Genomic DNA, 144179 nt, shown 5'->3' with positions numbered 1-144179 from the left:
CAGGTAGTCACCATGTAATGGAACTGAGTAGAGACAGACGCAATGTAATGGAGCTGGGCACAAAGAGTTGCAATGTAGTGGAGCTGGGTACAGACAGCCACAATGTAATAGAGCTGGGTACAGCCTGTCACAGTGAAATGCTGCTGGCTACAGACAGTTGAAGCGTAAGGGAGCTGGGTACTGACAGTCACAATGTAATGGAGCTTGGTACAGAGATTCGCAGGATAATGGAGCTGGGAACAGACAGTCATAGTGTAATGGAAAACAAAAACAGAATTACCTGGAAAACTCAGCAGGTCTGGCAGCATCGGCGGAGAAGAAAAGAGTTGACATTTCGAGTCCTCATGACCCTTCAGCAGAACTGAGTAAAGTTAGGAGAGGGGTGAAATATAAGCTGGTTTAAGGTGGGGGGTGGGGGGAGAGAAGTTGAGGGTGGGGTGGTTGTAGGGACAAGCAAGCAGTGATAGGAGCAGATAATCAAAAGATGTCACAGACATAAGGACAAAGAAGGGGTTGAAGGTGATGATATTATCTAAGAAAATGTGCTAATTAAGAATGGATGGCAGGACACTCAAGGTACAGCTCTAGTGGGGGTGGGGTGGAAAGACTGACAGGGTATTACAGTTATAGATTTAAAAATAATGGAAATAGGTGGGAAAAGAAAAATCTATATAAATTATTGGAAAAAACAAAAGGGAGGGGGAAGAAACGGAAAGGGGGTGGGGATGGGGGAGGGAGTTTAAGACCTAAAGTTGTTGAATTCAATATTTAGTCCGGAAGGCTGTAAAGTGCCTAGTCGGAAGATGAGGTGCTGTTCCTCCAGTCTGCGTTGGGCTTCACTGGAACAATGCAGCAAGCCAAGGACAGACATGTGGGCAAGACAGCAGGGTGGAGTGTTAAAATGGCAAGCGACAGGGAGGTTTGGGTCTTTCTTGCGGACAGACCGCAGGTGTTCTGCAAAGCGGTCACCCAGTTTGCGTTTGGTCTCTCCAATGTAGAGGAGACCGCATTGGGAGCAACGAATGCAGTAGACTAAGTTAGGGGAAATGCAAGTGAAATGCTGCTTCACTTGAAAGGAGTGTGTAATACCCTGTCAGTCTTTCCACCCCACCCCCCACTAGAGCTGTACCTTGAGTGTCCTGCCATCCATTCTTAATTAGCACATTTTCTTAGATAATATCACCACCTTCAACACCTCTTTGACCTTTTGTCTGTGACATCTTTTGATTATCTGCTCCTATCACTGCTTGCTTGTCCCTACAACCACCCCCACCCCAACTTCTCTCCCCCCAAACACCACCCCCCCAAACACCTTAAACCAGCTTATATTTCACCCCTCTCCTAACTTTACTCGGTTCTGCTGAAGGGTCATGAGGACTCGAAACGTCAACTCTTTTCTTCTCCGCCGATGCTGCCAGACCTGCTGAGTTTTCCAGGTAATTCAGTTTTTGTTTTGGATTTCCAGCATCCGCAGTAGTTTTTTGTTTTAATAGTGTAATGGAGTTGGGTACAGACAGTCACAGTGTAAAGGAGCAAGTACAGACAGTTGTGTTATACTGTAGTTGGGTACAGACAGTCGCAATATAATCAAGCTGGGTGCCGACAGTCGCAGTGTAATGGAGCTGGGTACAGATAGTCAAGGCATAATGGAGCTGTGTCGAGAGATTTAGAGTGAGTGGAGCTGGGTGCAGACAGTTGCAATGTAATGGGGCTGATTACAGACAGCCAAGATGTCATTGAGCTGGGTACAGGCAGCCGCAGAATCATGGAGCTGGGTATAGACTGTCAGAGTGTAATGGAGCTAGGCATAGACAATCACAGTGTAAGGGGCCTGCGTACAGAAAGTCGCAGTGCAATAAGGCTGTGTACAAACAGTTGAAGTGTAATGGTGCTGGGTACAGACAGTCGCAGTATCATGGAGATGTGTACAAACAGTCATAGTGCAATGAAGCTGCGTACAGACCGTCGTTGTGTAATGGAACTAGTAATAGATAGTCAGAATGTAATGGAGCAAGGTACAGATGGTTGTAGTGCAATGGAGCTGAGTACAGACAGTCAAAGTGGAATGGAACTAGGTTCAAACAGTCACAGCGCAATGGAGCAGGATACAGACAGTAGCAATGTAATGGAGCTGATTACACATATGCAATTTACTGGATCTGGGTACAGAGAGTCACAGAGTAATGGAGCTGGGTACAGACAGTCAAAGTGCAATGGAGCTGGGTACAAGCAGTCACAGTGCAATGGGGCTGGGTAGAGACAGTCGTTGTGTAATGGAGCCTAGTAATAGATAGTCATAATGTAATGGAGCTGGGTACAGATGGTTGTAGTGCAATGGAGCTGGGTGCAGACAGTTGCAATGTAATGGGGCTGATTACAGACAGCCAAGATGTCATGAAGCTGGGTACAGGCAGCCGTAGAATCAGGGAGCTGGGTATAGACTGTCGGAGTGTAATGGAGCTAGGCATAAACAATCACAGTGTAATAGGCCTGCGTACAGACAGTCACAGTGCAATAAGGCTGTGTACAAACAGTTGAAGTGTAATGGTGCTGGGTACAGACAGTCGCAGTATCATGGAGATGTGTACAAACAGTCAGAGTGCAATGGAGCTGGGTACAGACAGTCGTTGTGTAATGGAGCTAGGAATAGATAGTCAGAATGTAATGGAGCAGGGTACAGATGGTTTTAGTGCAATGGAGCTGGGTACAGACAGTCGCAGTGTAATGGAGCTGTGTACAGGCAGTCAAAGTGGAATGGAACTAGGTTCAAACAGTCACAGCGCAATGGAGCAGGATACAGACAATAGCAGTGTAATGGAGCTGATTACACATATGCAATTTACTGGATCTGGGTACAGACAGTCACAGTGTATTGGAGCTGGGTACAGACAGTCGAAGTGTAATGGAGCTGGGTACAAGCAGTCACAGTGCAATGGGGCTGGGTAGAGACAGCCACAATGAAATGGAGCTTGGCACAAAGAATCACAGTGTAATGGATTTGGGTACAGACAGTCGCAATGTAATGGAGCTGGGTACAGACAGTCTCAGTGTAATGGAGCTGCATACAGACAGTCATAGTGTAATGGAGCTGGGTACAAACAGTCATGGTGCAATGGAGCTAGATACAGACAGTCGCAGTGTAATGGAGATAGGTATAGATAGCTGCAAGTTAATAGATCTGGGTACAGAGAGACACAGGGTAATGGAGCAGGGTACACACAGTTGCAGTGTAATGGAGCTGGGTACAGACAGTTGCAATGAAATGGAGCAAGGTATAGATAGTCACAATGTAATGGCGCTGGGTACAGAGAGGCACAGGTAATGGAGCTGGATACTCAGGGTTGCAGTATAATGGAGCTAGGTACAGGCCATCTCAGTGTAATGAGGCTGGGTACAGATAGTCAATGTGCAATGGACCTGGGTACAGACAGTCACAATGTAATGGAGCTACGAATAGACAATTACAGTGTAATGGAGCTAAGTGGGGACAGTCGTTGTGCAATGGAGCTGTTTACAGTCCATTTCAGTTTAATAGAGCTAAATACAGACAGTCAAAGCAATGGAGCTAGATACTGACAGTCATGGTGCAATGGAGATGGGTACAGACATTCACAGCGAAATGGAGCTGGGTACAGACAGTTGCATTGTTCTGCAGCTGGGTACAGGCATACGCAATATAATTGAGCTGGGTACAGACTTTTGTGGAGTAATGGAGCTATTAACAGAGAGTCAGAGTAAAATGGAGCTGCGTACAGACAGTCACAATGCAATGCAGCTGGGTATACGCAGTCACAATGTAATGGAGCTTGGTACAGAGAGATGCAGTGTAATGGAGCTGGGAACAGACAGTCACAGTGTAATAGAGCTGGGTACAGACAGTCACAGTGAAATGGACCTGGGTACAGGCAGTCACAATGTAATTGAGCTGCATACAGCCAGCCACAATGTAATGGAGCTGGGTACAGACAGACACAATGCAATGCAGCTGGGTTCGGACAGTTGGAATATAATTGAGCTGGTTGCAGAGAGTCATGATGTAATTAAGATTGATACAGCCAGTCACAGTGTAGTGAAGCTGTGCACAGCCAGTGACAGTGTAGTGGGTATGTGTGCAGACAGTCACAGCATATTGGAGCTGGGTAGAGACAGATGCAGTGTAATGGAGATGGGTACATAAAGTCACAATATAATGGAGCTGGGTACAGGCAGTCAAAATATAATGGAGTTGGGTACAGACAGTCACAATGTAATGGAGCTGGGCACAGGCAGTCACATTGTAATGGAGCTGGGTACAGACAGTCACAGTGTAATGCAGCTCGGTGCAGACAGTCACAGTGTAATGCAGCTGCATACAGCTAGTCACGGTGTAATGGAGCTGGGCACAGGCAGTCGCATTATAATGGAGCTGGGTACTGGGAGTCACAATGTAATGGAGCTGGGTTCAGCCATTCACAGTGAAATACAGCTTGGTACAGACTGTTGCAATGTACTGGAGCTGGGTACAGGCAGTCACGGTGTAATGCAGCAGGATACCGCTAGTCACAGTGTAATTCTGCTGAGTACAGGCAGTCATTGTGCATTGGAGTTGGGTACAGGAAGTTGCAGTGTATGGGAACTGGGTGCAGACAGTCGAAGTGTAATGAAGCTGGGTACAGAGTTGCATTGCAATAGAGCAGGGTACAGGCAGTCACAATGTAATACAGCTGGGTACAGAGAGTCACAGAGTAATGGAGCTGGGTACAGACTGTTATAGTGCAACGGAGCTGGGTAGAGGCAGTTGCATTGCAATGCAACTGGGAACAGACAGTCGCAGTGTAATGGAGATGGGTACAGGCAGTCACGCAATAATGGGACTGTTTACAGAGAGTAAGAATGTAATAGAGTTGGGTGCAGCCAATCATAATGTAATGGAGCTGGGTACAGACAGTCACAGTGCAATGGACGTGGGTACAAACTGTCGCATTATAATGGAGCTGGGCACAGACAGTTGAGTGTGATGGAGCTGGGTACAGAGAGTGGTAGTTTACTGGAGCTGAGTACAGACAGTTGTAGTGTAATGGAGCTGGGTACAGACAGTTGCAGCAATGGTGATGTGTACAGAGAGTCAGAGTGTAATAGAGCTGGGTACAGACAATCGCAATGTAATGGAGCTGGATACAGTTACAGTGCAATGGACGTGGGTCAGACTGTCACAGCAAGGGCATTGGGCACAAACAGTCGCAGTGTAATTGTGCTGGGTACTGACAGTTGCAGTCTAATGGAGCTAGGTACAAACAGTCACAGTGCAATGGAGCTGGGTACAGACTGTCGCAGTGTAATGGAACTGGGTATACAGTCACAGTATAATGAAGCTGGGTACAGGCAGTCCCAGTTTAATGGAGCTGATTACAGACGGCCATAGTGTAATGGTGCTGGTTACAGCCAATGAGAGTGTAATGAAGTTCGGTACGGACAGTCGGAATGTAATGGAGCTGGGAAGAGACAGTCGCAGCATAATGGAGGTGATTACAGAGAGTCACAGTATAATGGTGCTGGGTACAGACAGTCGCAGTGTAATGGAGGTGCGTACAGGGAGTCGCCATGTAATGGAGCTGGGTGTAGACAGTCACTGAGTAATGGAGCTGGGTACATACAGCTGCAGTGTAATGATGCTGGGTACAGATAATTGCAGTGTAATGGAGCTGGGTACAGACAGTCAATGTGCAATTGATCTGGTTACAGACAGTCGTAATGTAATGGAGCTGGGTAAAGACAGTCGCAGCATAAGGGAGCTGGGTATACAGTCACAATATAATGGAGCTGGGTGCAGAAGTCCCAGTTTAATGGAGCTGATTACAGAGAGTCACAGTGTAATGGTGCTGGTTCCAGCCAGTGAGAGTGTAATGCAGCTGGGTACAGACAGTCGGAATGTAATGGAGCTGGGTAGGGACAGTCACAGCATAATGGAGCTGGGTACAGACAGTCACAATATAATGGAGCTGGGTACAGGCAGTCGCAGTTTAATGGAGCTGATTACAGAGAGTCACAGTGTAATGATGCTGGGTGCAGACAGCCGCAGTGTAATGGAGGTGCGTACAGAGAATCGCTATGTAATGGAGCTGGGTATAGACAGTCACAGTACAATGGAGCTAGATACAGACTGTTGCATTGCAATAGAGCTGGGTAAGGACAGTTGTAATGTAATGGAGCTGGGAACAGACAGTTACAGTGTAATGGAGCTGGGTAAGGCAGGATCTGGCCAAGGTAGACTTGGAACAGTTAGTTGTGGGGAAATCTACAGAGGAACAGTATGGGGGTGTTCAAAAAGGAAATGGGGAGGGTACAGGCTCAACATGTTCCCTATAGGGTGATAGGAAGGAGTAACAAGCCCAGAGAACCATGGATGACCAGAGATATTCAGGTTGCGATGAGAAGGAAAAGAGAGGCTTTTAGCAGGTACAAGGGAATCAAATCAGCGGAGGCATTAGTGGAGTACAGACAATGCAGGGTGGAGCTTAAGAAAGCAATTAGAAGAGCGAAGAGGGGATATGCGAAAGCTCTGGCTGGTAAAAGTAGGGAAAATCCCAAGATATTCTATAATGGGAAGGAGATAACCAGGGAAAGAGTAAGGCCCATAAGGGACCAAGGGGGCAATCTATGGGTGGAGCCAGAGGACAGCGCTAGAGTGTTGAATGAATATTTCACATCCGTCTTCACCCAAGAGAATGACGATGAAGGTATCGAACTCGGGGAGAGAGACTGTGAGGTTCTTGAGCAAATTGATATATAGGAGTGACAAGGTATTGGAGGTGTTGGCAGGCTTAAAAGTGGACAAATCTCCAGGTCCAGATGATTTGTGTCCCAGACTGCTGAGGGAGGCAAGGGAGGAAATCACAGGGGCTCTGACCCAAATTTTTAATTCCTCTCTGGCCACGGAGGTGCCAGAGGACTGGAGAACAGCAAATGTGGTTCCGCTATTTAAGAAGGGTTGTAGGTATAAGCCAGGGAACTACAGACCAGTGAGTCTCATGTCAGTGCTAGGGAAACTATTGGAGAAAGTTCTGAAGGAGAGAATCTATCTCCACTTGGAGAGGCAAGGTTTGATCAGGGATAGTCAGCATGGCTTTGTCAGAGGGAGGTCATGCCTAACAAATTTGATTGAATTTTTTGAGGAGGTGACCAGGTGTGTAGCTGAGGGTAGTGCAGTTGATGTAGTTTATATGGATTTCAGCAAAGCCTTTGACAAGGTCCCACATGGGAGACTTATAAGGAAGGCAAAGGCACATGGGATACAGGGTAATTTGATAAGGTGGATTCAAAATTGGCTTAGTTGTAGGAGACAGAGGGTGATGACAGAAGGATGCTTTAGTGACTGGAAGCCAGTGTCCAGTGGTGTACCACAGGGATCTGTGCTGGGTCCCCTATTATTTGTCATTTATAGAAACGACATAGATGACTATGTGGGGGGTAGGATTTGTAAGTTTGCGGATGACACAAAGATTGGCCAGGTGGTTAACAGTGAGGTTGAGTGTCTTGGGCTACAGGAAGATATAGACGGGATGGTCAAATGGGCAGATAAGTGGCAGATGGAATTTAACCCTGAAAAGTGTGAGGTGATTGGAAGGAGTAATTTGACAAGGAAGTATTCAATGAACGGCATGGCACTAGGAAGTTCTGAGGAACAAAGGGACCTTGACATGTGTGTCCATAGATCTCTGAAGGCAGAGGGACATGTTAGTGGGGTGGTGAAAAAGGCATATGGGACACTTGCCTTTATCAATCGAGGCATAGATTACAAAAGTAGGGAGGTGATGTTGCAGTTGTATAGAACCTTGGTGAGGCCACAGCTGGAGTACTGTGTGCAGTTTTGGTCACCACATTATAGGAAGGATGTGATTGCACTGGAGGGGGTGCAGAGGAGATTCACCAGGATGTTGCCTGGGATGAAACATTTAAATTATGAAGAGAGGTTGGCTAGATTTGGATTGTTTTCGTTGGAGCAGAGAAGACTGAGGGGCGACCTGATCGAGGTGTACAAGATTATGAGGGGCATGGACAGGGTGGATAGGGAGCAGCTGTTCCCCTTAGTTGAAGGGTCAGTCACAGAGGGGCATAAGTTCAAGATGAGGGGCAGGAGGTTTAGGGGGGACGTGAGGAAAAACGTTTTTACCCAGAGGATGGTGACGGTCTGGAATGCGCTGCCTGGGAGGGTGATGGAGACGGGTTGCCTCACATCCTTTAAAAAGTACCTGGATGAGCACTTGGCATGTCATAACATTCAAGGCTATGGGCCAAGTGCTGGTAAATGGGATTAGGTAGGTAGGTCAGGTGTTTCGCACGTGTCGGTGCAGACTTGATAGGCTGAAGGGCCTCTTCTGCACTGTGATTCTGTGATTCTGTAAAGAGAGTCAAAGTGTAATAGAGCTGGGTACAGACAGTCCCAGTATAATGGGGCCTATTACTGGCAATCGCAATGTGTTGTTTCTGGGTACAGATAGTCTAAGTGTATTGGAGCTGGGTACATTCAGTTGCATTGCAATGGAGCACGGTACAGACAGTCACAATGTATTAGAGCTGGGTACATACATTCACAGTGTAATGGAGTGGATACAGTGTAATGGGCCTGGTTACAGAAAATTGCATTGTAATGCAGCTGTGTAAAGACAGTTGCACTATAATGGAGCGGGATACAGGCTGTTGCAGTGTGTTGGAACTCAGTACAGGCAGTAACAGTGTAATGGAGCTGTGCAAAAGACAGTCAGAGTGTCATGGAGCTGGGGATAGACAGTTGCAACATACTGTAGCTGGTCTTCAGACAGTCGCAATGTCATGGAGGTGGGTAGAAACAGTCACATTGGAATGGAGCATGGTGCAGACAGTTGCAGTGTGGTGGAGCTGGGTTCGCACACTCACAGCAATGGAGCTGGGTAAAGACAGTCATAGTGCAATGGATTTGGTACAAAAAGTCACAATGTAATGAAGCTGGGGACAGGCATTCGCATTGTAATGGAGCTAGGTAGATATAGTCACAATGTAATGGTCCTATGTACAGAGAGATGCACGGTGATGGAGGTGGGTACAGAAGGTTGCATTGTAGTGGAGCTGGGAACAGACAGTCGCAGTGTAATGGAGCTGGGTACAGACAGCGACTATACCATGGAGCTGGGTACAATCAGTCAAAATGAAATCGAGCTGAGTACTGAGAGTCGCAGCCTAATGGACCTGGGTACACACAATCACAATATAGTGGAGCTGCGTACAGGCAGCCACAATATAATGGAGCTGGGCACAAACAGTCACAATGGAATGGAGCTGGGTACAGACAGTCACAATGCAATGAAGCTGGGCACAGCCAGGCAAAGTGTAATGCAGCTGGGTACAGACAACCGCAGTGTACTGGAGCTTGGTACAGAAACCCACAGTTTAATAGAGCTGCGTACAGAGAGTCGCAATATAATGTAGCTGGGTACAGAGAGTCACAATGTAATGGAGCTGGCTACAGACAGTCATAAAATAATTGAGCTAATTACAGGCAGTCACAGTGTACCAGAGCTGGGTACAGACATTCATAATGGAATCAAGCTGGGTACAGACAGGCATAATGTAATAGAGCTGGCTAGACAATTAGAGTATAATGGAGCTGATTACAGACAGTCACAATGTAATGGATCTGGTTCAGATAGTCACAGTGTAATGGAGCCGGGTGCAGGTAGTCAAAGTGTAATGGAGCTGAGTATAGGCAGCTGCATTGTAATAGAGATGGGTACAGACAGTCACAATGTAATGGAGCTGGGTACAGACAGTTGCAGTGTAATGGATCTGATTACAGGCATCACAATGTAATGGTTTTGGGTTCATACATTGACAGTGTAATAGAGCTTTGTACAGACAGTCGAGGTATAATGGAGCTGGGTACAGACAGTTGCATTATAATAGAGCTGGGTACATGCAGTTGCAATGTTATAGAGCTGGGTACAGACAGTCACAGTGTAATGGAGCTGGGTACAGACAGTCACAGTGTAATGGAGCTGGATACAGACAGTTGCATTGCAATGTAACTGGGTACGGACAGTTGCAATATATTCAAGCTGGGTACAGACAGTCAGAGCATAATCGAGTTGTGCACAGGAAGTCGGAGTGTACTAGAGCTCGGTACAGACAGTTGCAATGTAATGGAGCTGGGTACAGACAGTCGCAATGTTCTGAAGCTGGGTACAGATATTCACAGCATAATTGAGTTGTGCACAGGGAGTCAGAGTATAATGGAGCTGGGTACTGACATTTGCAATGTAATGGTGCTGGGTACAGGTAATCGCAATGTAATGGAGCTTGGTACAGAGAGTCGCAGTGTAATGGAGCTGGGAGCAAACAGTTGCAGTGTAATGGAGCTGGGTAGAGAGATTTGCAATGTAACAAATATGGGTACAGACAGTTACAATGCAATGGGGCTGGGTACAGAGAGTCGGGGTGTAACGGAGCAGGGTACAGACAGTAAACGTGTAATGGATCTGGCTGCAGACAGTTGCAGTGTAATGCTACTGGGTAGAGACAGCCACAGCCAAATAGAGCTAGAGTCAGACAGTCGCAATATAATGGAGCTGCGTACAGACAGTCACAGTGTAATGGAGCTGGGCACAGACAATCGCAATGTAATGGAGCTGGGTACAGACAGTCAAAGTGTAATAGAGCTGGGTAGAGACAATCCCAATGTAATGGGGCCTATTACAGACAGTCGCAATGTAATGTTTCTGGGTAGAGACAGTCGAAGTGTATTGGAGCTGGGCACAGTCAAAGCATTGCAATGGAGCTTGGTACAGACAGTCACAATGTATTAGAGCTGGGTACATACAGTCACAGTGTAATGGAACTGGTTACAGTCAGTCACAGTGTAATGGAGCAGGGTACAGACAGTCGCAATGTAATGGAGCTGGGTACAGGCAGTCACAGTTCAATTGAACTACTTACAGCCAGCCGAAGTTTAATGGAGCTGGGTACAGACAGCGCAGTGTATTGGAGCAGGGTACAGACAGTCACAGTGTAATGGAGATGGGTACAGACAGGTGCAGTTTAATGGAGTGGGTGCAGGGAGTCACAATCTAATGGAGATGGGCACAGACAGTTAGAATGTAATGGAGTTGGCTACACACAGTCATAATATAATGGAGATAATTTCAGACAGTTACAGTGTGCTGGAGCTGGGTACAGACATTCTCAATGCAAACGAGCTGGGTACAGACAATCACAATGTAATTGAGCTGGGTGGACAGTTGCAGTGTAAGGGATATGATTACAGGCAGTCGCACTGTAATGGATCTGGGTTCAGACTGTTACTGTGTAATGGAGCTGAGTAAAGAGAGTCAAAGTGTAATCGAAGTGGGTACAGACAGTCCTAGTGTAATGGGGCCTATAGCAGGCAGTCACAATGTGATGTTTCTGGGTAAGGATAGTCGAAGTGTATTGGAGCTGGGTACAGTCAATTGCATTGCAATGAAGCGCAGTACAGACAGTCACAATGTACTAGAGCTGGGTACATACATTCACAGTGTAATGGAGTGGATACAGATGGTCACAATTTTATGGGCCTGGGTACAGACAGTTGCATTGTAATGCAGCTGTGTAAAGACAATTGCACTATAATGGAGCGGGGTACAGACTGCTGCAGTGTGATGGAACTCGGTACAGGCAGTAACAGTGTAATGGAGTTGTGCAAAAGAGAGTCAGAGTGTAATGGAGCTGGATATAGGCAGTCGCAATATACTGGAGCTGGTCTTCAGACAGTCGCAATGTCATGGAGGTGGGTAGAAACAGTTGCAGTGGAATGGAGCTTGGTACAGACAGTCACAGTGGAATGGAGCTGGGTAAAAGCAGGCGCAGTGCAATGGAACTTTGTACAGTCACAATGCAATGAAGCTGGGGACAGACATTCGCAGTGTAATGGAGCTAGGTAAATATAGTCGCATTGTAATGGAGCTTTGTACAGAGAGACACACGGTAATGGAGGTGGATACAGAAGGTTGTAGTGTAATAGAGCTGGGTACAGACAGCCACAATGCCATGGAGCTGGGTATAATCAGTCAAAATGAAATTGAGCTGGGTACTGAGAGTCGCAGCCTAATGGACCTGGGTACACACAATCAAAATATAGTGGAACTGCGTACAGACCGACACAGTACAATGGAGCTGGGTGCAGACAGTCACAATGCAATGAAGCTGGGCACAGCCAGGCAAAGTGTAATGCAGCTGGTTGCAGGCAGCCGCAGTGTACTGGAGCTTGGTACAGAAAGCTGTAATGGAGCTACGTACAGAGAGTCACAATATAACGTAGCTGGGTACAGAGTGTTACAATGTAATGGAGCTGGCTACAGACAGTCATAATACAATGGAGCTAATTACAAGCAGTCACAGTGTACCAGAGCTGGGTACAGACATTAGCAATGTAATCAAGCTGGGTATAGACAGTCATAACGTAATAGAGCTGGGTAGACATTTGCAGCGTAATGGAGCTGATTACAGATAGTCACACTGTAATGGATCAGGGTTCAGACAGTCACAGTGTAATGGATATGGGTACAGATGGTCGAAGTTTAATGGAGCGGGATACATTGGAATGGAACTGGCTACAGACAGTCACGATGTAATTGAGTCAATTACAGTAGTCACACTGTACTGGAGCTAGGTACAAACATTTGCAATGCAATTGTGCTGGATACAGACAGCCACAATGTAATGGAGCTGGGTACAGACTGTTGCAGTGTAATGGAGCTGATTACAGATAGTCTCAATGTAATGGGTCTGGGTTCAGACATTCACAGTGTAATGGAGCTGGGTACAGACGTCGAAGTATAATGGAGCTGCGTACGGGCAGTTGCATTATAAAAGAGATGGGTACATACAGTCACAGTGTAATGGAGCTGGGTACAGACAGTCACAGTGTAACGGACTGGATATTGACAGTTGCATTGTAATGTAGCTAGGTACATACAGTCATAATATACTCAAGCTGGGTGCAGACAATCACAGCATAGTTGAGTTGTGCACAGAGAATCTGAGTGTAATGAGGCTGGGTAGAGATTTGCAGTGTAATGGAGCTGGGTACAGATAGTCACAATGTAATGGAATTGGGTACAGACAGTCGCAATATAATTGAACTGGGTACAGAGAGTTGGGATGAAACAGAGCTGGGTACATGCAGTAAAAGTGTAATGGAGCAGGGTACAACCAGTGACATTGTAATGGAGCTGGGTACAGACAGTTGCAGTGTAATGGTGCTGAGTAGAGATAGTCACACCGTAATGGATGTGGGGTCAGACAGTCGTAATATAACGGAGCTGTGTGCAGACAGTAACATCGTGACTCTCTGTACCCAGCACCTTTACACTGCGACTCTCTGTAGTTGCAGAGAGCAACAGTGCAGTGGAGCTGGGTACAGCTAGCAAAATTGTAAGGCATCTGGGTACAGACAGTTGCAGCGTTACGCTGCTGGGTAGAGACAGTCGCAGTGTAACGGAGCTGGGTACAGACAGTCACAATATAATGGAGCTGGGTAAAGACAGCTGGTTTCATTCAGTCATAGTGTAATGGAGCTGGATAAAGACAGTCGAAATGAAATAGAGCTGGGTGCAGACGGTCATATTGTAATGGAGCTGGGCACAGACAGTCAAAGCATAATGGAGCGGTATACAGATAGTCACAGTGTAATGGAGCTGTGTATAGATAGTCACAGTGCAAAGGGGCTGGGTACAGACATTTGTATTGTAATAGAGCTGTGTACAGGCAGTCACACAGTAATAGAGCTGGGTGAGACAGCCATAGTGTAATGAAGCTGTGTACAGACAGTTGCATTGTAATGGGGCTGATTACAGGAATTTGCAATGTAATGGATCTGGGTAAAGGCAGTCACAGGGTAATGGAGCTGGGTACAGACAGTTGCATTGCAATAGAGCTCAATACAGAGATTCACAATGTAAGAGAGCTGGTACATACAGTCACAGTGTAATGGAGCTTGGTACAAACAGTCACAGCGCAAAGGAGCTGCGTACAGACAGTTGCAGTGTAATGGAGGTTGGTACAGGCAGTCAAAGTGTAATGGAGATGGGTACAGACAGTTGCAATGTAATGAAGCTGGGTACAGACAGTCACAGCATAACGGAGCAGGGTACAGCCAGTCACAGTGCAATAGACCTGGGTACAGACATTCTCATTTTAATGGAGCTGGGTACAGTCAGTCACAGTATAATGGGGCTGCGTATAGACTGTTGCAGTGTAATGGAGCTGGCTACAGACAGTCACAGCAATGGCGTTGCATACGAACAGCCACAGTGTAATTGTGCTGGGCACAGACAGTCACAGTGTAATGGAGCTGGGTACAAATAGTCACAGTGCAAAGGAGCTGGGTGCAGACCACCTCAGTGTAATGGAGCTGATTAAAGAGAGTTCCAATGTAATGGATCTGGGTAAAGGCAGTCACAGGGTAATGGAGCTGGGTACAGACTGTTGCATTGCAATAGAGCCCGGTACAGAGAGTCGCAATGTAATAGAACTGAGCCCATAAAACTACAGTGTAATGGAGCTTGAAACAGACAGTCACAGTGTAATGCAGCTGGGTACAGGCAATCACAATTAATTGGAGCTGGGTACAGACAGCCACAGCAATGACGCTAGGTACAGACAGTCAAAGTGCAATGGTGTTGGGCAAAGACAGTCACAGTGTAATGGTGCTGGTTGCAAACACTCACAGTGCAATGGAGCTTGGTGCAGGCAGTTGAAGTGCAATGGAACTGGGAGCAGACAGTCACAATATAATCGAGCTGGGTGCAGAGAGTCGCAGTGTTATGGAGCTGAATACAGCCACAGCAAAATGGAGCTGTGTACCAAGAGTCAGAGCGTAATGCAGCTGGGTACAGAAAGTCGCAAAGTAAAGGAGCTGGGTACAGACAGTCGCAGCGTTATGGAGCTGGGTGCAGACCACCGCAGTGTAATTGAGCTTGGTACAGACTATCACAGTGTAATGGAGCTAGGTAGAGACAATCACAGTCTAATGGAGCAGAGTCAGGCAGTCTCAGTAAAATGGAGCTGCATATACAGCTTTGTAGTTTATTGCAGCTGCATACAGACAGTCGCAGCCATGGTGATGGGTACAGGCAGTCATAGTGCAATGGAGCTGGGTACGGGCAGTTGCAGTGTAATGGACCTGGGTAGAGACCGTTGCAGTGTAATGGAGCTGGGTACAGACAGTCGCAGTGTAGTGGAACTGATTACAGACAGTCACAAAGTAATGGATCTAGGCTCAGACAGTCACAGTGTAATAGGGCTGGGTACAGACAGTTGATGTGTAATGGAGCTGGGTTCATACAGTTGCACCGCAATAGAGCTTGGTATAAGACAGTCACAATGTAATAGAGCTGGATACAGAAAGTTACATTGTAAGGCAGCTGGGTACAGAAAGTTGCAATAAACTCAAGCTGGGTACAAACAGTCACAGCATAATTCAGCTGCATACAGAAAGTCAGAGTGTAATGGAGCTGGGTACAGACATTTGCACTGTAATGGAGCTGGGTACAGACAGTCGCAATGTAATGGAGCTTGGCACAGAATGTCGCAGAGTAATGAATTTGGGAACAGACCGTTGCAGTGTAATGGAGCTGGGGAGAGACATTTGCAGTGTAATGGACCTGGCTACAGACAGTCACAACATAATGGAGCTGGGTACAGACAAACACAGCATAATCGAGTTGCGTACAGAGAGTCAGAGTGTAATGGAACTGGGTACAGACAGTTACAGTGTAATGGAGCTGGGCACAGACAGTCGCAGTGTAATGGAGTTTGGTACCTACAGTGGCAGTGCAATGGACCTGGGTACAGACAGTCACAACATAATGGAGCTGGGTACAGACAGACATAATATAATGAATCTGGTTACAGAAAGTCGCAAAGTAATGGAGCTTTGCAAAGACAGTCGCAATGTAATGGAGCTGGGTATAGACGATCACAATGTAAGGAAGTTGGGTATAGCCAGTCACAGTGTAATGCATGTGGGTACAGACAGTCGCAGAGTGCTGGAGGTGAGTACAGACAGTCACTGTGTAATGGTGCAGGGTATAGACAGTGGCAGTGCAATGGAGTTCATTACAGACAATTGCAGTGTAATGGGTCAGAGTACAGACAGTCAAAATGTAAAGGAGCTGGGTAAAGGCATTCATTATGTGATGGACCTGAGTACAGCCAGTCACAGAGCAATAGAGCTGGGTACACAGTCACAGAGTAATGGAGTTGGGCACAGACAGTAGCATTGCAATAGAGCTAGAAACAGATAGTCGCAATATAATAGATCTGGAGACATACAGTCACAGTGTACTGGAGCTGGCTTCAGGCAGTCACAGTGTGATGGAGCTGGGAATGAACAGTTGCCTTTTAATGCAGCTGGGTACAGGCAGTAGCAATATAATGGAGCTGGGCACAGAGAGTCACAGTTTAATGGAGCTGTGTACAGATAGTCACAGTGTAATGGAGCTCTGTAGAGAGAGTCAGAGTGTATGGAGCTGGGTACAGACAATCACAATATAATGGGGCTAGGTACAGACCGTCACAATGCCATGCAGCTGAGTATAGACAGCTGCAATGCCATGGAGCTGTGTACAGACAGTCACAGTGTAATGGATCTGTGTACAGATAGTCTCAGCAATGTCATTGAGTACAAGCAGTTGGAGTGTAACCGGGCTGGGTACAGGCAGCCAAGTTGTAATGGAGCTGGGTACAAACAGTCACAGTGCAATAGGTCTTGGTACAGGCAGCACAGTGTAATGGAGCTGTGCAGAGACAGTCGAAATGTAATGGAGTTGGCTACAGACAGTCATTGTATAATCCAGCTAGGTACGGCCAGTCATGTGTAATAGTGCAGGGTACAGACAGTGGCAGTGCAATGGTGTTTGGTACAGTCAGTTGCAGTGTAATGGATCAGGGTACAGGCAACCACAGTGTAAAGAAGCTGGGTAAAGGCATTCATTATGTAATGGAGCTGGGTACAGACAGTCACAGAGTAATGGAGCTAGGTATAGACAGTTGCATTGCAATAGAGCTGGATACAGACAGTTGCAATATAATAGATCTGGGGACATGCAGTCATGGTGCACTGCAGCTGGCTTCAGACAGTCACAGTTTGATGGAGATGGAAACAGACAGTTGCCTTGCAATGCAGCTGGGTACTAGCAGTAGCAATATAATGGAGCTGTGTACAGAGAGTCGCAGTTTAATCGAGCTGTGTACAGATAGTCACAGCGTAATGGAGCTCTGTAGAGAGAGTCAGAGTGTATGGAGCTCGGTACAAACAGTCACAATATAGTGGGGCTGGGTACAGACCATCGCAATGTCATGCAGCTGGGTATAGACTGCCGCAGTGTCATGGAGCTGTGTACAGACAGTCACAGTGTAATGGATCTGGGTACAGGCAGTCAGTGTCATGAACCTAGGTACAGAGAGTTGCATTGTAATGGAGCTGGGTACAGACAGTCGCAGCATAATGAAGCTTCATACAGAGTATCACAGTGTAATAGAGCTGGGTACAGGCGGCCACAGTGTAATTGAACTGGGTACACACTGTCACAGTGCAATGGGTCTCGGTACAGACAGCACAGTGTAATGGAGCTGGATACAGACTTTTGCATTGTAATAAAGCTGGGTATAGACAGTTGAATTGCAATAGAGCTGGATACAGGCAGTCACAGTGTAATGGAACTGGGTACAGACAGTCACAGTGTAATAGAGCTGGGTACAGGCAGTTGCATTGTAATGAAACTGTGTATAGACAGTCACAATATAATCGAGATGGGTGCACAGAGTGGCAGTGTAATGGAGCTGGGTAAAGGCAGTCACAGTGTAATGGAGCTCTGTACAGAGTCAGAGTGCAATGGAGCTGGTTACAGACTGTCACAGTGTAATGTAGCTGGTTACAGAAAGTCACAGTAAAATGGAGCTGGGTACATGCAGTTCCATTGTAATACAGCTGAGTACATACATTCGCAATATAATCGCAGTGTATTCGAGCTTGGTACAGACAGGCACGGCATAATGGAACTGTGTACAGAGTATCAGAGTGTAATGCAGCTGGGTACAGAAAGTCGCAATGTAAAGGAGCTGGGTACGGACAGTCACAATGTCATGTAGCTAGGTGCAGATGCCACAGAGTAATGGAACTGGGTACAGACTGTCGCAGTGTAATGGAGCTAGGTATAGACAATCACAGTCTAATGGAGCAGAGTACAGGCAGTCTCAGTGTAATAAAGCTTCGTACAGACCATCACAGTTTAATGCAGCTGTATACAGACAGTTGCAGTAATGGAGATGGATACAGATAGTCGCAGGACAATGGAGCTGGGTACAAACAGTCACATTGCAATGGAGCTGGGTACAGACAGTTGCAGTATAATGGACCTAGATACAGACAGTCACAGTGTAATGGAGCTGGATACAGACAGTCACACTGCAATGGACATGGGTATGGACAGTTGCAATGAGCTGGATACAAACAGTCACAGTGCAATGTGTCTTCGTACAGACAGCACAGTGTAATGGAGCTGCTTAGAGACAGTCAAAGTGTAATGGAACTGGATACAGACAGTTGCATTGTAATGGAGCTGGGTAAAGACAGTCACAGTGAAATAGAGCTGGGTACAGACAGTCACATTGTAATAGAGCTGGGTACAGACAGTTGCAATGTAATGGGGCTGGGCAAAGACGGTCACAGTGTGATGGAGTTGGGTACAGGCATTCGCAAAGTATTGGAGCTTGTTAGATAGAGTTGATGGGTAGTGGAGCTGGGAACAGACACTTGCAATGCAATGGAGCTGGGTACAGGCTTTTGCAGTGTAATGGAGTTCGGGACAGACAGTCACGGTGCTATGGACCTGGGTACTGACAGTCGCAATGTAATGGAGCTGGGTGCAGCCAGTCACAGTGTAATGGAGCTGGGTACAGGATTTCACAATGCAATGGGGCTAGGTAAAGCCGGTTACAATGTAATTGAGCTGGGTACAGAGACCGTGATGTAATGGAGCTGGGAACAGGCAGTTGCAAAGTAATGGAGCTTGTTACAGAGCGTCGATGGGTAATGGAGCTGGGAACAGGCAGTTGCAGTGTAATGGACTGGGTACAAACAGTTGCATTGTAATGGAACTGGGTACAGGCAGTTGCATTGAAATGGAGCTGGGTGCGGACAGTCACAAAATGTTATAGAGCTGAGTACAAACAGTCACAATGTAATGGAGTGGGGTACAGACAGTTGTAGTGTAATGGAGCTAGGTACAGACTGTCCCAGTGTAATGGAGCTGGTTACAGATAGTTGCAATGTAATTGATCTGAGTACAAAGAGTCACATTGTAATGGAGTTGGGTACAGACAGTCACAGTGTAATGGAACTGGGTACAGGTAGTTGCATTGAAATGGAGCTGGGTGCAGACAGTCGCAATATTATAGAGCTGAGTATAAACAGTCACAGTGTAATGGAACTGGATACAGATAGTTGTATTGTAATGCAGATGGGTGAAGGCAGTCACAATATAATGGAGCTGGATGCAGGCAGTCACAGAGTAATGGAGCTGGGTACAGACAGCCACAACATAATGGAGCGGTGTAGAAGAAAATCAGAGTGTAATGTAGCTGAGTGCAGACAGTCACAAAATAATGGAGCTGGGTACAGAAAGTCGAAGTGTAATGGAGCTTGGTAAAGACAGCTGCATTGCAATAGAGCTGGGTAAGGACAGTCACAATGTAATAGATCTGGGTACAGACTGGCACATGGTGATGGATCTGCGTACAGACAGTCCCAGTGTAATGGAGCTGATTACAGACAGTTGCAAAGTAATGGATCAGTGTACGGACAGTCACTGTGCAATGGAGCTGGGAAAAGACATTCACAATGTAATGGAGCTGGGTACAGCCAATCACAGTGTAACAGAGTCAGGTACAGACAGTTGCAGTGCACTGGAGCTGGGCAAAGACAGTTGCAATGTAATGGAGCTGGGTACAGAGAGATGCAGGGTAATGGAGCTGGGTACAGACGGTTGCAGTGTAATAGAGCTGGGTACAGACAGTTGCAATGTAACAGAGTTGCACAAGGACAGTCACTGTGTAATGGAGCTGGGTACAGACAGCTCCATTACACTGTGACCATTGTTGTTCAGCTGCGCAACAACGGTCACTGTGTAATTGCGCTGAGTACAGACACTCTCAGTATTTGGAGCTGGGTACAGACAGTCGCAAAGTAATGCAGCTTGGTACAGAGAGTCGTGAGGTAATGGAGCTGGGAACAGACAGTTGGAGTGTAATGGGGCTGGGTCCAGATATTGCAGTGTAATGGAGCTGGGTACAGACAGTCGCAATGCAATTGGGCTGGGTACAGATAGTCGCTATGTAATTGAGCTATGTACAGAGAGTCACAATATAATGGTGCTGGGTACAGACAGCCACAGTTTAATGGAGATGGGTATAGACAGTCACAACATAATGGAGCTGGGTACAGACAGTCGAAGTGTAACAGAGCTGGGTGCAGACAGATGTATTGCAATAGAGCTGAGTAAGGACAGTCGCAATATATTAGAGTTGGATACAGGCAGTCGCAGAGTAATGGAGCTTGGTACAGATGGTCCCAATGTAATTGAGCTATTTACAGACAGTCACAATATAATGGATCTTGGTACAGAGAGTCACAGCGTAATAGAGCTGGGTAGAGACTGTCAAAGTTAAACGGAGCTGGGTAGAGACAGTTGCATTGCATTAGAGCTGGGTAAGGACCGTCACAATGTAATAGTGCTGGGAACAGACAGACAGTCACATTGTCATGGAGCTGTGTACTGGAGTCTCAGTGTACTGGAGTTTATTACAGACAGTCGCAATATAATGGATCTGGGTGCAGACAGTCACAGTGTAATGGAGTTGGATACAGACCAGTGAAGTGTAATGGAGTTGGGTACAGAGAGCTGCATTGCAATAGAGCAGGGGGCAGACAGTCGCAATGTTATAGAGCTGGCTATAGACAGTCACTGTGTGATGGAGATGCGTATAGGCAGTCGCGATTTAATGGAGTTTGGTATAGACAGTTGCAGTGTAATGTAATTGGATACAAACAGTCACAGTGTAATGGAGCTAGTTATAGACAATCACAGTGTAATGGAGCTGGGTACAAACAGTCACAGTGCAATGAAGCCGGATACACATAGGCACAGTGTGATGTAGCTAGGTATAGATAGTTGCAATGTAATGGAGCTGGGTACAGAAGGTTGCAGTGCAATGGAACTGGGTAGAGACAGTTGCATTGTCATGGTGCTGGGTAGAGACAGTCACAGAGTAATGGAACTGCGTACAGCCAGTGACTGTGTAATGGAGCTGGGTAGATACAGTTGCAGCGTACTGGAGCTGGATAGAGACATTCGCAGTGTAATGGAGCTGGTAACAGACAGTCACAATACAATGGAGTTTGGTACAGACAGTCACAATGCAATGGATCTGGGCACAGGCAATCACAATGTAATGGAGCTTGGAACAGCCAATCAAGGTGTAATGCTGCTGGGTGCAGACAACGGCAATGTACTGGAGCTGGGTACAGACAGTCACCGTGTAATGCAGCTGTGTACAGGCAGTCACTGTGTTATGCTGCTGGGTACAGACAGCCGCAGTGCAATGGAGCTGGGTACAGCCAGTGACAGTGTAATAGAGCAGGGTACAGACAGTCGCAGTGTAAAGGAGCTGGGTAGAGACGGTCACAGTGTAATGGAGCTGGGTACAGACAGTTGCATTGCAATAGAGCTGGGTACAGACAGTCACAATGTAATAGAGCTGGGTACACAAAAACACAGCGTAATGGAGCTGGTTACAGACAGTCACAATATAATGGAGCTGGGTAAAGGTAGTCCCAGTGTAATGGAGCTGATTACAGACATTAGGAATGTAATGGAGATGGGTACAGACAGTCACATTGTAATAGAGCTCAGAACAGACAGCTTCAAAGTATCAGAGCTGCGCAATGGCAGTCACAGTGTAATAGAGCCGGGTACAGAAAATCGCAGTTTATGGAGCTGGGTACAGACAGTCACTAAGTAATGGAGCTTGGTACAAAGAGTCGCAGGGTAATGGAGCTGGGAAAGACGGTTGCAGTGTAATCGAACTATGTGCAGACATTGCAGTCTAATGGAGCAGGGGACAGGGAGTCACAGTGCAAACAGCTTGGGTACAGACTGTCACAATGTAATGGAGCTGGGTACAGCCGGTCACAGTGTAATGGAGCTTGGTACTGACAGTCACAGCGTAAGTGAGATGGGTATAAACAGTCAGAATATAATGGAGCTGGGGACAGACATTCAAAGTGTAATGGAGCTGGGTACAGACAGTTGCATTGCAATAGAGCTGAGTAAGGACAGTCGCAATGTACTGGAGCTTGATACAGGCAATCAAAGAGTAATGGAGCTGGGGACAGGCAGTCACAGTGTAATGGAGCTGTGTTCAGAGTGAAATGGAGCTGGGTATAGACAGTCACAATGTAATGGAGCTTGGTATGGCAGTTGCAGTGTAATATAACTGGGTACAGATAGTTGCAGTGTAATGTAGCTAGTTATAGAAAATCACAGTGTAATGGAGCTGGGTACAAACAGTCACAGTGCAATGGAGCTGGGTACAGAGAGATGCAGGGTAATGGAGCTGGGTACAGATGGTTCCAGTGTAATAGAGCGGTTACAGACAGTCACGATGCCATTGTGCTGGGTACAGGCAGTCACAGCGTAATGGAGCTGGTTACAGACAGTCACAATATAATGGAGCTGGGTAAAGACAGTCGAAATGTAATGGAGCTGGGCACAGGCAGTCACAATGTAATGGAGCTGGGTACAGACATTGCAGTGTAATGGAGCTGGGGACAGAGAGTCACAGTGCAAAGGACCTGGGTACAGACAGTCGCAAAGTAACTGAGCTTGGTACAGAGATTCATGGGGTAATGGAGCTTGGAACAGCCATCACAGTGTAATGGTGCTGGGCACAGACAGTCGCATTGTAATGGAGCTGGGTACAGACAGGCACAATGCAATGGGACAGGGTACAGACAGTCGCTGTGTGATGGAGCTGGCTACAGGCAGCCACAATGTAATGGAGCTGGATACAGACAGTGGCAGTGTACTGGAGCTGGGTACAGAGAGTCACAGTGTAATGCTGCTGGATACAGACAGTCACAGTGTAATGCAGCTGGGTATAGCCAGTCACAGTGTTATGCTGCTGGGTACAGACAGCCACAGTGCAATGCAGCTGGGTAGAGCCAGTCACAGTGTTATGATGCTCGGTGCAGACAGCCGCAGTGCAATGGAGCTGGGAACAGACAGTCACCAAAGTAATGGAGCTGGGTACATAGATCATGATGTAATGGAGCTGGGTACAGGCAGTCACAGTGTAATGGAGCTGGTACAAGCATTTGCAGAGTTTTGGAGCTGTGTAGAGAGAGTTGCAGCCTAATGGAGCTTTGTACAGACAGGCACAATATAATGGAGATGGGTATAGACAGTCACAATATAATAGAGCTGGATACAGACTGGCACAGTGTAATGGAGGTGAGTAGAGACAAGGCACAGTGTAATGGAGCTTTGCCCAGGGAGTCATAGAGTAATGAAATTGGTTACATACAGTGGCAAAGTAATCGAGCTGGGTACAGACAGTCACAATATAATGGAGCTTGGTACAGAGAGTCACTGGGTAATGGATCTGGGTACGACAGTTGCAGCAATGGTGCTGGGTACAGACAATCACAACATAATGGAGATGGGTATCGACAGTCACAATAGAATGGAGCTGGATAAAGACAGGCACAGTGTAATGTAGATGGGTGCAGACAAACACAGCGTAATGGAGCTGTGTACAGAGAGTCAAAGTGTAATGGAACTGGGTACATACAGTCGCAAAGTAATGGAGCCGGGTAGAGCCAGTCACAGTGTTATGATGCTAGGTGCAGACAGCCGCAGTGCAATGGAGCTGGGAACAGACAGTCACCAATGTAATGGAGCTGGGTACATAGATCATGATATAATGGAGCTGGGTACAGGCAGTCACAGTGTAATGGAGCTGGTACAGACATTTGCAGAGTTTCGGAGCTGGGTAGAGAGAGTTGCAGCCTAATGGAGCTTTGTATAGACAGGCACAATATAATGGAAATGGGTATAGACAGTCACAATATAATGGAGCTGGATACAGACTGGCACAGTGTAATGGAGGTGGGTACAGACAAGGCACAGTTTAATGGAGCTTTGCCCAGGGAGTCATAGAGTAATGAAATTGGTTACATACAGTGGCAAAGTAATCGAGCTGGGTACAGACAGTCACAATATAATGGAGCTTGGTACAGAGAGTCACAGGGTAATGGATCTGGGTACGACAGTTGCAGCAATGGTGCTGGGTACAGACAATCACAACATAATGGAGATGGGTATTGACAGTCACAATAGAATGGAGCTGGATAGTCACAGGCACAGTGTAATGCAGCTGGGTGCAGACAAACACAACGTAATAGAGCTGTGTACAGAGAGTCAAAGTTTAATGGAGCTGGGTACATACAGTCGCAAAGTAATGGAGCTGGGTATAGGCAGTCACAAAATAATGGAGCTGGGCACAGACAGTCACAGTGTTATGCTGCTGGGTACAGACAGCCACAGTGCAATGCAGCCTGGTACAACCATTCACAGTGTTATGATGCTATGTGCAGACAGCTGCAGTCCAATGGAGCTGGATACAGACAGATGTAGCAATGGCGCTGTGTACAGACAGAAACTGTGTAATGGTTCTGGGTTCAGAGAGTCGCAGTGTAATGGGGCTGGGTACAAACCGTCACAGTGCAATGGAGCTGGGTACAGGCAGTCACATTGTAATAGAGCTTTGCAAAGACAGTCCCAGTGTAATGGATCTGGTTACAGACAGTCACAATGTAAGGGAGGTGGGTACAGACTGTTCCAACGTAACAGTGCTGCGCAAAGAAAGTCACAATGTAATGGGGCTGGGCACAGGCAGTCGCAAAGTAATGGAGCTGGGTACAGACAGTTGCAGCAATTGCGCTGGGTACAGACAATCACAACCTGATGGAGATGGGTATAGATAGTCACAATATAATGGAGCTGGATAAAGACAGGCACAGTGTAATGGATCTGAGCACAGAGAGTCAAAGTGTAATGGAGCTGGGTACATACAGTCGCAAAGTAATGGAGCTGGGTATAGTCACAAAACAATGGAGCTGGGCACAGACAGTCAGTATAATGGAACTGTGTACAGACAGTCGCAGTCCAATGGAGCTGGGTACAGACAGATGTAGCAATGGCGCTGTGTGCAAACAGAAACAGTGTAAAGGCTCTGGATTCAGAGAGTCGCAGTGTAATGGGGCTAGGTAATAGTGCAATGCAGCCGGGTACAGCCAGTCCAGGTGCAATGCAGCTCGGTACAGACAGTCACAATGTAGTGCAGCTGGTAACAGCCAGTCACAGTGTTATGTTGCTGGGTACAGACAGCCGCAGTGCAATGGTGCTGGGAACAGACAGTCACCAATAAAATGGAGCTGGGTACAGCCAGTGATTGTGTAATGGAGCTGGGTAGAGAGTCGCAGTGTAACGGAGCTGGGTAGTGGCAGTCGCTGTGTAACGGAGCTAGTTACAGACAGTCACAATATAATGGAGCTGGGTACAGACAACCCCAGTGTGTGGAGCTGGGTACAGACAATCACAAATTAATGGAGCTTGGTACAGAGAGTCACAGTGTAATGGAGCTGGGAACAGACAGTTGCAGTGTAATGAAGTTGGGTGCAGACAGTCACAATGTAATGGAGTTGGGGACAGAGAGTCACAGTGCAAAGGACCTGGGTAAAGACAGTCACAATGTAATGGAGATGGGTACAGACCGTCGCAATGTAATGGAACTGGGTACAGCCAGTCACAGTGTATTGGTGCTGGGTACAGACAGCTGCAGTACAATGAAGCTTGTACAGAGAGTCATGGGGTAATGGAGCTGGGAACAGACAGTTGCAATGTAATGGAGCTGCAGACAGAGAGTCATAGTGCAAAGGACCTGGGTAAAGGCAGTCCCAATGTAATGGAGCTGGGTACAGACAGCTGCAATGTGATGGAGCTGGATACAGTCAGTCACAGTGTAATGGTGCTGGGTAAAGGCACTCCCAACGTAATGGAGCTGGGTACAGACGGCTGCAATGTGGTGGAGCTGGGTACAGCCAGTCACAGTGTAATGGCGCTGGGTACAGGCAGTTACAGTGTAATGGGGCTGGGTACAGACAGTCACGATGCAATGGGACTGGGTACAGGCAGTCGCTGTGTAATTGAGCTGGATACAGAGAGTTGCAATGTAATGCTGCTGGGTACAGACAGTCACAGTTTAATGGAGCTGGTACAGCCAGTGACAGTGTAATGGAGCTGGATACAGACAGTCACAGCATAATGGCGATGGGCATAGACAGTCACAATATAATGGAGCTGGGTACAGGCAGTTCAAATCCAATGGAGCTGGTTACGGACAGTTGCAGTGCAATAGAGCTGAGTAAGGACAGTCACAATGTAATAGAGCTGGATACAGGCAGTTGCAGAGTAATGGAGCTAGGTACATACTGTCACAGTGTAATGGAGCTGTATATAGGGAGTCATGATGTAATGAAGCTCAGAACAGACAGTCACAGTGTAATAGATCTGGTTACAACAAGTGACAATGAAATGGAGCTGGGTACCGACAGTTGCAGTGCAATGGGGCTGGGTAGAGCCAGTCACAGTGTAATGGAGCTGTGTACAAAGAGTCACAGTGTAATGGAGCTGGGTACAGAAAGCCACAGTGTAATGGAACGAGGTATAGATAGCTGCAGCATAATAGATCTGGGTACAGACAGTTACAATGTTGTGGTGCTGGGTACAGGCAGTCACAGTGTAATGGAGCTGGGTACAGGCAGTTGAAATGTAATGGAGCTGGGCACAGGCAGTCAAAATGTAATGGAGCTGGGTACAGACAGCCACAATGTAATGGAACTGGGTACAGCCAGTCACGGTGTAATGGTGCTGAGTATAGACAGTCGCAATATAATGGAGCTGGGTACAGTCATTACAGTGTAATGGAGCTGGGGACAGAGTCACCGTGCAAAGGACCTGTGTACAGACAGTAGCAAAGTCATGGAGCTGGGTACAGACTGTCCCAGCATAACAGAGCTGATTACAGATAGTAGGCATTTAATGGAGATGGGTACAGACAGTCGCAGTGCAAAGCAGCTGCTACAGCCAGTGACAGTGTAATGGAGCTGGGTACAGAGAGTCGCAGCGTAATGGAGCTGGGTAGAGACAGTTGCAGTGTAATGAGCTTGGTACAAACAGTCACAATACAATGGAGCTGGGTACTGACAGGCACAGTGTAATGGAGCTAGGTACAGACAGTCACGATGTCATGGTGCTGGGTACAGACAGTCACAGTGAATTGGAGCTGTGTACAGGCAGATCCAGTGTAATAGATCTGGTTACAGGCAGTCGCAATGTAATGGAGCTGGGTACAGACAGTCACAATTTCATGGAGCTGGGTACATACAGTCACAGTGTAATGGAGCTTGGTACAGACAGTCACAATTTAATGGAGCTGGGTACATACAGTCACAGTGTAATGGAGCTTGGTACAGATAGTCACAGTACAATGGAGCTGGGTGCAGACAGTCATAGTGTAGTGGAGCTGGCCAGAGACAGTCGCAGTGTAATGGAGCTGGGTGGAGACAGTCGCAATATAGTGGAGTTGTGTGCAGACAGGGACTGGTCTAGAATTCAGGGAATTTTGAAAAATCATGACCAGTGCATCCATTATCTCTGTAGCTACCTCTTTTAGCGCCCTAGAACATAGGCCATCAAGTCTTTGGGCTTTTACGACACATAGTCCCTCAATTTTCTCCAACACTTTTTCTCTGCCAATGTTAATTCTTTAAGTTCCTTGCTCTTATTAGCCCTATGTGGTAAATTTGTGCCTTAGTTCCGAAGATAGACACGAATATTTGTTCAATTCCCCTGCCAGTTCCTCATTCCCCATGATCATTTCTCCTGTCTCTGCTTCTAAGGGACCAAATTTATTTTAGCTACTCTCCATTTTATATATTTGGCAAAGCTCTTACAATCTGTTTTTCTTTTTCTGACGAATTCATTCTCATGTGTTTTTCCCTTTTCAATTAGCTTTTTGGTCACCCTTTTCTGTTTTCCCAAACGTTGGGCTTGTTACTGCTCTCAGCAATTGAATTATAATCGAATACTATCATTAACTTCCCTCGTCAGCCAAAAATGGAGCTTTCTTGCTGCGTTTTTTGAAATTTTGTATCATTTCTGTAAATGAACTGGGGACAGGCACACTCTGGGACATGGTACATGGTACAGACAGACTGAAGAATAAAGCTGGATAGTGACAGATGCTGGGCAATGGACACAGAGAGAGACAGACAGTGGGGAATAAAGCTGGGCAGAGCCTGTCACTGGCAAATGTAGTTGGACATAGGCAGATTCCAGTGGGATCTGGGGAGTGACATAGATACAGGCAGATCCAGAGGAACGGACTCTGGTACAGCCAGCCACTGGGGGATTGCAGCTTGGGGCACGTAGGTTGGAATATAATGCGACCCTAACAGTGAAAGCAGAAGAGAGTGGTGAAGACCCTTCCGCTGTGACCTCTGCTGCATCTGCGATTGAGAGCCAGCAGGCTATCAGCCATCATCCACCTTTACTGCAGTTAAATGGAGGCTCAGGGGCAGGAGGATGGGTGGTGGCAGGGCAGAACATGACCAGGGAGAATGTGCCAGCAGCCCGGTTAAAGGCTGTCAGCAGCCAAAATGGAAGCTGTGGCCAGGAGATGAGACTGCAGCTCTGCAACATCCTTTTGAGCAATCACTGGGTAAGAGGGAATAGCAAGCAAAGACCAAGCAGCAGGACTGAAACTTTCGTACCTTAGACCACCCCTGTAACAGCCAGTTAAACCCACGGGTGCCCCGCTGGATCCCCTGCTGTGGAAAACCTTGAGGTTTTGGTAACGCGCTGGAAGTCATGGTAGAAGCTAGAGCCTGGGTGGCCCCACAGTCCAGTGAAGACTCCATGCAAGTCATCCACCAGGCTGCTGAGAGGAGTAATATATTGGCATGGATAGAAGATTGGCTAGCTAACAGGAAAGAGAGGGTAGCCATAAATGGGTCTTTTTCTGGTTGGTGGAATACAAATGGCCTATTCCTGCTCCTAGTTCGCATGTTCGTATCAGAAGCATCAATCTCCCTCAGGGCACATTAGTATGTCGTGTGGCATATGGGAATGGAAGCTCACCAGATGGAGGAAAGAGTTGCCTGGCACAGTGAACAGGCCCCTTGGTACTGGATGCAGCAAGTGCGCTGAGGGGGTGGTTTCTGTAGTCAGAGGGATTGAGGCATCTCCCATTTGTGTGCCACAGGGAGCAGTGCTGGGGACTCAACTTTTTACAATTTATATGAATGTCTTGGATAGGGACAGATGGTGTAGTTGCTAAATTTGCTGATGACACAAAGATAGTTGTAAGGAGGGTGTAAGAAGGCTACAAAGTGACATCGATGGGTTAAGTGAGTGGGCAAAGATCTGGCAAATGGAGTATAATGTGGGCAAAGGTGAAATTGTCCATTTTGGCAGGAAGGATAAAAAAGAAGCTTATTATCTAAATGGTGAGAGGTTGCAGAGCTCTGAGATGCAGAGTGATCTGGGTGTCTTAGTGCATGAATCACAAAGGGCTAGTATGCAGGTGCAGCAAGTAATTAGGAAAGCTAATAGAATCATTTATTGCGAGGGGAATTGAATACAAAAGTAAGGATGTTATGCTTCAGTTATACGGGGCACTGGTGAGACCACATTTGGAGTACTGTGTACGGTATTGGTCTCCTTATTTAAGGAAAGATGTAAATGCATTAGAAGCAGTTCAGAGAAGGTTTACGAGGCTAATATCAGAATTGGGCGGGTTGTCTTATGAGGATAGACTAGGCTTGTATCCACTGGAGTTTAGAAGAGTAAGAGGCGACTTGATTGAAACCTTTAAGATCCTGAGGAATCTTGATATGTTGGATGTGGAGAGGATGTTTCCTCTTGTGGAAGAATCTAGAACTAGGGATCACAGTTTAACAATAAGGGTCACTCATTTAAGACAAAGATGAGGAGAATTTTTTTTCTCTCGGATGGAGCTCTCTTCCTCAAAAGGCAGTGGAAGCAAAGTCTTTGAATACTTTTCAGGCAGAGCTAGGTAGATTCTTGATTAACAAAGGGCGGGGTGAAAGGTTATCAGGGGTAGGGCGAAGGTTACAATCAGATCAGCCATGATCTTATTGAATGGTAGAGCAGGCTTGTAGGGCCAAATGGCCTATTCCTGCTCCTAGTTCGCATGTTCGTATCAGAAGCATCAATCTCCCTCAGGGCACATGGGTATGTCGTGTGGCATATGGGAATGGAAGCTCACCAGATGGAGGAAAGAGTTGCCTGGCACAGTGAACAGGCCCCTTGGTACTGGATGCAGCAAGTGCGCTGAGGGGGTGGTTTCTGTAGTCAGAGGGATTGAGGCATCTCCCATTTGTCTCTGCAGGGGAAGAGGGCCCAGAACACCAGAGAACGGGTAAGGGCTGGTGGCCTCATCCCCAATTTAGTTATTCTGTCAGCCATGGAGGAAGAAGCATTGGGGTTGACAGGGCAGCAGGGAGGGTGATCCATTGGCGAATGTGAGACTGGAGCTCCTCCTGTGGAGGGTGAGTTTCCTAGGCAGCAGGCCTGGGATCGTAGGAACAACAGACAGTTTGTTGTGCATCCTGAGTTGCAGACATGTGTGTGAAAGCTGCGAGCTCTTTGTGCTTCTGCCTGAAGTGTTGCACGATCCTGATCTGTTTTATCTCACAGGTTTTGCAGTGGAGCATCCAGGTGACATGTCCAGGGGATGTCTGTCCACCTCTGAGGAAGAGGGGCCCTCAGAGCGTGCAGTGTCACATCCTTGTCCCACACCCTCCACCAGTTCACAAACTGTCACCTCAGTTGTGCCCGGTTTCTGATTCGGTGTCACAGCCTGGTTTGAGCACTGCATGAACACCAGACCAGCTGTCAGGGACTGTGACAGCCAAGGTCACCAACACTCAAAAGAGCATGGGACATCAGATCCATGTGATGATGTGCCTCTGGAGTCGTCCATGAGATGGCAGATACTGGATAGTCCAGTACGAAGTGAGTGATGATCTGGTGTAGCTTCCTGGCTCAGACAGTAGGCGAGTCCATCTAGGCCTTGAAGCTGAATCACCCTCTCGTCAGCGTGCATGGCTTCCTCCATTGAGAGATTGGCAACTTTCATGGAGACACAGCCAGTAGACCAATCAGTGGCTGCTGGAAATATGTACAGACCTGCATGCCATTGCCTTGCCTCTGAGCTCAAGGGAGCAGTGGTAAGGTGAGAGGGAGGGGGGGTGGTGAGGCACCTGGAGTCACCACCAGGCCTCCAAACAGGTAAGCTGGGAGGTAAAGGTGTGACTCAAGATGGCAGGTGAGCATCTGGGGGCTCCTCTCAGGGCACACTCAGTGTGAACTCTGGCTCCTCCGCTCCTCTGCCAGTGACACCAGTGCCTCAGGGCGCCATGGTGACAGAGGAGATATGTCACTGTGCACGAGTCCCTCATAATGTTCAGGGCCCTCACTGCCACTGGACACCAGAGGACGGCCGCCAAAGTAATGGGGCAGCTTGGTCACTGCAGCTGGCAGTAAAGGGCGCGGGGTGGGACTGGGCAGGAACCACATGGAAAAGAGTGAAGAAATCACTGTGTCTGTAATTAGAGATGCCGGTTGTAGAATGAGTGTACAGTGAAAGATATTGTTTTGGGCTTTATTAAACGTCACTTTTGCTTCAAAGCACTGATGGGGTACGACCGGATGTGTGAGAGGTTGTGACCTAGGGGCTGATTGGTGTTGACCATGGTATGTGTGCTCTGAAGCCTCACTGAAGTGTCAAACTCTAATGGCTGAGTTGTTCTGGGCTATCGGCAGATAATTGAGGTTGTGGTGAGCCTGTGATGAGGATCCTTGGTGGACCAGATGGCTGGTGTGTCAATCACCGCAGGATGAGAGTTCCCAAAGTCTCCCTGGCACCTAAATCTTGCGGGCCTCCAGGGATATACGAGCTAACCTGGTTGCTGAGGCCTGTCTTCAGCCACCTCATCAGCTCCTCCAACTGAGGGTGCCTGGCAGTTCATCAAGTCTTCTGCCACCAGGAACCGCCCCCTCTTCAGCACCAGGTTGTGCAAGATGTTTAGGAGACAGCTACAATCCGAGAAACCCTTGCTGGGCCATATTGAGGGGAACCACCTGAGTGGTTCAGACACCTAAACTTCATCTTGAGTAGACCATTGGTGGCTCTGGTGGTCACGTGGCTCACATTATAGTGCTCCTCAGCCTCAGTCAGGGGCTTCTGGTGTCATCAGCCAATTCATCAGCAGGTAAACCCTATGGCTCCTCGTGACTGACACATGGAAAATGGGTCCCTCATGGTCCCAGGTTAAAGCTTCAGTGGAACTCAGAGGGGGTTTGGCTCCTGAGCATGCAGTGTGCCGGCCACAGCATGCAGGCCCTCCCTGGCACCCATGAATCAAACTCCCAGCTATGGACGAATAGCCCCACTGCCTTGTGGATACCTTGGGAGAGTTGAAGGCTGAGGGAGTAAACCTTGACAAAAAGTCTGGGGTGGAGGTCAAAGGTGTACTAATGTCTAAATATGTCATTTTTCCAGTAACTCCTGCAACCAAGCCCTTGCCAAATGTAGTGGTCGGTATTTCTTTGGACTCAACTGATGAGGTCGAGAGGGGGTCCCTGACATTTGGACAGTTCAGGAGCTCCATAAATTTTGCCCAGGCTTGTAGAGGACATTCTAGTTTCGCTGCAGCGAGTTAACACAACACGGCAGACGGCAGTTATGAGTGATAAGCCCAACTCTGGTGTACAGAACAGGTGCTACGGGCTGTCTCCGATGGTGGAGGGACCATTGTGTCCCACTGGTCAGCCATCGCCCCCGACTAGAAAGTCAGGCAGACCCTGGCTAGTAAGGTGCTGACCTGTCACGATCCAGCTACTTCACTAGATGCTTGGAGCTGAGAGTCTGCTCAGCAAGTGGACAGAATCCATTGCACCAGATGAACAAACAAAACATATGAAAAGAAAGAAGATGCCAACTCTTCGATTGGCAAACTGAAATGACAGGACCATCTACACAGGATTGACAGATGATCTGGTGTGAAGAAAACGGCTCCATTGTAAACAAAGGTAGGGGAGGTCATCACCAACTGCAATAAACAGTTGGAGAGACGGGTGGAACATTACCTTGAGTTGTATTCTAGGGAGAACACTGTCACCGAGGAAGCACTAGACACAATAGGAAGCTTGCCGGCCATGACAGAGTTGAATATTGAACCCACAGTGGAGGAGCTGAGCAAAGATGATGATTCACTTGTCAATGGCAGCTCCATGTGCTGATGCTATACCACCTGAACTCATCTAGCAAGAGAAACTGGCACTCCTGCAGCATCTGCATGAACTTCTCTGTCTCTGCTGCAGGGAAGGTGCAGTGCCCCAGGATATGTGTGCTGCAAAGATACTGTACAAGAACCAAGGACGACTGCAGCGATTGTAATAAATATCAAGGCATCGCCCTACTGAGCATTGTGGGAAACGTATTTGCCTTTGTTGCCCTTGTCAGACTGCAGCTCCTGGCTGAATGCATCTATCCCGAATCCCAGTACGGTTTCAGAACTGGAGGATCTACAACGGACATGATCTTCTCAGTTCTGCTGAAGCTGCTCGATGTGATCTCCTCTTTCCATGACAACATGGTGGGTAAGGTCAGCTGTGACAGGGCAACATCAGAACCCTTTGAGATCTGCAGTGGGGTAAAACAGGGTTGTGTTCTGCCACTGACACTCCTTGGTATACTCTTGTCATGTGCCTCTTGTCTTCTCTTGTCGCAGTTGTCATACGTCTTCAGGTCATCTACAGAGGGGGTCTGCTTACATATCAGGGCTGATACAAAGCTGTTCAGCCTTACTCGACTGAGATCCAAGACAAAGGTGTGCCAAACCCTCAGCAGAAAGTTGCTCTATGCTGATGATGCCAAATTAGCATTCCATTCAGAGTAACACCTTCAGCAGCAAGTGAGCAGCCTCTAATGCTTGTAAAGAGCATCAGCATCAGGAAGCTAAATGTCATGGTCCAGGATGTTGCCATACTGCCAGCTATCAGCATTGACAATGTGATGCTGGAGGTTGTTGATGAGTTTCTCATGTGTTGGTGCAGACTCGATGGGCCGAAGGGCCTCTTCTGCACTGTGTGATTCTGTATTAGCTTCACATATCTCGGCTGCACAATCACCAGCAATCTGTCACTTGATGCTGAAATTAACTCACACATCACAGAAGCTGCAGCAGTTATGTCCAAGCTGAGTAAGAGAGTGTGAAACAACAGCAATCTGACTGAGAACACCAAACTCTGAGTCTACCAAGCCTGCACCCTCAGCGCACTCCTCTACAGTGGTGAGACCTGGACAACATATGCTCGGCAGGAGAAAAGGCTGAACAGTTTCCACCTTCACTGTCTCAGACGTATCCCTGACATCTCTTGGCAGAACAAGGTCACGCAGCTCAAAGGTCTTGGACCGTGTTAATTCCATCAGGATACACTCATTACTAAGCCAATGACGTCTCCGCTGGCTCGGCCACTTTCATCAGACTGATAATGGTCGTATCCCCGAAGATTTTCTGTACAGCAAACTGACCACTGGGTCATGACCTCCTGGGCATCCTTATCTCCACTACAAGGACACCTGAAAGTGAGATATGAAGATGGCGGATATTGACACTGGCAACTGTAAGTCAGTCGCTGACGGCCGTGACCTCTGACCGTTTGGAGGGACATTGGAAGAGGTGAGCAGAAACATAAAGCTCAGCAGGCCCCAGGAGGGAAAAACAGTTCGGACCAATACTCTTATTTCCCAGTTTTTACTGGTATTCCAATTTAAAGTGCACTAGAGCAGTTTGGGCCAGTATTCTTATTCACAGATTTTACTGGTTTTTCCTTCTGGGGCCAGGAAGAGAGCCCAGAGAAAACAGCAGCCGGGGAATCTTGTACCTTGTCAGCCCTCTGTCTTCTGCAGAAAATACAGCAGAGACGGCCATACCAGAGTGGGACCCCTGAGACACATCCGCTGATATTTAATACAGAGTTGACCATCAAGGCGCAAATATCATTGTAAGAAACAGAAAGCCACCAACAACAATGAGTAGATGTGGAATACCAGGATTTCTGAAAGGCATTCCATAAGGTGCCTCATAAATAGCTCTGGAGAATAGATCAGGGTACAACAGATATGCAGAGGCAAGGTAACTGGGGAGAGACAACTTGTGGGGATTGTTGCTGAATGCAGTCAGTATATGGGGAATACAGCTGGATGCAGGCACAATGAGGCAAATTGAACTAGGAACAGAAAGACTCTGGGAATGAAGCTGTGTACTGATAGCGTCTGGGGGAACAGTACTGAGTACAGACAGAATCACCAGGAATAGAGGTGCTGAAGGAATGCAGCTAGATACAAACTGTTTCAGGGGAAATGAAGCTGAGTGCAGGCGGACTGAGGCAAATTTTGCTGTGTACGATTGTGGGATGGAGTTGGGCGCAGTCAGATTCTGGGGAGTAAGTTGGGTACAGTCAGGCTCTGGGGAGCAGAGTTGGGTCCAGTCAGGCTCTGGGAAGTAGAGTTGGGTAGTGCCAGGCTCTGGGGTGCAGGTTTGGATCCAGTCATACTCTGGGGAGTAGAGCTGGGTACAATCAGGCTCTGTGGAGTAGAGTTGGGTACAGTCGGACTTTGGGGAGTAGGGTTGGGTACAGCCAGACTCTGGGGAGCAGAGTTGGGTACAGTCATATACCCTGAATACTGTAGGATTGAGCTGGGCATAGGCAGACAGAGAGGAGTTGGATTGAGAGACACAAAGTGAAAAGAGCTGGGTACTGACAAATGCAGAAGGAATGGAACTGCATGTGCGCAGACTCCGGGGAAACGGAGCTGGCTACAGATAAGTGCAGTGGAAGTTTAGCTGGTAGAGACAGCGTCTAGTAAAAACAGCTGGGTCCACAGACTTACATGGGAAAGTATCTAGATACAGAGAGATTCTGGGGAAAGAGATGGATACAGATAGATGCAGAAGGAACAGAATGGGGAGTGTACAGACCAGAGGAATGGAGTGGGGTGTGGGAGTGGGGAATGGAATGGGGAGTTTACAGACCAGGAGAATGGGTACAGACAGACTCTAGTGGATGGAGCTGGGCATTTGCAAAATCGTAGGGTGGAGGACAGGTTACAAACTTCAGGGACAGGACCTGGGATGAGACAGACACACAGAATATATTAACTGGCATTTATGTTATTGGACAGTTTGCCACTTACTTGGCTGACAGGATGATGACTCTTGCCTCCAACTCCTTGGCTTCTAGCAGCATTGATGTCATGTTTGTGGTGCCTGGTTCAAACTGTAGGACCTTCTCAGCCTGTAGTTGGTGCAGGGATTCAGAATTACTACACGATCTGTCCAAAACCATCCTTTTCGGCCTTTTTCCATCAACGACGCCTTTGATCTCCAGCATAGATCAGCTTAAAGGCGATCAAATAACTGGGCCCGTGTGGAGCCAATGTGAGCTACAGAGTTCTCTGTACTGGGCATGCAAACTAAGATAGAACAAGACCAAAAAAAGGGTGCGTGCATCTGATAGAGTAGAATAGAGGGGGAAAAAAGCATCTCAACCTGAAAGAGAGTTGGTCTGTCTTTCAAAAAAATAAGAGTCTTAAACAGGGTGAAGTCGGAGGAAAACGTCATGGCTTGATTCTAGAATGTACTTTAAGAAACTTGCAAGTTAGTCTTTATTAAACATGCATGTGTCCTTATAACAAGATTTGGTTAGGTAGGGGCGACGTATGTTCTTTAACCATTCTCATCAACAAACCAAAAGAATCTGTTTGAAACTAACAGCGTGCTACCAGAACAGTCTCATTGGTCATTCTGTGACTGTGGCTCGGCTACTCCGTTAGTTTACGATTGCTGGCTCGTGCAGTCTACATGCAAATATACCTTTGGTCCTCGCCTGCTGTCATACGAGTGTTGGTCGTTGTTTTCAAAGTTCCTTTTTTTATTCTGATGAGTAATGTGCACAGAGAAAATATGTAGACACAGAAGAATATTATAAACAGTTGAAAATGACGTGTAGTAAGCAATTTAACCCTCTCTCCTTCTCAGGGTCAAATGTATCACTGGAGCTTGCAAAAAAAACAGCTCCTCAGTTGTTTGAAGACTGTGTGGTACTGGCTCTGTGGTACTGGTTCTGTGGCACTGGCTCTGTGGCACTGGCTCTGTGATAGTGCCTCTGTGACACTGGCTCTGAGGCACTGGCTCTGATGCACTGGCTCTGTGGCACTTGCTCTGTGACACTGGCTCTGTGACACTGACTCTCTGGTGCTGGCTGTGTGACACTGGCTTTGTGGTACTGGCTCTGTGACACTGATTCTCTGATACTGGCTGTGACACTGGCTCTGTGATACAGGCTCTGTGGCACTGGCTCTGTGACACTGGCTCTATGGTACTGGCTGTGTGGTGCTGGCTGTGTAGTACTGGCTCTAGAATACTGGTTCTGTGATACTGGCTCTGTGACATTGGCTCTATGGTACAGGCCATGTGTTACTGGCTTTGTGATACTGGTTCTGGTACTGGGTCTGGGTGGCTGGCACTCTGATGCTGGCTTTGAGACTGGCAATTTGACACTGGCACTGCTACACTGGTTCTGGGCACTAGGACACTGGGAGCCTGACACTGGTTTCATGACAATGGCACTGCGAAACTTGCTCTGTGAGACTGGCTGTACGACATTAGCTCTGAGACACTGGCACTGTGAATCTACCTGTATAACACTGATACTGGCACTGTGAATCTACCTATGTAACACTGACACTGGCACTGTGAATCTACCTGTATAACACTGATACTGGCACTGTGAATCTGCCTGTGTAACACTGACACTGGTACTGTGAATCTGCCTGTGTAACACCGGCTCTTTGTGACTACTTGGCTCTGTTACACTGGAATTGTGAAACTGATCTTGTGAATCTGGATCAGCAGCATTGGCTTTCTGACACTGGCTCTGTGACACTGGCTGTGTGACACTGGCTCCATGATACTGGTTGTGTGATACTGGCTCTGTGGTACTGGCTCGGTGGCACCGGGGCTGTGATATTGCCTCTGTGACAATGGCTCTAGGTACTGGTTCCGTTATACTGGCTGTGTGATACTGGTTATGTGATACTGGCTCTGTGATACTGGCTGTGTGATACTGGCTCTGTGATACTGGCTCTGTGACACTGGCTCTGTGATACTGGCTGTGTGATACTGGCTCTGTGATACTGGCTGTGTGATACTGGCTGTATGATACAAGATCTGTGATACTGGCAATTTGACACTGGCACTGCTACACTGGTCCTGGGCAAACGGCACTAGGACACTAGGAGCCTGACATTGGTTTCATGACAATGGCACTGTGAAACTCGCTCTGTGAGACTGGCTATACAGCATTAGCTCTGAGACACTGGCACTGTGAATCTACCTGTGTAACACTGATACTGGCACTGTGAATCTGCATGTGTAACACTGACACTGGCACTGTGAATCTGCCTGTGTAACACTGACACTGGCACTGTGAATCTGCCTGTGTAACACTGATACTGGCACTGTGAATCTGCATGTGTAACACTGACACTGGCACTGTGAATCTGCCTGTGTAACACTGACACTGGCACTGTGAGTCTGCCTGTGTAACACTGACACTGGCACTGTGAGTCTGCATGTGTAACACTGACACTGTGAATCTGCCTGTATAACACTGACACTGGCACTGTGAATCTGCCTGTGTAACACTGACACTGGCACTGTGAGTCTGCCTGTGTAACACTGACACTGGCACTGTGAGTCTGCATGTGTAACACTGACACTGGCACTGTGAATCTGCATGTGTAACACTGACACTGGCACTGTGAGTCTGCCTGTGTAATACCGGCTCTTTGTGACTACTTGGCTCTGTTACACTGGAATTGTGAAACTGATCTTGTGAATCTGGATCTGCGGCATTGGCTTTGTGAATCTGGCTGTATGACACTGGATCTGAGACACTGGCTATATGAATCTAGTTCTATGATACTGGCTCTGCATGATTGGCCTGTGACAATGAGTCTCTGAGAGTGGCTCTGTACATCTACTCTACAGTACCCTGAATGGTTTATTAATCACTCTCTCAACATGTCCTGCAATCTCCAATGATTTATGTACATGTATCACCAAGTCCCTCTGTTCCTGCGACCTCATTAGAATTGTATCCTTTTGCGCCTCCTCGTTCTTCCAACCAAAATGAATCATTTCACACTTCTTTGTATTAAATTTCATCTGCCACTTGTCTGCCCACTCCACCAACTTGCTTTTGTCCTCCTAAAGTTTATCATTTTCCTCCTCACAGTTCACAAAACTTCCAAGTTTTGTGTCATCTGCAAATTTTGAAATGGTGCTCCAAACACCCAAGTCTAGGTCATTAATAAAAACAGATTTAATGTCACAGATCTAGAGATATACATCCAGTGCTCCAGGTCACTGTTATGGAGGCAATGCCACAAGGCCAGTGATGGTATCAAGGAAAAGCAGGGGTCCTAACACCAACCCCCGGGGAAACACTACTGTGTACCATCCTCCACTCTGAAAAATAACCATTCACCTCTACTCTGGTTTCTATCATTCAGCCAATTTCGTAATCATGCTGCCACTGTCCCTTATATTCTCACAGAATCACAGAATCACACAGTGGAAAAGAGACTCTTTGGCCCATCGAGTCTGCACCAACACGTGAGAAACACATGACCTACCTACCTAATCCCATTTACCAGCACTTGGCCCATAACCTTGAATGTTATGACATGCCAAGTGCTCATCCAGGTACTTTTTAACAGATGTGAGGCACCACCCTCCCAGGAAGCGCATTCCAGACTGTCACCACCCTCTGGGTAAAAAAGTTTTTCCTCACATCCCCCTAAACCTCCTGCCCCTCACCTTGAACTTATGTCCCCTCATGACTGACCCTTCAACTAAGGGGAACAGCTGCTCCCTGTCCATGCCCCTCATAATCTTGTACACCTCGATCAGGTCGCCTCCTCAGTCTTCTCTGCTCCAATGAAAACAACCCAAGTCTATCCAACCTCTCTTCATAACTTAAATGTTTTACCTCAGGCAACATCCTAGTGAATCCCCTCTGCACCACCTCCAGTGCAATCACATCCTTCCTATAATGTGGCGACCAGAACTGCACACAGTACTCCAGCTGTGGCCTCACCAAGGTTCTATACAACTCCAACATGACCTCCCTACTTTTGTAATTTATGCCTCGACTGATAAAGGCAAGTATCCCATATGCCTTTTTCACCACCCCACTAACATGCCCCTCCAGAGATATTTGGACACACATGTCAAGGTCCCTTTGTTCCTCAGAACTTCCTGGTGCCATGCCGTTCATTGAATACTTCCTTGTCAAATTACTCCTTCCAAAGTGTATTACCTCACACTTTTCAGGGTTAAATTCCATCTGCCACTTATCTGCCCATTTGACCATCCTGTCTATATCTTCCTGTAGCCCAAGACACTCAACCTCACTGTTAACCACCCGGCCAATCTTTGTGTCATCCGCAAATTTACTAATCCTAACCCCCACATAGTCATCTATGTCGTTTATATAAATGACGAATAATAAGGGATACAGCACAGATCCCTGTGGTATGCCACTGGACACTGGCTTTCAGTCACTAAAGTAGCCTTCTGTCATCACCCTCTGTCTCCTACAACTAAACCAATTTTGAATCCACCTTAGCAAATTACCCTGTATCCCATGTGCATTTGCCTTCTGTATAAGTCTCCCATGTGGGACCTTGTCAAAGGCTTTGCTGAAACCCATATAAACTATATCAACTGCACTACTCTCATCCACACACCTGGTCACCTCCTCAAAAAATTCAATCAAATTTGTTAGGCATGACCTCCCTCTGACAAAGCCACCCTGACTATCCCTGATCAAACCTTGCCTCTCCAAGTGGAGATAGATTCTCTCCTTCAGAATTTTCTCCAATAGTTTCCCTACCACTGACGCGAGACTCACTGGTCTGTAGTTCCCTAGCTTATCTCTACAACCCTTCTTAAATAGCAGAACCACATTTGCTGTTCTCCAGTCTTCTTGCACCTCCCTCGTGGCCAGAGAGGAATTAAAAATTTGGGTCAGAGCCCCTGCGATCTCCTCCCTTGTCTCCCTCAGCAGTCTGGGATACAAATCATCCGGATCTGGAGATTTGTCCACTTTTATGCCTGCCAACACCTCCAATACCTTGTCACTCCCTACATCAATTTGCTCAAGAACCTCGCAGTCTCTCTCCCCGAGTTCCATACCTTCATCCTCATTTTTTTGGGTGAAGACGGATGTGAAGTATTCCTTCAACACTCTACTGATGTCCTCTGGCTCCACCCATAGATTGCCCCCTTGGTCCCTAATGGGCCCTACTTTTTCCCTGGTTACCCTCTTCCCATTGATATATTTATAGAATACCTTGGGATTTTCCTGACTTTTAACAGCCAGAGCTTCCTCCTATTCCCTCTTTGCTCTCTGAATTGCTTTCTTAAGCTCCATCCTGCACTTTCTGTACTCCATTAATGCCTCTGCTGATTTGCTCCCCTTGTACCTGCTAAAAGCCTCTCTTTTCCTTCTCATCCTATCCTGGACTTTAACTTTGCTAACAAGCCTATTGTGTGGCATTTTATCAAATGCCTTTTGGAAGCCCATGTACACCACATCAACAACATTACCCTCATCAACCCTCTCTGTTACCTCTTCAAAAAACTCAAGAAAATTAGTCAAATGTGATTTTTCCTTAACAACTCTTTGCTAGCTTTCCTTAACTAATCTACATTTGTCCGAGCGATTCTTAACTTTGTCCCAGGATATCATTTCCCACCACAGAGGTTAAATTGACTGGTTTGTAGTTGCTGGGTTTATTCTCCAGTCCTCTGGCACCATCCCTGAGTCTCAGGAAGGCTGAAAATTTATGCCCAGTGCCTCTGCAATTTCCATTCTCACTTCCTTCCATATCCTTGGATTCATCTCATCCGGTCCTGATCACTTAGCTTTAAGCATAGCCAGCCTTTCTAATACATGCTCTTTATCAATTTTTAGTCAATCCAATATCTGAATTGCCCCCCCTTTCACCATGACCTGGGAAATATCTTCTTCCTTTGTAAAGACAGATACAAAGTATTTATTTAATACTTCAGCTACCATCACCGCAGCCCCACTTCCGCACCCCCCCACCCCCCACCCCCCACCCCACCCCCTCAACCCGCCTCCAGGTGTAAATTCCACTTTTGGTTTCTAATTGGCCCCACCCCTCCTTTTTGCAATCCATATGCCTACATTGCCTCCATAACAGTGGCTCGAACACTAGACCTGTGAAACTGGATCTGTGAAACTGGATCTGTGAAACTGGATCTGTGACATTGATTCTGAGACTGGCTCTGTCAGGCCAGCTCTGAGTCACAGACCCTGTCAATCTGGCTGTGATACTGACTCCGAGACACTGGCTGTATGAATCTAGTTTTGTGGCACTGGCTCTGTGCGACTGGCTTTCTGACACTGGCTCCATGAGGCTGGCTCTGTTACACTGTCTCAATGACACTGGCTGTATGAATCTCGTTGTGTGACACTGGCTTTGTGGCATTGGCTCCATAAAACTGCCTCCAAGGCACTGGCTTTACAACCCTGCAACACTCCATCTGTGAATCTGGTTCCGTGAGATTGACACTGTGAAACTAGGTCTGTGACACTGGTTCTGTGACACTGGCTGAATCTAGTTGTGTGACTCTGGATCTGTGAGGGTGGTTTCTCTGAGGGTAGCTTGGTGATACTAGCCCTGTGACACTGGCCTTGTGGAATTACCTCCATAACGCTGCTCTGAAACACTGGCTCTAAATCTCTAGATCTGTGACAATGATTCTGTTGTTATGGCTCTGCAGCATTAGCATTGTGAAACTGGCTGTATGACACTGGCACCCTGGGTGACTGACTGGCATTTCCTCTGTGTATCTGTACTGTGAGGCTGGCTCTGTGATACTCGCTGTGTAAAACTGACTTCCTGACACTGGTTCTGTGACACTTTCCTATGACATAGGCTCTGTTCCATTGGCCTTGTCACAAAGGCACCATCAAACTGGCTGTGTAACACTGGCTGTGTAACACTAGTTCCTTGAAACTAGATCTGTGAATCTAGGTCAGTGACATTGGGTCTATGAGGTGGCTCTGTGAGACTGGCTCTGAGACACCGGATCTGTGCAACTGGCTCCCTGAATGGCTCTGTGAACCTGACTGTATTAATCTAGTTCTATGACTCTGGATCTGTGAGAGTGGCTTAATGACACTGGCTCTGTTACACTGGCTTAGTGACACTGGCTCCATGACACTGGACCCATGAGAGTAGCTCTGAGACATTATCTCTGTGACACTGGATATGTGACTCAGGCCTTGTCATGTTGGTTCCACAACACTGGGTCTTTAACACTGGTTCTATGACATTAGCCCTGCACCACTGGATATGTGAATATGAATCATTAGCATTGGCACTTTGAAATGGCTCCATGACACTGTTCCTGGGACACTGGCTCTGGGTGACTGGCTACATAACATTAGCTCTGTGAAATGGGCTATTGAGACTGACATGGCTTTGTGAATCTGGCTGCGATGCGGGTGCTGTGAAACTGACTCCATGAGAGTGGACCTGTGGCACTGGTTGTACTACACTGGATCTGTTGTGACATAACACTGGCATTGTAATCCTGGCTCTGTGAATCTGACTCTGAAGCAATGTCTGTTAAACTGACCTTGTGGTATTGGCTTCATTTCACTGCCTGCGTAACACTGGCCATGTAACACTGGCTGTGTAACACTGGCCAAGCAACACTGGCTGTGTAACACTGGCCATGCAACACTGGCTGTGTAACACTGGCTCTATGACCCTGTGACACTAGATCTGTGAATCTGACTCTATGAAAATGAATCTGTGACAAGGCTTTGTGAATCTGGCTGTTTGACACTGGCTTTCTGTACCTGTCTGTCAGACACTGCCATTACAAATGTTGCTCTGTCATGCTGGCTCCTTCACACTGGCTCTATGATACCGGTTCCATATTGCTGGCACTGTGACATGGGTCCGGTGTGAGTGGTTTTATGATACTAGCTTTTTGATGCAGTTTCTGTGACACTGGCTCTGTGCCACTGGCACTGTGACACTGGCTCTGTGAGTGTGACTGTGCTTCTGGTTTTGTGAGATCTTCCCTTTGATTGGCTGTATGCCAATTTGCTGCATATGTATTGTTACAGTGCGGCGGGGGGAGATAGTGAGACTAACAAATTTAGATTAACATCGTATCTCCCCATGTCTTGGGGCTTGCTGAAGGCCATCGCCTGGTATGGGAATACATTATATTGAAGTTGAGTAGTGGCAGTGTCTGATCACTGCTGGAGTTCAGGGGAATGTTGAATCCCTGTAGGGTGTTGGCATGGAGGGAGTTTGCAATCACTAGTGAGGTTGGAAGGAATGGGGTGCATCCATGCCCATGGATTAGTTTCTGGTCCCTGCATCAGGAAAGGCTTAATCCTATGCAGACCCCGGCAACAGCTTTGAGGCAGTTTAATCCCCTGCATTTCTGGCAAAAGGAGTTCCTTGTCTCTGCTGGTGCTGTGTAGGGGCTGTGTGGGTCTCCATCATCCATCATATCTGGACAGCAATCCCCTCCTCCCATTCCCAGAGTTAGAATGCCCAATATGATTATGGATAAAGAAACTGTTTAATTGCAGCAATTGGAAGAACTCTCCATTCGGAGAGGACAATCTGATCCCTGACATCCTCGTAGGATGAATATTTGATCTCTGCAATGGGAGAAATGGTTAATCTCCAGACAGCTACTGAGCGAAAGCTCTGATCCCAGATCATATCTGGGAAAGAATGCCTCATCCCTGGTGCTCTAGTGGGATCAAAGTAGGGGGGTCTAGTGAGAGCAATTTCTCATTCATATTGATGCAACAAAAGGGGTTTCTCATTCTCATTGAAACAATGAGGCAGATCTCTCATTCCTACTGATCCAATAAGAGGGATCTCACATCCCTACTAATGAGACGCAGTGAGAGGGATTACTATTCCTACTGATCTTGTGAGCACGATCACTCATTCTTGAAGATATAGAAACATAAATTTGCAGCACAGAAAGAGGCCGTGCAGCCCATCATCTCGAAGCCAGCTGAGAAACGCTTTTTCCAGCTCTTGGTTGGTAACCCTATATCTTAGCGTACTTCAAGTGCATGTCCAAGTATTTTTAAATGCAATGAGAGTCTCTACCATCCTTTCAGGCAGAGAGTTCCAGATCCCCACTACTATCAAAATATTCCTCAACTCACCTCAAATCTTTTCAGCAATTACTTAAAATCTGCCCCTTTTTGTTAAGGGAAATAGGTCATTCCTATCCACTCTATTCAGGCCCCTCATATCTTTTTACACCTCAATTAAATCTGCCCTCAGCCTCCTCCATTCCTAAGAAACAACATTAGCCTATCCAATTTTTTCATCCTTAGCTAAGATTTTCCATTCTTGACAACATCCTTGTAAATCTCCTTTGTACCCTATATAGTGCAATCACATCCTTTTTCTTAATTCTTTCATGGGATGTGGGCATCGTTGGCAGGACCAGCATTTGTTGCCCATCCCTAACTGCCCTTGAACTGAGTGGTTTGCTAGGTCATTTCAGAGGGCAGTTAAGAGTCAACCATGTTGCTGTGGGTCTGGAGTCACATGTAGGCCAGACCAGGTAAGGTTGGCAGATTTCCTTCCCTATAGGACATTAGTGGAGCAGATGGGTTTTTAAGACAATTGATGATAATTTCATGGTCATCATTACTGAGACCTACTTTACAGTCCAGATTTTTATTAAATTCAAATTCCACCAGCTGCCGTGGTAGGATTTGAACCCATGTCCCCAGAGCACTAGCCTGGGCCACTGTGCCACCATCTCCATAATGCAGTGACCTGCACTATATGCAGTACACTAGCTGTGGTCTAATTAGTGTTTTAAACATTTTTAGCATAACCTCCCTGCTCTTATACTCTGGGTGTCAGCCAACAAAGGAAAGTATCTATCTTGTCCTGTTGACCACCTTTTCGACCTGTCCTGTTCCATTCAGAGATCTTCAGGCATCTGCTCCAAGATCCCTCTGTTCCCCACTTTGCAGCATCCAACTATTTATTGAGTTTTCCTTGCCTTCTTAGCCTTCTGTAAATGAATTACCTTATACTTCTCCCAGCTGAACTCCTGTTCCCACTTTTCTGCTGATCTGACCAGTCCATTGATACCTTTTTGCAGCCTACAGTGTTCCTCCTCACTGTCAACCACACGACCAATTTTTATAAGACCTGCAAGTTTCTTAATCATGTCCTCTACATGCAAGTCTAAATAATTGCTTAATAAACAGCAAGGGACTCAGTAGCAAACTCTTTGGAACCTCACAGGAAATAACTTTCTGGTCACAAATCATCCATTGACCATTACCCTTTGCTTCCTGCCATTGAGCCAATTTTGGATTCAACTTGCCGCTTTTGCCTTCGATCCCTGGAGCTTTTGATTTACTGGTCAGTCTGTCTCTTTGTTACCTCTTTAAAAATTTCAATCAAGTTAGTCAAGTACAAACTTCCCTTAACAAACCTATGCTGACTGTCATTGATTAATCCAGGCCTTTTCAAATCACAATTTTCAGAATTTTTTCCAATAATTTGTCCACCATTAGGGTTAGACTGATTTATAATTACTTGGACTATTCCTTCCTCTCTTTTTAAGTAACAGTACAACATTAGCAGTCCTCCAGTGCCCCAGTACCATGCCTGTAGCCAGAGAGAATTGGGAAATGATGCTCAGAGCCTTTGCTATTTCTTCCCCTTGCAGCTAAGGATAGGTCTTATTAAGGCCTAGTGATTTAAACACTTTCAAGGGTATTAAATACTTTCCTCCCTTACTATGTTTACCACAACCAATATTTAACAGTCCTCCTCAGCTACATTGTCTGCTTCATCACTCTCTTTTGTGAAAATAGATGCAAAGCATTCATTAAGAACCATGACGATGTCTTACACCTCCACACACGTTACCTTTTTGATCTCTAATTGATCCTGCTATTTCCTTCGTTATCCTCTTGCTCTTTATATATTTATGGAACTTTTCATGCTCTCCTTGATTTTACTTGCCAATATTTTTTTTTACGCCCTCTTTGCTTCCCTAATTTCATTTTAAATTTCACCCCTGCACTTTCTACACCCTCCTCTCAGCTTCCTGTTGTATTAAACCTACGGCATCTGACAGGAGCTTTTTTTTGCCCTGTCTGTATGTTCTTTAACATCCAGCAGGAGGGGCAGGGGGAGGGTTAGATTTTGGCGACCCACCCTTTTTCTTTGTGGGGAACACATTGTTCTGAATTGTCTTATGCCTCCTCCTTGAATACCTCTGACACTCGTTTACCTTCAAGTAGCTGTTTCCAGTCCAATTTTGACAAATCACTCCTCAGTTTAGTCAAATTCCAGGGAGATGGTGATGTAGTGGTGATATCACTGGATTAGTAAGCCAGAGATTCAGGCTAATGCTCTGGGGACACTGGTTCAAATCCCACAATGGCATCTGGTGGAATTTGAATTCAATTAATTAGCCTGGGCCTGAACCTTACGCTTGTCGGGATCTTGCAATTGTCTGGCCAGGAAGCAGACGCAAAATGCAATTTCACACCGGCTGGCCAATTAACGGGCAGCCAGTACAAAACGCCCACCGAAAGAAGCTCAGCGCTGCCCCGGCAGGAAGAGGGTGGGCGCTGAGAAAAGTGAGGGTGCGGGTGGGCGCTTCTAACGAACTCCCTTAAGGCACAGAGCTGCCTCAGGGAACTGCAGACCTGTACAGGTTAAATGAGAAGAAAAAATGCAGCAAAGTGTGTCTATACAACACATTCAAGCACCTGACAGCAGAACCCAAAAAACATCAGTCACCAGGGAGCTTTTTAAATTACATTTCATCCCAGCTTAGATCGAGGTTGTGGCAAAAATGTGAAATCCACCAGCCTGATTGGCCCGTTCGCCAACCGTAAAATTGCTTTCAATTGACTCCTTAGTGGGCTTAACTGTCGGCGGGCACGCTTCCAACTGCCCAGCGCACCCGCTGAGCGAAATATCGCGCAAGTGCGCAATGACATTGGAACATCCGTCCGATGTCTTCTCATGTATGCCCTGTCGGGTAGGGCATGCGCCTGCTCAAGCGACGTAAAACCCTGGCCCTGGAATATAAAGCTAGTCTCAGTAATTGTCCCATGACTATTATCATTGATTGTTGTAAAAGCCCGTCTAATTCAGCTAATGATCTGCTGTCCTTAGCTGCTCTGGCGTACATGTGGCTCCAGATCCACTGCAATGTGGTTGACTCTTAACTGCCCTCTTGAAATGGCCAAGCAAGCTGGGCAATTAGGGATGGGCAACAAATGCTAGTGATGCCCACATCCCATGAAAGAGAAAATAATTTGAACTTTTCCCAATTTTAAGCTTTTACTCTTGGTCTACCTTTAACCTTTTCCATAACTAACTCAAAATCTAACTGAATTATGATCACTACCAATAAAATGCTTTCCCACTGATACCCCTTTTGCCTACTCATCTTCATTTTCTAAAACTGAGCCCAGAATTGCCCTTGCTCTTGTTGGGCTTGCTGCATACTGGCTAAAAAAATTCTGCTGAATACATTTTAAGAATGCTGTGCTCTCTGCACCTTTTACACTGAATTTATCCCAGGTAATTAGGGTAGTTGACATCGCTCTCTGTTATTGTCCTTATATTTCTGCACTTCTCAGAGATTTGCCTAGACATTTGTCTATGTATTTGCTCTTCTGTTGCCCCTTGACTGTTTGGCGATCTATAGTACGTTCCCAGCACTGTGATTGCCCCATTCAGTTCCTCAGTTCACCCAACATAGCTACTTTTGATGCCCCTTCTAGCATATCATCCCTCCCCACAGCTGTCATTGTTTCTTTAAGCAATATTATGACCCCCTCCTTTTTTAACCCCCTCTCTATGGGTTGGTTGATGGGCCATCCCTGCCCTTCTTTAAGGCATGTTTCAGTAATAGCTATGAGATCACACTTCCAAATGTTTATTTTGCCTTTACTCATCTGCCTTATTCACTAGATTCCTTGCAACAAAGTAATATACCACTAATCACTGAACAACTCCTTTGTTGTCTATTTTCTAGCCTTTGTATCCTCATGCTGCCATACTTGCTTTTAATTTTCTGCCTCTATTTCCAGTTTTGCTTCTGAATCCAGGTTCAGGGTCCCATCCCCCACCTAAGCTAGTTTAAACCTCACCACCAAGATATTGGGTTCCTGCCCTGTTGTGGTGCAACCCGTCCGGCCCTCATCTCCCCCAAAACCTGTCCAAATACGCCAAAAATCTAAAGCCTTCTCTCCCGCACCAGCTCTCCAGCCATGCACTCGTTTGCACTGTCCAGCTGCAGGGTGGCCATGTCCAGAAGCGTTCCCTTTGATCTAGTGAGAGGGATCTCTCATTCCTGCAGATCGAATGAGAGGGATCACACATTCCTACTGATCCAATCAGAGGAATCCCTCATTCCTGATCTAGGGAGGGTGGTCACTCTTTCCTACCAATCAAGGGATTGGGATTGGCGTCAGCTGTCCTTCGATTCAAGGGTCACGTCTCAAGAAGCTCAACATCATCCAGGACAAAGCAGCCCGCTTGATTGGCACCCCATCCACCACCTTCAATATTCACTCCCTCTACCACCCTTGCACAGTAGCAGCAGTGTGTACCATCTACAAGATGCACAGCAGCAACTCACCAAGGCTCCTTCAACAGAACCTTCTAAACCCACGACCACTACCATCTAGAAGACAAGGGCAGCAGACACAGGGGAACACCACTGCCTGGAAGTTCCCCTGCAAACCACTCACCATCCTGACTTGGAAATTTATCGCCGTTCCTTCACAGTCGCTGGGTCAAAATCCTGGAACTCCCTCCCTCCCTGTACCTACACCACATGGACTGCAGCAGTTCAAGAAGGCAGCTCACCACCCTCTCAAGGGCAATTAGTGATGGGCAATAAATGCCGGTTCAGGGGGTGAATGTTTAAGGTAGTGAAGGGACACTTTGTTCTGGATGGTGTTGAGCTTCCTGTGTTTTGGAGCTGCACTCATCCAGGCAAAAGTATTCCATCACGCTCCTGACTCGTGCCTTGTAGATAGTGGACAGGCTCAGGGGAGTCAGGAGCTGAGCCATTCCCCTGACACCACGCATACTCATGCTCGCTACATCTCATCTACCTGATCTTCAGGCAGTCCACAGATTAACTTCTCATTTCGAAATAGCTGCTTTATTTTGCTATCATTGTCATGTTCACTGTGTTTTTGCTAAATTGTTTTTAAAGAGGCAATGTTCTGATGAAAATATGTCGGCAAACCATTTTCTGTTGATTTAAAAACATAGTGCGCATCACTGAAAAAGCATCTACATGTCACTGGTGTCTGTGGCCATTTTAATGTTGCACTTCTGCCGTTCTTCATGATGTGCCTGCTTCTTGGACTCATTGCCGTGCAATATGCCAATGGGATCAAGAGCACAGTGGCTACACTATCACTGCAGTCCGATAGGTGGCAGTGCTGTTCAAATTCAGTTCAAAATCTAGAAATGCTGCCAGGAGGAACCCAGGGACTGGAGGAGACCATTCAGCCCCTCAGGCCTGTCTACCATCCAGTTAGATCATGGTTTATCTGTACCTCAATTCCATTTACCTGCCTTAGCTTCATATCCCTTTAGCTATCAAAAACCTGCTGATTTTGAAATAAATCTTGAAAGTTCCAAATGTCCCCCAGCCTCAACTTTTTTTTTGAGGGAGGGGGAGGTGGGTGGTGAGGGGAGGGGGTATGGGGAGGGTGAGGGGAGGGGGTATGGGGGGGGGGTGAGGGGAGGGGGTATGGGGGGGGTGAGGGGAGGGGGTATGGGGAGGGTGAGGGGAGGGGGTATGGGGGGGTGAGGGGAGGGGGTATGGGAGGTGAGGGAGGGGGTATAGAGGGGTGGGGAGGGGTTATGGGGGTGAGGGGAGGGGGTATGGGGGGGTGAGGGGAGGGGTATGGGGGGGTGAGGGGAGGGGGTATGGGGAGGGTGAGGGGAGGGGGTATGGGGGTGGGGAGGGGGTATGGGGAGGGTGAGGGGAGGGGGTATGGGGAGGGTGAGGGGAGGGGGTATGGGGAGGGTGAGGGGAGGGGGTATGGGGAGGGTGAGGGGAGGGGATATGGGGAGGATGAGGGGAGGGGGTATGGGGAGGGTGAGGGGGGGTGGGGAGGGGGTATGGGGAGGGTGAGAGGAGGGGGTATGGGGTGGTGGGGAGGGGGTATGGGGAGGGTGAGGGGAGGGGGTATGGGGAGGGTGAGGGGAGGGGCATGGGGGGTGGGGAGGGGGTATGGGGATGGTGAGGGGTGGGGGTATGGGGGGGTGAGGGGAGGGGGTATGGGGGGGTGAGGGAGGGGGTATGGGAGGGTGAGGAGAGGGGGTATGGGGGGTGGGGAGGGGGTATGGGGGGGTGAGGGGAGGGGGTATGGGGAGGGTGAGGGGAGGGGTATGGGGGGGTGGGGAGGGGGTATGGGGAGGGTGAGGGGAGGGGTATGGGGGAGGTGAGGGGAGGGGGTATGGGGAGGGTGAGGGGAGGGGTATGGGGGGTGGGGAGGGGGTATGGGGAGGGTGAGAGGTGGGGGTATGGGGGGTGAGGGGAGGGGGTATGGGGGGTGAGGGGAGGGGGTATGGGGGGGTGGCAGGTGGTGACAGGGTATTGCTGCAGGTTTCCACTATTCTTTGTGTGGACAAGTGCTTCCTGATTTCACTCCTTAATGTTAATTTCATGGCCCCTTTTCTGAGAAAACAACTAGGGCTGAATGAGCTCTTGTCTGTGTTCGGAGAGGCCAGAGGGAATTCCAGTCTCTTTCACAACAGCAACCCTCAGGTAAGACCTAGCTGAGGAGATAGAGATAGGGAAGAGGTCATCGTGGACTGGTATTTGCTCACAGATTTGCCATAGGAGTCACAACAAGCACTCCTGCTCCGGCAGCCCCATCTTAACCTTTCTTAAAATTTGCCTGGGTCCTGACAATCACGGATTAGGTCGCAGGCAGCTCCTGAAAAGATCAGCAGAGCAGGGCCAGCACTTGCAGCTTGCTCCCAGGGGCGCTGAGAGAGCCGCTCCCAGGGGCGCTGAGAGAGCCGCTCCCAGGGGCGCTGAGAGAGCCGCTCCCAGGGGCGCTGAGAGAGCCGCTCCCAGGGGCGCTGAGAGAGCCGCTCCCAGGGGCGCTGAGAGAGCCGCTCCCAGGGGCGCTGAGAGAGCTGCTCCCAGGGGCGCTGAGAGAGCCGCTCCCAGGGGCGCTGAGAGAGCCGCTCCCAGGGGCGCTGAGAGAGCCGCTCCCAGGGGCGCTGAGAGAGCCGCTCCCAGGGGCGCTGAGAGAGCCGCTCCCAGGGGCGCTGAGAGAGCCGCTCAGCCCACATCAGCATTTTCAGACACCCAATGACTGGTTTAAGCAGCGACTGAGCAGGACTGTCCTTGAATTTCTGGGGATTACAGCCAGGATTTTACGCCCCGCGGATGGACGTGCACCCGACCCGAACGGACATGAAGTAGCGCGAGATGACGTCGGGCAAACCTCCTGACTGCATTGCGCCCTCGCACGATATTTCACTCAGCGGGCACGCGCGGGGCAGTGGGAAGCACGCCCGCCAACAATTGAGCCCATTCCTGATGCAACTAACAACGATTTTACGTGGCCCGTCCACGTTTACAGCTGGCGGATGGGCCATTCTCACGTTTTTGCTCAAACCTGGATCCAGGGCGGGATGAAATCTCCATGGGGAAGTAAAATAACAAGAGATATGTGGGGACTGTTTTTTTAATGAGTTATGCTTTCAGGTGCTCGATTGTGCTGCACGGACATATTTCGCAGCATTTTTTCGTTTCCTTCAGTCTCCCCGGGGGCAGATGTCTGCCTTCGGGGAGTTCACCAGCAGCGCTTACCCGTCCCCTCAGTCAGGTCGCCACCCGCCCTCCTCCTGCCCCCATCCCGGCAGTGCTGAGCATTTCAGCTGGCCGTTAATTGGCCAGCCAGCGTGAAATCGCGGTCGGGGGGCCAATCAGGTGCCAGAGGCCCATTTCCCATCCACCCCTGGGCCCACCGATCGTGAACGCTCGACAAACGAAAACTTCAGGCCCATCGATTCATCTCCTAGATATTGGTGTGAGAAAACCGAGGAGAAAAAGCATTGAGGATTTAAAAAAGCTATTATTTATTGTTATTCAAAAAGCTAGTTTGTTTCTTTCATTCATTGTGCACATATTTTATTCACTGTAAAAATATCAGTGATGGGGAGTTGCTGTTTGAGGTCGATCTGATATCAGCGGGGAGGTCGCACAATGAGTCCTCCAGGAATAGGCAAAGCCACAGCTGGCAAACCCTATCAAGAAAACCACTTTAAAAAACAGCTCCTGATAAATTTCGCAGTTGCTTCAACATGTGTGCAGATCAAGTGCAGAACTTTTGCTAAATTGGTCTTGGTGTGCCCATTTTACTCCCACAGTGCACATGCAACCATTTCAATCACAACAGTTTGTATTTATATAGCGTCCTTAACACAGTAAAACATCCCAAGGCCCTTCACAGGAGTAGTTATCAAACAGAATTTGACATCGAGCCACATAGGGAGATATCAGGATAGGTGAACCAGTTTTTATGGCACTAGCTACCGTATTTTGCTAAGTCTTCATTCACTAACACAGTGAAAAGCTTTGGAATATTTAAAAACTTTTCACTGTGTTAATGAATAAGTGTGAGTGAGGAAGTGGGTAAGTGGGTAGAATGGCAGTGTGTGTAGGGTGGTTAGGGTCAGTAGGGTGCCAGTTGGGTAGCATGGCAGGGAGGGTAGGTGGCAGGGCAGGTGTGTGCCAGGGTGCCAGCTGGGTAGGGTGGTAGGGTGGTGAGGCTGGGTCAGGTTGGGTCGGGGGAATTGGAGGGTCAGGGAGGAGTCAGTGGGTCGGAGGGGAGTCGGAAGTTCGGGGAGGGGGTGTCAGTTGTATAGTTACCTAGGAGTTAGACATGTTTATTCCTGGCTAACATTTCCTGCGTAACTATCCAGGTATGTAAGTTGGAACCTTCTGAAGTCACAGACTTGAACTCAGAGTTGGAGACTTGTTCGGAAGGTCTCTAACCATCCAGAGACTGGAAAATGAGGGGGTTTAACAGAGTAGGTGCTGAGGGGTGGGAACCTAAAACTAGGGGTACAGTTTTAAAATAAGGGATCTCCCATTCAAGGCTGGGATGAGGAGTAATTTCTCTCCTTGGGGGTCGTATATTTTTGGCATTCTCTTCCCCAGACGGCAGTAGAGGCTGGGTCACTGAATAGATCCTAGACCGTGTTAGACACATAGGTCCCTACCCTGGAAACTGCATTGGGACATGTAGCCTCCTCTCCCTTCTGTCCCTCTCTTCCTCCTCAGAGGAGGTGCCACCAGCAGAGACCACAATCCCCATTCCCAGGGTAAGGGAAGGTTGTCTGATACCTGGGAGGGTCCACATTGTCTGAATTCTCTGGGGGCCTTGGAGACACCAATGAGTCCTGAAATTAAGCTTAGAAATGCTAAGAATGAAGCTCAGAGATGAAGCTGTCAAGTTCGAATAAGCAAGCAGCAGCAAACTATCTCCTAAACTCCTCACTACTCACACTGACAATGCTGCTGACCCTTTTTATCCCACCCTTGGATGTGATTTTGTTAGAAGTGGGCTGCCCACCTGCCCGTTTTGCCCATGCAATGAGTGCAAAATCGCACAGACAATGTAAAATTGGGATCAATTCCCTTTTCAATGGCCTTAAGTGGCCCTTTAATTGTTGGCGGGTGCAGCTCTGACACCCGCCGACCTGGAGATTGGTCACACACGGGATGGCGTCGGGACGCTCGCTCAACGTCATCTCGCACTGTTTAATGTCTGTTCGGGTCAAGTGCACTCCTGCTCGCAAGGCATAAAATTCTGGCCATTGTCTGTTAGGCAAAATATAAATAGTCCTGACTCATTTCTCTATTTACTTCCAATCGCCGCATTTGTTAAAAGGATAGTCTGAGCACTTTGGAAGCGTGACCTGTTCAATTTGGATGATGACACCAAGTCCCCTTCTGAAGCTGTGAACTTTTGTTAAGTCTTTGAAATCAAGCACAACTTTCTTAATCCATCCTCTTCGTCTGGAGTCCCAAGGTCTAGAATTATTTCTGTTGCTCCTGTTATCCCCAACATGTCACCTACATCCCAATTCAATTTCCCACCAGGCTTCTCATGATCAATCATCTTCCTTCCATTGTACATCGACCTACAGAGACTGCTGGGATCCAGATGAGACCTGAGCACTTGGAAGATAAGAACTGCAGCAAGCCTTTTAGTCCCTCGAGGCTGTTTTGCTACCATTTGATTCTGTCATGGGCTGTTCTGTGTTTTAACACATCTGTCCATCTTGGGTCCATATCCCATAGTACACTTGCCTAACAAAAATCTACCAATCATAGTTTTGGAATTTTCAATTGACTTATCGTGGATTGATGAATTAAGTTGGCGGAATAGCCTTACACAGCCGCAGTTTGTAAGGTTGGAGTCCTATTTGACCCTGAGTATATAAGTTTATGAGATACTGAGAAGCAATACATGATTGTTAATTCAGTAAGCAAAGCATGGCTGTTAGTTCTGCCTAAAACATGTCAAGATTTGTGCAAATCACAATGGCAGAAGTTGAGTTGGCTGTATCAGCCAAAGGTGTGGACTCTGAGTCTCTTGCAAAAGATAAAGGACAGGAAATACCCTTTTAGAGGGTTATGAGGAATATACAAGCTTATTGTGTGTTTATGAATGAATGATAAAGTAACTGTAAGCCAATCAAGTGGACTAAAATTGAGTTTCAACTGATATACCACAAAGACCAGAGCCAAAAAGGGTGTCAAGGAAGAGCTTGTTAGAGCAAACGGTGCACACCCCCAAGAGAGAGAGGGAGGCCATGGTCAGCTACACACAGCAAGAGTCAGTGCCACAATCGATCGGAACCCCACAGACCAATGTTCAACTGGACTGACTGTATACCACTCCCCTTGTTAAGTGTCATGTTTTGTACTTATCGGGCAGAGTTTTCCATGCCTGCTGGCATCAGGCATGCTCAGCGGTGTGAGTGGACAATATGGAGAGAAGGTCAGAAATCTATTTCACGATGTCGTGAAACTAGTTTGCGATCATCCACTCAGCCTGTTGATGGCAAACTGCATTTCCCGCCAGCGGACATTGGGAACCTCATTGTAATGCAATGCATAAATGCATAAAGCCAGCCCACCGGAATCATGACCCCCACTTGATTATCCGCCGCGTGCAATCATGCTGACGTGGTTCAGAACAGCATATAAAAGGCATGCACTTGGCAGGCTGTACTTTGAGGGGAACTCGGAGGTGAGTGCACAGTAAGGTTGCACAGCACTCGCAAGGGTCGCCTGTTGGACTTCAAGGTTGTGGCGTGTTGTGGGGGGGTCGGCGGGGGCAAGGACTGCCCTGGAGTTCAGGCTTGTTAGAGGGGGGGGGAGGGCAAGGCCTGCCCTGTGGTTGAAGATAGCGTACAAGCACGTGGGGGGTGGGGAGAGGGAAGCGGCCACACATCAGGGAAACTTTGTATAAAAAGTGACCATTCCTCCACAGCTGAGACAGTCAGGCACAGCCACATTAACACGAGTGGAGTTGGGTCTCTAGTTTATCTGCCCACTCAAGCAACGCAGAGGCATGAAAGTGCCACAAAGTGCTCCAGAGCTTTTCACCCCTTGGGCACAGACTGCAAACTAATGACATTTTAGTGGACTGCAGAACAGTTGGACGACTGAGCACATTGTACAATCTCGTTGCTAAAACTGGCCATGGAGCAGTCACTGGTGGAGGCGCTCACAGCCCCTTGCAATGTCAGCATCCTGGTTTGCACCAGTCTCCCCCATGGTTCAAGCTAACAGTGCAGCCTTGCAGTGTGGGTTAGGCGAATGTCTGTGCCTGAGCTGAGAGCACAGCATGCAGTCCAATGGGCAAAGCTGCCGCTAATCAGTCAAGTGGAGTTGGGGGTGGAGGTGGGTGGGGTTTTGGACAGCCATGCAGTGCACTAAACTCTGGCCATCCAGGTGGCCAGCACTCTCCGGGATGCATTAAGGGGCCTTCAGACTTAACCAAGAGAGATTCTTAATACACCCATGCTAACCCACGCGTCTCCCTTTAATCCTGCAGGAGTACAATATCAGGATCATGGAGCCTGGTGAACTAGACTCATGGTGTAAAGAGCGCAGAGTCAACAGAGAAGAGAGTGGCGGAGGCGCCTGGCTGTGCAGAGGGAGGGGCAGCACCCTCAGGAAGAAGGGGCGGCTGGGGCTCCCACACACAGTGCTGAAGAGCCTCAGTAGCTGTCACTGGTTGGCACCTAGCTAGACCCAGGGTCTATATATGCCGCCTTTCATTGCTGCAGATGACCAAGAACCATTGTCGCCAAAGACTGCGCATGTCTAGGGAACTGGTCGGTCACATTTGCCACCTGCTGCAGGATTTGGCGCCACAGGGACATGGAGGGCGTTCAATGCCAGTGGCCATGAAAGTGACCGCGGTGCTCCATTTTTATGCTTGTGGCTCCTTTCAGGGCTCCACAGGTGACCTCTGTAGGATTTCACAAGCCTCCGACCATAAATATATCCATGAGGTCACGGATGCCTTTTCGTGAGGACACACAACATTGTGCATTTCACCCGGGACCGGACAGCCAGGATGCAAGAGCGATTAGATTCGCCCAGATCTCGGGTTTCCCACAGGTGCAGGGTTGATCGACTGCACTCACGTGGTGCTCAGGTCTCCATCGCAACAAGGGCTTCCACTCACTGAATGTGCAGCTGGTCTGCGACCATCAGAAACGCATCCTGCAGGTTCTGTGCACAGTTTCCAGGGAGCGTCCACGACTCAAACTTCCTCAGTCGGTCTCAGATTCCTGACGTCTTCCAGGATCCACAGAGGCTGAAGGGGTGGCTCTTCAGAGACAAGGGTTACCCACAGAGGACGTGGTTGATGACACCCATGTGACAGCTCAGACTGCAGCAGAGCGAAGGTATAATGAGGCTCATGCTGCAACTCGCACTTTGGTAGAACCGACCATCGGGATGCTGAAGATGCGGTTCCGGTACCTGGAGCGGTCTGGTGGAGCCCTGCAATATAGTCCACAGAGGGTGTCACGCATCATCGTCACCTGCTGCACCCTTTACAACCTGGTGCTCCAACGGGGAGAGGAGCTGCCTGAGGAGGAGATGGAGGTCTCCTCCGATGAGGAAGTCGTCGATGGTGATGAAGGTGAGGAGGTCCTCAAAGGCGACAATGACGGTACTTGACAGGCCCTCATAGCTGTTAGATTCATGGAGGATGATGATGACATGTAGGGAGGGGATACCACATACCCTCTGTGATAAGGCTCCTGTCATGGAGACGCAGTGGAGGCCCTAATAGCCACTAGATTCCAGGAGAATGATGACGACATACAGTGAGGACACTCCATAGATCTTCACATCATCTCTGAGAATGTATGACTTCTGTCTGGCTGAGGGCAGCTCACTTGTACTCTGTGATCAGGGTCATATTATGGAGATGCAGTTGTGAAACTTTAAATGCACCAGATCCTTTGTCCGCCTTCAGCACCTGAGCCCTTCAGGAGCACAGCTACACTGGTCACAGATGCTGAAGAGATGGGGACCAGCCCCACCTTAAAGGTGCTGAGAGCACACACAGAGAATGATGGAGCTCTGTGACGCCTGCCCACGACATTCTGGCAGCAATAACAAGCACCATCAAGGTGCAGGCATCAGTAATGTGTCCAGTGAGTGTAAGGCTGGGTTATCACTTTGATCTGCAGGTTACACACTGCACAGGGAAGAGGCCCTGGACTGGGACACCTTTCTTTATCTTGTGCAGAAAGGATTCACATCTGAGTGACACGAACATTGCTCATCAGAACAAGGAGCCATAAGCAAGGAGACGTTCTTGGGAGTTTATTTATAAAAGTGAACATTATGTACAAGTGATTAACACCCATGCTCAGGCTGTGAAACTACATCTTCTTAACCTTCCTAACCCTGCTGCTACGTCTTGGTGCTTCCCCCGTCCATCCACAGCAGAGGTGGAGGCAGCCTGCTGACTGCTATGCCCTGTGTGTGATGACCTTGGCAGGCATCCTCTGGAGGGCCAAGACCTAGAGGGCCCTGGCTTGCTTTCGGGGTCCTGCTGTGTGGCAGTGGCACCCTCCTCGGCCAGTGCAGCTGGAGCTGCTGGGGCCCCAGAAAGAGGGGATTAGGATGGACCGGACCATCCCAGAGTCACCTGAGTGGATGACCCCGGGGTGTACACCTGCTGATACTCCTCCCTATGGGTGCCCAAGGGCCCCAGGCTGACTCCTTGAGGAGAAGGAGAAACTGGAGTGGGATTGAGCTGCCTGGCACCCGTGTCGCATACACACTGTTGGAGGCCAACTATGGCATAACTGATGGGATTCAGTCCGCGCAGCAGTGCAGGAGTGACATCCTGGACCAAGGTCTCCATGGCGACTGCCATCCTACCAGTGTTGACCTCGGTGCATTGGCATGCCGGCGCTATCACCTCAGGATGAAGGCAGACGGATTCCTCCACTGTGCCTTGCAATCTGAGGAGTGCAGTGAACATCCCTTCCTGATGTTCCCGAGCTTGCCTTTGCAGCTCCAGCAACTGAGACATGACCAAGTCCAGAGGCTCATCATCTGACTCGGACTCAGCAATGTTCTGGCCTCCAGCAGTCCTCCCAGTGCCGGAGACCTGGGAAGTCCCTGTTGCCACCTGCTGTGGATCAGAAAATGCGATGTGCTCACCAGATTGTGGACCCGGGGCTACTCTAAAGCTAGGTCTCACTGAGGTGTCCCTGCGCTGGTGGAGGGTGTGGGTGAGCACTGTGATGGGACTTCAAGGAAGGTGACTTCAGATTCCTCTTCAGGGCTTGATTGGAGGCTCTGGGTCATGGACTCTGTCAGCTGTTTTCCAGATGTGCCTGGGAAAGCAAGGAGAGATAACTGGTGCATGGCAGTGGCCTGTGAAACAGGACACACCACTCACAGCATGGTTGTCTGATGGATGTTGCACTGCTGGACTCTCACTTGGTAGAGCACCACCAACCTCACCATCAACGCAGAAATAGTCCAGATTGTCGCCAGTCAGCTGTATGACTATTTTCAAAGTCCATAAGGACCTTGATGTCAAGCATTCCTCTACCAGTCTGCAACCTCTCCCTGTTGTTGTGTGCCAGCTTGTCCTGCATGAATAGAGGTGGAGAGAGTGTAAGCAGGTTGTCTGCCAGGCCAGATGATAAGTTTGTGTGGGAGGTGAGTGGTCTCATGAACGGGTTGAGGACAATGAGGGTGAGTGTGAGAGAGTGAATGGTGATGTCCCTTGAACTGGCAGTGAGCGAGATCCCTGTGGATGTGTGATGGGATTGTGAGTGTGTTTGTTGAGAATGATGAGAAGAGTGGGTTAACCTGGCGGAACAGAGGAGACCATTCATCCTCTTGTGGCACTGGGTGGCTGTCCTCTTTTGCAGGGCATTGGCGCTGACCACCGCTGTCACCACCTCCCAAGCTGGAATAATGAGGTTGCTGCTTCTCTTGTGGCCAGAGCGAGGGGTAGAGGACATCATCGTCGGGCCTCCATGCCGACCAAAAGATGCTCAAGGAACACCTCATTAAACCAGGGGGCTGCAGTCTTTTTGCCTTTTGGGGCCATGTCTTCCATGTCCTGGGCTGGAAGCACTGAGAGGTGTGCGCGCGGCTGCACTTTAAATATGGTGCTCAGCATGATGAGGTAGAGAGGTGTTGGCTGGTGAATGAGAGCCGGCCCACCATGGAAATGGCGTGTTTCCCGGGAATGCATAATGAATGTGGCGGGATTGGGACGATACGGCATGAGAGTCCATCATTACGGCCGATGGGTAAAACATCGTTTTCCCCGCCCACTACCACACTTAGTGCAAATCTGGGACAATTCCACACATCACGAAATATCTTAATGAATCTATTGGGCTTATTTCAATTCACCTGTACCCAGAGCGGTCTGTGGTGAATCACAGGTGGGTCTCTAATCCAGAGTTAACTAGGAATGTACAACTTCCTGAGCTGAGTTTCTAACTGCATTCTTACAGCACAAAAAGTTTCTATTTTCTTCTCTGTAACACCACCTTTCTCTGCAACTCCCTCAGTTCATCAGCTGCTGAAACCTTCCTGCATTCCTTTGCCACCTCGAAACACAACTATTCCAAAGTCCTCCTAATCAGCCTCTCATCTTCCACATTCCATAAACTTGAGCTCATCCAAAACACTTGCCTGTATCTTATTTTGCACCATGTCCCATTGACCCATTATCCCTGTGTCAAATTTTAAATTCTCATCCTCGTGTTTAAATTTTATTATAGCCTCTCCCCTTCCTATCTGCAATCTCCTCCATCCCTTTCTTGTTTCGGGAATTGTGTCATTCGATTGGAAATTATAAATGACATTCCACTATTTAAGAAGGGTGGGAGAGAAACCAGGTAATAACTACAGCCCTGCAAGACTGACAGCAGTGATGGGTGAGTTACTGGGATCTGTTATTGGGGTCAGAGTGACTATAAGCACTTGGACACATATGAGCTTCTGAGAGAGAACAGGGTTTGTGTACAGTTAATCATCTCTGACTAATTTGAGTCCTTTTGAGGGGGTCACAGACATGGTGGATTAGAGAGTGTCTATGGACATTTATGAAGACTTTTGGTAAGTTTCTGCACAGGGGGTTATTAGCAAAAATGGAAGTGCATGAAATTGGAGGCAACTTTATGTCATGAGTAAAACTGGATTGCAATGTAGGTGACTTCTGTGGAAAACAGGGATACTATTTGATTGCTAGAACGTAACAGATGAGGTTCTCCAGGGATCTGGACTGGGGCCTCGATTTCACCCTTTTTATCAATAGCTTGGATGAAGATACAGAAAGGAGTCAAAAAGGCTAATAGGTTGCTAAACTTCATTCAGAAGGGGCTGGAATACTAAGGGGCGGAGGGGGGGGGTGGGAATAATGCCCCAGTTATATAAAGTTCTGGTTAGAATACAGCTGAAGTACTGCAATCAGGATTGGGTACTGCGTCTCTGGAAGAATGTTTTGGCCTTGGAGGAGCTGGTACTATTGGTTAGAGGGTAAAGTTATGGGGGCATTCCTAGATTAGGCTTGTATTCCCTCAAGTAGAAAAATTTGAGGATTGATCTGATATAGGTGCTTAAAATGTTAAAATGTTAGGGTTGATAAAGGGAAACTGTTTCATCTCATGGGGAAATCCAAAACAAGGTGGCATAATCATACAGTTAGAGTCAAGCCACTTAGGACTGATGTCAGGAAGCACTTTTTCCACACAAGGATAGTAGGAATTTGGAATTCTCTCCCCTCAAAGGCCCATGGATATGGGGGGGACAATTGGAGCTTTCAAGAATGGGATCAATATGTCAATATGTTGCAAAGTTTCTGGTTGGGGATGATAACAATCCTCTCATAGACCCTCTAGCCGATGTGAAAGTTATTGCCAAGGTGGGTGTAGTATCTCTCAATGATCACTCGGATGCCTTTCTTGATCGTTGTCGTCCTAATGTGACCTGAGAGTTCCAAGAGATATGGTACAAAGGACAACAAATGGGCTTAAGGTTAAAACGCCATGATCTAATGAAATGACGAGGCAGGCTCAAAGGGCTGAACGGCCTCCTCCTATTCCTATGTTCTAGGTCAGACCAGGGAGGACACCAGTGAAACATTCAGGATTTTACAACAATCCAACAGCTTCCTTCAGCTGCCAGGCAATAATCACCATTGAACCCTCACTCCATCTGGATGATAAACAGCTCCTTCTGCCCAGATCCATTTCTTCAGTCCATCCAGGTCACTGGCCCATCAGCCCATTTGGATCACTATTTTGTTCAACCCAACCAGATCACTCATATATCCACCCAATTGAAACATCAATCTATATATCTAAATCAGATCATTGGCCACAAATGCTATTTGAATCATGGACCCATCACTGATCTCAGATTACTACGCCTGACACGAACCAGATCACATGCTACTCACTCCATCCGGACCACTGACCCCCCTCACTCCATCCGGACCACTGACCCCCCTCACTCCATCCGGACCACTGACCCACCTCACTCCATCTGGACCACTGACCCCCCTCACTCCATCCGGACCACTGACCCCCTCACTCCATCCAGGCCACTGACCCCCCTCACTCCATCCGGACCACTGACCCCCCTCACTCCATCCGGACCACTGACCCCCCTCACTCCATCCAGGCCACTGACCCCCCTCACTCCATCCAGGCCACTGACCCCCCTCACTCCATCCAGGCCACTGACCCCCCTCACTCCATCCAGGCCACTGACCCCCTCACCCAATCCGGACCACTGACCCCCCTCACTCCATCCGGACCACTGATCCCCTCACTCTATCTGGACCACTGACCCCCTCACTCCATGCGGTATTGATCCCCCTCACTCTGCCTGGGTCACCAACCCTCACTCACCTGAACATTCATTTTCATATCAACTGGACCAAGCAAATTGGCAAAGGTAGCCTGTAGGATGGGTTAATGGAATGGCAGTCGAGACAGTTTCTCAGAACAATGCTTTGTGGAACAAACCAAAGATAAAGCTAAAAACAAAAAACTACTGCGGATGCTGGAAATCCAAAACAAAAACAGAATTACCTGGAAAAACTCAGCAGGTCTGGCAGCATCGGTGGAGAAGAGAAGAGTTGATGTTTCGAGTCCACAACTATTTTAGTTCTTGGATTGCGTAATGAACTAGGGTTAATTAGTAATCTCTCAGTAAAGGACCCCATCGGGTAAAGTGATCACAATATGATAGAATTACACATTAATTTGAGATTTTTGAGGAAAAATATGTTTTCTCTCAGACGGCTGTGAGGCTTTGAAATTCTCTTCCTCAAAAGGTGGTTGAGGCAGAGTCCTTGAATATCTTTAAGGCGGGGATAGATAGACTCTTGATAAGCAAGGGGGTGAAAGGTTATTGGGAGCAGGCAGGGAAGTGAGGTTAAAATCAAATCAGCCCTGATCTTATTGAATGTCGGAGCAGGCACGAGGGGCCAAGTGATCTACTCCTGCTCCTAATTTGTATGTTCATATGAGAGTGACGTACTTAAGTCCAAGTAAGAATCTTAAACTTAAATAAAGCCAATTGAATAGGTATGATTGACAAGTTGTTTGAGGTTGGTTATGGGAATTGATTAAAAGATATGGAGGTGGATAACTAATGGCAAACATTTAAAGAAATAATTCAAAATTCCCAATGAAAATACATTTGCTTGAGAAACAATAATTCCACAGGAAAAGTGATCTGTCCATGGCTAACTAAAGAAGCTAGAATAGTATTAGAATAAAAGAAAAAGCTTGTAATACTGTCAGAAGAGTAGGCTTGAGGATTGGGAGAGTTTGAGAAACCAGCAAGAAGTATTAAAAACAATTGTTAAGAGCTTCTACAAATATGTAAAAGAGAAGAGGGTTGCAAAAATTGGTCCCTGAAAGACTGAGACAGGAGAAATTATAATGGGGATTAAGGAGATGGCAGAGATGTTAAACACATATTTTGTGTCCGTCTCACAATAGAAGACACAAAACTCATACCAGAAATATTGGGGAACACGAGGACCAATGAGAGTGAGAAACTTAAAGTAATTAATATCGGTAGAGTAAAAGTACTAGAGAAACTAATGGGACTAAAAGCCAACAAATCCCTTGGACCTGATGGTCTAAATCCCAGGCTCCTAGAAGAACAGGCTGCAAAGGTATTGGATGCTCTGATTGTGATCTTTCAAAATTCCCTACATTCTAGAAAGGTCCTAGCAGAATAAAAATTAGTAATTAAATGCTGTACTGTTAACATTGAGTAAGACCATTTCTGGTTACAACATGTAAAATTTGCTCTGAATAGGGCAGTTGTTACCTTAAAATAATTCCTTAGAAGAATCGGTAAGATTGGTCAGGCTATTGTGTTTATAATAGATCAGTGCATGTTAACATTCTTGTGCCTGATTGGTCAACTGTGCAGGATGGGTGTTTCCTGAGTAACGGTTGCCAGGTGTCACAGATGAGAAGGCCTTGGGGGATGGTGTGATGTTGCTAGATCTCCATGGCTTCCCTGATGTGCCTTGTATGTCAATCCATGATGGATGGAGATAAGTCTAGAGTTGAACCATTGGATGTAGTGGTCATTAAGTCGAGCGTGTTTGACAATGGCTGACTTGTTCCATTCACTGTGTTTGAAGCAGGTTTGTTGGCCCTTGAGTCTAGTGTGTAGGCTGCAGCCATGTTTCCTCAATGTATACGAATCCATAATCACATGGTATGATGTAAATTCCTGGTTTATTGAGATGGTTTCTTGTCTTTGTGGGTATGAAGGATGGAGAGGGGCTTCTCAGGTGGCTTGTGTTAGACTTTTATGTCCACTGGCCTGAGTATACATTGTAGTCTGTACAAGGTGGAACCAATGTATAGGTGACTGATTCTTAGTCATAATAGAATAGTTATTATGGAGCAAGTAACAGGTTAATCTTATGTTAAGTTATCAGTGACATCAGGCTTCCCTCAAGAAACACATTCCCATCAACTCTACACAGCCAACCAATCAGCAGCAGGAACGTTAACATGTACTGACTTATTATAATCACAGTAGCCTGACAAATCCTGCCCACTTATATATATCAACCTCATCAGTCATCCAGTCATTCCGGGTAGAGTATACTGCCTGAATTGTTGAGTCCTACCAATTCTTCTAGGGAACTCTTAAGGTGACAACTCCTCTTTTCAGAGCAACATTTACATAGTGTAACTATAAGTATTCTTATTCAATATTATCATCAAGCCATGGTTATCTCACCATTAAAACCTTCAAACAACTTGTAACACGATTATTCAAGAAAAGAAGGGAGAGGAAGCCGGAAACTATAAGGCAGTTAGCCTGACATCAGTCATCAGGAAAATCCTGGAACCTATTATTGAGGAAGTGTTAACAATGCACTGAGAAAATCATAGCATAATTAGGCAGAATCAAAGGGCAATCATATTTTAAACATTTATTAGAGTTTTTGAGGAGTTTTGAGATTTACCAGAGTAGATAATGGGGAACTAGTGGATGTAGTATATTTGGATTTTCAAATGGCACTCGATAAAGTGCCACATAAAAAATTATTACACAAGATAAGGGCTCATGGAGTTGGGATAACTTATATTCATGGTTGGAGATTTGATGAATGGACAGAAAGCAGAGAGTAGGGACAAATGGGCTGTTTTCAAGTTGGCAGGCAATAATTAAGGTGTTTCAAGAATCAATGCTGGGGCTTCAGCTATTTACAATCTATAATAATGAGTTAGATAAAGGGATTGAGAATGATGTATCCGAGTTTGCTGATGATACAAAGTTGTGTGATGTACTCAACTGTGAGGAGGACACAAAGAGGCTGCAAAGGGACAAAGTGAGGTTGAATGGGTGGGAAATAAGATGGAGAATAATGTGGGGAAGTGTGAGGTTATTCACTTTGTTAAGTAAAATAGAAAATTGGAATCTTTTTATCCAGTAAGAAGCTGTTAAATGTTGGTGTTCAGAAGAAATTTGGGTGACTTTGTACAAGAAATGCAGATACATCAAGCAATTAGGAAGGCAAATGGGACATTGGCTTTTATTGCAAGGGGACTGGAGTACAAGCATAAAAAGGTCTTGCTAGAACCATACAAGGCTTTGGTGAGACCACACCTGGACTACTGTGTATAGTTTTGATGTCCATTACTAAGGAAAGATATACTTGAGTAAATTGCTGCAGATGCTGGAAATCTGAAGTAAAAACAGAAAATGCTGGAAATTCTCAGCAAATCAGGCAGCATCTGTAGAGAGAAAAAGATGTTTTTCCCTCTCTCCACATGCTGCCTGACTTGCTGAGTGTTTCCAGCATTTCCTGTTGTTATTGTGAAAGGATGTACATGCCTTGGAGGCAGTTACGGTGAAGGTTCATGAGTTTGGTTGGTAACCAGCTTGCTAATCCTTCCAACACTTTCCCACTACTCCCCACAGGGAAAAATTGTCTGAAGGTATGAAACAAACTAGATTGGCTCTTGGGATGAGGGGGTTGTCCTATGACAAGTTGACCCACATTCACTGGCATTTATAAGAAAGAGAGGTGATATCATTGAAATATAAGATTCTGAAGAGGCTTGGCAGGGTGGATATAGAGGCTGTTTCCCCTGGCTGCACAGCCTCAAGATTAGGGCTGATCATTTAAAACGGAGATGAAGAGGAATTTCTTCACTGTTAAGGAGTTGTGACTCTTTGGAATTACTTATCCCAGAAAGCTGTGGACTTAACATAAGAAATAGGAGCAGAAATAGACCACACAAGCCATGGAGCCTGCTCTGGTACTCAGTCACTGAATTTATTCAAGGCCAAGATTGATACGTTGTCGGACTCTAGGGGAATCCAGGCATATAGGGATTGGGTGGGAAGGTAGAGGTAAGGTATAACAAAATCAGCCATGGTGGCATCGAGTGGTGGAGGCAGGCTTGAGGGGCTGTAAACCTTACTGCTGCTTCCATTTCTTATGTACTAACTTGTCATTCCACCAGGATCACTGAAACTCCATCCCGTTGGATCAATGAGCCATACATCCCATCCAGTTCACTGGCCACACATTAGATCGAGGTGACAGACCCCTCCCTCCACGTGGATCTCTAATCCCTCTCTCCACCCGGGTCTCTGACCCCTCTCTCCACCCGGGTCTCTGACCCCTCTCTCCACCCGGGTCTCTGACCCTTCTCTCCACGTGGATCTCTGATCCCTCTCTTCACCCGGGTCTCTGACCCCTCTCTCCACCCGGGTCACTGACCCTTCTCTCCACCCGGGTCTCTGACCCCTCGCTCCACGTGGATCTCTGACCCCTCTCTCCACCCGGGTCTCTGACCCCTCTCTCCACCCGGGTCTCTGACCCCTCTCTCCACCCGGGTCTCTGACCCCTCTCTCCACCCGGGTCTCTGACCCCTCTCTCCACCCGGGTCTCTGACCCCTCTCTTCACCCGGGTCTCTGACCCCTCTCTCCACCCGGGTCTCTGACCCCTCTCTCCACCCGGGTCTCTGACCCCTCTCTCCACCCGGGTCTCTGACCCCTCTCTCCACCCGGGTCTCTGACCCCTCTCTCCACCCGGGTCTCTGACCCCTCTCTCCACCCGGGTCTCTGACCCCTCTCTCCACCCGGGTCTCTGACCCCTCTCTCCACCCGGGTCTCTGACCCCTCTCTTCACGCGGATCACTGACCCCTCTCTCCATCTGGACCAGGCTCCCTTCACCCCAGCCTGACCTTTAGCTTCTCACTCCAGTCTGACCAGTAGACAGCCAGATAGAAACCCCTAATAGAGTTAGTCACCATCTCCTAACCATGTTGGAGTCCAGCCAGCTCAGCAATCACTAATCCAGAATGATAATCGCCCCATCAGGCAGCTAGTCTCCTAACCCAGCCAGATAATCAAACCCCAATTCATCTGGAACATTAAGCTAAATCATGTCAGGCCATAAACTCCTAATCTGACAACTGACCTTTCACCTTGTCTGGCAATTGACCTCCCATTCATTCAGACCGCTAACTCCTAACAAATTGCAGCATGGGAGAACACAAACCTTTAGCCCTTACAGACCTTTCAATCCTAAACACACTGGTATTGTTGCCTCCTTACCCAGATGGATGTCTAGTCCGTCACCCATTAACCCTTCAACCAGCTAACATTAACCCTTCAACCAGCCAGTCTTTATTGTATTGTTTGACCAAATGTGAAGGTCAGCACATAGAGTTAGCGACACAGTCAGTTGAAGGTGGACAGGAGAACAACTGAACCCTGTCCAGTCTGAAAAAGTCAAATATGGTGGGAGGTGAAGAAAAGAGGGAGATAGGAGAGGAGGGAGGTGAGGGAGGGTGGGGGAGGTAGGTGGGGGGGGTGTTGGAGGTAAGCGGGGTGAGAGATAGGATGGGAGGTGGGTAGTAGTAGTCGCGAGAGATTCTCAATGGGGAATGTTAATGATTTAATTTGTGCATCAGATGCTTGATGTCTTTTCCTGGGTTTGACTAGCTCAGTGTTAAAATGGACTGGGATTTAGTGGCGAGCGGATCCATAATATTTCAGGAATAGTGAATTCATTCTCTTCCCACTTTGGTGAATGAAAAGGCCAGTGGGAGATTTAAAGAGGATTGAGGAAAGGTGCAGGGGTGGGGCAGGGGGCATGAGGTGGTGGGTGTTAGTTAAAGTCATTCACCCACATCCATCCTGACCGGGAATGGGAATTGGAAATAATTGGTGAAGTGTAAAGGTAAAGTCCCCTGGAGTCATGTTAAAGCTGTAGTGCAGTGAGTGGCATGGTTGGCAAAGAGTGTGGTGACAGTGGGTATCATCCTGGCACCACAGGATTGATTAAGGTTCATTGAGAGGAGGATTTGGTCCGACTTTAAGAAGAGCTGCAGGTTGGATTGTTTTTTGCACAGCTCCAGTGTACGGCTCTCATCCTGTCGCTGATTACACGTAGCAGATTTTGATTACGATGAAGCACGTGGAATGATAAATACAAGTTTTGTCAGGTACCACTCAAGACACCGTAGATGCTTAAAGCATAATGTTAGCCATGTTCATAATGGAGAGAAAATGTGTTCACGTACAGATATCTACATACACAGAACAGTCGAAAGGTGACACAAAAGCAATACACTAACCTTTGACTCCTTTTCTTCCAGGAGAGTCTCCAGCTTCTTCTGTGCTGCTCGGCCTTCATGGTCATTGCTAACCACCAGAATGATGTGTCCCCAACGGAAACGCCTCATCATTTCAAACCACACCTGAGCTTGGTGGGAGTACGGTGGCACAGTGCGGAGAAAAGAGAGATGGATACTCTGCGGAAAAACCACAAGGTCTGTCAGCAAATAGCTGGATTGTTGAAAGAGGCAGAGTCCCCAGCATCTCAGCCCTCTTCCCCCACCACCCCATCCCCCAACCTTCCCCAGCTCACAGCCCTCTTCCCCCTCCCAGTGTCACAGCCCTCTTTCCCCCCCTCCCAGTGTCACAGCTCTCTTTCCCCCTCCCAGTGTCACAGCCCTCTTTCCCCCCCCTCCCAGTGTCACAGCTCTCTTTCCCCCCCAGTGTCACAGCCCTCTTTCCCCCCCTCCCAGTGTCACAGCCCTCTTTCCCCCCCTCCCAGTGTCACAGCCCTCTTTCCCCCCCCTCCCAGTGTCACATCCTTCTTCCCCCCCCTCCCAGTGTCACAGCCCTCTTTCCCCCCCTCCCAGTGTCACAGCTCTCTTTCCCCCCCCTCCCAGTGTCACAGCTCTCTTTCCCCCTCCCAGTGTCACAGCCCTCTTTCCCCCCCCTCCCAGTGTCACAGCCCTCTTTCCCCCCCCTCCCAGTGTCACAGCTCTCTTTCCCCCCCAGTGTCACAGCCCTCTTTCCCCCCCTCCCAGTGTCACAGCCCTCTTTCCCCCCCTCCCAGTGTCACATCCTTCTTCCCCCCCCTCCCAGTGTCACAGCCCTCTTTCCCCCCCTCCCAGTGTCACAGCTCTCTTTCCCCCCCTCCCAGTGTCACAGCCCTCTTTCCCCCCCTCCCAGTGTCACAGCTCTCTTTCCCCCCCAGTGTCAGAGCTCTCTCCCCCCCCCACCCCAGTGTCACAGCCCTCTCTCCCCCCCCCACCCCAGTGTCACAGCTCTCTCTCCCCCCCTACCCCAGTGTCACAGCCCTCTCTCCCCCCCCACCCCAGTGTCACAGCCCTCTCTCCCCCCCCCACCCCAGTGTCACAGCCCTCTCTCCCCCCCCACCCCAGTGTCACAGCCCTCTTTCCCCACCCCCCCACAGCGTCACAGTCCTCCCTCCCACCCCCTACCCAAGTTACTGCCTCCCCTGTGCCCTCTAGTCACAGCTCCTCCCACTCAGTCACAGCTGATGAATCAGCATTCCTCCATGTTTTACACAAGTTGAAGGAAGCACTGAGGGCGGCAAGAGCACGGAATGTACTCTGGGGGACTCCAGTGTCTATCAGCAAGAGGGGCTCGGTAACATTATTACTGACCAAACTGGCCATGAAGTTACAGATTGTGGTTGAATACAATTCTGCTGCTGCTGATAGTTCATAGGGCCTCATAGATGTCCAATTTTAAACGGTTAGATTTGCTCTGTATCTGTCCCATTTCGAACAGTGATAGTGCCAGACAACATGTTGGAGGCTATCCTCAGTGTGAAGACAGGACTTCACCTCATTGAGATGTATAAAATCTGACAGGGCTGGACAGACTGGATGCAGGGATGATGTTTCCTCTGGCTGGAGGAGGAGGTGGGGGCGGGGGGGGGGGGGGGCCGGGGGGTTCTAGAACAAAGGGTCAACAAGCCATTTAGGACTGAGCTAAGGAAAAATTTCTTCACTCAGAAGGTGGTGAACATGTGGAATTCTCTACCACAGAAGGCTCTGGAGGCCAAGTCACTGAATATATTTAAGAAGGAAGTAAATAGACTTCTGGACTCTAAAGGTGTCGATGGGTATGGGGAGAGAGTGGGAGTATGGCTTTGAGATGGAGGATCAGCCATGATCATATTGAATGGTGGAACAGGCTTGAAGGGCCAAATGACCTTATTCCTGCTCCTATTTTCTAAGCTTCTATGACTCTGAAGTGTTCACTCCTACTGATATTGTCATGGACAGATGCATCTGTGACCAATAGATTGGTGAGGGCGAGGTCAAGTAAGTTTTTCCCCAAATGCTGATTCCCTCACCTTCTGCAGGCCCAGTCTGGTAGATATGTCCTTCCAATGGAGGAAACCCTCCATTGTGTTGTGTAGCACCGCACAGCTTAAAACTGGACATCTATGAGGCCCTATGAATCATCATCAGCAGCACAATTGTATTCAACCACAATTTGTAACTTCATGGCCAGCTTGGTCAGTAATAGTGTTACTGAACCCCTCTTGCTGATAGACCATTGGAGTCCCCCAGAGTACATTCTTTGATCTTTTCACCCTCAGTGCTTCCTTTAAATTGTATAATACATGGAGGAATGCTGGTACATCTGCTGAGGGAGGACGGTACATGGTAATTAGCAGGAGGTTTCCTTTGCCCATTTTTGACCTGATGTCATGAGACTTCATGGTGGCAATGTTGAGGACTCCTTGGACCACTCCCTCCCACCTGGAGAACACTCTTCCACCATCTCTGGTGGGTCTGTTCTGTCAGGGGTCAGGACACACCCAGGGATGATGATGGAGTTGTCTGGGACATGGGCTGGTAGGTGTTATTCATGAATATGGCCATGTCAGCCTATTGCTTGATTAGTCTGTGGGACAGCTCTCTCAATTTTAACACAAGCCACCAGATGTTAGTGAGAAGGCCTTTGCAGGGTTGGCAGGGTAAGGTCTTGCCATGTCTGTTGCCTAGGTCAATGCCAGGTGGTCCGTAAAGTTTTATTTTTGTTTGACTTTTTCTTGCTGCTTAATACAACAGAGTAGCCTGTGAAGCCATTTCAGAGAGCAGTTAAGAGTCAGCTACATTGCTGTGGGTCAGAACGGGTAAGGATGGCAGATTTCCTTCAATAAAGAGCATTAGTGAATTAGACGGGTATTTAGATGGGTGGTTTCATGGGCCAGGAATTTCTGGCCCTGCTGTGGTGGGACACACTGCGGGAGACGTAGCAGCTCAGCCAAAAGTCCATTGATTTTTGGTGGGACCGGAAGATCCCGGTGGTGGCCGGTGCCGGAAAATCCAACTCATTCTCACCACTACTGAGACTAATTTTTTTTTCTCCAGTTTTATTTAATTAATTGAATTCAAATTCACAAACCGGTATGGTGGGGTTTGAACTCATATCTCCAGGTTATTAGGCCAGTAACATTATCACTAACCTACCTTACTCGCTAAGCCCCAGTATAATTCTGGTGAATCTGCACTGCACCTTCTCCGAGACCAATATATCTTTGCTTAGGTGCAGTGCCAAAAACGGAGCACACCGCTCCAGATGTAGGTTATAAAAGCACCACATGTAGCAGCTAACACGAGACAGCTTTAAGTCCGAAAATGACTGCCCCATCACACTGACCCATACAGAAAATGGAGCAAAACCCAGACATCGAGGTGAGACTAGGGAGACTTTGTAGTCAAAGTTCAAACTAAACATGAACATGGACTGCGGACAAATGGAGAATGCAGCATAAGGGTGTGCAGCAGAACCAGTTCAATGCCTTGTCTGGGCTCAGTTAGCAACCGGGACACAAACATTGACCTCAGTGCCCTCAGCTCTCGAGAGGAAAAAATCCCACTCTGACCTCCAGGTCACTAAACAGTTACCCCTGCTAAAAAATGTGTGTTCAGGTGTCCTGCACACTGCAGAAGGGCTGCAGTGAGGCTCACATGCTGCAGCGGAGGTCACTCGCATGCCACAGAATGGATGAGGCGCAGATTGCTCACAGAAACTAATATTGAACCAGGAACAGGAACTCACCAAAATTAACATAAGTAAAATTTTTTTTAAATTCATTCACAGAATGTGGACTTCACTGGCTGGGCCAGCATTTATTCCCCATCCCTGGTTGCCCTTGAGAAGCTGGTGGTGAGCTGTCTTGAACCACTGCAGTCCATGTGGTGTCGGTACACCCACAGTGCTGTTAGGGAGGGAGTTCCAGGATTTTGACCCAGCAACAGTGAAGGAACGGCGATATATTTCCCAGTCAGTGACTTGGAGGGGAACTTCCAGGTGGTGGTGCTCCCATCTATCTGCTGCCCTTGTCCTTCTAGATGGTAGTGGTCGTGCCATGAAGAAACTAATGGCACTAAATAGTGACAAACCACCAGGGCCAGATGGTTTCAAACCCAGGGTTTCAAAGGAAGTAGATAAGGACATTATATAACTGTAATCTTTCAAAATTCTCTGGATTTATGAACTGTTACTTTAGATTGGAAAATTGTACATGTCACTCTGTTATTTAACAAATTGAGAGAGGGAAACCAGACAATTAGATCAGTTAGCCTCACATCTGTTGTTCAAAATAACTAGAACCTATCATTAAGGATGGGGTGACTGAACACCTTGAATGTATTCAGCTGATCGGAGAGAGCCAGCATGGATTTGTAAAAGGCAGGGCATGCCTGATGAATCTGACTGATTTTTTTTTAAAGAGTTGACTAAAGTAGTGCACAGGGGAATGTCTATGGATATTATTTATCTGGACATCCAGAAGGTATTTAAATCCCTCATAAGAGAATGTTAGCTGAAGTTGAAACTCATGCAATTGAAGACAAATTATTGACCTGTATAGGAAAATGGTTCAGTGGCAAGAGACAGAATGGGGATAATGCACAGGTACTCGAATTGCAGGATGTGACTAATAGTGCCCCAGAAGGATCTGTGTTGGGGCGATTCATTCATACCTTAGATGATGAGATGGAAAGCCACATATCCAAGCTTTCCAATGACACAAAGATAGGCAGCAATGTTAATGTAGATGGAAAATCCCAAGGAGATATAGATCAAGTGAATGAGAAAAACTGTGACAAATGGATTTCAATATAGGGAAGTGTGGAGTCATCCATTTTGAACCTAAAAAGGGTAAATTAGAGTAATTTCGAAATGGTAAAAATCTACAAACAGTGGAGGTCCAGAGAGACTTGATTTTTAAAAATTCATTCACAAGATGAGAGAGATGGGGAGATGGTGACATGGCGGTAATGTAACTGGACTAGTAATCCAGAGATCCAGGCTAAAGCTCTGTGGACATGGATTCAAATCCCACCACTGCAGCTGATGGAAACTCTTTCGAGTTATCAACAGTCACAGATTGCAACTCTTTCAAGTACAATCACAGTTCTTGGTTTCCGGGAGTGGGACATGAACCCACAATCCTCTGATTCAAAGGCGAGGGTGCTATGAACTGAGGCACAGCTGACACCTCGCAGCTGATGGAATTTGAATTCAATTAATAAATGTGGAATTGGAAGCTAGTCTCAGTAATGGTGACCATGAAACTATTATTGATTGTTATAAAAACACACCTGTTTCATTAATGCCCTTTTAGGGAGGAAAATGTGTCATCCTAGCCCGCCTGGCTTACATGTGAATCCAGACCCACGCAATATGGTTGACTCTGCCCTCAAGTCTAGCAAGCCACACATCAAGGGCAATTAGGGATGGGCAACAAATGCTGGCCTTGTTAGCGATGCAGTCCCTGTGGTGTAGGTATACTCACAGTGCTGTTAGGAAGGGAGTTCCAGGATTTTGACTCAGAGACAGTAAAGGAATGGTGATATATTTCCAAGTCAGGATGGTGAGTGAATTGGAGAGGAACTTGCAGTTGGTAATGTTTCCATCTATCTGCTGCCCTTGTCTTTCTAGGTGATAGAGGCTTGGAAGGTGCTGTCACGGGAGCCTTAGTGAGTTGCTACCATCCAATGTACATCAATTGTTAAAACATGATGGACAGATGCAGAAAATAATTCATAAAGTTAGTGGAATATCTAGGGGAGGTCTGGTGGCGCAGTGGGTTGTGTCCCTACCCCTGGGCCAGAAGCTCCCGGTTCCAGTCTCATGCTGGGGCTTGATGGCCAAGGAAGGTGCGTTCATAACGTGACCAAACAGGTTGTTCATCGGTCTGTAAATCCTTCCAATACGCCTGATGGCCAGAGGTAAGAGCGGGAGAGTTTCTTGGTCAGCCATACTGCAGAAAGTAGTAAACCACTGCAAAATCATGGGCCAATCCAATGCAAGTCCATGGTCACCAATTCACTCTTAGGGCCTGGTGCCGAGAAGAGGAGGAGGAATATCTAGAGGATTAGAATTTAAAGAGGTACAAGTTATGTTTCAGCTATGCAAGGCCCCAGTTAGACCACACCTGAAGGGCTTTCTTCAGGACTGGGCATCGCATTCCCATGAATGATATATTTGGAGGGAGCACAGTGTGGATTTACCAGGATTAACCTACGAGGAAAGATTACACAAATTAGGCTTGTATCCCCTGGAATTTAGAAGTTTAAGCAGTGATTTGATCACTGTTTTCAAGGGGGATCTAACAGGGTGTATGGAAACTGTTTCACTAGCTGGGGAATCTCAGATTCGGGGATATAGTCTAAAAGTTAGAGCCAGACCTTTCGGGAGTGAAATTAAGAGCAGGATTTTGGCCTTGGCGGGCGGGCTCGGTGGGGGTGGGTGGTGGGAGTCGGGAAGCCGACCGCTGCCCCCGATCGAGGCTGGAAGGCGATTTCACTCTGGAAGGCCAATTGAGGCCCACCCAGCATGAAAACCAGCTGGAGAACATCTGAGAAAGGGCAGGCGGGGATGGGGGCCTGTGGACCGTCGGGTCCAATGGCGACCCGGCGGCCGATTCAAAGGCGACGCGGGCAGCCCTAGGAAGGCTGCCTGCCTCGGAGTTGCAGCAGCGACGTGGCTATAACCCAGGAAGGTGAACCCATGCGGGAGATGAGGTCAGCGGGACAGTCGGCCCCGAGTTTCTCTGACGAGGGCCTCACTGGCCTCCTGGAGGAGGTGGCTGCCACCCTTGTCCCCAGAGATGGGAGGAAGAGGCCACCGCATCTCACAAAGAAAGTATGGGAGGAGGTGGAAGCCCGGGTGAGCAGCCATGACGTGGTGCGGCGCACCTGGCTCCGGTGCCGGAAGCGCTTCAATGACCTGCTGCGGTCAGGAAGGGTGAGTACCGTGTTGGCATTGGTCAATGTGTTATAGTGTTTTAGGATGGCCGTCCCCCGTGGACCTCAGGGCTGTTAGAGTCTGAGTGCCAACTGTCAATCACACCAGAGTTGGCCTAGGGGGTGAGGCCAGACTGCTTGAACTGAGTGCCTTGCGGGTCAAGGACCACGACTCGGATGTGCTCTGCGAGGTATACCTCAGCTGGGGTTGGCCAGGCTTCATTGGTGCTGCAGGTACAAAGTGGACTAATCAATGCTGCTCTATCCTTTCAGGAGAAGACAGCCCATAACAGTATAGAGAGGTCGTCGACCCCCACACCACCTCATCCTCTCCCATTATGAACAGGGCGCCTTGGATCTCGAGAGGCACCATGCACCTCGGTATATGCGGGCCACGGTGAGGTTGGGGTTTCAGACAATGGTAAGGGTGCAGTGCACTGAGGTGAGAATTTCGGCCTATGCAACCATTCTAGTGCAGTCTCTTCATTGATATGAGCCTCGAACCTGGAGTCCCCATTGACAATTGAAAGACGATGGCACCATGATGCAGATCCCCATTGTCTCACAAGGGTGCCTGGCATGCACAGTGACAGTGTGATGACTTTAACTAATGACATGTCCTTTTTTTTAGGTTTGCCAGCAGGCGTTCGCACTGAGGACCCTGAAGGGCCACCCCTGACACCGGAGGACCACCATGCTCCCCGTGCACCTGCGTCACACCCGCTCTCTGAACCAGGCACCAGCACAGATACCAGCACCTTGGTGGGCATTAATTCAGCGGCTAGTATCTCGGTGCACATTTCTGAGGGCACTTCACACTTGGTTGAGGTGCAGGCGGAGGCAGAAAGTGCCCAGGGCGCCGGCAGTCAGAGGACTGCTGATGACCAGGACGATGTTCGGTCGAAGACAGATGACGAGCCTCTGAAATTGTCCCTGAGGCAACAGATGCTGGAGGTCCAGCGGTATGTGCGGGATGATCTGGCGGAGATCCATGAGGGAATACAGGTCATGGTCTCCGTGGTGGAGGAGTCCATGCAGAGCATGAACACTGCACTGACCCTCATGGCCGAGTGCACTGGCTCCTTCATTGAGAGAGTTGCGACTCACATGGAGAGGCTGCTCCAGGGGCCTGCAAGCTGATACGCAGGCAATGAGCTCAGCTGGTCAGTGTCCATGTGTGAGATGCATGGGGCACCCAGTATCCCAGCTTGGTGCCCATCCATCAACGGCAAGCGGGGAGGTCCGGACTGACCTCACGTTGGCGCACAAGCTGCTTGTTGTCTCTGTGGGCTCCTCTCAGGACGCTCCGGATGATGGCAGCAGCTCCTTAGCCCCTCTGCCTGTGACCATGGCATCTGATGAGACTGGGGAGATGCCAGCTGTGCCACTGGCCATTCCCTCCCAGGTGGAGCCAGCACAGGCTCCACTGCCCAGAGAACGCCCGCCAAGGTCATCAAGGCCAACCAGACAGCAGAGTGAGCAGGCTGTCTCAGATGCCAGTGCCTGCGAGGGGGGAGCACCTAGACATAGCACCGGTAAATGTAAGTTTAAAGCACCTTAAGCACAAGAGGGGCTGGTCACAGGTGATCTTTCGTTACCCTGTTTTGTTTTACTTTTTTTAATGGTGTGACAACCAACACCGGATATTGTTCAGTACAAAAATCTGAGTCCCAACATTAAATGACATTTGATTTTGTGTTATTGGCCTGAGATGGCTTCATTTGTTCTGTAGGTGCAGGGTAGGACAGTATGTAATGCTGGATGTGGGACTCTTGAAACTTATTGCACAGGCACTGAGTGTATCTTGGGAGCCAAGGAAAGGGTCATTTCTGGGACCTAGGATGGTGGCGGCAGACCTGGCATGAGGTAGTAGTTCTTATTTGGCTGCCTAGCTGAAGGAGCATTGGATCAATGCACCCCTGGTGTCCCTGCCTCCCTGGAGGTTGCTGAGGTCTGGCTCCACGCCCTCAGTGTTCTCCTCGCCGTGCTCGTCCTTGGACTCACAACTGGACTCACCCTCTGTGTCCTGTGCAGCTGCACCAAGAGCCTCTTCCTCCAGTGGGTCCCCCCTTGCCAGTGCCAGATAGTAGAGAGCACAGCATGCAACCACTATCAGTGACACCCGCTCTGGGGGGTATTGCAGTGTACCCCCTGAACGGTCCAGGCATCGGAAGCACATCTTCAGAAGACCGATGGTTCTTTCTATCACTGCCCTTGTGGAGGCATGGCTCCTATTGTAGCGCTGCTCTTCCTCTGTTCATGGATGGCGGAGAGGCGTCATGAGCCACATTTACAAGGGATAGCCCTTGTCAGCAGCCATCCATCCAGCCGGGCTGGAGCACTGAAGAGCCTCGGCACCTGGGAGTATTTCAGGATGTAAATGTCATGGGAGCTGCATGGGTACCTTGCACAGACTTGTAGAATCCACATCCTGTGATCACACACTATCTGCACGTTCATGGAGTGGAAGCCCTTCCTGTTGATGAAGGCACCGGGCTTACCTGCTGGCGCCTTGATGGCCACATGTGTGCAGTCTGTTGCACCCTGGATGCGGGGGAAGCCAGCAATGACCGCGAAGCCTCTGGCTCGCTCTGCCTGGCTGGCCTTGTTTGTATGGAGATGAATGAAAGTCAATACCCACCTGAACAGAGCGTCTGTCACCAGCTTGACTCAACTGTGTACAGCTGATTGGGAGACTCCACACAGATCCCCCACTGAGCCCTGGAAAAGCTGGAGGCATAGAAGTTGAGGGGCACTGTGACCTTCAGAGCCACTGGCATGGGGTGTCCACACACAGTCGGAGATGATCTCAGGCCCAATCATCTGACAAATAGAGGTCACAGTCTCCCTGGAGAGACGGAGCCTCCTTCGACATTGCACCTCAGACATGTTGAGGTAGCTGTATCGCAGCCTGTAAACCCTGGCAGCAGGATAGTAACGGCTTCTGTGGCCCCTTCCACCTTGGACTACCTGCTGGCCCTGCACCCCTTGTGCCTGCGCCTCTCCTCCCACAGGTCGCTCCCCTGGAAGCTGCATTGAGACATGTGGCCTCCTCTCCCTTCTGCCTCTCTCTTCCTCCTCAGAGGAGGTGCAACCAGTGGAGACCACAATCCCCATTACCAGGGTAACAGAAGGCTGTCTGACACCTGGAAGGGCCCACACGCTCTGAATCCTCTGGGGGCTTGGAAGACATCAGTGAGTCCAGAAATGAAGCCTGGAAATGCTCAGAATGAAGCTCAGAACAGAGATGAAGCTGTCAAGTTCAAATAAGCAACCGGCAGTAAACTATCTCCTAAATTCCTCACTACTCACACTGGCAATGCTGCTGACACTTCTTATCCCACCCCTTGGATGAGCTTTTACAAATTGTAGTCTGCCTACATTCCCGTTTTGCCCGTGCAACAGGCGAGAAATCGCATGGGGGCAACATTAAATTGCTGACAATTGGGGTGTCATAGTCCTTAATTGGTCTCTTAATTAATGATGGGCACAGCTCTGTCTCCTGCACGCGACCGCCGACCGAAATATCGTGCGAGTGCGCGTTGACGTCGGAACGCTCGTCCAACATCAACGCGTGTCATTTTACGCTCCAGCAGGTCGGGCAAAATCCTGCCCTAAGTAAAAAGTTTGGAGCCCTGCTTTCACAAATGGCTGGGTCAATTGTTAATTTTAAAATGGAGTTTGCTAGATTTTTGTTATCCAAAGTTATGAAGGGATATGGGGCAAAGGCAAGTATGTAGAGTTAAGTCGCAGAAGAAGCCCTGGTCTCATTGAAGGGCAGAGCAGACTCAAGGGGATAACTGGACAAATCCTGTTTCTCTATTCCTGTGAGGTCACACATGTACTGCCTGACTGTAGTTGAAGCTGCTTCTGAGTCAGAGTCCGCAGTGAACCAAACCCAAGGCTGGCTGCCAGCTCAAAGCAGAAGTGCAAATCCTGTCTACGGGCCAATCGACAATCGGGTAACAGATTCATTCAAGAAGAAGTATAAATCCAGAGGAAAATTCCTCCACTGAAGAAACATCTCATTAAAGTTTACTTAAGACAGTTTACATTCTGAATTCATTATTATTAACATGACCTGTCTATTTTTGTAACCGTTGTCTAGTTTCTTAGGGGCAGTGCAGGTGTCCTGTCCCCACACTCCCCTGAGCTATGTATTAACATTTACAAAATATATTATACTAATATATGGATGCACAATATAGGCTGAGATAGTACCCCAAGCAGACTACCCTCTGTGGTTTATATATAAAATAGTAGATACCCAGGAGAAAATCTCATTGAGTGATTCAGGTGATTTATATATTGAATGACAGGTACCCGGTAGTGAGTGCAAACAAAGGTAGGATCTTCTGACTCTCTGTTCATCGGCCTGCGACTTTTACCCACTTGTTATAATGTGATGATGAGAACTGACATGAAAAATACAGTGACTCACTCCACTTTGAGACATTAAATAACAGGCGGAGTCACCCACGTTGATTGGGTGTTCCTTACCTTGTCAGAATATATTGACATACGTGTGGTCAAGCCAATCACGGGGATTCGGTAGAAGCCAGCCGTGTAGGACACGGGAGTCGGGGTGAGGTGGTCACTTGGACCAGGTGGGTGACTCACCAATATCGCATACACCTGGGGGATAAACAACCACACAAAGTGATGAAAGAAGCAAGACCCCTCCAGCATCATGGCACTATTCACCTGGAGAATCAAGGTGAATCAATCAACTAAGAGGTAGAACAGCAACCATGATTTCAGCCCACTGTTTCACATCTTCACACAGATATTCAACCCTCCTCACCTCCCAGTTATCCAGTTAATACTAACACTTTTTCCCTCACAATTGTCCATACTGCCAATCTTTCCCTCTCCATTATTGCCCCAGTTGGTGCACTCTTTCCCCCACCCCAATCAAGAATTACACTCCTCTCCCCCCCACCCCCCGCCCCCCACCCCCCACCCCCACTGAAAGCTAGAATCATAGAAAATTTGTGGGAACAGGATGTCAGCCCAACTAGTCTCTGCCAATGTTTCAACTCTACACAAGTCTCCTACCTTCTTCCCACCTAACCCCATATTTCGTCCCTCTAGTCCCTTTTCCCTCATGCTTGCATTAAGCCTCCCTTTAAATGCACTGATACTGTGTGGAGTGCTTGACTCCATGTGGTAGAGAGTTCCACATTCACAGCGCACTCTGTGTAAAGAAATTCCTCCTAAATTCTTTATTTGATCTGTAGATGACTTTCTTACAAAGGAGTTCTCCCCGGTGTCCTGGCCAAAATTTATCCCTCAGTCCACATCACAAAAACAGATTGTCCAGTCATTGTTCAAGTTGGAAGTTTCTCCACGAAAGGTGAAGCTCCAACACACGACTACATGCATGTCCAACAGCGCAGCAGCATGCGATAGACAGAGCTAAACAATCCCAAATCAAAGCTCTGCAGCCCTGCCATATTCAGTCATGAATTGTGGTCATCCTTGTTAATGTTGGCATTGTGCTGCAATCGAGTACATTTAAGTTGGTAATCACGAGCAGCTGTCCCTGCTTGGGGAAGTATTAAGGCCTTGTTACAACAGTATAGAAAGGTGTTCACACTGGTTGTTGGGGGAATTGGAAGAGTCTGTGCCTTTACTCTGAAGGCATGGAAATAAATCTGTCTTTAGGTACAGGCTGGCTTCAGACTCATTCTTTCCTCGATGTACAAATATTGGATTTATCAATCCTCAAGGCCATCACCCAAGGCCATCCACACATACCCCAGTGAAAGTTAGCTTCTCACCAGCCATGCTGTAACCACCAGGGTAGCACTGTGTCAGAGCACCAGATCAGGACAAAGGCACCCATGAGACTGGGAGGCAAACGAGGACACAAAGCTGAGTATTGTATGCAGTGTTGGATGTATTGTTGGACCTAGTTGGTATTTAATGGTTGTTTTGTTGTGCATCTTATTTCAGCTTTGTGGAGGAAGATGTGGTTGTGGTTTGTGATAGAGACAGGTTAAGATGTGGAACAACAGGGACCTGGGGTTTCATTCTGAGGAGGCAGAGTCTGATGATGCACTCACAGACAGCCTGCCCAGAACACAAATGCATCAGATCCCTCTTCCTTTCCTCTTCTTCCTTCCCCTCTTCCTACTTCTGAGGTGATCGCCAAACCCTTGGCAGCAAAGGTTGTGCCCTCTTGATGGCAACAGATCACAATGAATCAGCCCACCCACTCTGGTGGGGACTGGAAGGTTCCACACAAACAGTCCAGGCTTTGGAATTGTTGCTTGAGCATGCCAAAAGTCTGCTCAAAGGTGTTCCTTATTTCAGCATGGCTCTCAGTGTATGAGCTCTGGCCATGTGCCATGGGTTGTGAAGGGCAGTCATCAGGCAGGTGTAGAGCAAATAACCCTTGTTGCCAGGCAGCCAGCCTTGGGTATGATGTAGGGGCTGGAGAATTGCTGGCAAGGGATGAATGCATCATGACTGCTGCTAGGATAGCAATCACTCAGCAGAGTAATATGCTGGGTGTGGCCACACACCAGTAACTGGTACCCTTTGTGATTGGGGTACATCTCACCATTGAGATGTGACCCGCTGCAAAGCCATGACAGTGCAGTTGATGGCACCCTGCACCTAGGGAAAGCCCACCCCATTTTGATTCTCTCTTTGTTCCTTCTCCTGGTGTATAGGGTCCTTGTGACCTCCTGGATGCAGCGATGTATGGGAAGATGTGAGATGTTTGCTACCTCACCTGTTCCAGTCTGGACAGACACACTAGTGAAAAAGTTCAGGGCCACATCACTTTGGCCACTGGCAGTGCCATCCTCAACCTGCTCTGAGGCTGTTGGCCTGGTTCCAAGAGGTGACAGAGTTCCATGAGCAACTCCTTAATGAATCGCAGTCTTCTGGCTTAAACAAAGATGCGAGAAGTATTCCCTGGAAGGCTCAAGGTGGGTAAGGCCTCCTGCGGAGAACTCTCCTCCTCCGCCTTCTGCGAGCATCTTGTCTTCTTTTCTGCCTCTGTTCCACCTTCCTCTGATGCTGCAGCCCCAGTCAGTAAACATTGACCCAATTTCTGCAACCAGGTGATGTACTTAGAGTTCATCCAATAACAACAATTGTTGTGATGGGAGGGTTAGAGTCGGGGGAATGGGTGCTGATGGGAAGGTTAGGGTTAGAGGACAGGCTATGATGGGTGAGTTGGGGTCGGGGGATGGACTGTGATGGGAGGATTAGAGACAGGGGATGGGCTGTGATGGGAGGATTAGAGTCGGGGGATGGGTTGTGATGGGAGAGTTAGCATCGGGGGATGGGCTGTGATGGAAGGATTAGACTCGGGTATGGGCTGTGATGGGAGGGTTAGTGTCGGGGGATGGGCTGTAATGGGAGGGTTAGCATCGGGGGATGGGCTGTGATGGGAGGATTAGAGTCGGGTATGGGCTGTGATGGGAGGGTTAGCATCGGGGGATGGGCTGTGATGGGAGGATTAGAGTCGGGTTTGGGCTGTGATGGGAGGGTTAGTGTCGGGGGATGGGCTGTGATGGGAGGGTTAGTCTCGGGGTTGGGCTGTGATGGGAGGGTTAGCATCGGGGAATGGGCTGTGATGGGAGGGTTAGCATCGGGGGATGGGCTGTGATGGGAGGGTTAGCATCGGGGGGTGGGCTGTGATGGGAGGGTTAGCATCGGGGTGGGCTGTGATGGGAGGGTTAGCATCGGGGTGGGCTGTGATGGGAGGGTTAGCATCGGGGTGGGCTGTGATGGGAGGGTTAGGGTCAGGGATGATTTTCAATGAGCTAAAATGATCTTGTCTTGGTCTTTACTTTTCTTATATCTATGTTGCTGCAGATAAATAAGTCTGTATAGGGAGGTCTGCACTGCATCAGTAGCACTAATTCGGTTATATCCTAATGTTATGGCTCAGGTTTCAGATGTTTTCGAAGATTGCAGTAAAACTCTTTGTAATATGATTTCCTTAAAGCAGCATTTAATATAGGATGGTTATTCCACTCAAAGGCCCATTAGGTCAACAATACTGTCAGCTGTAAGTAGTTCACAGCAGAGGATACTGAGAGTCTCGAGGAAAAGAGGAGCCTAGCCTGCCAAGACTCACACAAATATCTTTGCTATGTAGCGAGGAGTCAGCCATCAATACATGAAGCAGCACTCCACCAAATCAAAGGTCTCAGAGACCCCACCACAGTAAATTTAAGGGACAATTTTCAACATGTAAGCCCACCCTTCCCTGAATCAGCTCTCCCAAGGACACACATAATGTGTGTCCTTAGACTCTCCCATTAGAGCCATGTGTCTTCCTGGTCAGCTGCTGGTGTTACGATGACCTCCGTCTCACCCGGTGTCCCTAAAAGACACTTTGACAGGACTGCAAGATTGTCTCAGGGGTAAGGGCTAGTTCAGGAAATGAACCAGGATAACTCGAGTAAACACAGAAACAGCAGTAGGCATCTGAAAAGAGAAGTAACAGGCTAAAAGTCCAAGCTGAAACCGTATGCAGCCAGTTCCCCCTCAGATGCTAGGGCGGGATTGCTAGGGTATTTCAGATTTCATTGTATCCTGTACATTGCAGTGACACAGATATGACTACACAGAGAGAGCGAGACAATAGTGATTGTTGGATTAAATCCTCTCTGGTAATAAGGGATCAGGCCTCATATCCTGCAGTTGTCTGTGTGTTGTACCTGTATATGTACACACATGTTGGTACATGTTGCAGATGTATGTGTAAATACATGCACATGCTGATTGTATTCAGCTTGTGCGTGTGTGTGGAAATAATATATAATTAGACAGCACTCATTACGCAGTGCGTCAGGCGTCAGGAGGCTCACTCGGAGTGTCAGTGCAGCTTCCTGAAGGAATCGAAAAGGCATTTACTCAGAATGTTCCACAGAACATGAGCAGATCTGAGTGGGTGGTAGAATCCAGAAATAGCATAACACCGTGTGCAAATATGCAACTGAACTGAGCTAGACAGGTCTGCTATAAACTGTGGAATGGGGTCTTCACAGTCACAGGCTGAGCTGATACAGGCAGCTGTAAAATGTGGAGCACAAAGTCCAAACAACGATCACTCTGCAGTGTGGATTCAATACTGTGGAGAATTAATGCCAGTTCGCGTCTCAGATTCTGGGAAGCACAGATTGGTTACAGGAAGGACGCATTTTTCCTATGTATGTACCAACGTGGAGCAAGTCTGAGGGCTGAGCTGACCGCTGTAGTATAAGGGTCTGACACATACGGGGTTAATGTGGGACTGAGGACAGTGATGCAAGAAGACACATGACCCAGAGGTAGGGTCAGTGTGGTGTTGAGTAGAGACGTATCAAGACTGAGACATGGAGAAAGATCCATGCCTGTACCCTTCACTGTATATATGTATACAGTTACAAATAGTTAATAAAGACTTGCTGTTAATATAAAGAAGACTACGAAGACTTCACTAACAGACTCATTCTGTAACCAATGCCATCTGAACAGCGCCCTCTCCTCACAGAACACACACAGAGACCAACTACCCCCTCTCCTCACACAATACACACAATGACCAACTACCCTCTCCCATCACACAACAAACGCTGAGACTAACTACCCCCTCTCCTCACACAACACACACTGAGACTAACTACCCCCTCTCCTCACACAACACACACTGAGACTAACTGTCCCCTCCCCTCACACAACACACACTGAGAAAACTACCCCCTCCCCTCACATAATACACACTGAGGCTAAGTACCCCCTCTCCTCACATGATACACACAGAGACTAACTACCCCCTCCGCTCATGCAATACACAGTGAGAAAACTATCCCCTCCCCTCACACAATACACACTGAGGCTAACTACCCCTCCCCTCACACAACACACACTGAGACTAACTAACACTCCGCTCACACATTACACACTGAGACTAATTCAACCCTCCCCTCACAAAACACACACTGAGACTAATTCCCCCCTCCCCTCACAAAACACACACTGAGACTAACTCCCCCCTCTCCTCACACAACACACTGAGACTAACTACGCACTCCCCTCACACAACACACACTGAGACTAACTACGCACTCCCCTCACAAAACACACACTGAGACTAACTGCCACCTCCCCTCCCACAACACACACAGAGACTAACTCACCCCTCTCCTCACACAACACACACTGAGACTAACTACGCACTCCCCTCACACAACACACACTGAGACTAACTACCCCTCCCCTCACACACCACACACTGAGACTAACTACCCCTCCCCTCACACAACACACACTGAGACTAACTACCCCCTCCCCTCACACGATACACACTGAGACTAACGACCTCCTCTCCTCACACAACACACACTGAGACTAACTAACCCCTCTCCTCACACAATACACACTGAGACTAACTACCCCCTCTCCTCACACAACACACACTGAGACTAAATACCCCCTCTCCTCACACAACACACACTGAGACTAACTATCCCCTCCCCTCACACAACACACACTGAGAAAATACCCCCTCCCCTCACATAATACACACTGAGGCTAAGTACCCCCTCTCCTCACATGATACACACAGAGACTAACTACCCCCTCCCCTCACAATACACAATGCGACTAACTAACCCCTCCCCTCACACAACACACACTGAGAATAACTACCACCTCCACTCACACAATACACACTAAGGCTAACTACCCCCTCTCCTCACACAACACACACTGAGACTAACTACCCTGTATCCTAACATAATACACATTGAGACTAACTAACCCCTCTCCTCGCACAATACACACTGAGACTAATTAACCCCACTCCTCACACAACACACACTGAGACTAACTATCCCCTCCCCTCACACAAGACACACTGAGATTAACTACCCCCACCTTTCACACAACACACACTGAGACTAACTATCCCCTCCCCTCACACAATACACACTGAAATTAACTACCCCGACTCTTCACACAAAACACACTGACACTAACTACCCCCTCCTCTCACACAACACACACTGAGACTACAAAAACAGAATTACCTGGAAAAACTCAGCAGGTCTGGCAGCATCGGTGGAGAAGAAAACAGTTGACGTTTCGAGTCCTCATGACCCTTCGGCAGAACTGAAGTATAGTTAGGAATACTTCAGTTCTGCCGAAGGGTCATGAGGACTCGAAACGTCAACTGTTTTCTTCTCCACCGATGCTGCCAGACCTGCTGAGTTTTTCCAGGTAATTCTGTTTTTGTTTTGGATTTCCAGCATCCGCAGTAGCTTTTAGCTTTTTGTATTTACACACTGAGACTAACTAGCCCCACCTTTCACACAACACACACTGAGGCTAACTACCCCTCCGCTCACACATTACACACTGAGACTAACAACCACCTGCCCTCACATAACACACACTGAGACTAACTGCCACCTCCTCTCCCACAACACACACTGAGACTAACTCCCCCCTCTCCTCACACAATACACACAGAGACTAACTACCCCATCTCCTCACACAATACACACTGAAACTAACTACCCCGTCCGCTCACACAATACACACTGAAAATAACTACCCCCATCCCTCACACAACACACACTGAGAGTAACTAACCTTTCCTCTCACACAATGCACAGAGACGAACTACCCCTTCTCCTCACACTATACACACTGAGACTAAATACCCCCTCCTCACTCACAACACACACTGAGATTAATTACCCCCAATCTTGACAAAAAACACACTGACACTAACTACCCCCTCCCCTCACACAACACACACTGACACTAACTACCCCCTCCCCTCACACAATACACACTGAGACTAACTACCTCCTCTCCTTACACAATGCACACTGAGACTAACTACACCCAGATTTCATACAACACATACAGAGAAAAACTACCACCTCCCCTCACACAACACACACAGAGATTAACTACCCCCTCCCCTCACACAATACACACTGAGAGTAACTACCCCCTCTCCTTACACACGGCACACTGCGACTAACTACCCCTCCGCTCACACGTTACACATTGAGACTAACGACCACCTCCCCTCACACAATACACGCTGAGACTAACTGCCACCTCACCTCCCACAACACACACTGGGACTAACTCCCCCCTCTCCTCACACAACACACACTGAGACTAACTACGCACTCCCCTCACAAAACACACACTGAGTTTAACTACCCGCTCCCCTCACACAACACAGACTGAGAGTAACTACCAACACACCTCACACAACACACACTGTGAATAGCTACACCCCCTCACAAAACACACACTGAGACTAACTACCCCCTCCCCTCACACATTGCACACTGAGACTAACGACCTCCTCTCCTAACACAACACACACTGAGACTAACTAACCGTTCTCCTCACACAACGCACACTGAGACTAAATAACCCTTCCCCCCCACACAACAAACACTAAGAATAACTACCACCTCCACTCACACAATACACATTGAGGCAAACTACCCCCTCTCCTCACACAACACACACTGAGACTAACTACCACATCTCCTCACACAATACACAATGAAACTAACTACCCCTTCCCCTCACACAACACACAGAGACTAACTACCCCCTCCGCTAACACAATACACAGCGAGAAAACTACCCCCTCCCTTCACACAATACACACTGAGGCTAACTAGCCTCTCTCCTCACACAACACACACTGAGACTAACTACGCACTCCCCTCACACAACACACACTGAGACTAACTACCCCTCCCCTCACACACCACACACTGAGACTAACTACCCCTCCCCTCACACAACACACACTGAGACTAACTACCCCCTCCCCTCACACGATACACACTGAGACTAACGACCTCCTCTCCTCACACAACACACACTGAGACTAACTAACCCCTCTCCTCACACAATACACACTGAGACTAACTACCCCCTCTCCTCACACAACACACACTGAGACTAAATACCCCCTCTCCTCACACAACACACACTGAGACTAACTATCCCCTCCCCTCACACAACACACACTGAGAAAATACCCCCTCCCCTCACATAATACACACTGAGGCTAAGTACCCCCTCTCCTCACATGATACACACAGAGACTAACTACCCCCTCCCCTCACAATACACAATGCGACTAACTAACCCCTCCCCTCACACAACACACACTGAGAATAACTACCACCTCCACTCACACAATACACACTAAGGCTAACTACCCCCTCTCCTCACACAACACACACTGAGACTAACTACCCTGTATCCTAACATAATACACATTGAGACTAACTAACCCCTCTCCTCGCACAATACACACTGAGACTAATTAACCCCACTCCTCACACAACACACACTGAGACTAACTATCCCCTCCCCTCACACAAGACACACTGAGATTAACTACCCCCACCTTTCACACAACACACACTGAGACTAACTATCCCCTCCCCTCACACAATACACACTGAAATTAACTACCCCGACTCTTCACACAAAACACACTGACACTAACTACCCCCTCCTCTCACACAACACACACTGAGACTACAAAAACAGAATTACCTGGAAAAACTCAGCAGGTCTGGCAGCATCGGTGGAGAAGAAAACAGTTGACGTTTCGAGTCCTCATGACCCTTCGGCAGAACTGAAGTATAGTTAGGAATACTTCAGTTCTGCCGAAGGGTCATGAGGACTCGAAACGTCAACTGTTTTCTTCTCCACCGATGCTGCCAGACCTGCTGAGTTTTTCCAGGTAATTCTGTTTTTGTTTTGGATTTCCAGCATCCGCAGTAGCTTTTAGCTTTTTGTATTTACACACTGAGACTAACTAGCCCCACCTTTCACACAACACACACTGAGGCTAACTACCCCTCCGCTCACACATTACACACTGAGACTAACAACCACCTGCCCTCACATAACACACACTGAGACTAACTGCCACCTCCTCTCCCACAACACACACTGAGACTAACTCCCCCCTCTCCTCACACAATACACACAGAGACTAACTACCCCATCTCCTCACACAATACACACTGAAACTAACTACCCCGTCCGCTCACACAATACACACTGAAAATAACTACCCCCATCCCTCACACAACACACACTGAGAGTAACTAACCTTTCCTCTCACACAATGCACAGAGACGAACTACCCCTTCTCCTCACACTATACACACTGAGACTAAATACCCCCTCCTCACTCACAACACACACTGAGATTAATTACCCCCAATCTTGACAAAAAACACACTGACACTAACTACCCCCTCCCCTCACACAACACACACTGACACTAACTACCCCCTCCCCTCACACAATACACACTGAGACTAACTACCTCCTCTCCTTACACAATGCACACTGAGACTAACTACACCCAGATTTCATACAACACATACAGAGAAAAACTACCACCTCCCCTCACACAACACACACAGAGATTAACTACCCCCTCCCCTCACACAATACACACTGAGAGTAACTACCCCCTCTCCTTACACACGGCACACTGCGACTAACTACCCCTCCGCTCACACGTTACACATTGAGACTAACGACCACCTCCCCTCACACAATACACGCTGAGACTAACTGCCACCTCACCTCCCACAACACACACTGGGACTAACTCCCCCCTCTCCTCACACAACACACACTGAGACTAACTACGCACTCCCCTCACAAAACACACACTGAGTTTAACTACCCGCTCCCCTCACACAACACAGACTGAGAGTAACTACCAACACACCTCACACAACACACACTGTGAATAGCTACACCCCCTCACAAAACACACACTGAGACTAACTACCCCCTCCCCTCACACATTGCACACTGAGACTAACGACCTCCTCTCCTAACACAACACACACTGAGACTAACTAACCGTTCTCCTCACACAACGCACACTGAGACTAAATAACCCTTCCCCCCCACACAACAAACACTAAGAATAACTACCACCTCCACTCACACAATACACATTGAGGCAAACTACCCCCTCTCCTCACACAACACACACTGAGACTAACTACCACATCTCCTCACACAATACACAATGAAACTAACTACCCCTTCCCCTCACACAACACACAGAGACTAACTACCCCCTCCGCTAACACAATACACAGCGAGAAAACTACCCCCTCCCTTCACACAATACACACTGAGGCTAACTAGCCTCTCTCCTTACACAATGCACACTGAGACTAACGACCCCCTCCCATCACACAATACACACTGAGACTAACTTCCCCTCCCCTCACACAACACACACTGAGACTAACTTCCCCTCCCCTCACACAACACACACTGAGACTAACTCCCCACTCCCCTCACAAAACACACACTGAGTTTAACTACCCACTCCCCTCACACAACAGAGACTGAGAGTAACTACCCACACACCTCACACAACACACACTGTGAATAACTACCCCCCCTCACAAAACACACACTGAGACTAACTATCCCCTCCCCTCACACAATACATACTGAGACTGACGACCTCCTCTCCTAACACAACACACACTGAGACTAACTAACCGCTCTACTCACACAACACACACTGAGACTAACTAACCCCTCCCCTCACACAATACACACTGAGACTAACTACCCCCTCCCCTCACACAACAAACACTGAGAAAAACTACCACCTCCACTCACACAATACACACTGAGGCTAACTACCCCCTCTCCTCACACAATACACACTGAGACTAACTACCCCCTCGCACAATACACACTGAGAATAACTATCCCCTCCCCTCACACAAGACACACTGAGACTAACTAGCCCCACCTTTCACACAACACACACTGTGACGAACTACCCCCTCCCCTCACACAATACACACTGTGACCAACCACCCCCTCTCCTTACACAACACACTGTGACCAATCACCCCCTCTCCTCACACAACACACACTGTGACCAACCACCCCCTCTCCTCACACAATACACACTGTGACTAACTACCCCCTCCCCTCACACAATACACACTGTGACTAACCACCCCCTGCCCTGCCCCTGTGCTGCATGACTGTTATATATAGTCAAACATGAAGATCTCACAAATGACAACATGCTTCCTTCCTGCTCTCTGCTGCCCAGGGAGCTCAGTAAGACAAGCACAAATTAAACTACACGTATTCACAAAGAAACAAAGAGGAACACTTGGCATTTCAATTGAAGCACAGTGATTTTTGCGTCGACAAACATGCACTCGTTCCGCACAAAAACCGTCCCACGAATAGCAGTGAGGTGTTTCAACATTTCTCTACATTACAACAAAGACTGCACCTCAAATGTACTCCATTGGCCGTGAAGCACTTTGGGGCATCCTGAGGCACTATAGGAATGCAGGTTGTAACTCTCTCTTTCTCTTATCCGGGTCAGCAGTGGGAAACACTCACGTTTCTGTGTCAGAGAATTGAGGGTTCAGGCCCCATTCCGCACAGGATGAGGCATTAAACCCACTCAGGTGAAAGCAGAAGATTCCATGAAGGAAGAGAAGGAGAATTCTCCCTGGTGTCCTGGCTAACATTTATCCCTCAACCTCCTCTTCCCCCTCTAGGTACCATGCCCTAAGAGGCTGGGGGCAACCACAGATTTCCATTGGCTTGGCCCATGATTATACTTGGCATAGTAGTGCAGTGGTTTATCATTGCCTTCTGCAACCCCTCAAACACCATCATTAAACACAGATTGCCTGGTAATTAAAACATTGTCTTTTTGTGGGATCTTGCTCTGCATAAATTTGGCTGCTGCTTTTCCTACATTACCACAGTAACTATTCTTCAATAGTACTATTACTGGCTGTAGAACACTCTGGAACATCCAGAGGTAGTGGAATTCCTCTCTCTCTTCATCCCGGTCATGCTCTGAGAGGGAGGAATTTTGGAAGATAGGGAGAACTCCCCTGCCATCGCTTAGTGCTGCTAGGCCATTGTAACATCCAGCAGTGCTGGGGTTTGGTGATTAACGAAGGGCTTGGCAATGAGTGTTTGACTGCATGCAGCATTAGTGCTCCATGCAACAGAGGGTTAGTGGACTCAGAGCCGCATCCAAGTCAGTACCTGCTCTAAGCCACACTAAGCAACGAGGTGCCAGGCAGTCCCTGCAGAGAGTTACCCCATAGGGGAAGGGTTAATCAGAGAGGACAGTCCTGCCTGACAGCTCCCCGACACCTACTTACAAGTGATACAATTATGAAAAATAGGCAAAATGTGTCCTAATTATCCAGAGAATATCAATATAAAGAGAAACGAGATGCACTTTTAGATGTCAGCCGTTTGAGTGCCTGCCGTAGGTTGAAGTTATAAACCATGAAAAGGGACCATGTTTTGTGCACTGCGAGGTGGACACATGTGTTAATGCCCCTGTGCCAAATGGCAGGTATTCTGATTTTATAGGGTTTTACCCACACACATTACACTCTCACCACTCTGCAACCTCATTCCCAAACCTCCATGGCCATTGTCTCTGTGCTTGCTGACCTACATTGGCAACAGCTCACGCCTGTCCATGGCCAGCTTCTCTTTACCTCTCTCCTCCAGCCCTCACAACCCTTTAGTGGCCAGAATTAGATGGGTGTAGGTATCTTGGAGTTTCCATGAGGGAGTGGCTGAGGTAAGGGTGGAAGTGGGTAGTGTATTGTATCCTCACTCCATTCACCCATCGCTGGTGGCTGCGCCATCAGCTGCCAAGACACAAACCTGAACCTCTCCGCCTCTCTATGTCTCTCTCCTCCTTCAAGGTGATTCTTAAAAACGACCTGTTTGACACAGCTTTTGGTTTCCTGTCCTGCTGTCCCCTTTAATAGTTCAGCTATTCAGTTCAGTTTAATAATTTGCCTGATGTTGCCCTGGGACCTTTCAGTTTGTTAAATGCCCTCTATGATTAAAAGTTGTTTTTGTTGCATTTCAAATCCTACACCCCCCACTCCCCGCCCCACCCCTACCCCCACCCCACCCATCCCATGCCTCAACAAGATCACTTATTTTTAACTTCACAGCATTACCCACCCCTCAGCCACTCCGTCACTTATACATTTATCCTCCCAAGTTTTTGTGACCCAGCTCCGACTTGATTTTTCCAGTATCCTCCTGGGTGGCCGCCCATTCTCAACTTTCCCCTCAAATTATGATTTATTCAAAGCTCAGCTTCTCGTTCCCTGCCTCGCACTAATGCGCTCTCCTTCATCACCCCTATCCTCGGTGACCACTTTTAGCTCTTGTACCCCCAATGTTTTACGCTTAACTTTTTTTGTCCTCATTTTCAAACCATCCCACACTAACTCTGCACTTTCCTCCACTTTTTTATCTCTCCCTGTCCCCAACAACTCCCCCCAGACAGGGTCTCCTCGAGATATGCTCTTTCTTGCATTGCCCCTTCCCCTGACCCACAAATAGTTCATGGGCAGCACGAGTAAACATTGCTGATTAGCACACAATGCTAGTAAATGCTGCTGGTGGATAGCCAGTACTAGTAAATATTGCTGATTAGTATTTAATGCTAGTAACTGTTGCTGATTTCTAGCCAGCACTAATAAATATTATTAATTAGTATTCAGTGCTAGTAACTGTTGGTAGTTAGTCAGTACCAATTAATGTTATTGGTGAGTGCTCAGTGTTATTAAATGGTGACAGTTAATAGTCAGCATGAGTAAATGCTGCCGGTTAGTACTCAATATTAGTCAATACTGCTGGTTAATAGCTAGTACTAGTGAATGTTAAAAGTTAATATTCAGTGTTAGTAAATGCTGCTGATCACTAGTTGGCACAAGTAAATGCTGCCAGTAAGTACTCTATATTAGTAAATACTTCTGGTTAATAGCTGGTACTAGTAAATGTTGCTTATTTTTAGTACTCAATGTTAGTAAATGCTGCCATTTAGTCATTAGTACTAGTAAATGTTGCTGGTTTTAGTATCGTGCTGCTGCTTAATGTTCAGTACTAGTTAATGCCCTGGTTAGTGCTGAGTGTTAGTAGTTAATAGTATGAGGGAACATTGCCAGGTTTACCTGGCTGCTGATGAGATCCTCACACACTGCCAGGGCCATTTGGATAGCGTTGGGTTTGTGAGTGACGGCCGTGGCATTGAGTTGGATTTTGAAGGTGCCGTGTTTACGGTTCGCCTTTGCCACCGCCTCCCTGAAGATATTCTCCGTCTTCTTAGTGCTCAGGACCGCTCCGATATTCACCACTTTGGGCGCAGTCTGGGATTGCACCGGGAACAGGACCATGAAGGTGAGGAGGAGCGGGATGCGATGCTGCATCTTGTGGTTTTGTACCGGGGGCTGCTGCCTCTTGCTAACTCCCGGAGCCAGTCTTCTCTCCGTGCCCACTCTCAGATAACGAGGGATAGCAGCTCCTGCTCACTCCCCCAGCCTGGGACACAGACCACCCAACACAAACTGGCTGCCAACAAGGGATTCAGCTGTTTGGTGCTGAGCTGCTGCAGTTCTCCTGCCTGTCCTCTTGCTGCTCACTGTCTGACGGATGAATGCTCTCCTCATCCCTGCTCCCAGAGATGCTGCAATGCTGTATCCAGCTCCTGCATCATTGGTGCTGATGTTGCAAAAGTCTCTCTTATCATTGGTCTTAAATTTGTAACTCCTGATTCAGCCCCTCTATGATTGGTTCTAGCATCCCCAATCTCACCCTTTCAGAGCTGGTTGCTATGGTTAATCCATCCCACTGAGGAACCCACAGGGGGAACGTAACTACTCTGACTCTGATTACCATGTTGGACAGGATGATCCTTTGCAATCTCCCTCTCTCTCTCTCTACAGCTCTCCTTCTCTCCCTACCCCCTTTCTCCCTCTCCCTTTCTCCCTACCCCTTTCTCTCTCCCCTTCTCTCCCTCTTCATCCGTTTCAACCTTCTCTCTCCCTACCACTTGCCCTTTTATCCCTCCTGCTCCCTCCCTCTCCCTCTCTCCTGAACCCTTCTCTCCCTCTCTCTCTGTCCCTCTCTCCTCCTCTTTCCATTCCCTTCTCTCTCTCTATCTACCCCCTTTCTTCCCCCGCTCTCCATGCCCATCTCTGCCTCTCCCTTCTCTCTGCCCCTCTCTCCCTGTCTCCCTACCCCCTCCCTCCCTCTCTCTATCTCCCTCTACTCTCTCTCCCTCTCCCTCTCTCCCTACTTACTCTCTCCCACCTCCTCTCTCTACCCATCTTTCCTTCTCTTTCTCCCTACCCCCTCTACCTACCTCTTCCCTTTCTTTCTACCCCTCTTTCCCCTCTTCTCTCCCTCTCTCCCTCTCTCTCTCTCTGCCCCTTTTTCTCCCACTCCCTCTTCCCCTCTTTTACCCCTTCCTCCCTGGGATTGTTCTCCTTAGAGCAGAGAAGCTTGAGAGGAGATTTAATCAAGGCGTTCAAAATCAGGAATGGTTGCGAGAGAATAAATAAGTAAAAAAATAAGGTTAAAAAAAAAGGAAAGTAAATAAGTAAATAAGTGTTTGCAGCTACAGGAGGGTTGATAACCAGAGGGACACAGGTTGAAGGTGATTGGTAAGAGAACCAGTGGGGGAGATTAGGAAACATTATTTTACACAGAAGGTTGTTGTGATCTGGAATGTACTGCCTGAAAGGGCGGTGGAAGCAGATCCAATAGGAACTTCCCAAAGGGGAATTGGATAAATACTTGAAGAGGAAAGATTCACTGGGCTATCGGGAAAGAGCTAGGGGAGTGGGATTAATTGGATAGATCTATCAAAGGGCTGGCACAGGCTAAATGGGCCAAATGTCCTCTTGCTGCATCGTATCAATATAGATTCTAGGACTCTCTGTCTCCTCATGTCTTTATCAATCTATTTACTCCTCGTCCAAGGCGTGTGTTTGTTCTTTTTGATTTAATTTGTTTCTTCTCATTATCCCCCTCTTTCTCTCCCACTCTCTCTATCTCTCTCTCTTTTTCTCCCTCTCTGTCTGTCTCCCACTCTCTCTGTATCCCTCTATCTGTGTCTTTCTGTCTCCCTCTATGTCTCTCTCTGTCTGCCTCTTTTTCTGTCTCTGTCTCTCTGTCTGACTCTCTCTTTCTCTCTCCCTCAGTCTGTCTCTTTCTCTCCCCCTTTCTGTCTTTTCCTCTCACTCTGTCTCTCTCTCTCCCTGACTCTCTCTCTGCCTGTCTATCCCTGTCTCTCTGTCCGTCTGCCTGTCTCTCTCTCTGTCTCTTTTTTCTCTCTCTCCCTCTCTATCTCTGTCTTTCTCTCTCTTTGTCTCTCTCTCTCTCTCCATTTCCCTCTCTGAGAGTCTCTCGCCCTGTCTCTCTCTCTGTCTCTCTTTCTGTCTTCCTCTCCCTCTCTCTCTGTCTGTCTGTCTCTCTCTCTCCCCGTGTCTCTCTCTCTCTCTCTCTTCTCTGTCTCTCTCTCTATCTCTTTTTCTGTCTCTCCCTCTCTGTCTCAGTCTCTCTCTGTCTCTCCCTCTGTCTCTTTCTCTATCTCCCCCTCTCTCCCCCTCTCTCCCTGTCTCTCCCTATCTCTCTCTGTCTCTCATTCTGTCTTCCCCTCCCTCCCTCTTTCTCTCTCTCTCTCTCTCTGCCCCTGTCTCTCTTTCTCTCCCTCTGTCTCTGTCTGTCCCTCTCTCCCTGTCTCTCACTCTCTGCCTCTTTCACCCTGTCTCTTTTTTTGTCTCTTTCTGCCTCTCTCTCTCTCTCTCTCTCTCTGTCTATCCCTCTGTCTCTTCCTCTCTTCCCCATTGGCACACGGAAGCAGACAGGAACCTCAGGGACCTCGAGGCATTCCACTCCTCACCGATGAAGAGTAGGGTACAGTGTGAGTCTGACGATGTGTTTCTGATAGGTGTGTTACCGACCATCCCCATCTCCCCATGGGAGATTACCATCAACATTTGGTATCTAGAGCACATCTACCAAGTTTCCATGAAAATGGTGAGTGATTTCTTCATGGCTTCTTTCCTCACAGCTCTGTATCAATCCCCAAACTAATCTCACCATCCTGCTCTCAGTAAAAGGAGCTTTGCTCTGTATCTGTTGCATGTGCCTACATACCATTGTAATGAAAAGGTGCTTGGCAGAGCAAGGGTTAACGGGGGACTGGAGATTAGCACTGCCCACAGTATGATGTATAGAGTCCCATGGTAATAGACTGAGAGAAGAGTCTCGAAGGAACCTGCATGGGAGCAGCACCATGCATGGCAGTAACTGGGATCTGTACATAGTTAAGATTACCAATAAATGGTTCATGTTTAAATATACAAGTCTCAAGATCTATCAATGAGATACAAACAAACCCATAACACAAAATGGTGATCAGTGGTGGTATGAAAGGTGGCATTTAAATGATAAACCCAGAACAGAATCCCAAGGTATGAAAAACTAAAAGCAGCTGAAGCCTCACCAGAGAGACATGGGCCAAGGATGAAAAATTGAAGAAACAGTTGAAGAAGCTTCACTACAGTCTTGGAAGTTGAGGAATCTGCCAGAATGAGTGGAGGTCCTTTTCCAGACCCTGACTGACACAGAATGAAGGAAACTGATCAGATCACAAGATGGGTGAGCAAAATTACAAAAAAGAAGCTGTACATACATTGTACAATGGGTGGCAGTCCCAGGGACTCAGCAGATTGCAGAAGATGGAAGACAGCTGGAAGTAAAAAAAATGCCTGCCAAAATCCTAAAATCACGTGAAAATCAAAAACAAAGAAACCAACCTGCTGCAGACAGCCTGAGTGAAAAAAAAACGGTTACTTTCTTAAAGGGCCAGTGACATTTAAAGCTGCAACTACTAGAAAAAAAAGGCCATGGACAGAAAATTAGAAGAGCCAGACCCATTTTGGATCAGGAAATGACTAAAGCAGACCCATGAGTGGGAGTCATGGTGAAGAGAATTTTTAGTTTACAGGAGAATTACAGGATGAAATGAGGAATCAGAAGAAGTACAAGTTGATAAGTTTTATTTGTGATTGGTTCATTTGCAGCTGAAGTTCTGCAATGTATAGATCAATATTCAACAACATTTGCTGAGATATTAAAAGACTTTTTAACTCCAAACTGTGGAGAGTACAGACCCTAGAAGAGGATCTAGCACACTGCCAATAAAGTGTTGTGGGCAACCAAAGACCACAGAGCAAGGGCAACAAAAGATCGCAAAGCCAGGAAGACAAAATATCCCAGAGCAAGGGAGACAATATTTAAGTAAGCCACAAGATGGTTGCCAACCATGTCAGTGCAATGAAATGCACAACCTGAAGAGTTTAGTGCAGAAGAAAGAAATGGCTGAGAAGCTTAAAAATAGAGCTTTTTTAAAATGCTGACACAGTACCCAAACTTCTACAGCAGATGGCAATGCAGAGTGAGAAGATGGCTGTGAACGAAGGAAAGCTATCTGAGGAAACTCAACAGAATCAAAAAGTAAATGAAGCTGTTCTACAGGAATGTGTTTGCATCAGAGTTGAACTGGAAGATTTAAAGTGCAAGATTCAAGCTGAGTATATAGCTTTGAAAACATACGATAAACTAAATTCTTCAGTGAACCAAGCTGTTTGAGATCTGATCAAGCAAATTTCAGAGACAACACAAAGGTACTAGGAGGAGATAACAATCCTCAATTCTACAGTTGGCAAGACAAAGAAAGAGTTGGGAAAACTCAATCAGATGTACAGCTAGGCAAAACAGTAGGCAGGAAAGGCACACAAAGAAGTTGCAACCCTGAAAGACTCCTTGAAGAATCAATATGTAGCAATGGAAAAACATGAGGAACTCAAAAGGGCATTGAATATTACTTCAGAAAAAGCTGTGCTGGAGCTATCAGTAGCAACGAAATGATGCACTGAAGCTCAGAGTGAGTTAGCAAGAGGTCAACAAGAATATAAACAGTTGAAAGAACAACTGCTAGTCCTTCAAGATGAAATGCAAAAGGAATGCATAACTATTCAGCAACATGAAGAAATGAAGACTGTTTTAAATAGCAGCATGGAAGAACAGCAGACGAAACTTGAGGAGACTCTACTGAATTACAGGAAAACTCAAGATGAAGCAAATGAGCTTCACAAAGGAAAGAAAAACCTGTTGAAAGACCTTCACATGCTACAAGGATCCCTCAGGTCAAAGTTTGTTCCTCTGGAAAATTACGAAGAAAAGCAAAATGAATTTAATGTCACTCTGAACAAACTGAAGAATCAGTTGCCAGCGAAGACTCAGCAAAGTTTGATAATCCAGTAGGAAGCCAAGAACTACAAAAAACAGACTGAAGAGCTGAAGAGCCACCTGAATGAAGAAGAGGAGGCATTGAAAGGAAAAGCCACAAAAAATTCCAGGCAGTGAGTGGATAATGAAGCCACAAGTCGCACAATTACAGAACTAAAACAAGTTAAAACTTCACCGGAGACAGACCTGGCATAACAGTGAAACCAAAATGAAGGATTAAGGACAAAGCTCCACTGTAGACAGAGAAAGAAAAGACAGAAATATGATCGGGAAATATAAATCCAACATCGAAGCGCAAGGAATTAGAAGATGAAAAAACACTGGATGTTTCAGGCGTACTGCGAACCATTGAGTTGTTGAAAAATTAAAAGGCTGAAATGAAAATTAAGAACCAAGAATGTCAAGAAAATGTTGAGCAGTTACAAGGAAAAGTAGAAGTTCTCACAAAGGAGCATGAAGAGTCTCAGATACAACCAGCAGAAGTAAAATTAAAGAATGTGAGCTTGAAGGACTGTACACATGAGTCAGACTCTGCTAAGGAAAACCTGGTCAATGTAGAGAACCAACTTTCACATCCCGAAAATGAGTTTGATGAAATGTTGGAGCTTCATCGTGAAGAGAGCAATGAAATTCTTGAACTTCGATCCAATCTGAAGAAAATGAAACATGAGATGCGTAATGTCAAAGAACAAATCCAGACTTTAACAGTAGAAAATGAAAATTCTAAGAAACAGATTGATGATTCAGTGAGTGAACTGGAAGAATCTGAGGAGCAGTCAGTGACCATGGAAGAAGACTCCAACAGGAAGCAAATGTCCAGGTGAAGTTGTTAAGAGTGTATAAGGATCTTGCAGATAACTCTTAAACAAAGACAACTGCACTCACCAGAGTAGTTGCTGAGCCTAATGAAAAGATTCATAAGCTTGTAAAATGATTTGAAAATAAAACTGCTAACAAATGTTTGGCTGAAATTATGAAACAAATGGAAAAGAAAGTTCTATTTGTGCAATGTCAATGTTCAGCAAGAACATGGCCAACACCACAGAAAAAGAAAATTTGAGTCCACCCTAGGAATAAACAGAGTGCATATTCCCTTTGAAAAGAATGGGACAAAGCCTGAAAAAAGCATACATGTTGTTAATAAAGATAAACACACCTAAAAGGAGTGCAAAAAGGAAATCAAATGGGGATAGCCAAGTACCAGAAGCACAGAGTACTACTACCATTCCTCCAAACGTGACAGACCGAGATGTGGAAAAGCTGTCATGGTAATGTAAAGGTGCTCGGCAGGCAAGGGTTAATGTGGGACTGGAGAATAGCAAAACCCATGGTATGATGTACCGAATCACATGGTAATAGACTGAGAGAACAGTCCAGAAGGAACCTGTATGGGAGCAGCACCATGCATGGCAGTAACTGGGATCTGCATATAGTTAAGATTATCAATAAATGGTTCATGTTTAAACATACAAGTCTCAAGATCTCATCAATGAGACACCAAACAAACCCATAACACAAGAATATCTAACCATGTGCTGTACCTGCCCTGGGAGTGTTTGATGGAAACAGTGTAGAGGGAGCTTTACTCTGTATCTAACCCTGTGCTGTACCTGTCCTGGGAGTGTTTGATGGGCACAGTGTAAAGGAAGCTTTAGTCTGTATCTAACCCTGTGCTATACCTACCCTGGGAGCATTTGATGGGGACAGTGTAGAGGGAACTTTACTCTGTGTCTAACCCCGTGCTGTACCTGTCCTGGGAGTGTTTGATGGGGACAGTGTAGAGTGAACTTTACTCTGTATCTAATCTCATATGGTACCTGTCCTGGGAGTGTTTGTGCAATGAGATGTGTGATGAAAGAATAATAATTTCCATAATATTTTTCTGGTTTATTGTGAAGTAGGTTTATGGGGGTAAGTATAGTTGGGTCAGTGTGTAATTTAATTACATTTGAAGTCAAGTAGACTGCAAGTTTGAAATCATCAAAAGAAGCTAGATGCTTTATATGCTAATGAGTAAACATGGATGGTGTCTTAGCATGTAAGGTGTGAAGGGGATTTACATTTTTAGATAAATGAAGGGATATTTGGATTTCAAAAGGGTCTTAGTCTACTTACAACTAGCCAGATAAGCAAGGCTAAGAAATGTGTTTATTTTTCCCAAAGGTTACGGACAATATATATTAGCAACATGAAAGTTTTTATATTATGAGGAAAATACAGTTTCAAAGACATATGGAACTAAATAATTTACATATGAAAAAGAGAGAAACATATATAAAGGAGAATGGAAGGTTATCACAGAGCATCACAGAATCACAGAATCACACAGTGCAGAAGAGGCCCTTCGGCCCATCGAGTCTGCCCTGACACGTGAGAAACACCTGACCTACCTACCTAATCCCATTTACCAGCACTTGGGCCATAGCCTTGAATGTTATGATGTGCCAAGTGCTCATCCAGGTACTTTTTAAAGGATGTGAGGCAACCCGCCTCCACCACCCTCCCAGGCAGCGCATTCCAGACCGTCCCCACATGTTGGCTCAGCTGAAACTGTAGAAAAGCAGGCTGAGTGCCCTCATCTTCTGAAAATAGCTGTAAATGAACATGTCACGATGCCTACACATGAAGCTATATATAATGAATTTTCCTTTGATAATATCGCCACTCTGCTCACTTTTCCCCACTATCATTGATTAGATAAATTGGAATGCAAACTCATGTAGATATTTATCATGAAAAGCTAAGAATAATGATACATAATTTCACCATGACTTTGAACACAGTTCAGGAAGAGATTTAGATAAATTGACAATGTGGGGACACGATGAAGCCCATGTGTGAACAATGAAGGGCAGGCAGGGATGTTATATCAGGACAAGGAGTGTCCCTGATTCAATAAAGAGCTGACGGGAAAGTTTGGACAGGTCAGAGATAAAGTTAATACAGTCACATTCAGAATACCTAGGACAACAAGAAACAAACTGCAATGGATTCTCTTTGTGATCAGTTATATGGAGGGTGATGTACCGAATCAGGTACAACAGGGGTTCAATTATATCAAATATAAGCAGATTATGCATTTTATAACCAACAACAAATACAAGCCTGAAAAATCAGAAGGGGAACTGGGCTGGTCTTACAAGCAGGCTGATATATATTTGGCACTGATCCTAAACCATCTAGAGGGTGGGTAGAATGTGGAGTTCATTTCTTCAAGCTGTTGTTGAATAAAAGTTAATCAACTCTTGATAAAGGAAATGAGCTGTTTGGTTGTAAAGACTATGCAGACTGAGCTGAGAGTTGGATTTGGTGAAGTGACTCACATGAATGACTTGTTTGTGTTGCTGCAGAATTCAGTGATTCTATTGGGTAGATGTGCAACATCGCACAGCCAATGAAGATCAGACAAATTCCATAATGGAAGTGGAATCAGATCATCCCCTGGGCACTGAAGACCAGCACCCCCATCCCCCCCATTGTAATCACCACCTGGGTACTGAAGAACAGCGCCCACCCACCCCCTGTAATCACCACCTGGGCACTGAAGAACAGTGCCCCTACCCACCCCCTGTAATCACCACCTGGGCACTGAAGAACAGTCCCCCTACCCACCCCCTGTAATCACCACCTGGGCACTGAAGAACAGTGCCCCCACCCACCCCCTGTAATCACCACCTGGGCACTGAAGAACAGTGCCCCTACCCACCCCCTGTAATCACCACCTGGGCACTGAAGAACAGTCCCCCTACCCACCCCCTGTAATCACCACCTGGGCACTGAAGAACAGTGCCCCCACCCACCCCCTGTAATCACCACCTGGGCACTGAAGACCAGCGCCCACTCACCCCCTGTAATTACCACCTAGGCACTGAAGAACAGCGCCCACCCACACCCTGTAATCACCACCTGGGCACTGAAGAACAGCGCCCACCCACCCCCTGTAATCACAACCTGGGCACTGAAGAACAGTGCCCCCACCCACCCCCTGTAATCACCACCTGGGCACTGAAGACTGTCCCCCCACCCACTTTGTGATTCATGTATTGTGTGGACTCAGTGAGACAGTGAACTTTCTGAACTAAACTGATGTATTAAGATGGCAGATACAATAATTCCCAACAATTAGAAGGCTAATTAGTTGTCAAGATTTCCAATCAAACAATCAGACAGCCCTTCACACCTGTTATTGTCCATGTCAAACACTCCCAACTGAACGGGCACATTCCTCCCAGACATCTGATCACCTCCTGCACCCTTACAGCTCAAAGGGGAAGGTGAGACTAACTGTCCACTCTGCATGGTGACCATTGTCTAACTGAGCCCCATTCCTGCCAGTGGTCCGGGGCTGTTCTCTGATGCATGCACTGGCTGCCAGAGCAGAGAAACGCCATATTGATGTGACACGAGGAGGTGGGTATATCAGCCGCAGCAATGGCACATACAGCTACTACACGGGGAACTTCATTTCACTGCCCTTGGAGATCACCACACTGAATAAAAAACCTTTACAATTAACACAAAGTGAGTGCTTGCTTTAAAGCAGTGTAGATCACTGTTAGACCATGTAACCAGTCTGACAAACAAGAGGAACACAGCTTCCCAGAATTAGAAATTATTATTAACTGAAGCCGTCTGACCTTACTGCTAACTGAGCATCTGTTGTTGGCTGCACTTTGTAGCTGCACGATGGACAATGCCAATATGTTTCAAAAGGCCATATAAAATCTAACAGGAGTGTGTGAAATAGCCTTAATGAAGCCTCCAGCATTTGTGCATAAATCTGCTATATAACAAAACTGAAGTTGGGGAAAGACCATTTGGAATTCAACTGTCAAGTGGGTATTGTGTTAACTTGCTGGTTCTGTTTTAAATCTAAAATCTATTCTGGATGGTTGCCTTAAAGGGAGTGTAACTGGGGGGGTCTGGCTAATTAGGAATTTTAGGAGTTATTATAGTGGTAGGTAAGTGTGTCCTTATGTATGAGCTTGAAATCTTTAATATTTTGTTAATAAATATTTTAATTTGATCTTTAAAATCTCTAAAGGTCTTAGTGGACTTACTACTTCTGAATTCAGTGCACACATCTCATAATAAATACAAATTGCAAAACTGCTATGATAGTGCAACCAAGTTTCCCTTGTGGATTTGGTCTGCCTGGCACACATCATTTGCCATGCCATAACAGATGGGATTAATTAATGATCTCATAGTGTAGGCACCCCTAGGTAGCAGTGACCATAAAGTGATTGAATTTTACATTCAATTTGAGGGAGAGAGGAGTCGATCTAAGACTAAGTATTTAAACTTAAATAAGGGCAATTTTGAGCTGAGCTGGCTGAAGTGAATTGGAAAATTAGGTTAAGAGATAGGTCAATAGTTACAGTCAATATAGTCAATAGCAGTGACTAATATTTAAGAGGGTATTTCAGAATGCACAGAATAGATGCATCCCAATGAGTGAGAAAAAGCCCAATGGATGGACACACCATCCGTGGTTAACTAGAAAGGTTAAGGATAGTGTAAAACTTAAAGAAAAAGCATATAATTATGCAAAGACAGGTGGCAGGTCAGAAGATTGGACAGAACATAAGGAATGGCAAAGAAAAACTAATAAGGAGGGGAAAATGAGAGTATGAGAGAAAGCTAGCCAGAAATATAAAAACAGATAGCAAGAGTTTTTATAAATATTTAATAAAGAAAAGAGTTAACAAAGTGAGCATTGGTCCTATAGAAAGTGAGTCTGGAGAATTGATAATGAAAAACAAGGAAATGTTAGATGAATTGAACAGGAATTTTGCACCAGTTTTCACTATGGAGGATACAAGTAACATCCCAGAAGCAGCTATAAACCAGGAAATGGAAGTGAGGAAGGAGGTCAGGAAAATTACAGTCACCAGAGAAATGGTACTGAGTAAATTGTCAGAGCTGTGGGCAGACAAGAGCCCGGGTCCTGATGGACTTCATCCTAGGTTCGTAAAAGAAGTGTCTAGCGAGATAGTTGATGCATTGGTTCTAATTTTCCAAAATTCCGTAGGTTTGGGGAAGTTTCATTAGATTGGAAGATAGCAAATGTGACCCCATTATGCAAAAAGGGAGGGAGACAGAAAGCGGGAAACTACAGGCCAGTTAGCTTGATATCTATCAAAGGGAAAATGTTCAAAGCTATTATTTAAGAAGTTGTAGCAGGGCACTTGTATAAGCTCAAGGACATCAGGCAGAGTGAACATGGTTTTGTGAAAGCAAAATCATGTTTAACCAACTTATGGGAATTCTTTCAGGAAGTAACATGTGCTGTGGATAAAGGGAACCAGCGGATGTACTGTACTTAGATTTCCAGAAGGAATTTGATGAAGTATGTCAAAGGTTATTGCATAAAATAAAAGCTCATGGTATAGGGGATAACATATGGGCATGGATAGAAGATTGGCTGGCTAACAGGAAGGAGAGAGTAGGCATAAATGGGTCTTTTTCAGGTTGGCAGGATGTAATGAGTGGTGTGTCACAAAGATCAATTCTGGGACCTCGGCTATTTATAATTTATATAAATGACTTAGATGAAGGGATGGGTGAGATGGTTGTCAAATTTGCTGATGATACAAAGATAGGTAGGAAAGTAAGTTGTGAAGAGGACATAAGGAGGCTACAAAAAGATATAGATAGGTTAAATGAGTGGGCAAAGATCTGGCAAATGGAGTATGTGGGAAAATGTGAAATTGTCCATTTTGGCGGGAAGGATAAAAGAGAAGCTTATTATCTAAATGGTGAGAGATTGCAGAGCTCTGAGGTGCAGAGAGATCTGGGTGCCCTAGTGCATGAATCACAAAAAGTTAGTATGCAAGTGCAGCAAGTAATCAGCAAAGCTAATGGAATTTTATCATTTATTGCGAGGGGAATTGATTACAAAAGTAGGGAGGTTAGGCTTGAATTGTACAGAGCCCACATTTGGAGTACTGTGTACAGTTTTGTTCAACCTTATTTTAGAAAAGAGGGTTGTTATGATGCGCAGATGATGTGTGCCAGATAGATCAAATCCACAAGGGAAACTTGATAATACTATCACAATGATCTTGCAATTTATATTTATTTCGAGATGCGTGCCATGAATTCAGAAGTAATAAGTCCACCAAGACTTCAGAGATTTTTTTAAAAACTAAATTAAACATTTATTAACAAAATAAAAGATTTCAAGCACATACATAAGTCTACAAACTACTAATATAGTAACTCCTAAAACCCTTAATTAATCAGGCTTCCAGTTACACCCCCATTAAGGCAACAGTAAAAAATTGATTTTTAACAGATTTCAGCAAGTTAGCACAATACCCTGGACAGTAGAATTCAAAATGGCTTTTCCCAGTTTTGGTTTCTGATACTCCAGTGTCCATTGAAACTTCTTGTTCTTTTTGATAGTTCAGTCATTGGAGCAACCACACTGCTAAAATTTGGTATAAATTTCTGGTAAAACCCACTCAAGCCTGGAAATCTCAAAACTTTTCGTTTTGTTGTAGGCACGGGGAAATCCAAGATAGCTTTGACTTTCATATCTCTCCGAGCCACTTCACCATGCCCAATGGTACGGCCTAGATATGTAACTTGCACATTTGCAAATTCACTTTTAGGCAAGTTCTTCTCCAAATTAGCTTCTTATAGTCGACTAAATAATTCTTCCAGATGTTGTAAATGCTCCTCCCAAGTTTGACTGAATCTATCAAGTTGTCAATATAAACAGCACAATTGCTCAGGCCAGCTTGATTTGTCAGTCTTTGAAATATCGCAGGTGCATTTTTCATACCAAATGGCATGACTTTAAAACAATATAGTCCATCTGACATCACAACAAACGATATCTCCTTTGCAAAAATAAAAATACCTGGAAAAGCTCAGCAGGTCTGGCAGCATCTGCGGAGAGGAACACAGTTAACATTTTGAGTCCGTATGACTCTTCAACAGAACTAAGTAAAAATAGAAGAGAGGTGAAATATAAGCTGGTTTAAGGGGGGGCGGTGGGACAGGTAGAGCTGGATAGAGGGCCAGTGATAGGTGGAGATAGCCAAAAGATGTCATAGACAAAAGGACAAAGAGGTGTTGAAGGTAGTGATATTATGTAAGGAATGTGCTAATTAAGGGTAGAAAGCAGGACAAGCAAGGTACAGATAGCCCTAGTGGGGGTGGGGTGGGGTGAAGGAATCGAAATAGGCTAAAAGGTAGAGATAAAACAATGAACCAGAAATACATTTAAAATTAATGGAAAGAGGTGGGAAAAGAAAAATCTATATAAATTTTTGGGAAAAAAAGGGGGGGCATCGGAAAGGGGGTGGGGTTGGAGGAGAGAGTTCATGATCTAAAATTGTTGAACTCAATATTCAGTCCAGAAGGCTGTAAAGTGCCTAGTCGGAAGATGAGGTGCTGTTCCTCCAGTTTGCGTTGAGCTTCACTGGAACAATGCAGCAGGCCAAGGGTGGACATGTGGGCATGAGAGCAGGGTGGAGTGTTGAAATGGCAAGCGACAGGGAGGTCTGGGTAATGCTTGCAGACAGAACGAAGGTGTTCTGCAAAGCGGTCACCCAGTCTGCATTTGGTCTTTCCAATGTAGAGGAAACTGCATTGGGAGCAACAAATGCAGTAGACTAAATTGAGGGAAGTGCAAGTGAAATGCTACTTCACTTGAAAGGAATGTTTGGGCCCTTGGACGGTGAGGAGAGAGGTAAAGTGAAGGGGCAGGTGTTGCACCTCCTGCGGTTGCATGAGAAGGTGCCGTGGGAGGGGGTTGAGGTGTAGGGGGTGATGGAGGAGTGGACCAGGGTGTCCCGAAGGAAATGGTCCCTGCGGAATGCCGCCGGGGGGGTGAAGGGAAGATGTGTTTGGTGGTGGCATCATGCTGGAGTTGGCGGAAATGGCGGAGGATGATCCTTTGAATGCGGAGGCTGGTGGGGTGATAAGTGAGGACAAGGGGGATCCTATCATGTTTCTGGGAGGGAGAGGAAGGTGTGAGGGTGGAATGCGCGGGAGATGGGCCGGACACGGTTGAGGGCCCTGTCAACCATCGAGTGTGGAAAACCTCGGTTAAGGAAGAAGGAAGACATGTCAAAGGAACTGTTTTTGAAAGTGGCATCATCAGAACAGATGCGACGGAGGCGAAGGAACTGAGAGAATGGGATGGAGTCCTTACAGGAAGCGGGGTGTGAGGAGCTGTAGTCGAGGTAGTTGTGGGAGTCGGTAGGCTTGTAATGGATATTGGTGGACAGTCTATCGCCAGGAATTGAGACAGAGGGGTCAAGGAAGGGAAGGGAAGTGTCAGAGATGGACCATGTGAAAATGATGGAGGGGTGGAAATTGGAAGCAAAATTAATAAATTTTTCCAGGTTCAGAGAGCATGAAGCAGCATCGAAGCAATCATCGATGTACCGGAGAAAGAGTTGTCTTATGAGGAAAGGTTGAAAGAGGTAACTTGATTGAAACATATAAAATCGCTCAGAGTGGCTTGTGAGACAGCCTGCTGACCCTGCTGTCCTGTTGGCCTCGATGACCTTGGCGGCCGTCCTCTGGCCTGTGGAGCCTGTGCTGTCCCCGCCTGGGAGAGAGCTGCCAATTCCACAGCTGGCATCTCCCCAGACGTCGCAGCCTCATCAGGTGCAATGGTCACTGGGAGAGGGGTGGAGGAGCTGCTGCCCTCATCCAAAGCACCCTGAGAGGAGCCCACAGAGACAACAGGCAGCTGCTGCACCGACGTGAGATCACTTTGGACCTCCCTGCTCGCCATGGATGGATGGGCACCAAGCTGGGAAACTTGGTGCCCACACCATCTCCCACACTGGCACTGACCAGCTAAGGTCAATGCTGATGTGAGGGCTTGCTGGTCAGAGCGCATCCCCAGGAAGCCCTGATTGGTCTCCTGGAACTGCCTCTCCACGAGAGTCGCCACTCTCTCCATAGAGGACGCATGGCGCTCAGACATGAGGCTCTTTGCTTCGGTGATTGTCTGCATAGACTTCTCCACCATGGAGACCAAGCCAAGCATAGCCTCATGTATCTCCCCCAGATGCTCCCGCACACCCGGTCACATTTCCTGCCCCTGCTGCATTGCGGATGACTCCAGGGGCACATCATCAGGCACCGACTGAGCATATGCCTGGCCCCCTGCAGTCCTCTGATTGCTGGCGCCATGGGCACTCTCTGTTTCTGCCAGCTCCTCCAGCGACTGTGAAGTGCCCTCACCGCTGTGCCCCGGGACACTAGCCGATGTTCTAACTCCCACCGAGGTGCTAGTATCTGCGCTGGTGCCTGCCTGGCAGAGATGGTGTGACACTGGTGAGACTTCAGGGCCCTCAGGTGTGAGAGGGGGCCTCTGCCGCTCCTCCTCCCGGCCCTGCTCTGCTGATGCTGAAAGGAAGAACAAGGACATTGTATCAGTTAACGTGGAGACAATGTCAATGTGCATCCCTGTCCCCCAGATTATTATGCGCTCATCCTTCCATAAGCAATGGTCAAGTCATGTTGCAAACTTCAATCACTGAACATTCAGCACTGCCGTGGCTGTTGGGAGAACAATGGTGACCTCACTGCTGGGCAAACACACCTTCCCGTGGCACCCCAGCCTCTCCAACGCCAGTGGACCTGGGCACATGGCACCTCTCCAGATCTAGGGCCTCCTGCTCGAACCAGCTAAACATCGCCACCTGGGCCTGCCCTCTGCCAGTCCTCACCCGCTCGGTGGCATTATGTGCATTCTTCTCCTGAAAAGGAGAGAAGAGCATTGATTAGTGTTACTTGTACCTGGACTCTCTTCACAGCCGGCCCACCCCAACCAGAGTGGGACATTGCAGGGCTCCAGTGCCTCCTCACCCTGCTGCTGCCAAACACTCACAAAGATGCCAGGCCTGTTCCCCAACCCCCACCCCGTTGGCCAAATGCTGCCTACATCACATTAGGCACCACACGGTATATCCTTCCATATCAAGGAGGCACAAGCATGTGGAGTGCAGGGGGCAGCAGATTGATCGGTGCCAACGCCACCTTGAAGCTCCCCTCCTAGCATGTCATCACCCTGACTTTGACATGCCCTGGAGTTCCAGCACTGCGCCTAGATGCAGCTCCTCCAGGTTGCCCCCAAAGCAGTAATGTGGATCTCAGTGTACCACATGCTGTGGGCGCAGAACCCATCTCTTCACCACCCTCTCAGGGTGACCTCAGCATGGGCAATATCTGCTGGCCCACACTGCGAAGGACACATGTCATCAATGATTCAATGCAGTCACTACATTCAGACTTGGGCGGGGGAGGGTAGCAGGGGGGAAGGCCGACCTGCTGGATTAACTGGCCAATGCCAACATGGTACTCACCCTTCCTGAGCGCAACAAATCGTTGAAGTTCTTGCGACATTGGATCCAGGTGCGCAGCACCACGCTGTGGGAGCTCACCACCTCCACTACCTCCTCCCAGGCACACTTCGTCATGTGGGGGGGCCTCCTCCTCCCGTCCTGAGGAACCTGAACGTCCCGCTGCATTGCCACCTCCTCGAGGAGGGCAGCAAGGCAGTCATTCGAAAAACAATGGGCACAGTGCCCCGCGCCCTACCCTCCAACCTGGCCTGGCCTACCCTCCAACCTGGCCTGGCCTACCCTCCAGCTGGCCTGCCCCGATGGCCTATCCGCCAGCCTGCCCTGCCCCGATGGCCTACCCACCGGCCTGGCCTGCCCCGATGGCCTATCCTCCAGCATGGCCTGCCCCAATGGCCTACCCTCCGGCCTGGCCTTCCCCGATGGCCTATCCTCTGGCCTGGCCTTCCCCGATGGCCTACCCTCTGGCCTGGCCTGCCCCGATGGCCTACCCTCCGGCCTGGCCTTCCCCGTTGGCCTATCCTCCGGCCTGGCCTTCCCCGATGGCCTATCCTCCAGACTTGCGTCACCTCCATTGCCCCCCTGCAGAGCCCTTCACCCAGCCATTGCAAGCAGCCTTTCCAAGGCTGCCAGGCCTTCCTTTATCCAGGCCACCGGGTCGCCATTGGACCTGGCGGGCTGAGCACGCCCGCCGCCACCCGCCCACTCCCACTATGCACGGGAGTCGTGAAGTACGCTGGATGGGCCTTAATTGGCCCGCCCGCAAAAAATGGCGGCGCAGACCCGGTCGCGGGCAGAGATGGGTTCCGCGCCCACCCGCACCTGCTCCCACTCCGCCCCCTGCCATCCAGAAAATTCTGCCCCTGGACACACGCATGACAGATTAACTTCAATGCTGAGATGCAGTTTGGAAGGAAAACTGGAGAGAGGCAATTTATTACAAAATGGTCCAATGATAAAGTGGACGCAGGAAAACAGGGAGAAACCTAGGGTTTTACCCAGCATGTACTGTATACTGTACAGGAGCTGACAGTGACACTGTCTCTCCCTCTCCCTCTCTCTCTCTTTCACACTCTATTTTTCTCAATCTCTATCCTGAATGCTGTCTGGTGTAATTGAATTGTACCTTAAAATAGTTACGTCTTGCTGTTTAAAATAACCAGCCACATTTCTGTGGCAGTTTTTATGTATTAAGGATTCAATTTGGAGCTCAGAATCTGTCAGATAAATGTCATTTCTCATGTCGTGTTAACGATTCTATTGGCTGGTGGGACAGAAGCTGTTTCCATTCATACTTCCCTGCATTGTGGAAATTTGTGGCATCTTTTCAGAGATATGGAATGGGATGGATGAATGTTGATTGAATAAGAAATAGATTGTGTCCCTTGCAGATTCACAGGAATGTAGCCTTTTATAGTTTCATGTCTGAAGAGAATGTGATGTCTTTAACCAATGCCTGACTAACTTCAGATTCTGCAGACATATGTAAGAACCTGAGACGGGGACCATATACAACTCCGAGGCAAACAGGCAACAGCACAAGGCAGGTTAATCTTCTCTGCCTGTTTTAATGTGAAGGCCTGAGATAATCATTATAAAAAACAAGAGTTCTCATTCCCACACTGGGATGCTGTGATATTTGATTTCTGTTTTTCCTAAAAATATTTGAAAAAATGAATTGGAATTGAAAAAGCATCCCAAGATGGAATGGTTTACCCCTCGATAAAAACAAAAAGCTAAAAGCTACTGCGGATGCTGGAAATCCAAAACAAAAACAGAGTTCTCTATTTCTCCTTTCTCCTAACTATGCTTCAGTTCTGCCGAAGGGTCGTGAAGGCTCGAAACGTTAACTGATTTCTTCTCCACCGATGCTGCCAGACCTGCTGAGTTTTTCCAGGTAATTCTGTTTTTGTTATGGTTTACCCCTCCCTGTCTGCTACTCCATAACCCGTGCACACCATCCTCTTCCAACCCCACCCCACCTTCGCCCAGCTCGATGATTCTGTAAGCACTTGGTTCCAGGCTGAAGCTGCCCGGGTGTCTAGAGGGCAGCTGGTGCCTGATGTATTTGGACAGTGAGGACAGTGAAAACCCACTCCATCCTCCTGGAAATCAAACAACAGAAGAGTTTGTTCAAGTGACATTTTAGTTTAGCATCAAAATATCATTGAAAGACATTTCAGGCAGTTAATGTTGAAGAATATAACTTTCAGCTGCTTAAAGTGGAACACCTTGACAACAAAATTGTGTTAATTAACAATATTTTAAATTATTAAACTATTTTTTAAGATTGTTCATTTCTTTCATGTTAATCCATTTGATTTGAACAGTTCACAATTGACGACAGCTAATTTATAACAGGAACAGCAGTGTTCGAATTGAGGTCGAACCATATCACAGAATCACTACATTTGGCCCACCAACCACACACTGGCTCTCTGAAAGAACATTCTACCTAGTCCCAGTCCTCTGCCTTATCCCCGTAACCTTGCACATTCTATCAATCCAAGTCAATCCAATTCCCTTTTGAATACCTCGATCAAACCTGCCTCCACCAACTCCTCAGGAAGTTTGTTCCAGACTCCAACCACCCACTGGGTGAAGAAATGTTTCCTCACATCACTTTTACTCTTCCTGCCAGTTATTTTGGATCTGTGTCCTGTAGTTCTTGATGCTGCCTTGAGTGGGAACAGTTTCTCACTATTTAGCCTGTCCATACATCTCAGGATCTTGAATACATCTGTCAATTCTCCTCTCAGCCTTCTTTTCTCCAAGGAAAACAGTCCCAACCTCTCCAGTCTATCCTCATAGCTACAGTTCTTCATCCTGGGAATCATTCTTGTGAATCTCCTCTGTACTCTCTCCAATGCCTTTACTTCCTTCCTCAAGTATGGCACCCAGAATTGGACACGGTTCTCCAGATGAGGCCCAACTAGTATCTTATACAAGTTCAACACAACCTCCTTACTCTTGTGCCAGGATTTTCCGGTCGGCGGACGGGCCTGGGAGCGGTCGAGAAGCCTCCCCCGATCAGGCCCCGAACGCGATTTCACGCTGGCTGGCCAATCAACGGCCAGTCAGCGTGAATGGCACGCTGCAGCGCTCAGCGTTGCCCGGGTGGGGGGAGGAGGGTGAGCGCTGAAGTTCGCGCATGCACATGGGTGCGCACGATAAAACTTCCCTGAAGCACTCGTGTGAAGGAGCCAGGCACAGAGAGAGAGAGGGAGCACAGTCATGTGACACACCCAGTCACAGAGAGAGAGAGAGAGCACACTCGTGTGACAGAGCCAGTCACAGAGAGAGAGAGAGAGCACACTCGTGTGACAGAGCCAGTCACAGAGAGAGAGAGCACACTCGTGTGACAGAGCCAGTCACAGAGAGAGAGAGAGAGCACACTCGTGTGACAGAGCCAGTCACAGAGAGAGAGAGAGAGCACACTCGTGTGACAGAGCCAGTCACAGAGAGAGAGAGAGAGCACACTCGTGTGACAGAGCCAGTCACAGAGAGAGAGAGCACACTCGTGTGACAGAGCCAGTCACAGAGAGAGAGAGCACACTCGTGTGAGAGAGCCAGTCATAGAGAGAAAGAGCACACTCGTGTGACAGAAACAGTCACAGAGAGAGGGAGAACACTTGTGTGACAGAGCCAGGCACAGAGAGACTGGGAGCACGCTCGTGTGAGAGAGCCAGTCACAGAGAGAGAGAGAGAGCGAGCACTCTCGTGTGAGAGAGCCAGTCACAGAGAGAGAGAGAGAGAGAAAGCGAGCACTGTCGTGTCAGAGAGCCAGTCACAAATAGAGAGGGAGCACAGTCGTGTGACAGAGCCAGTCACAGCGAGAGGGGGAGAGCACAATCGTGTGACAGAGCCAGTCACAGCGAGAGGGGGAGAGAGCAGACTCGTGTGTCAGTGACAGTTACAGAGAGAGAGGGAGCACACTTGTGTGAGAGAGCCAGCCACAGAGAGAGAGAGAGAGGGCACTCTTGTGACAGAGCCAGTCACAGAGAGAGGGGGAGAGCACACTAGTATGACAGAACCAGACACAAGGAGAGAGAGGGAGCACACTTGTGTGACAGAGCCAGTCACAGAGATAGAGGGAGCACACTCGTGTGAGAGAGCCAGTCACTGAGATAGAGGGAGCACAGTCGTGTGACAGAGCCATCACTGAGAGAGAGGGAGCACGCTCGTGTGAGAGAGCCTTCACTGAGAGAGAGGGAGCACACTCGTGTGAGAGAGCCATTCACAGAGATAGAGGGAGCACACTCATGTTACAGAGCCATCACTGAGTGAGAGGGAGCACACTCGTGTGAGAGAGCCAGTCACTGAGAGATAGAGGGAGCACATTCGTGTGACAGAGCCAGTCACAGAGATAGAGGGAGCACACTCGTGTGAGAGAGCCAGTCACAGTGATAGAGGGAGCACACTCATGTGAGAGAGCCATCACTGAGAGAGAGGGAGCACACTTGTGTGAGAGAGCCAGTCACTTAGAGATAGAGGGAGCACACTCGTGTGACAGAGCCAGTTACAGAGATAGAGGGAGCACGCTCGTGTGACAGAGCCATCACTGAGAGAGAAGGAGCACACTCGTGTGAGAGAGCTAGTCATAGAGATAGAGGGAGCACACTTGTGTGAGAGAGCCAGTCACAGAGAGGGAGCACACTCGTGTGAGAGAGCCAGTCACAGAGAGAGAGGGAGCACACTTGTGTGAGAAAGCCAGTCACAGAGATAGAGGGAGCACACTTGTGTGAGAGAGCCAGTCACAGAGAGGGAGCACACTCGTGTGAGAGAGCCAGTCACAGAGAGAGAGGGAGCACACTCGTGTGAGAGAGCCAGTCACAGAGAGAGAGGGAGCACACTTGTGGGATAGAGCCAGTCACAGAGAGAGAGGGAGCACACTCATGTGACAGAGCCAGTCACAGAGATAGAGGGAGCACACTCGTGTGAGAGAGCCAGTCACAGAGATAGAGGGAGCACACTCGTGTGAGAGAGCCAGTCACTGAGAGAGAGGGAGCACACTCGTGTGAGAGAGCCAGTCACAGAGAGAGAGGGAGCACACTCGTGTGAGAGAGCCAGTCACTGAGAGAGAGGGAGCACACTCGTGTGAGAGAGCTAGTCATAGGGAGAGAGGGAGCACACTCATGTGAGAGAGCTAGTCACAGAGAGAGAGGGAGCACACTCGTGTGAGAGAGCCATTCACAGAGATAGAGGGAGCACACTCATGTTACAGAGCCATCACTGAGTGAGAGGGAGCACACTCGTGTGAGAGAGCCAGTCACTGAGAGATAGAGGGAGCACATTCGTGTGACAGAGCCAGTCACAGAGATAGAGGGAGCACACTCGTGTGAGAGAGCCAGTCACAGTGATAGAGGGAGCACACTCGTGTGAGAGAGCCATCACTGAGAGAGAGGGAGCACACTTGTGTGAGAGAGCCAGTCACTTAGAGATAGAGGGAGCACACTCGTGTGACAGAGCCAGTTACAGAGATAGAGGGAGCACGCTCGTGTGACAGAGCCATCACTGAGAGAGAAGGAGCACACTCGTGTGAGAGAGCTAGTCATAGAGAGAGAGGGAGCACACTCGTGTGACAGAGCCAGTCACAGAGATAGAGGGAGCACACTCGTGTGACAGAGCCAGTCACTGAGAGAGAGGGAGCACACTCATGTGAGAGAGCCAGTCACAGAGATAGAGGGAGCACACTTGTGTGAGAGAGCCAGTCACAGAGAGGGAGCACACTCGTGTGAGAGAGCCAGTCACAGAGAGAGAGGGAGCACACTTGTGTGAGAAAGCCAGTCACAGAGATAGAGGGAGCACACTTGTGTGAGAGAGCCAGTCACAGAGAGGGAGCACACTCGTGTGAGAGAGCCAGTCACAGAGAGAGAGGGAGCACACTCGTGTGAGAGAGCCAGTCACAGAGAGAGAGGGAGCACACTTGTGGGATAGAGCCAGTCACAGAGAGAGAGGGAGCACACTCATGTGACAGAGCCAATCACAGAGAGAGAGGGAGCACACTCGTGTGAGTGAGCCAGTCACAGATAGAGAGGGAGCACACTCGTGTGAGAGAGCCAATCACAGAGATAGAGGGAGCACACTCGTGTGAGAGAGCCAGTCACTGAGAGAGAGGGAGCACACTCGTGTGAGAGAGCCAGTCACAGAGAGAGAGGGAGCACACTCGTGTGAGAGAGCCAGTCACTGAGAGAGAGGGAGCACACTCGTGTGAGAGAGCTAGTCATAGGGAGAGAGGGAGCACACTCATGTGAGAGAGCTAGTCACAGAGAGAGAGGGAGCACACTCGTGTGACAGAGCCAGTTACAGAGATAGAGGGAGCACACTCGTGTGACAGAGCCAGTCACTGAGAGATAGAGGGAGCACACTCGTGTGAGAGAGCCAGTCACAGAGATAGAGGGAGCACACTTGTGGGAGAGAGCCAGTCACTGAGAGAGAGGGAGCACACTCGTGTGAGAGAGCCAGTCACAGAGATAGAGGGAGCACACTAGTGTGATAGCGCCAGTCGCAGAGATAGACGGAGCACACTAGTGTGATAGCGCCAGTCACAGAGATAGACGGAGCACACTTGTGTGAGAGAGCCAGTCACTGAGAGAGAGGGAGCACACTCGTGTGACAGAGCCAGTTACAGAGATAGAGGGAGCACGCTCGTGTGACAGAGCCAGTCACTGAGAGATAGAGGGAGCACACTCGTGTGAGAGAGCCAGTCACTGAGATATAGAGGGAGCACACTCGTGTGACAGAGCCATCGCAGAGAGAGAGGGAGCACACTCGTGTGAGAGAGCCAGTCACAGAGATAGAGGGAGCACACTCGTGTGACAGAGCCAGTCACAGAGATAGAAGGAGCACACTCGTGTGAGAGAGCCAGTCACTGACAGATAGAGGGAGCACACTCGTGTGACAGAGCCAGTTACAGAGAGAGAGGGAGCACACTCGTGTGACAGAGCCATCACTGAGAGAGAGGGAGCACACTCGTGTGACAGAGCCAGTCACAGGAATAGAGGGAGCACACTTGTGTGAGAGAGCCAGTCACTGAGAGAGAGGGAGCACACTCGTGTGAGAGAGCCAGTCACAGAGATAGAGGGAGCACACTAGCGTGAGAGAGCCAGTCACAGAGATAGAGGGAGCACACTCGTGTGAGAGAGCCAGTCACAGAGATAGTGGGAGCACACTAGTGTGAGAGAGCCAGTCACAGAGATAGAGGGAGCACACTTGTGTGACAGAGCCAATCATTGAGAGATAGAGGGAGCACACTCATGTGAGAGAGCCAGTCACAGAGAGATAGAGGGAGCACACTCGTGTGTCAGTGACAGTTACAGAGAGAGGGAGCACAATGGTGTGACAAAGACTGTCACAGAGAGAGAGGGAGCACAATCGTGTCAGAGATCCAGTCACAGAGAGAGGGAGCACACTTGTGTGACAGAGCCAGTCACAGAGAGAGAGGGAGCACACTCGTGTGAGAGAGCCAGTCACTGAGAGATAGAGGGAGCACACTCGTGTGAGAGAGCCAGTCACAGAGATAGAGGGAGCACACTCGTGTGACAGAGCCAGTCATTGAGAGATAGAGGGAGCACACTCGTGTGAGAGAGCCAGTCACAGAGAGAGAGAGAGGGAGGACACTTGTGGGATAGAGCCAGTCACAGGGAGAGTGGGAGCACAATTGTGTGACAGAGCCAGTCACAGAGAGAGGGAGAGAGCAGACTCGTGTAACAGAGCCGGTCACAGAGAGAGGGAGCACACTCGTGTGTCACAGCCAGTCACAGAGAGATAAAGGGAGAACACTCGTGTGTCAGTCACAATTACAGAGAGAGGGAGCACACTCGTGTCAGAGATCCAGTCACAGAGAGAGAGGGAACACACTCGTGTGACAGATCAAATCACAGAGAGAGAGGGAGCACACTCGTGTCAGAGATCCAGTCACAGAGAGAGGGAGCACACTCGTGTCAGAGATCCAGTCACAGAGAGAGGGAGCACACTCGTGTGACAGAACCAGTCACAGGGAGAGAGAGAGGGAGCACACTCGTGTGACAGAACCAGTCACAGGGAGAGAGAGAGGGAGCACACTTGTGGGATAGAGCCAGTCACAGAGATAGAAGGAGCACACTCAAGTGACAGAGCCAGTCACAGAGAGAAAGAGCATGCTCATGTGACAGAAACAGTCACAGAGAGATAGGGAGAACACTCGTGTGACAATGCCAGTCACAGAGAGACTGGGAGCACGTTCGTGTGAGAGAACCAGTCAAAGAGAGAGAGAGAGAGAGCACACTCGTGTGACAGAGCCAGTCACAGAGGAGAGAACACTCATGTGACAGAGCCAGTCACAGAGAGATAGAGGGAGCACACTTGTGTGAGAGAGCCAGCCATAGAGAGAGAGAGCACACTCGTGTGAGAGACCCAGTCACAGATAGAGAGGGAGCACATTCGTGTGAGAGAGCCAGTCACAGAGAGAGGGAGCACACTCGTGTGACAGAGACAGTCACAGAGAGAGAGAGTGCACTTGTGTGAGAGAGCCAGCCATAGAGAGAGAGGGAGCACACTTGTGTGAGAGAGCCAGTCACAGAGAGAGAGAGAGTTCATTCGTGTGACAGAGCCAGTCACAGAGAGAGAGAGGGAGCACACTCGTGTCACAGAGCCAGTCACTGAGAGAGAGGGAGCACACTCATGTGAGAGAGCCAGTCACAGAGAGAGAGAGCGCACTTGTGTGAGAGAGCCAGCCATAGAGAGAGAGGGAGCACACTTGTGTGAGAGAGCCAGTCACAGAGAGAGAGAGAGCACACTCGTGTGACAGAGCCAGTCACAGAGAGAGAGGGAGCACACTTGTGTGAGAGAGCCAGTCACAGAGAGAGAGGGAGCACACTTGTGTGAGAGAGCCAGTCACAGAGAGAGAGAGCACACTCGTGTGACAGAGCCAGTCACAGAGAGAGAGGGAGCACACTTGTGTGAGAGAACCAGTCACAGAGAGAGAGAGCACACTCCTGTGACAGAGCCAGTCACAGAGAGAAAGGGAGCACACTTGTGTGAGAGAGCCAGTCACAGAGAGAGAGAGCACACTCGTTTGACAGAGCCAGTCACAGAGAGAGGGAGAGAGCACACTCGTGTGACAGAGCCAGTCACAGAGAGAGGGAGAGAGCACACTCGTGTGACAGAGCCAGTCACAGAGAGAGAGAGCACACTCGTGTGACAGAGCCAGTCACAGAGAGAGAGAGCACACTCGTGTGACAGAGCCAGTCACAGAGAGAGGGAGAGAGCACACTCGTGTGACAGAGCCAGTCACAGAGAGAGCACACTCGTGTGACAGAGCCAGTCAGAGAGAGAGAGAGCACACTCGTGTGACAGAGCCAGTCACAGAGAGAGAGAGCACACTTGTGTGACACAGCCAGTCACAGAGAGAGAGAGCACACTCGTGTGACAGAGCCAGTCACAGAGAGAGAGAGCACGCTAGTGTGAGAGAACCATTCATAGAGATAGAGGGAGCACACTCATGTTACAGAGCCATCACTGAGAGAGAGGGAGCACACTCGTGTGAGAGAGCCAGTCACTGAGATAGAGGGAGCACATTCGTGTGACAGAGCCAGTCACAGAGATAGAGGGAGCACACTCGTGTGACAGAGCCATCACTGAGAGAGAGGGATCACACTCGTGTGAGAGAGCCAGTCACAGAGAGAGGGAGCACACTCGTGTGACAGAACCAGTCACAGGGAGAGAGAGAGGGAGCACACTTGTGGGATAGAGCCAGTCACAGAGATAGAAGGAGCACACTCAAGTGACAGAGCCAGTCACAGAGAGAAAGAGCATGCTCATGTGACAGAAACAGTCACAGAGAGATAGGGAGAACACTCGTGTAACAGAGCCAATCACAGAGAGACTGGGATCACAAACGTGTGACAGAGCCAGTCACAGAGAGACTGGGAGCACGTTCGTGTGAGAGAACCAGTCAAAGAGAGAGAGAGAGAGAGCACATTCGTGTGACAGAGCCAGTCACAGAGGAGAGAACACTCATGTGACAGAGCCAGTCACAGAGAGATAGAGCACGCTCATGTGACAGAGCCAGTCACAGAGAGATAGAGGGAGCACACTCGTGTGAGAGAGCCAGTCACAGAGATAGAGGGAGCACACTTGTGGGAGAGAGCCAGTCACTGAGAGAGAGGGAGCACACTCGTGTGAGAGAGCCAGTCACAGAGATAGAGGGAGCACACTAGTGTGATAGCGCCCGTCACAGAGATAGACGGAGCACACTAGTGTGATAGCGCCAGTCACAGAGATAGACGGAGCACACTTGTGTGAGAGAGCCAGTCACTGAGAGAAAGGGAGCACACTCGTGTGAGAGAGCCAGTCACAGAGATAGAGGGAGCACACTCGTGTGACAGAGCCAGCCACAGAGATAGAAGGAGCACACTCGTGTGACAGAGCCAGCCACAGAGATAGAAGGAGCACACTCGTGTGAGAGAGCCAGTCACTGAGAGATAGAGGGAGCACACTCGTGTGACAGAGCCAGTTACAGAGAGAGAGGGAGCACACTCGTGTGACAGAGCCATCACTGAGAGAGAGGGAGCACACTCGTGTGACAGAGCCAGTCACAGAAATAGAGGGAGCACACTTGTGTGAGAGAGCCAGTCACTGAGAGAGAGGGAGCACACTCGCGTGAGAGAGCCAGTCACAGAGATAGAGGGAGCACACTAGCGTGAGAGAGCCAGTCACAGAGATAGAGGGAGCACACTCGTGTGAGAGAGCCAGTCACAGAGATAGTGGGAGCACACTAGTGTGAGAGAGCCAATCACAGAGAGAGAGGGAGCACACTTGTGTGACAGAGCCAATCATTGAGAGATAGAGGGAGCACACTCATGTGAGAGAGCCAGTCACTGAGAGATAGAGGGAGCACACTCGTGTGTCAGTGACAGTTACAGAGAGAGGGAGCACAATGGTGTGACAAAGACTGTCACAGAGAGAGAGGGAGCACAATCGTGTCAGAGATCCAGTCACAGAGAGAGGGAGCACACTTGTGTGAGAGAGCCAGTCACAGAGAGAGAGGGAGCACACCCGTGTGACAGAGCCAGTCACTGAGAGAGAGAGGGAGCACACTCGTGTGACAGAGCCAGTCACAGAGAGAGAGGGAGCACACTCGTGTGAGAGAGCCAGTCACAGAGATAGAGGGAGCACACTCGTGTGACAGAGCCAGTCATTGAGAGATAGAGGGAGCACACTCGTGTGAGAGAGCCAGTCACAGAGAGAGAGAGAGGGAGGACACTTGTGGGATAGAGCCAGTCACAGGGAGAGTGGGAGCACAATTGTGTGACAGAGCCAGTCACAGAGAGAGGGAGAGAGCAGACTCGTGTAACAGAGCCGGTCACAGAGAGAGGGAGCACACTCGTGTGTCACAGCAAGTCACAGAGAGATAAAAGGAGAACACTCGTGTGTCAGTCACAATTACAGAGAGAGGGAGCACACTCGTGTCAGAGATCCAGTCACAGAGAGAGAGGGAACACACTCGTATGACAGATCAAATCACAGAGAGAGAGGGAGCACACTCGTGTCAGAGATCCAGTCACAGAGAGAGGGAGCACACTCGTGTCAGAGATCCAGTCACAGAGAGAGGGAGCACGCTCGTGTGACAGAACCAGTCACAGGGAGAGAGAGAGGGAGCACACTCGTGTGACAGAACCAGTCACAGGGAGAGAGAGAGGGAGCACACTTGTGGGATAGAGCCAGTCACAGAGATAGAAGGAGCACACTCAAGTGACAGAGCCAGTCACAGAGAGAAAGAGCATGCTCATGTGACAGAAACAGTCACAGAGAGATAGGGAGAACACTCGTGTAACAGAGCCAATCACAGAGAGACTGGGATCACAAACGTGTGACAATGCCAGTCACAGAGAGACTGGGAGCACGTTCGTGTGAGAGAACCAGTCAAAGAGAGAGAGAGAGAGAGCACACTCGTGTGACAGAGCCAGTCACAGAGGAGAGAACACTCATGTGACAGAGCCAGTCACAGAGAGATAGAGGGAGCACACTTGTGTGAGAGAGCCAGCCATAGAGAGAGAGAGCACACTCGTGTGAGAGACCCAGTCACAGATAGAGAGGGAGCACATTCGTGTGACAGAGCCAGTCACAGAGAGAGGGAGCACACTCGTGTGACAGAGACAGTCACAGAGAGAGAGAGTGCACTTGTGTGAGAGAGCCAGTCACAGAGAGAGAGGGAGCACACTCGTGTCACAGAGCCAGTCACTGAGAGAGAGGGAGCACACTCATGTGAGAGAGCCAGTCACAGAGAGAGAGAGCGCACTTGTGTGAGAGAGCCAGCCCTAGAGAGAGAGGGAGCACACTTGTGTGAGAGAGCCAGTCACAGAGAGAGAGAGAGCACACTCGTGTGACAGAGCCAGTCACAGAGAGAGAGGGAGCACACTTGTGTGAGAGAGCCAGTCACAGAGAGAGAGGGAGCACACTTGTGTGAGAGAGCCAGTCACAGAGAGAGAGAGCAGACTCGTGTAACAGAGCCGGTCACAGAGAGAGGGAGCACACTCGTGTGTCACAGCCTGTCACAGTGAGATAAAGGGAGAACACTCGTGTGTCAGTCACAATTACAGAGAGAGGGAGCACACTCGTGTCAGAGATCCAGTCACAGAGAGAGAGGGAACACACTCGTGTGACAGATCAAATCACAGAGAGAGAGGGAGCACACTCGTGTCAGAGATCCAGTCACAGAGAGAGGGAGCACACTCGTGTCAGAGATCCAGTCACAGAGAGAGGGAGCACACTCGTGTGACAGAACCAGTCACAGGGAGAGAGAGAGGGAGCACACTCGTGTGACAGAACCAGTCACAGGGAGAGAGAGAGGGAGCACACTTGTGGGATAGAGCCAGTCACAGAGATAGAAGGAGCACACTCAAGTGACAGAGCCAGTCACAGAGAGAAAGAGCATGCTCATGTGACAGAAACAGTCACAGAGAGATAGGGAGAACACTCGTGTAACAGAGCCAATCACAGAGAGACTGGGATCACAAACGTGTGACAATGCCAGTCACAGAGAGACTGGGAGCACGTTCGTGTGAGAGAACCAGTCAAAGAGAGAGAGAGAGAGAGCACACTCGTGTGACAGAGCCAGTCACAGAGGAGAGAACACTCATGTGACAGAGCCAGTCACAGAGAGATAGAGGGAGCACACTTGTGTGAGAGAGCCAGCCATAGAGAGAGAGAGCACACTCGTGTGAGAGACCCAGTCACAGATAGAGAGGGAGCACATTCGTGTGAGAGAGCCAGTCACAGAGAGAGGGAGCACACTCGTGTGACAGAGACAGTCACAGAGAGAGAGAGTGCACTTGTGTGAGAGAGCCAGCCATAGAGAGAGAGGGAGCACACTTGTGTGAGAGAGCCAGTCACAGAGAGAGAGAGAGTACATTCGTGTGACAGAGCCAGTCACAGAGAGAGAGGGAGCACACTCGTGTCACAGAGCCAGTCACTGAGAGAGAGGGAGCACACTCATGTGAGAGAGCCAGTCACAGAGAGAGAGAGCGCACTTGTGTGAGAGAGCCAGCCATAGAGAGAGAGGGAGCACACTTGTGTGAGAGAGCCAGTCACAGAGAGAGAGAGAGCACACTCGTGTGACAGAGCCAGTCACAGAGAGAGAGGGAGCACACTTGTGTGAGAGAGCCAGTCACAGAGAGAGAGGGAGCACACTTGTGTGAGAGAGCCAGTCACAGAGAGAGAGGGAGCACACTCGTGTGAGAGAGCCAGTCACAGTGATAGAGGGAGCACACTCATGTGAGAGAGCCATCACTGAGAGAGAGGGAGCACACTTGTGTGAGAGAGCCAGTCACTTAGAGATAGAGGGAGCACACTCGTGTGACAGAGCCAGTTACAGAGATAGAGGGAGCACGCTCGTGTGACAGAGCCATCACTGAGAGAGAAGGAGCACACTCGTGTGAGAGAGCTAGTCATAGAGATAGAGGGAGCACACTTGTGTGAGAGAGCCAGTCACAGAGAGGGAGCACACTCGTGTGAGAGAGCCAGTCACAGAGAGAGAGGGAGCACACTTGTGTGAGAAAGCCAGTCACAGAGATAGAGGGAGCACACTTGTGTGAGAGAGCCAGTCACAGAGAGGGAGCACACTCGTGTGAGAGAGCCAGTCACAGAGAGAGAGGGAGCACACTCGTGTGAGAGAGCCAGTCACAGAGAGAGAGGGAGCACACTTGTGGGATAGAGCCAGTCACAGAGAGAGAGGGAGCACACTCATGTGACAGAGCCAGTCACAGAGATAGAGGGAGCACACTCGTGTGAGAGAGCCAGTCACAGAGATAGAGGGAGCACACTCGTGTGAGAGAGCCAGTCACTGAGAGAGAGGGAGCACACTCGTGTGAGAGAGCCAGTCACAGAGAGAGAGGGAGCACACTCGTGTGAGAGAGCCAGTCACTGAGAGAGAGGGAGCACACTCGTGTGAGAGAGCTAGTCATAGGGAGAGAGGGAGCACACTCATGTGAGAGAGCTAGTCACAGAGAGAGAGGGAGCACACTCGTGTGAGAGAGCCATTCACAGAGATAGAGGGAGCACACTCATGTTACAGAGCCATCACTGAGTGAGAGGGAGCACACTCGTGTGAGAGAGCCAGTCACTGAGAGATAGAGGGAGCACATTCGTGTGACAGAGCCAGTCACAGAGATAGAGGGAGCACACTCGTGTGAGAGAGCCAGTCACAGTGATAGAGGGAGCACACTCGTGTGAGAGAGCCATCACTGAGAGAGAGGGAGCACACTTGTGTGAGAGAGCCAGTCACTTAGAGATAGAGGGAGCACACTCGTGTGACAGAGCCAGTTACAGAGATAGAGGGAGCACGCTCGTGTGACAGAGCCATCACTGAGAGAGAAGGAGCACACTCGTGTGAGAGAGCTAGTCATAGAGAGAGAGGGAGCACACTCGTGTGACAGAGCCAGTCACAGAGATAGAGGGAGCACACTCGTGTGACAGAGCCAGTCACTGAGAGAGAGGGAGCACACTCATGTGAGAGAGCCAGTCACAGAGATAGAGGGAGCACACTTGTGTGAGAGAGCCAGTCACAGAGAGGGAGCACACTCGTGTGAGAGAGCCAGTCACAGAGAGAGAGGGAGCACACTTGTGTGAGAAAGCCAGTCACAGAGATAGAGGGAGCACACTTGTGTGAGAGAGCCAGTCACAGAGAGGGAGCACACTCGTGTGAGAGAGCCAGTCACAGAGAGAGAGGGAGCACACTCGTGTGAGAGAGCCAGTCACAGAGAGAGAGGGAGCACACTTGTGGGATAGAGCCAGTCACAGAGAGAGAGGGAGCACACTCATGTGACAGAGCCAATCACAGAGAGAGAGGGAGCACACTCGTGTGAGTGAGCCAGTCACAGATAGAGAGGGAGCACACTCGTGTGAGAGAGCCAATCACAGAGATAGAGGGAGCACACTCGTGTGAGAGAGCCAGTCACTGAGAGAGAGGGAGCACACTCGTGTGAGAGAGCCAGTCACAGAGAGAGAGGGAGCACACTCGTGTGAGAGAGCCAGTCACTGAGAGAGAGGGAGCACACTCGTGTGAGAGAGCTAGTCATAGGGAGAGAGGGAGCACACTCATGTGAGAGAGCTAGTCACAGAGAGAGAGGGAGCACACTCGTGTGACAGAGCCAGTTACAGAGATAGAGGGAGCACACTCGTGTGACAGAGCCAGTCACTGAGAGATAGAGGGAGCACACTCGTGTGAGAGAGCCAGTCACAGAGATAGAGGGAGCACACTTGTGGGAGAGAGCCAGTCACTGAGAGAGAGGGAGCACACTCGTGTGAGAGAGCCAGTCACAGAGATAGAGGGAGCACACTAGTGTGATAGCGCCAGTCGCAGAGATAGACGGAGCACACTAGTGTGATAGCGCCAGTCACAGAGATAGACGGAGCACACTTGTGTGAGAGAGCCAGTCACTGAGAGAGAGGGAGCACACTCGTGTGACAGAGCCAGTTACAGAGATAGAGGGAGCACGCTCGTGTGACAGAGCCAGTCACTGAGAGATAGAGGGAGCACACTCGTGTGAGAGAGCCAGTCACTGAGATATAGAGGGAGCACACTCGTGTGACAGAGCCATCGCAGAGAGAGAGGGAGCACACTCGTGTGAGAGAGCCAGTCACAGAGATAGAGGGAGCACACTCGTGTGACAGAGCCAGTCACAGAGATAGAAGGAGCACACTCGTGTGAGAGAGCCAGTCACTGACAGATAGAGGGAGCACACTCGTGTGACAGAGCCAGTTACAGAGAGAGAGGGAGCACACTCGTGTGACAGAGCCATCACTGAGAGAGAGGGAGCACACTCGTGTGACAGAGCCAGTCACAGGAATAGAGGGAGCACACTTGTGTGAGAGAGCCAGTCACTGAGAGAGAGGGAGCACACTCGTGTGAGAGAGCCAGTCACAGAGATAGAGGGAGCACACTAGCGTGAGAGAGCCAGTCACAGAGATAGAGGGAGCACACTCGTGTGAGAGAGCCAGTCACAGAGATAGTGGGAGCACACTAGTGTGAGAGAGCCAGTCACAGAGATAGAGGGAGCACACTTGTGTGACAGAGCCAATCATTGAGAGATAGAGGGAGCACACTCATGTGAGAGAGCCAGTCACAGAGAGATAGAGGGAGCACACTCGTGTGTCAGTGACAGTTACAGAGAGAGGGAGCACAATGGTGTGACAAAGACTGTCACAGAGAGAGAGGGAGCACAATCGTGTCAGAGATCCAGTCACAGAGAGAGGGAGCACACTTGTGTGACAGAGCCAGTCACAGAGAGAGAGGGAGCACACTCGTGTGAGAGAGCCAGTCACTGAGAGATAGAGGGAGCACACTCGTGTGAGAGAGCCAGTCACAGAGATAGAGGGAGCACACTCGTGTGACAGAGCCAGTCATTGAGAGATAGAGGGAGCACACTCGTGTGAGAGAGCCAGTCACAGAGAGAGAGAGAGGGAGGACACTTGTGGGATAGAGCCAGTCACAGGGAGAGTGGGAGCACAATTGTGTGACAGAGCCAGTCACAGAGAGAGGGAGAGAGCAGACTCGTGTAACAGAGCCGGTCACAGAGAGAGGGAGCACACTCGTGTGTCACAGCCAGTCACAGAGAGATAAAGGGAGAACACTCGTGTGTCAGTCACAATTACAGAGAGAGGGAGCACACTCGTGTCAGAGATCCAGTCACAGAGAGAGAGGGAACACACTCGTGTGACAGATCAAATCACAGAGAGAGAGGGAGCACACTCGTGTCAGAGATCCAGTCACAGAGAGAGGGAGCACACTCGTGTCAGAGATCCAGTCACAGAGAGAGGGAGCACACTCGTGTGACAGAACCAGTCACAGGGAGAGAGAGAGGGAGCACACTCGTGTGACAGAACCAGTCACAGGGAGAGAGAGAGGGAGCACACTTGTGGGATAGAGCCAGTCACAGAGATAGAAGGAGCACACTCAAGTGACAGAGCCAGTCACAGAGAGAAAGAGCATGCTCATGTGACAGAAACAGTCACAGAGAGATAGGGAGAACACTCGTGTAACAGAGCCAATCACAGAGAGACTGGGATCACAAACGTGTGACAATGCCAGTCACAGAGAGACTGGGAGCACGTTCGTGTGAGAGAACCAGTCAAAGAGAGAGAGAGAGAGAGCACACTCGTGTGACAGAGCCAGTCACAGAGGAGAGAACACTCATGTGACAGAGCCAGTCACAGAGAGATAGAGGGAGCACACTTGTGTGAGAGAGCCAGCCATAGAGAGAGAGAGCACACTCGTGTGAGAGACCCAGTCACAGATAGAGAGGGAGCACATTCGTGTGACAGAGCCAGTCACAGAGAGAGGGAGCACACTCGTGTGACAGAGACAGTCACAGAGAGAGAGAGTGCACTTGTGTGAGAGAGCCAGCCATAGAGAGAGAGGGAGCACACTTGTGTGAGAGAGCCAGTCACAGAGAGAGAGAGAGTTCATTCGTGTGACAGAGCCAGTCACAGAGAGAGAGAGGGAGCACACTCGTGTCACAGAGCCAGTCACTGAGAGAGAGGGAGCACACTCATGTGAGAGAGCCAGTCACAGAGAGAGAGAGCGCACTTGTGTGAGAGAGCCAGCCATAGAGAGAGAGGGAGCACACTTGTGTGAGAGAGCCAGTCACAGAGAGAGAGAGAGCACACTCGTGTGACAGAGCCAGTCACAGAGAGAGAGGGAGCACACTTGTGTGAGAGAGCCAGTCACAGAGAGAGAGGGAGCACACTTGTGTGAGAGAGCCAGTCACAGAGAGAGAGAGCACACTCGTGTGACAGAGCCAGTCACAGAGAGAGAGGGAGCACACTTGTGTGAGAGAACCAGTCACAGAGAGAGAGAGCACACTCCTGTGACAGAGCCAGTCACAGAGAGAAAGGGAGCACACTTGTGTGAGAGAGCCAGTCACAGAGAGAGAGAGCACACTCGTTTGACAGAGCCAGTCACAGAGAGAGGGAGAGAGCACACTCGTGTGACAGAGCCAGTCACAGAGAGAGGGAGAGAGCACACTCGTGTGACAGAGCCAGTCACAGAGAGAGAGAGCACACTCGTGTGACAGAGCCAGTCACAGAGAGAGAGAGCACACTCGTGTGACAGAGCCAGTCACAGAGAGAGGGAGAGAGCACACTCGTGTGACAGAGCCAGTCACAGAGAGAGGGAGAGAGCACACTCGTGTGACAGAGCCAGTCACAGAGAGAGCACACTCGTGTGACAGAGCCAGTCAGAGAGAGAGAGAGCACACTCGTGTGACAGAGCCAGTCACAGAGAGAGAGAGCACACTTGTGTGACACAGCCAGTCACAGAGAGAGAGAGCACACTCGTGTGACAGAGCCAGTCACAGAGAGAGAGAGCACGCTAGTGTGAGAGAACCATTCATAGAGATAGAGGGAGCACACTCATGTTACAGAGCCATCACTGAGAGAGAGGGAGCACACTCGTGTGAGAGAGCCAGTCACTGAGATAGAGGGAGCACATTCGTGTGACAGAGCCAGTCACAGAGATAGAGGGAGCACACTCGTGTGACAGAGCCATCACTGAGAGAGAGGGATCACACTCGTGTGAGAGAGCCAGTCACAGAGAGAGGGAGCACACTCGTGTGACAGAACCAGTCACAGGGAGAGAGAGAGGGAGCACACTTGTGGGATAGAGCCAGTCACAGAGATAGAAGGAGCACACTCAAGTGACAGAGCCAGTCACAGAGAGAAAGAGCATGCTCATGTGACAGAAACAGTCACAGAGAGATAGGGAGAACACTCGTGTAACAGAGCCAATCACAGAGAGACTGGGATCACAAACGTGTGACAGAGCCAGTCACAGAGAGACTGGGAGCACGTTCGTGTGAGAGAACCAGTCAAAGAGAGAGAGAGAGAGAGCACATTCGTGTGACAGAGCCAGTCACAGAGGAGAGAACACTCATGTGACAGAGCCAGTCACAGAGAGATAGAGCACGCTCATGTGACAGAGCCAGTCACAGAGAGATAGAGGGAGCACACTCGTGTGAGAGAGCCAGTCACAGAGATAGAGGGAGCACACTTGTGGGAGAGAGCCAGTCACTGAGAGAGAGGGAGCACACTCGTGTGAGAGAGCCAGTCACAGAGATAGAGGGAGCACACTAGTGTGATAGCGCCCGTCACAGAGATAGACGGAGCACACTAGTGTGATAGCGCCAGTCACAGAGATAGACGGAGCACACTTGTGTGAGAGAGCCAGTCACTGAGAGAAAGGGAGCACACTCGTGTGAGAGAGCCAGTCACAGAGATAGAGGGAGCACACTCGTGTGACAGAGCCAGCCACAGAGATAGAAGGAGCACACTCGTGTGACAGAGCCAGCCACAGAGATAGAAGGAGCACACTCGTGTGAGAGAGCCAGTCACTGAGAGATAGAGGGAGCACACTCGTGTGACAGAGCCAGTTACAGAGAGAGAGGGAGCACACTCGTGTGACAGAGCCATCACTGAGAGAGAGGGAGCACACTCGTGTGACAGAGCCAGTCACAGAAATAGAGGGAGCACACTTGTGTGAGAGAGCCAGTCACTGAGAGAGAGGGAGCACACTCGCGTGAGAGAGCCAGTCACAGAGATAGAGGGAGCACACTAGCGTGAGAGAGCCAGTCACAGAGATAGAGGGAGCACACTCGTGTGAGAGAGCCAGTCACAGAGATAGTGGGAGCACACTAGTGTGAGAGAGCCAATCACAGAGAGAGAGGGAGCACACTTGTGTGACAGAGCCAATCATTGAGAGATAGAGGGAGCACACTCATGTGAGAGAGCCAGTCACTGAGAGATAGAGGGAGCACACTCGTGTGTCAGTGACAGTTACAGAGAGAGGGAGCACAATGGTGTGACAAAGACTGTCACAGAGAGAGAGGGAGCACAATCGTGTCAGAGATCCAGTCACAGAGAGAGGGAGCACACTTGTGTGAGAGAGCCAGTCACAGAGAGAGAGGGAGCACACCCGTGTGACAGAGCCAGTCACTGAGAGAGAGAGGGAGCACACTCGTGTGACAGAGCCAGTCACAGAGAGAGAGGGAGCACACTCGTGTGAGAGAGCCAGTCACAGAGATAGAGGGAGCACACTCGTGTGACAGAGCCAGTCATTGAGAGATAGAGGGAGCACACTCGTGTGAGAGAGCCAGTCACAGAGAGAGAGAGAGGGAGGACACTTGTGGGATAGAGCCAGTCACAGGGAGAGTGGGAGCACAATTGTGTGACAGAGCCAGTCACAGAGAGAGGGAGAGAGCAGACTCGTGTAACAGAGCCGGTCACAGAGAGAGGGAGCACACTCGTGTGTCACAGCAAGTCACAGAGAGATAAAAGGAGAACACTCGTGTGTCAGTCACAATTACAGAGAGAGGGAGCACACTCGTGTCAGAGATCCAGTCACAGAGAGAGAGGGAACACACTCGTATGACAGATCAAATCACAGAGAGAGAGGGAGCACACTCGTGTCAGAGATCCAGTCACAGAGAGAGGGAGCACACTCGTGTCAGAGATCCAGTCACAGAGAGAGGGAGCACGCTCGTGTGACAGAACCAGTCACAGGGAGAGAGAGAGGGAGCACACTCGTGTGACAGAACCAGTCACAGGGAGAGAGAGAGGGAGCACACTTGTGGGATAGAGCCAGTCACAGAGATAGAAGGAGCACACTCAAGTGACAGAGCCAGTCACAGAGAGAAAGAGCATGCTCATGTGACAGAAACAGTCACAGAGAGATAGGGAGAACACTCGTGTAACAGAGCCAATCACAGAGAGACTGGGATCACAAACGTGTGACAATGCCAGTCACAGAGAGACTGGGAGCACGTTCGTGTGAGAGAACCAGTCAAAGAGAGAGAGAGAGAGAGCACACTCGTGTGACAGAGCCAGTCACAGAGGAGAGAACACTCATGTGACAGAGCCAGTCACAGAGAGATAGAGGGAGCACACTTGTGTGAGAGAGCCAGCCATAGAGAGAGAGAGCACACTCGTGTGAGAGACCCAGTCACAGATAGAGAGGGAGCACATTCGTGTGACAGAGCCAGTCACAGAGAGAGGGAGCACACTCGTGTGACAGAGACAGTCACAGAGAGAGAGAGTGCACTTGTGTGAGAGAGCCAGTCACAGAGAGAGAGGGAGCACACTCGTGTCACAGAGCCAGTCACTGAGAGAGAGGGAGCACACTCATGTGAGAGAGCCAGTCACAGAGAGAGAGAGCGCACTTGTGTGAGAGAGCCAGCCATAGAGAGAGAGGGAGCACACTTGTGTGAGAGAGCCAGTCACAGAGAGAGAGAGAGCACACTCGTGTGACAGAGCCAGTCACAGAGAGAGAGGGAGCACACTTGTGTGAGAGAGCCAGTCACAGAGAGAGAGGGAGCACACTTGTGTGAGAGAGCCAGTCACAGAGAGAGAGAGCAGACTCGTGTAACAGAGCCGGTCACAGAGAGAGGGAGCACACTCGTGTGTCACAGCCTGTCACAGTGAGATAAAGGGAGAACACTCGTGTGTCAGTCACAATTACAGAGAGAGGGAGCACACTCGTGTCAGAGATCCAGTCACAGAGAGAGAGGGAACACACTCGTGTGACAGATCAAATCACAGAGAGAGAGGGAGCACACTCGTGTCAGAGATCCAGTCACAGAGAGAGGGAGCACACTCGTGTCAGAGATCCAGTCACAGAGAGAGGGAGCACACTCGTGTGACAGAACCAGTCACAGGGAGAGAGAGAGGGAGCACACTCGTGTGACAGAACCAGTCACAGGGAGAGAGAGAGGGAGCACACTTGTGGGATAGAGCCAGTCACAGAGATAGAAGGAGCACACTCAAGTGACAGAGCCAGTCACAGAGAGAAAGAGCATGCTCATGTGACAGAAACAGTCACAGAGAGATAGGGAGAACACTCGTGTAACAGAGCCAATCACAGAGAGACTGGGATCACAAACGTGTGACAATGCCAGTCACAGAGAGACTGGGAGCACGTTCGTGTGAGAGAACCAGTCAAAGAGAGAGAGAGAGAGAGCACACTCGTGTGACAGAGCCAGTCACAGAGGAGAGAACACTCATGTGACAGAGCCAGTCACAGAGAGATAGAGGGAGCACACTTGTGTGAGAGAGCCAGCCATAGAGAGAGAGAGCACACTCGTGTGAGAGACCCAGTCACAGATAGAGAGGGAGCACATTCGTGTGAGAGAGCCAGTCACAGAGAGAGGGAGCACACTCGTGTGACAGAGACAGTCACAGAGAGAGAGAGTGCACTTGTGTGAGAGAGCCAGCCATAGAGAGAGAGGGAGCACACTTGTGTGAGAGAGCCAGTCACAGAGAGAGAGAGAGTACATTCGTGTGACAGAGCCAGTCACAGAGAGAGAGAGGGAGCACACTCGTGTCACAGAGCCAGTCACTGAGAGAGAGGGAGCACACTCATGTGAGAGAGCCAGTCACAGAGAGAGAGAGCGCACTTGTGTGATAGAGCCAGCCATAGAGAGAGAGGGAGCACACTTGTGTGAGAGAGCCAGTCACAGAGAGAGAGAGAGCACACTCGTGTGACAGAGCCAGTCACAGAGAGAGAGGGAGCACACTTGTGTGAGAGAGCCAGTCACAGAGAGAGAGGGAGCACAATTGTGTGAGAGAGCCAGTCACAGAGAGAGAGAGCAGACTCGTGTAACAGAGCCGGTCACAGAGAGAGGGAGCACACTCGTGTGTCACAGCCTGTCACAGAGAGATAAAGGGAGAACACTCGTGTGTCAGTCACAATTACAGAGAGAGGGAGCACACTCGTGTCAGAGATCCAGTCACAGAGAGAGAGGGAACACACTCGTGTGACAGATCAAATCACAGAGAGAGAGGGAGCACACTCGTGTCAGAGATCCAGTCACAGAGAGAGGGAGCACACTCGTGTCAGAGATCCAGTCACAGAGAGAGGGAGCACACTCGTGTGACAGAACCAGTCACAGGGAGAGAGAGAGGGAGCACACTCGTGTGACAGAACCAGTCACAGGGAGAGAGAGAGGGAGCACACTTGTGGGATAGAGCCAGTCACAGAGATAGAAGGAGCACACTCAAGTGACAGAGCCAGTCACAGAGAGAAAGAGCATGCTCATGTGACAGAAACAGTCACAGAGAGATAGGGAGAACACTCGTGTAACAGAGCCAATCACAGAGAGACTGGGATCACAAACGTGTGACAATGCCAGTCACAGAGAGACTGGGAGCACGTTCGTGTGAGAGAACCAGTCAAAGAGAGAGAGAGAGAGAGCACACTCGTGTGACAGAGCCAGTCACAGAGGAGAGAACACTCATGTGACAGAGCCAGTCACAGAGAGATAGAGGGAGCACACTTGTGTGAGAGAGCCAGCCATAGAGAGAGAGAGCACACTCGTGTGAGAGACCCAGTCACAGATAGAGAGGGAGCACATTCGTGTGAGAGAGCCAGTCACAGAGAGAGGGAGCACACTCGTGTGACAGAGACAGTCACAGAGAGAGAGAGTGCACTTGTGTGAGAGAGCCAGCCATAGAGAGAGAGGGAGCACACTTGTGTGAGAGAGCCAGTCACAGAGAGAGAGAGAGTACACTCGTGTGACAGAGCCAGTCACAGAGAGAGAGGGAGCACACTCGTGTCACAGAGCCAGTCACTGAGAGAGAGGGAGCACACTCATGTGAGAGAGCCAGTCACAGAGAGAGAGAGCGCACTTGTGTGAGAGAGCCAGCCATTGAGAGAGAGGGAGCACACTTGTGTGAGAGAGCCAGTCACAGAGAGAGAGAGAGCACACTCGTGTGACAGAGCCAGTCACAGAGAGAGAGGGAGCACACTTGTGTGAGAGAGCCAGTCACAGAGAGAGAGGGAGCACACTTGTGTGAGAGAGCCAGTCACAGAGAGAGAGAGCACACTCGTGTGACAGAGCCAGTCACAGAGAGAGAGGGAGCACACTTGTGTGAGAGAACCAGTCACAGAGAGAGAGAGCACATTCCTGTGACAGAGCCAGTCACAGAGAGAAAGGGAGCACACTTGTGTGAGAGAGCCAGTCACAGAGAGAGAGAGCACACTCGTTTGACAGAGCCAGTCACAGAGAGAGGGAGAGAGCACACTCGTGTGACAGAGCCAGTCACAGAGAGAGGGAGAGAGCACACTCGTGTGACAGAGCCAGTCACAGAGAGAGAGAGCACACTCGTGTGACAGAGCCAGTCACAGAGAGAGGGAGAGAGCACACTCGTGTGACAGAGCCAGTCACAGAGAGAGGGAGAGAGCACACTCGTGTGACAGAGCCAGTCACAGAGAGAGGGAGAGAGCACACTCGTGTGACAGAGCCAGTCACAGAGAGAGCACACTCGTGTGACAGAGCCAGTCAGAGAGAGAGAGAGCACACTCGTGTGACAGAGCCAGTCACAGAGAGAGAGAGCACACTTGTGTGACACAGCCAGTCACAGAGAGAGTGAGCACACTCGTGTGACAGAGCCAGTCACAGAGAGAGAGAGCACGCTAGTGTGAGAGAACCATTCATAGAGATAGAGGGAGCACACTCATGTTACAGAGCCATCACTGAGAGAGAGGGAGCACACTCGTGTGAGAGAGCCAGTCACTGAGATAGAGGGAGCACATTCGTGTGACAGAGCCAGTCACAGAGATAGAGGGAGCACACTCGTGTGACAGAGCCATCACTGAGAGAGAGGGATCACACTCGTGTGAGAGAGCCAGTCACAGAGAGAGGGAGCACACTCGTGTGACAGAACCAGTCACAGGGAGAGAGAGAGGGAGCACACTTGTGGGATAGAGCCAGTCACAGGGAGAGTGGGAGCACAATTGTGTGACAGAGCCAGTCACAGAGAGAGGGAGAGAGCAGACTCGTGTAACAGAGCCGGTCACAGAGAGAGGGAGCACACTCGTGTGTCACAGCCAGTCACAGAGAGATAAAGGGAGAACACTCGTGTGTCAGTCACAATTACAGAGAGAGGGAGCACACTCGTGTCAGAGATCCAGTCACAGAGAGAGAGGGAACACACTCGTGTGACAGATCAAATCACAGAGAGAGAGGGAGCACACTCGTGTCAGAGATCCAGTCACAGAGAGAGGGAGCACACTCGTGTCAGAGATCCAGTCACAGAGAGAGGGAGCACACTCGTGTGACAGAACCAGTCACAGGGAGAGAGAGAGGGAGCACACTCGTGTGACAGAACCAGTCACAGGGAGAGAGAGAGGGAGCACAATTGTGGGATAGAGCCAGTCACAGAGATAGAAGGAGCACACTCAAGTGACAGAGCCAGTCACAGAGAGAAAGAGCATGCTCATGTGACAGAAACAGTCACAGAGAGATAGGGAGAACACTCGTGTAACAGAGCCAATCACAGAGAGACTGGGATCACAAACGTGTGACAATGCCAGTCACAGAGAGACTGGGAGCACGTTCGTGTGAGAGAACCAGTCAAAGAGAGAGAGAGAGAGAGCACACTCGTGTGACAGAGCCAGTCACAGAGGAGAGAACACTCATGTGACAGAGCCAGTCACAGAGAGATAGAGGGAGCACACTTGTGTGAGAGAGCCAGCCATAGAGAGAGAGAGCACACTCGTGTGAGAGACCCAGTCACAGATAGAGAGGGAGCACATTCGTGTGAGAGAGCCAGTCACAGAGAGAGGGAGCACACTCGTGTGACAGAGACAGTCACAGAGAGAGAGAGTGCACTTGTGTGAGAGAGCCAGCCATAGAGAGATAGGGAGCACACTTGTGTGAGAGAGCCAGTCACAGAGAGAGAGAGAGTACATTCGTGTGACAGAGCCAGTCACAGAGAGAGAGGGAGCACACTCGTGTCACAGAGCCAGTCACTGAGAGAGAGGGAGCACACTCATGTGAGAGAGCCAGTCACAGAGAGAGAGAGCGCACTTGTGTGAGAGAGCCAGCCATAGAGAGAGAGGGAGCACACTTGTGTGAGAGAGCCAGTCACAGAGAGAGAGAGAGCACACTCGTGTGACAGAGCCAGTCACAGAGAGAGAGAGAGCACACTCGTGTGACAGAGCCAGTCACAGAGGAGAGAACACTCATGTGACAGAGCCAGTCACAGAGAGATAGAGGGAGCACACTTGTGTGAGAGAGCCAGCCATAGAGAGAGAGAGCACACTCGTGTGAGAGACCCAGTCACAGATAGAGAGGGAGCACATTCGTGTGAGAGAGCCAGTCACAGAGAGAGGGAGCACACTCGTGTGACAGAGACAGTCACAGAGAGAGAGAGTGCACTTGTGTGAGAGAGCCAGCCATAGAGAGATAGGGAGCACACTTGTGTGAGAGAGCCAGTCACAGAGAGAGAGAGAGTACATTCGTGTGACAGAGCCAGTCACAGAGAGAGAGGGAGCACACTCGTGTCACAGAGCCAGTCACTGAGAGAGAGGGAGCACACTCATGTGAGAGAGCCAGTCACAGAGAGAGAGAGCGCACTTGTGTGAGAGAGCCAGCCATAGAGAGAGAGGGAGCACACTTGTGTGAGAGAGCCAGTCACAGAGAGAGAGAGAGCACACTCGTGTGACAGAGCCAGTCACAGAGAGAGAGGGAGCACACTTGTGTGAGAGAGCCAGTCACAGAGAGAGAGGGAGCACACTTGTGTGAGAGAGCCAGTCACAGAGAGAGAGAGCACACTCGTGTGACAGAGCCAGTCACAGAGAGAGAGGGAGCACACTTGTGTGAGAGAACCAGTCACAGAGAGAGAGAGCACACTCGTTTGACAGAGCCAGTCACAGAGAGAGGGAGAGAGCACACTCGTGTGACAGAGCCAGTCACAGAGAGAGGGAGAGAGCACACTCGTGTGACAGAGCCAGTCACAGAGAGAGAGAGCACACTCGTGTGACAGAGCCAGTCACAGAGAGAGAGAGCACACTCGTGTGACAGAGCCAGTCACAGAGAGAGAGAGCACACTCATGTGACAGAGCCAGTCACAGAGAGAGGGAGAGAGCACACTCGTGTGACAGAGCCAGTCACAGAGAGAGCACACTCGTGTGACAGAGCCAGTCACAGAGAGAGGGAGAGAGCACACTCGTGTGACAGAGCCAGTCACAGAGAGAGCACACTCGTGTGACAGAGCCAGTCAGAGAGAGAGAGAGCACACTCGTGTGACAGAGCCAGTCACAGAGAGAGAGAGCACACTTGTGTGACACAGCCAGTCACAGAGAGAGAGAGCACACTCGTGTGACAGAGCCAGTCACAGAGAGAGAGAGCACGCTAGTGTGAGAGAACCATTCATAGAGATAGAGGGAGCACACTCATGTTACAGAGCCATCACTGAGAGAGAGGGAGCACACTCGTGTGAGAGAGCCAGTCACTGAGATAGAGGGAGCACATTCGTGTGACAGAGCCAGTCACAGAGATAGAGGGAGCACACTCGTGTGACAGAGCCATCACTGAGAGAGAGGGATCACACTCGTGTGAGAGAGCCAGTCACAGAGAGAGGGAGCACACTCGTGTGACAGAACCAGTCACAGGGAGAGAGAGAGGGAGCACACTTGTGGGATAGAGCCAGTCACAGAGATAGAAGGAGCACACTCAAGTGACAGAGCCAGTCACAGAGAGAAAGAGCATGCTCATGTGACAGAAACAGTCACAGAGAGATAGGGAGAACACTCGTGTAACAGAGCCAATCACAGAGAGACTGGGATCACAAACGTGTGACAGAGCCAGTCACAGAGAGACTGGGAGCACGTTCGTGTGAGAGAACCAGTCAAAGAGAGAGAGAGAGAGAGCACATTCGTGTGACAGAGCCAGTCACAGAGGAGAGAACACTCATGTGACAGAGCCAGTCACAGAGAGATAGAGCACGCTCATGTGACACAGCCAGTCACAGAGAGATAGAGGGAGCACACTCGTGTGAGAGAGCCAGTCACAGAGATAGAGGGAGCACACTTGTGGGAGAGAGCCAGTCAATGAGAGAGAGGGAGCACACTCGTGTGAGAGAGCCAGTCACAGAGATAGAGGGAGCACACTAGTGTGATAGTGCCAGTCACAGAGATAGACGGAGCACACTTGTGTGATAGCGCCAGTCACAGAGATAGACGGAGCACACTAGTGTGATAGCGCCAGTCACAGAGATAGACGGAGCACACTTGTGTGAGAGAGCCAGTCACTGAGAGAGAGGGAGCACACTCGTGTGACAGAGCCAGTTACAGAGATAGAGGGAGCACGCTCGTGTGACAGAGCCAGTCACTGAGAGATAGAGGGAGCACACTCGTGTGAGAGAGCCAGTCACTGAGATATAGAGGGAGCACACTCGTGTGACAGAGCCATCGCAGAGAGAGAGGGAGCACACTCGTGTGAGAGAGCCAGTCACAGAGATAGAGGGAGCACACTCGTGTGACAGAGCCAGCCACAGAGATAGAAGGAGCACACTCGTGTGAGAGAGCCAGTCACTGAGAGATAGAGGGAGCACACTCGTGTGACAGAGCCAGTTACAGAGAGAGAGGGAGCACACTCGTGTGACAGAGCCATCACTGAGAGAGAGGGAGCACACTCGTGTGACAGAGCCAGTCACAGAAATAGAGGGTGCACACTTGTGTGAGAGAGCCAGTCACTGAGAGAGAGGGAGCACACTCGTGTGAGAGAGCCAGTCACAGAGATAGAGGGAGCACACTAGCGTGAGAGAGCCAGTCACAGAGATAGAGGGAGCACACTCGTGTGAGAGAGCCAGTCACAGAGATAGTGGGAGCACACTAGTGTGAGAGAACCAATCACAGAGATAGAGGGAGCACACTTGTGTGACAGAGCCAATCATTGAGAGATAGAGGGAGCACACTCATGTGAGAGAGCCAGTCACAGAGAGATAGAGGGAGCACACTCGTGTGAGAGAGCCAATCACAGAGATAGAGGGAGCACACTCGTGTGAGAGAGCCAGTCACTGAGAGAGAGGGAGCACACTCGTGTGAGAGAGCCAGTCACAGAGAGAGAGGGAGCACACTCGTGTGAGAGAGCCAGTCACTCAGAGAGAGGGAGCACACTCGTGTGAGAGAGCTAGTCATAGGGAGAGAGGGAGCACACTCATGTGAGAGAGCTAGTCACAGAGAGAGAGGGAGCACACTCGTGTGACAGAGCCAGTTACAGAGATAGAGGGAGCACACTCGTGTGACAGAGCCAGTCACTGAGAGATAGAGGGAGCACACTCGTGTGAGAGAGCCAGTCACAGAGATAGAGGGAGCACACTTGTGGGAGAGAGCCAGTCACTGAGAGAGAGGGAGCACACTCGTGTGAGAGAGCCAGTCACAGAGATAGAGGGAGCACACTAGTGTGATAGCGCCAGTCACAGAGATAGACGGAGCACACTAATGTGATAGCGCCAGTCACAGAGATAGACGGAGCACACTTGTGTGAGAGAGCCAGTCACTGAGAGAGAGGGAGCACACTCGTTTGACAGAGCCAGTCACAGAGAGAGGGAGAGAGCACACTCGTGTGACAGAGACAGTCACAGAGAGAGGGAGAGAGCACACTCGTGTGACAGAGCCAGTCAGAGAGAGAGAGAGCACACTCGTGTGACAGAGCCAGTCACAGAGAGAGAGAGCACACTCGTGTGACAGAGCCAGTCACAGAGAGAGAGAGCACACTCGTGTGACAGAGCCAGTCACAGAGAGAGGGAGAGAGCACACTCGTGTGACAGAGCCAGTCACAGAGAGAGGGAGAGAGCACACTCGTGTGACAGAGCCAGTCACAGAGAGAGCACACTCGTGTGACAGAGCCAGTCAGAGAGAGAGGGAGCACACTCGTGTGACAGAGCCAGTCAGAGAGAGAGAGATCACACTCGTGTGACAGAGCCAGTCACAGAGAGAGAGAGCACACTTGTGTGACACAGCCAGTCACAGAGAGAGAGAGCACACTCGTGTGACAGAGCCAGTCACAGAGAGAGAGAGCACGCTAGTGTGAGAGAACCATTCATAGAGATAGAGGGAGCACACTCATGTTACAGAGCCATCACTGAGAGAGAGGGAGCACACTCGTGTGAGAGAGCCAGTCACTGAGATAGAGGGAGCACATTCGTGTGACAGAGCCAGTCACAGAGATAGAGGGAGCACACTCGTGTGACAGAGCCATCACTGAGAGAGAGGGATCACACTCGTGTGAGAGAGCCAGTCACAGAGAGAGGGAGCACACTCGTGTGACAGAACCAGTCACAGGGAGAGAGAGAGGGAGCACACTTGTGGGATAGAGCCAGTCACAGAGATAGAAGGAGCACACTCAAGTGACAGAGCCAGTCACAGAGAGAAAGAGCATGCTCATGTGACAGAAACAGTCACAGAGAGATAGGGAGAACACTCGTGTAACAGAGCCAATCACAGAGAGACTGGGATCACAAACGTGTGACAGAGCCAGTCACAGAGAGACTGGGAGCACGTTCGTGTGAGAGAACCAGTCAAAGAGAGAGAGAGAGAGAGCACATTCGTGTGACAGAGCCAGTCACAGAGGAGAGAACACTCATGTGACAGAGCCAGTCACAGAGAGATAGAGCACGCTCATGTGACAGAGCCAGTCACAGAGAGATAGAGGGAGCACACTCGTGTGAGAGAGCCAGTCACAGAGATAGAGGGAGCACACTTGTGGGAGAGAGCCAGTCACTGAGAGAGAGGGAGCACACTCGTGTGAGAGAGCCAGTCACAGAGATAGAGGGAGCACACTAGTGTGATAGCGCCAGTCACAGAGATAGACGGAGCACACTTGTGTGATAGCGCCAGTCACAGAGATAGACGGAGCACACTAGTGTGATAGCGCCAGTCACAGAGATAGACGGAGCACACTTGTGTGAGAGAGCCAGTCACTGAGAGAGAGGGAGCACACTCGTGTGACAGAGCCAGTTACAGAGATAGAGGGAGCAAGCTCGTGTGACAGAGCCAGTCACTGAGAGATAGAGGGAGCACACTCGTGTGAGAGAGCCAGTCACTGAGATATAGAGGGAGCACACTCGTGTGACAGAGCCATCGCAGAGAGAGAGGGAGCACACTCGTGTGAGAGAGCCAGTCACAGAGATAGAGGGAGCACACTCGTGTGACAGAGCCAGCCACAGAGATAGAAGGAGCACACTCGTGTGAGAGAGCCAGTCACTGAGAGATAGAGGGAGCACACTCGTGTGACAGAGCCAGTTACAGAGAGAGAGGGAGCACACT

At 48.8% G+C, this 144179-nt stretch overlaps 1 protein-coding gene across 1 annotated transcript; it reads right to left on the bottom strand.

Moving 5' to 3' along the window:
• Positions 1-33744: 33744 nt before the first annotated feature.
• Positions 33745-96563, bottom strand: LOC144686145 (glutamate receptor ionotropic, NMDA 1-like). The gene is made up of 5 exons (XM_078551288.1): positions 96116-96563; positions 81579-81713; positions 70125-70301; positions 36457-36557; positions 33745-34069 (listed from the first exon to the last, which is right to left on the bottom strand). Exons 1-5 carry the CDS (start codon positions 96368-96370, stop codon positions 33745-33747), a joined length of 993 nt encoding a protein of 330 aa, XP_078407414.1. The 5' UTR covers positions 96371-96563.
• Positions 96564-144179: the final 47616 nt, after the last annotated feature.

This window comes from Cetorhinus maximus, chromosome 10 (genome assembly GCF_964194155.1).
Source record: "Cetorhinus maximus chromosome 10, sCetMax3.hap1.1, whole genome shotgun sequence".
NCBI classification, from domain to species: domain Eukaryota; kingdom Metazoa; phylum Chordata; class Chondrichthyes; order Lamniformes; family Cetorhinidae; genus Cetorhinus; species Cetorhinus maximus.
This window is presented reverse-complemented; position numbering and strand designations above follow the sequence as displayed.

What these genes read in the sequence shown, in the direction of transcription:
- LOC144686145 (XM_078551288.1), bottom strand. Translation starts at nt 96,370, where the DNA reads ATGCAGCATCGCATCCCGCTCCTCCTCACCTTCATGGTCCTGTTCCCG. An exon ending in TGGAAGAAAAGGAGTCAAAG is followed by an intron (nt 36,558 to 70,124) that starts GTTAGTGTATTG and finishes CACCAACTACAG; the next exon opens with GCTGAGAAGGTCCTACAGTT. An exon ending in GTCATCATCCTGTCAGCCAA is followed by an intron (nt 34,070 to 36,456) that starts GTAAGTGGCAAA and finishes CTTGGATCTCAG; the next exon opens with TCGAGTAAGGCTGAACAGCT.